The sequence below is a fragment of the Camelus dromedarius genome, chromosome 8 (assembly GCF_036321535.1).
Source record: "Camelus dromedarius isolate mCamDro1 chromosome 8, mCamDro1.pat, whole genome shotgun sequence".
Classification (NCBI taxonomy): Eukaryota; Metazoa; Chordata; class Mammalia; order Artiodactyla; family Camelidae; genus Camelus; species Camelus dromedarius.
Window position 1 is genome coordinate 16934519 of NC_087443.1, and position 144179 is coordinate 17078697.

The window sequence follows — 144179 nt, forward strand, 5'->3', positions numbered from 1 at the left end:
GTGCTGTTGGGAAACTGGACAGCTGCATGTAGAATGAAATTAGAACATTCTCTAACACCATACACAGAAATAAAATGGATGAAAGACCTCAAGGTAAGACTGGATACTATAAAATTCCTGGAGAAAAACATAGGCAGAACACTCTTTGACATAAATCACAGCAATTGGGAGGAGAGGAGTGGAATCTGTCTCCTAAAGCAAAGGACATAAAAGCAAAAATAAATAAATGGGACTTAATTGAACTTAAAAACTTTTGCACAGCAAAGGAAACCATTGACAAAGTGAAAAGACAGCCTACTGAATGAGAGAAAATATTTGCAAATAACATGACTGATAAGGTAGTAATAGCCAACATATATAAACAGCTCATAAAATTCAACATCAAAAAAACAAACAAACCGATTTAAAAAATGGGCTGAAGATCTGAATAGACAATTTTTCAAAGAGGAAATGCAGATGGCCAACAGGCACATGAAAAGATGCTCAATATCACTATTCATCAGGGAAATGCAAATCAAAACCACAATGAGATATCATCTTACACCTATCAGAATGGCCGTCATAATAAAGAATACAAATGACAAATATTGGCGAGGCTGTGGAGAAGAGGGAATCCCTGTACATTGTTGGTAGGAATATAAATTAGTGCAGCCCCTGTGGAAAACAGTATGGAGGTTTCTCAAAAAATTGAAAATAGAACTACCATATGACCCAGCAATTCCACTCCTGAGTTTGTACCTCAAAAAAACAAAGACACTAATTTGAAAAGATGCGTGCACCCCACCCTGTCCTCCCAGTGCCTGCTGCCCTGGGCCCCAGACCTCATTATTCCCTGTCCTTCCCTTGGGTCCCTCTCCCGGGTCTGCTTCTCACCTCCAGTTCCATTTCTCTGGGTTACAGTTGAAAGGATGGAGAGGGTAGCCAGATGAAGGCTGAGGTTTACCACCACCATGGAGACCGGTAGCAGTTGGTCTGTCGAGTGTGGGGGGGCCGGGGGAGAGAGGCAGGCTCTGGGGCTCCACTGGTCCTTCCCCCACCATCCCCAAGGGCTTCTCTCCCCCGACTGCAAGTCCTACAGCCCCAAGGAACTGGATTCTGCCAACAACCTGGCTGGGCTTGGAAGCAGAATCTTGCTCAGAGTCTCAGATAAGACCCCCCTGGCCCACACCTTGACTTGGCCCTGACACTCTGCCGGAGAACCCTGCCCAGCACACCTGGACTTCTGACCCCCAGAACTATGAGGCAATAAACAGGAGCTGTCTGTGGTAATTAATCAAACTGCAACAGAAAATGAATACACCTTTTTACAGTTTATTTCTGAGTAAATGGTAAATGATTTAGAATGCTGGGCCTCAGGTTTTAAAGGCTCTAGTGATTCTGACACACAGACTAGGTTTAGGAAGCCTCGCCTGTGTCAGATGGACCTGAGTTTTGGCAAGCCCGGCCCCATTAACACTTTTCAATTGGCACCACTTATATACGACCTCATTTCACCCTCAGGGCAGTGCTGTGAATGGGTCACTAAGATTCCAAGTCAGAGTAGCTGGTAGTGGAAATAATACCACAATAGGAACCAACACAGGTCTGGAAGTTTGTCAGGTCCCTCGCTTGGTGGCATCTTCATCTAAATCTCACGGTGACCCAGACGTAGATACTGCCATTAACATCAACCAGGGGAAACTGAGGTTCGGAGCCTTGCCCAGTTCCCTCAGTGATGGAGGGCAGACCTGGGAACTGGCTAGGAGGCCTGCTGGTCCACCAAGCTCTGGGCGCCCCTGAAGCTGGCCTTCCTGACCCTTCCTTCTGCCCAGACCTCCCTCCAGCTCACAGACACATTCTGTCTCCTTACTTGCTCTGGGAGACGCCAAGGTGAGAGCAGGGGGAGGGGCTTTGAAACGGGGTGCTGCCCCTCAGGGCCAAGTAGTCATCAGCAGAGGTGTCTCCGGAACCGGGCTGAGCAGAAGGCGGCTCTGTTGGGCCCCGTGGAGGAAGGAACTTCTGGGTTCCTCACCAGAAGTTCCTTGCAGGCTGGGCGTCCACAGCTCTGTGGAGTTACATTTCTTCCTATCAGTGCAGACACGTGAACCTCCCAAGTGCTGTCAGTGACTTACTCACAGTATTCACAGAGGCTGGTTAGGGCTCAGGCAGCCCTGAGCACTGGAGGGCCAGGCCTGGGAAGCGCTGGCTCCCTTCACGCTCTCCTGGCCCTCAGATCTCACATCCCTAGCAGTGAAGTTCCTCCACTGGCAGTGGTGAAATGAGATGTTGTACCAGCCCAGATTTGATGGTTATTTACCTGTTCCCCATTAACTCTCTTCTCAGTTCTGTTAGTCGACCTTAGCTTGAATTATTGTTTATATAGGGACAGGCTGGATGTGGACTGGGGAGGTGTTGGGGTGGGGGTGGGGGGCAAAGTCTCTTCCAGCATCTTCTGGGTCTTGATTGTTTTCAGCTGGAAATAATCCACATGCCAAAGAGACATTTTATTTAGAGTGGCAAATGCTGTTCCCCTACAGCCCGGAGATGATTTGTGGCCTGCCTAACCTGCCCTGGGACCCCCTCCTCCTTCTCAGAGAAAGGGAAAGGACGGTGAAAAGTGAGAAGTACAGGTGAGCTCTGGAAGGAGGGTGTCAGTGGAGCACAGGTGGAATCCTTGGCACAGCAGTGAGCCACATGTGTGACATGCTGGCCTGCAAGCTGCTGCCACCATGAGCCACGTCATCTCAGGCTCTGTCCTGCATAAGAGGAGCAGGAAGGACAGGGACCTTTGGTAAGAAGTGTAGAACCAAGCGGGGACACACACACACACACACACATGTGCTAAATTGAGACGTGCTTCACGATGACAACCAACCCCCACCAGTGTTGGGGGGTCGGGGAGGTCTGAGGGCTGAACCATCCCTGGGGGCCTCTGTGTGTAGACCAGCGTGAGATAAAAAAAGACCACTGAAAGTGCCACCTCCAGGATGGCGACCTGAGCGAAACAAGCAATGTGGGGAAAAACTATTTTTCAAAACTACACCATTTGGGGTAGGGTATATAGCTCAGTGGTAGAGTGCATGCTTAGCATGCACAGGGTCCTGGTTTCAATCCCCAGTACCTCTGTTAAGAAAATAAATAAACCTAAATACTCCCCGCCCCCCAAAAAACTACACCACTTAAAGTCTCTGGAAAAGAGTAAAATAAAGTCTCTGGAAATCATCCTAAGGGCAGTCAACAAATGAAGAAATGTTTATTCAGGAAAATCTACTAACACTCGGTAAGAACAGTGCGAGCCTGTGGGACCTGAAACACATCCTGCTCCTTCCCTTCTCCCTTCTCCCCAGCTCAGCCTGAGGGAGGCCCTACAATGGGCAGATGAGCCAAACAACAAGGGTCCCTCTCCCCTCAGCCCCAGTTAAGGGTGCAAAATAATAAAATATTCATGTTGGTCTCTGCCCCTGGTTCCTGGCACAGGAATCCTAAAACCCTGGTAACCTCCTGCGTGGTCAGAGCACTAGGGGCATCTTTTATTCTAACATTTGGTCTTTGACCCAAATTCCTGACTCAGCGCTCCTAAGCCCCTTGGAATTTCTGGGATGATAGGAGTCTCTTTTGTTCTAAGGATGCAACTCTTGGTGGGCTCCTGGGTAGGTTCAGGATCGGGGCTGGTCACCAGAAAGACTAAGTCATGATTAGAAGTTTGGAACTTTTCCCCCCACCTCCCACCCTCTGGTAAAGGAAAGGAACTGGAGACTCAGTGACTGACCAATCATACCTATGTGATGAAACTTCCATAAAAATTTCCGAAGTACAGAGCTTTTGGTTGGGAGGTGCTGGACGAGTGACTTGGCTGGAAAGTGTGTGGGAGCCCTGTGCCCCTTCCCACATGCCTTTCCCTGTGTATCTCTTCATCTGACTGCTCATCTGTGTCCTTTACTATATCCTTTTTTAAATCAGTAAATATAAATAAGTGTTACCCTCAGTTCTATGAGATATTCCAGCAAATCATCAAACCCCAGAGGGGTCATGGGAACACCAATAGCCTGTCAACTAGAAGTACAAGTGACAACCTGGGACTTGAGATTGGCATCTGGGGCAGTGGGACCGAATTCTTAGCCTGTGGGATCCGATGCTAACTGCAGGTAAAGAGTGTCAGAACTGAATTGGATTGTAGGACACCCATTTGGTGTCACAGGATTGTTTGATATGTGGAAAATCCACACATCTGGTGTCAGAAGTGTTGTGAGCATGATAGTAGCATGAGAATAAAAGAGAAACACAAGAGCGGTTTTCTTATCCAAAAGGTTAGTGTATTTCACCAGGAGAGGAAGGCCACCAGCATCTCCCATCTACAACTCCAAGCTGAAGAGGCTAAGTTCCTGGGAAGTGTAGCCAAGAGGCCAGGGGCTCCCTTCTTGGACCTACAGGGTAGAGGCTCGAGCCCAGGTGCAGCAGGCCAAGAATACTGGGGTCCTGATCACTCTTTCCCCAGCTCTTTGGTAGGACAGAGGTTCCATACCAGGAAAAGCAAGCCGAGAAGACCAGAGGCTACCACACCCACCCAGCCCCCTGCTCAGTGGACAGGGCAGCGAGGAGGAGCAGTCAATTAGAAAGAGAGCTCTGAAGCTCTCCCCAAAGGAACTGACTTTTTTGAAGCAGAGTGTGAAATTCAAGTTTAAGGGTATTCTTAAAAACTATAGCTCCTCTTAATTAAGAGCAACAAACTAAACCATAGGCCAGCTAATTCACCAGAGAGAACCAGGAAAACAGATAGTTCCTAGGAGCTCACCTGCTCAATAACTGGCATCAAAAATTACCCTTGCCTGAATTTAATTGGATCAGACTGATGAACAATTTATGCCCCAAGGCGCTGTAGAAAACAATACAGCGATTAGCCAGTGATCAGCGGAGCCTAGGCTATGGGTGTGATACCAATGAGACCGACAGCTTAACAGAGATCAAAGGAAGCAATAGTCAAAAGAGCCCCCCTGAAAACATGGTCGCCCCAGGGTGAACGTGCATGAGCAGAAGACTGTGCCCTCTGAAAAGTATCACCAGAGGTTCCACCGTCCAGGGGAAATAGACTTCACTAAAATAGACAAATGAAGTCACAAAACAAATAAGCAAACAAACAGCAACAAAAACAAACCAGGAAAGGTGGAGGGGAATCAGCATTCAGAGCTGCTTTTCCCCTAAGATCAGGACGTAAGACAAGAATGTCTGCTCTTGCCACTTCTATTCAAAATTGTACTGGAGAAATAAATACATATATTTTTTACTGGGACATATACACCAGAAATTGACACACTGTAACTGACTATACTTCAATTAAAATTTTTTTTAATTTAAAAGAGTAAAAATTAAAAAAAAACAAAATTGTACTGGAGGTTCTAGCCAGATTAATTAAGCAAGAAAAAGAAAGAAAAGACATACTCAGATTGTAAGGAAGAAGTGAAAGTGTCTCTACTCACAGGTGACATAATCTTGTTTATAGAACTATAAAAACTATTAAAACTAATAAATGAGTTCAGCAAGGTTACAGGATAAAATACCAATACAAGAAAGACAGTTGTATCTGTATACACTTGCAATGAACAAACATGAACTTAAGAAAATAGTATTAAAAAGAATAAAATTCTTAAGAATAAATTTACTGGCGGGGAGGCTATGGCTCAGTGGTAGAGTGCCTGCTTAGCACACATTGATGTTCTGGGTTCAATCCCCAGTACCTCCATTAAGAAATAAATAAATAAACCTAATGACTTCCCCTAAAAAAATTTTTTTAAAAAATTTACCAAACACTTGGAAAACTTGTACTCTGAAAAATATAAAACATTATTGAAGGAGATCTAAATAAATGGGGAAATACCAAATGTTCATGAATCAGAAGATTTAACATTAGGATGGCAATTCTCCCCAAACTGATCTACAAATCCACTACAATTCCTATCAGAATCTCAGCTGATTTCTTTGAAAAAACTGGCATGCTGATAGAAAAATTCATATGGAATTGCAAGGAACATAGAATGGACAAAACAATCCTGAAAAAGCATAAAGTGGGGGGAGAGTGTAGCTCAAGTGGTAGAGTGCATGCTTAGCACTCACGAGGCCCTAGGTTCCATCCCCAGAACCTCCATTAAAAAAATAATTAAATAAAGCTAGCTACAGCCTCCCCTAACAACAACAAAAAAAGAATAAAGGAGGAGGAATCACATTTCCTGGTATTTTATTAGTAATTACTTTAATTTATGAACTTTAGTAATTTAATTACTGAATTAATTAAATTGATTACTAGTAAGTAATTAAAACTTATTACAAGGCAATGATAATCAATACAGTGTGGTACTGGCACAAAGATAGAGAATGGGATGGAACTGAGAGTCCAGAAATAAACCCATGTATCTACGATCAGTTGATTTTCAACAAGAATGCCAAGAGCAGTCAATGGGGAAAAAACAGTCTTTTCAACACATAGTGCTGTGTCAAGTACATACCCACATGCAAAAAAGTTAAGTAGGACACTTACTTCACACCATCTAAAAACGTTAACTCAAAAAGACTTAAATGTAAGAGCTAAAACTATAAAACTCTCAGGATAAAACATGTGGTAAACATTTTGTGACCTTGGATTTGGCAAAGGATTCTTAGCTATGACACCCAAAGCACAAGCAGCAAAAGAAAAAATAGATTAAACTGGACTTCATCAAAATTAAAGGCTTTTGTGCTTCAAAGGACGACATCAAGAAAATGAAAAAGACAACACACAGAATGGGAGGAAATACTTGAAAATCATATATCTACTAAGGGACTTGTATCTAAAATGTCAAAAGAACTCTTATAATTCAATAATAAAAAGACAGATAACCCAATTTTAAAATGAGCAGAGAATCTGAATAGACATTTTGCCAGGGAAGATATATGAATAGCCAATAAGCACATGAAAACATGCTTGACATTAGTCATCAGATCAATGCAAATCAACACCACCATGAAGCCACTTCACCCCCACTAGGATGGTCAGAATCAAAAAGTCAGGTAACAACCAGTATTGGTGAGGATGTGAAGATCCTGGAACCCCATACACTGTAAGAATGTAAAATGGTGTTTGGAAAATGGTTCCCCAAATGAACATGGTTACCGTGTGACCCAGCAATTACACTTACAGGTATACACCCAAAAGAAATGGAAACATATTTCTACACCAAAACTTGTACACAAATGTTACAGCACCTTCGTTCATGATAGCCAAAAGGTGTAAACAACCCAAATGTCCATCAGTGGACGAATGGAAAACAAAATATGATATACCCATACAATAGAATATTATTTGGCCATGCAAAGAAATGAAGTGTTGATTTATGCTCAGGTCATTCGTAACTTGAATGTATATAAAGCAAACTGGTAGAACTCAAAAGAGAAATAAATGGTCAAAGTCACTATGGAAGAGCAAAATTTACACCCCAAATTGTGTCTCTTTGGCATGAGGATTAATTTAGGCTGATTATTTTTAACCTTTTTGATCTTCCCTGTAACTGCCTAACGGGTGCAGATAGGGGACCCATCCCAGGAGGGGAGCTATCTGCAGTAAGAACTAGGTGTGTACGCAGCGAGGAATATAGCCAGGTCTGTTGGTTAAAATTCCCGTGTCTCCTTGTCTCTGCAGGACCCAGCAAATAATTGTTTACGGAACATTTGCTTCTTCACCTACATGTCAGTTGCCTTCCTCCTCTTTGAAGTCCCAGCCACTACCCCCAATATCCTCTTTGTCTTTTGCCAAAGACTACGTTTAAGATGAGGGCTTCAACCATTTTGGAGGGTCACTCAGTTTTCCTGGGTCTCTCCCATGTACACATGTTATTAAACTTTGGTTTGACTCTCTTCTGTTAATCTGGCTCACATCAATTTAATTCTTTAAACAGCCAGAAGACCCTGGAGGGGTAGAAGAAAACATCTTCTTCCCCAGCATCACCATCACAGTAAGAGACTTTAGCAATCCTCTCTCCGTGGCCGCCAGAACCAGCAGGTGAAAAATTAGTAAAAATATAGAAAAAACAAACAACATGATCAACAAACTTGACCTAATTGACACTGTACTCCCTCAACAACAGAACTCCCATTCTTCCCATATTACACTTGAAACATTTGTTAAAATTGACCATATGCTGTGCCTCAAAGAAATACACAAGAAATTTAGAAGGATTAAAAAAGGCAGTAAAATTTATGGGGAGGGTATAGCTCAGTGGTAGAATGCATGCTTAGCATGCATGACGTCCTAGGCTCAGTCCCCAGTACCTCCATTTAAAAAATAATTACCTCCCCTCTAAACAAATAAAAAAATAAATAATTTTTTTTTAAAGTAGGTAAAATTTGATCAGGCAAGAATGATCGATGGTGCTAAGTCCAGAGGGAAATTTTGATTATCAACAGGATATTTGCACAGTCTTAAAGTGTCTCTCTGCAGATTGCTTATTAGGTGAAAGGAAGGGGAAAATTAATGATTACGCAGTGGAGAAATCAGGCAAGACCTAAATTAACATCAGCAATGGGAACAGGTGAACACACATGTCTCCAGTCTGACACCCTGAGGACATGTCACCTACTGCCCCAGTGTTCTGACCAAGAATAAATAACCTTAATTTAATCATGAGAAAACATCAGACAAACACAAAACAAGAAATGTTTTATTAAAAAAGAAAAAAAAAAACAGTCTGAGCAGCTCAAGCAGCTCCTATGATGGCAGCGACAGGGAGGATCCACGCAGAGACTTCCATTCCCTGATTGTGCTTGGCCCACCCCCAAACGCTGAGGACAGAGAAAGCTCCTCTGTAAAGCGGATGAGGATGGACGCATGGGTGACCTAAGGCTTCCAGGCTGGTACCTTGTGTTACTGCAGTGAACTGCCCTACAGATCTAAACTGGTAAATAAGGACATGAGTTAGGTATATTTATATGTGCATACATACATATATATCCTTTTACATATATATGTATGTGGGTGTGAGTGTGTGTATGTGCGGGTATGTGTTACATACACACAATCAGGCACTTACCTGTAAATTCCGTGTAGATTTGCAGATGTGCGCCCCATGGCAAACAGACTAGCCGGTAGGCAGAGTCTAGTCTGGCACTTCCTTGGACTACTTGTTTCATTAGATAACCAGTTTTTGCAGAGAAATGTGTACCCAGATATGTAATCCTCCCACGCTAGCTTGCAGGAACCTAAAGGGCCCCTTACTTGTTTTATTTAACTGTGCAGTGACTGTAGTTACTTAAGAAAAATGCTTTGTAGAACAGAGCAGTGGAAAAGCAGGAACCAAGAAAACAGTACTACTCAACCATAAAAGTAATAAAATAATGCTATTTGCAGCAGCATGGATGGACCTGGAGAATGTCATTCTAAGTGAAGTAAGCCAGAAAGAGACAGAAAAATACCATATGATATCACTCATATGTGGAATCTAAAAAAAAAAAAATGAACTTATATATAAAACAGAAACAGACTTACAGACATAGCATACAGACTTGTGGTTGCCAGAGGAGAGGGGTGGGAAGGGATAAACTGGGAGTTCGAGATTTGCAGATATTGACTGGTATATATAAAATAGATAAACAAGCTTGTACTGTATAGCATGGGGAAATACATTCAATAACTTGTAGTAGCTCAAGGTAAAAAAGAATATGAAAATGAATATATGTATATTCATGTATGGCTGAGGAATTATGCTGCACACCAGAAATTGACACAACATTGTAAACTGACAATACCTCAATAAAATTTTAAAAGAGAAAAAAATTACAAAAATAAAATAAAGGGGAGTTTGAGAGGGAAAAAAAAGGCAATACTGTACATAAAATGTCATTTATATTAATTACCCAACCTGGCATGGGTCTCTGTTGAAAAAAGTGGGAAGCGTTGTCTTTGAAAATGTGAATGTCGGTGGGAAGGGTATAGTTCAAGTGGTAGAGCACATGATTAGCACCCGAGAGGTCAGGGGTTCAATCCCCAGTACCTCCATCTAAAATAAATAAGTAAATAAACCTAATTACCTAACACCCCCCTAAAAAAAATTTTATAAAACAGAGAAGGAATCTGACATGCCATCTATGCAAGAAATGTATTACACATCTATCTCCCTACACATAGAAATGCAGACTGGTTTAATAAAAATTATGTGGTTAAGGGGTGAGGGTATATAGTTCAATGCTAGAGCGTGTGCTTAGCATGCATGAGGTCCTGGATTCAATCCCCATTACCTCCATTAAAAATAAACAAATAAACTTAATTACCTACCCCATAAAAAACTTTTAAAATAATAATAAAATAAATAAAACAAAAAAATTATGTGATTAGACAAATATAGTGGTTACATAAATATTGAAAAAAATGAAGAAAAAGTGCTTAAGTTATTTCTAAGTGGAGAAATGTTATAGATATGCAAATATGCACATTTATCTCTGTAGATTGGCCAAGATAGCCATTTGCATATATAGTAGTTAGATGAATATTATGTTTAAATGGATACTATATATATATAGGGAAAAAATTTTTATATTTTTAATAGATAAAGTGTATGCAGTGATTCAATAAATATATATTAAGACACTTAATGGTTAGTTAAGTATAGTTGTTAAGGCATCTGGATGCTATTAAGACAAGTTTTTCCCACCCAAATCTCCAGCCAGGTCAAGCCAAGGATGGTCCTGTCCAGTCCAGTGCGAAGGGCACCAGTGGGAATACTGACCCAAGGGGGTAGCACCAGCCAGTGGTAAGAATAGATGAGAAATATGAGAATTGATGAGAATAGCATTTCACAGGCACTGAGCACTAAGTATGTGCCAGGCGATCTCCTCAAATTACCTCCCCAAGGTAGATTATTCCATTAACCCCAAGTTAGAGTAGAGGAAACTAGGGCCTAACAAGGAACATCTGGCACAATAGTAACTTAATAAACCTTTTAAATGTCAGGAGAATTAACGAGCTACTTCTAACTTTTAAAGAAAACTTCAGGTTAGAACAAATTTGCTGCACCCCAAATCTACTCCACGCTCACCTGTGCAGTGAGCGCGGCAGAGGAAGGGAACGATGCTGAAACAGTCCTTGACTGCCGCCTAGTGGCCATTGCGGGTAGACTCGGCCCAGTCTCCCACGGATGGGATCCCACATCTCTTATTTGCCTGACTCAGAAGCCAGGCCACAGAAAGGGCCATCCCTGGGTGAGTAAAATGGTGAGCTAACCACTTGCTTTGTGCCTCGTGGGACTGTGGCCTGAGGGAGGAGGTGCAAGGCTTGGCCTGGAGGGAGATACCAACGGGGACATCTGGACCACATTAATGTTACAGAGAGGCAAATGCAGGGAGGTATTGAGACACCTGGACACAGCAAAGATACAGAAATAAAGATGCCTACAACTCAGAGACCAGAGAAATCGGGGCGGGGGGCCGCGGGAAACAAGGTCCCAGACAGACACAGAAAGCAACACCAAGGGTTTGGGAGACAGACACATAAAAAGGCTGAGGGCCAGGTAGGAGGACCCGCCAACCAGAAGAGCCCTTACCTTTGCTGTTCCCATGGGCTTCCAGGCAGTCCTCCAGCCCCACCCGAACTCCCACTTTCAGAAGGTCCTAGGCACCTTAATTCCCTTTCTGGGACTCATTGATAACAAATTAGCTTATTTCGGGGCTTTCCCCAGGACAGGTTGGGGTGCTGCCTCTGCTGTGGTAGGTCCAGGCTCATAGCTTCTGAAACCTGGCTGCCATGGTCTGTTTCCCCTCCTCCTTCCCCTGGTGAATGCGTTTCCCTGTTCTCCTTCATACACATGATGTATATTTTCCTATACATAAAAACTTTTATAGCGTTTGCCTGGAGAAAACAAAACTGACTGTGGGTTTCCTCCCAGCTACCTTTGTCCTGCTGAGACTAATAAAGAACTGTCAATTTGAAGGACCCAGTCACCTTTCTGGGCTTCGATGAAGACCCTTGCCTGGTTGATGAAAGCGGGGCCTGTTCTAATCCACTGAGGACGGCTAATGGCCTCATCCACCCCATGCAGTCTGCTCAGTGCATCAGCAGAACCAAGACCAGCTCCCTGCTGGCACTTAGCAGGCTCCTGGAGAATGTGGGGTGAGTTAACAGTGGAGGGACTTGGGAAGACAGGAAGCAAGCGTCAACTCTCAAACTCAATCCACCGTTTTCCAACATTCTCCTCTTCCCCTCCCCCACTCAGTCTCACCCCCCAGGCCACATTTGGGTTTCTTCTACAAACACTGCCCCTGTCTATGGCCTGGAGGCCTAGATTATGGAACCTGACCTTCCGGATTCTAATTCTGGTCTCACCACTTGCCATCTGGCTTCTCCTTGCCTCTGCTTCCCCAAATATAAAAAAGAGTATTGAGAGGGTCAAACTTCATAGTGCTGTTGTGATGCAATGAGTTAATATTGCAGAGTAAGGGCGGGGCAGGGGGTGGCGTGAAGGGAGGGTTCTAAGCTCAGTGGTAGAGTGCATGCTTAGAATGCACAAGGTCCTGGGTTCAATCCCTAGTACTCCCATTAAAAATAAATAAATCATAGATAAACCTCCCCCAACCAACCCCCAAAAATGGCATAGTATTACAAAGTGTGGTGCTGAACAGATACCGGGGACTCTGGAGTCAGACTGGTCTTGGGGAATTCACTTAATCCCTCCAGGCTTCCGTTTCTCACCTGTCAAATGGGCACGATGACCTAATTTAGAAGCTTGTGAGCATCTAATTAACTGCTGAGAAAGACCCTGAAGGACCTGAGATGGGAGACTTGGCCCTTGTGGCTTTGAATTGTCCTGTCCCTTCAAATGTGCTCCCTCACCCCTCCATTTTGTCATTCTAGATCAAAATAAACTTTCACATAAACTTGTTATGTTCATAGTTTTGTGTTCTTTTCTTAGATAGCACTTCCGGCATTGGGCCCGTTTTTATCCTACTTCCAGGACCTGCCATTGGGGATCTGCTGGGGCAGGTGTGTCTGCCCTGAGGGAGACACCTAGAACATCTATGCTGGGCACCATGTTTGCTCTATTTCAGTTTTCAGACGCAATGCCTCTTGTTTTCCAAGGCAGGTGTGCCGACTTGCAAATGGAACTGAAATGCGGTGCACCCTTCTCTGCCCAAGCCTAGGAACTCAGAAGGTCTGCGTCACCACGGATGAAAAAGTGAAATATAGTCAACTCCATCCACCCCTAGCCGCAAAACTGGTTCTCCAAAGGCTCTGTGGTGGAGGGGGTGGCTTCAGACCCTCACTGTGGAAAATTCCAACGTTGATCATTAGAAGTTAATATATTAATATTTTACTAGTTTATTAAGAACTTGAAGGCAAGTACTAGCTCTCAAGACTTCATACGTCAAACTACACGACGTTCTACATGACAGGAAAAAGGTTAAAACTCTGCTACTCAGTTTTTTTACTATGACTTATTTCCCATTGTTTACTAACCTTCAATAGTTCTTTTTAATCTTGTAAACGTTGCTTGGAAGTACTTGTTATTCTCTCTTGTAGTCTGATGGGAGTAGAATGCAACAATAGCTCCCTTTGTTTTTTGGTAAAACTACATAACAAATGACCGCAAAATGTTGCCCGGGTTTTAGATGAGCTGCTGCAGTGAAGACAACAAACACTTTGTCAAGCTCGGATTGCATTTGAATCCAGATTTCAGGTGGCCACAGATTCAATGCATTCTTTATTTAACAGACAGAGTTCTAGAAACTACTGACACCCTGAGTCACATTCTGTGCTAACAAACACAGAACTAAGACCCTTTCCAATCACAGTACCTATGATCTGTTGAGCCACTATTTTCAGTTTTCAACTTTATTTTAATTTTTTTTTTTATTGAGGTATAGTCAGTTTACAATGTTGTGTCAATTTCTGGTGTACAGCACAATTCTTCAGTCGTACATGAATATACACATATCCGTATTCGTATTCTTTTTCACCATGAGCTACTGCAAGATATTGAACATGTTTCCCTGTGCTATACAGTATAAACTTGTTTATCTATTTCAGTTTTCAACTTTAATATTCAGTGCCAGTAAAAACATTCCTTTACTCTGTTACTGCCAAATAAGTAAGTAATTCTCCTTATCAGACACTTAATCTTATTATAACTAACTTATACAAAGATGTAGATAAACAAGTTAGGAGGAGTGACATTTCTTGGAATAAGAGCAACTGGTTCTAGATAAGAAATCCTTCTCATAAATTACGCTCTAATCTAAAACCTGGGTATATATTTGACTTTGTTGGCTTGGTTTACAAGGGGAAAAAAAAAAAAAGGGAGCAAAGGGAAATTTATGACCATGTCAGACAAATGTTCTAAACCTAAGTTTCTAACACTGACCAGCTCTAACCTCCCAATCTCACAAAGCAGTCTCTCTATTGCATCACTCGCTGCATCTCAGCCACTTTCTGTCTTCACTACATTCATCAATTAATACTTGAAATACTATACCATCCATTTCTTTTTCCTACTAGACCCCATCATGTCAGCCACTCGGTGCAGTTCTGCATTACCTGATGGGAACCCGCAGTTACCGGAAAAATGCAGGAACAGTAGTGAGATTCAAAATATATGTTGAATAAAAAAAGGGGGCGAGGAGTAATAGCTCAAGTGGTAGGGTGCATGCTTAGCATACACAAGGTCTCCTGGGTTCAATCGCCAGTACTTCCTCCAAAAATAAACAAACAAGTAAACCTACCTCCCCCCACCAAAAAAAAATATGTGTATAGAGAGAGAGAGAGACAGAGAGAGTCAGTAAAGAAATATCACATAATCATATTAGAATGAAAATACCTTGAAAGTTGTAAAATCAAGTTATAAATTATTTCAAAAGCATGGTACACATAGTACATGGATAGTAAGACCAACTTTTCAACAATTGGCACCCTAATGAAAAGAAAATGTACATTTATTGACACAAAATATCAAAATAGTCATCAGCCTAAAAATCACATACACATGCAGGACTAAAGAAAAAAATATTTATATATAAAATGTGTACAAACTCCGTAAACATCCTTAAAAACACTGAAATTGTACAGTCTAAAGGGGAGAATTGTTTAGTAGGTGAATCATAACAAAGCTATCTTTAAATCACAGAAATAATTGATCATATGCACAATTTAACATGGAGAGTGGTGGTTAAGAGATGCTTCTGGGGCCAGGCAGCCACTTCCAGCAGTGAGGATGGGTACTTCTCCTAACTTCTCTTCACCTCATTTCCTCATCCATAAATCAGATGAGAGAGTCCTCCCTGGAAAGACTGTTGTGAGGATGACATGAGTTAATGTACAGAAAGTCCTGGAGAACAGACTGCCAGGTAGCAAGCACTCACCAAGACTGCCATTGTGGATGCAGTGGCTGCACAGAGCGACGGGTGCTAGTTCCCTTAAGGGGAACTAGTTCCCTCATAATCTGAGGGGGTGACACGTATCAAACAGATAACCTACAGATGATGTGCTTAGTGGTGGCCTGTGTGACCAGGTGGATAGGGGAGTGACCTGAAATAGACAGGTTAGGACTGGGGGAGGTTTTTTTCATAAGTTGTTGACTGGGAGGTGTGTCCACACGGTACTTCGATCATAATGCCAAGGGCTGAGTAGTCTGGTGGATGAGAGACAGACATGCGCAGTAGTTGGGCAAGGAAGCTAAGCGCCCTGTGGGGTAGGAGGAAAGCATTACTGAGCTAACGGAAGCGAAATGAAGAAGGGTCATGAGAAGTCGCCTGGCAGCTCAGTTTTGTGAACCCTTGCCACTCCTCTCCTCTTGCACACGTCTTCATCCTCACCCTTCGATGGGCCCTCTCAAATGTAAATCTAACAACGTCTCTCCCCTGCTTGAAGCCCTCCCCGGTCCCAGGTCCACCTGCTGGCTTCCCGACCTCACTCCACACGGCCGCCTCCTAGGCTCTCCCGCATCCTCCCTGGCCTGCTCTGAGCTCACCCTATGCGCTGTCCTTTCACGTCAGCTATCCCTCACAGCCTCTAGGCTCCCTGTAAGACCACGACCTCCAAAAGACTGTGGCACTGCGGCGGCATGAATGGATGAATGGGGGGCACAAAGGAGCCAGCAATCACTTAACCAGAGCCGGCGCCTTTACAGGAGGACGCTGAGGATCAAGCAGCGCTGCGCCAGCGCAATAGTGCGGCTGCTTGACGGACACCCGGGTGAATCGCAGCAGCCAATCCGGGCGGGGGGGGTGCGGGGCGGGACCGTCTCGCGACCGGAAAGCCCTGCCCACACTGCCTGGGCCCTCTCCTCACAGGCGGCTTCACCCACGGCCCCGCCTCAACGGCCGTCCCTTGGAACTGATGGGATGGAATCCACCATGGCCCTGCTCCGATTGGCTGTTTCTCGGCCCCTTTGACGGAGAGTGGGCATGAACAGCTTTTTGCAAGGGGCCTGTTAGAAGCAGATGGAGTTCCTTCTGGAGCTCCGAAGCACCTAAATGGCGCCTAACCCTCACTCCAGACTCCGAGGGAGTGGCTGTTGCAGAGACCCCCATAACCCCATTCTTGAGATACTCCCTGCATCGTTTCCGTATCGCTTCACCTGGAAGGTTCTTGGATTCCGCAGCGTTTAAGGGATCCCCTCCCGCCGCCTCCCTAACGCGCAGGAATCAGCAAGCCTAGATCTGGGAAGAGGCCCTTCGTCCCTCCGTCGTTCAGACAGCTGCTACCCTTACACCCTGTCTTAGACCTGCTCGCCTCCTGCACTCATACAGGCAGGCAGGTTAGCAGTATCAGGCTGCCTCCCTCCCCCATGGTCCTCAAAGGAAGTGAGACCCAGATCTGTGGGCTCCAGACCAGTTGGAGGCCAGCACCCTGAGCACTAGGAGGGGGACCTGAGAATTGCAGGGCGGCTCCTGAGGGGGGCCAGCACAGGAAGTGGGTCCAGGTGGAAGTTCAGTATTTCTCAGACAACTGGGAGAAGCCTCAGAGGGCAAGATTCCCTCTGCCCTTCCTCTGGTTCTCTCATGAATAGGATCTTTCCCCTCCTCTACCAGACCCTTCAAAATACACAATCTCAGCTTTCTCCTGATGCCTGTGACATCCAGGCCATCTTGGAAGGTAGGGAAAAACACGTTATGCTCCCACTGTGTGCCAGACATGATACTAGCTACTTCCCTTTTCTCGCTGGTCGGTCTTAGATAATTCCTGTCTTATTACCTTTAATGGCTTTGAGGATGCATCTATGTTCTTCTCAGAGCAATAGGTAGGGCTTGCAGAAGGGGGAAAGCACAGTCTGGGAGTGTGAGGAGCTGTGGCAGCGACTGACATGAGCAAAACAGAGAGTCCTGGGTGTGACCGCTGATTTTCAGGTGGCCACTCTTGCCAACAGACATCCCTCCTTCCACACAAGGTCTTTGGTATCATTTGCAGCACTGAGTCCAGAAGGGGAAGAAAGGGTTCAGGGCTAGATCTTGCAGCTTCCTCTCTCTTGACTTTTGATACCTCTAGGTTCGCATCTGCACCCACCCAGCTGAGGATGCTTCTCCATCACCCATTCCTCCCAGCCTTGCCTCATCTGAGGTTTGATTTCCCTGTAAGTCTCAGTGCTTCGCATCCAGCTCTCCCATCAGGTAAATAAGAAATCAGACCCAAATGGATGGCTCCAGGAAGTCTGATAAGGAGTGCCTGCCCAAGAAGCAGGGCAAATGGCCAGCCCTCCTCGAAAGTGACTTCCTGTGGGGTTGGGGATGTAGCACAGTGGTAAAAACGTGTGATTAACATGTGTGAGGTCCTGGGTCCAATCCCCAGTACCTCCATTAGAAAAACTTTTTAGGTTTTTTTAAATAAATAAAATGACTAAAGTTGGAATTGACCTTTTCTTATTTTTTCTTCTTTTTTTTTTTTTTGGTGGGGGGAAGTAATTAGGTTTATTTATTTCTCCTTGGAGGAGGTACTGGGGGTTGAACCCAGGACCTCATGCCTACCAAGCAGGTGCTCTACCACTTGAGCTATACCCTCCCCCCACAAAATGATCTACATTTTAAAAAAAAAGAAAGAAAGTGACTTCCTGAAAACAGCCTTCAACTGCCAGTCCAGCTCCTCAGGAATCACACCTTGAGAAAGCAATTGTTTATCCTAAACACTCCTAACAAATGAAACACTTCTTAAAGCTTTTAAAGTTTTCTATGACCAGTTTCATGACCATTTGTAAGGACTGGGTTCAATATCTGAGAAGCTAAATTCATGAACCTGGGAACTGACTTGTGCCACTTCCAGTGTGGCAGGCACTGCTGCCTACCCCGAGCATGTGTCTCAGAGGGGACAGACATGATACTCAGCAATAGTGCGCCTACACCTAACTTTGGGGAATGGGGGAGATGAGGTGGTGACTTACCATTGTGCTCACAGAAGTTACCCACTGGTAGCTGGGCTCCCTCTCCCTGGGTTCAGTCCTGTGTTCCACCTGTCCTCTACCTTGGACCACTGTCAATAGCACCTGGGTCCAGTGAAGTTTTCTTTCTATCTGTTAAAGATGAAAACACCCTGTGGTGATAGGGATGGGAGTGGAGGAATCATAGAGAGGGTAGAAGCTTCAGGGTGGGGCAAAAGTGCTAGGACCTTCCAGAGAAGTGGATCTGAGGTCCTTTTCATACTTCCTGGAGAGCTTCCAAAGCACCTGGGACTTAAACGGTCCTCTTCCTACAAGTGTCTGCTTTCTTCTGCTTATTCCCCGTTGTAGCCTGACAGGGCAGAAGAATTCAGCTGCGGAGTCTGGAAACTTGAGCTGAGTCTCCACTCTGTTATCAAGATGCAGGATGTCCTTGAGCAAGACCTTTATCTTCTCTGGAGTGTAGTTTTCCCAAGGGGGTGAACTGAACTGTAATGATGCCCCCCCCCCCTTCTCTTATGCTGCAGAGCTCACCGTGTGTGTTTCAGGGCCATTCCCAGCTATCGTCACAGCTCCTGTGCACTGAGCAGCATAATCAGATGTCATCATCACAAAAAACATTCGAAGTCAGCTCAGTCATCGGTCCCACTTCAGGGATGAGCGAGCAGGCAGGAAGAGGATAAGTCAGTTGCTCAAGTGCACATAGCAAGTGACTAACAGAGCCTGGATTTGACTCCAAAGTATGTGCTATTAATGGTTCTTCTGAATCTTGAGGTTAACAGACTCTCCTCACACAGGGCCTGGGAGGCATTCATTCCACAAATACGTACTGTCAGCCCCATGCTCCGGCAGCACCTCTACCCTAAACCTGGAAGATAAGTCCTGTCATTAATCCATTTTGGGGAGCGGGAGCTGCCTGAGATCACCCAGGGAGCAGGTGGCAAGTTGGACTGCAAATCCAGTTCTTTCTGGTCCCAGAGCCCCTGTCTTTTTTTTTTATTTAATAGACTTCATTTTTTTTAGGGTAGTTTCAGGTTTATAGCAGAACTGAGCAGAAAATACAGAGTTTGCACATAGCCCTCCTCACCCCCACACATATATACTCCCCTTCCCTCAACACCCCTCATCAGTGTGGCATATTTGGTACAATCAATGAACCAACATGGACACATTATTGTCACCCAAAGTCCATAGTTTACATTGAGGTTCACTCTTGATGTTGTACATTCTATGGGCTTTGACAAATGCAAAATGACATGTAGCCACCACTATAGTATCATACAGAATAATTTCATTGCCCTAAAAATCCCTTGTGCTCCTTCTGTTCATTCCTCCCTCCCTCCCTCTCCCCAAACCCCTGGAAACCACGATCTTTTTATTGTTTCTGTAGCTGTGCCTTTTCCAGAATGTCATTTTGGTTGGAATTGTACAGTTTGTAGACTTTTCAGTCTGGCTTCTTTCATTCAGTAACATGTCTTTTAAGTTTCTTCCGTGTCTCATGGCAGAGCCCCCATTTTACACTCTGTGCAACAACTGAATCTTGAAGGAAGTACCATGGAAGGTTTTCATGAGGAGATGCAACATGTTGGCACTAGGGTTGCCCTCCCGCTTCCTACTTACCTGAATCCTCCACACCCTGCCTTTCAGGGCTTTATTCTGCCCTCTGACCCCCCAGCACTGGGAGCCCCTGGTGGCTTCTTTGTCCTCACTGATTCAACAATTCAATCAAAATCTATTTATCGGTGTCCGTGTCTGGGCATTGGCAATAAGGGAGGCAACATTCCTGCCTTCAGTTGGTCACCATCCAGTGGGAGAGAAGGGTGAACACAGAAGAATTAGGCAGGGGAGATGGCAGAATAAAAAGGCCTGTATCGGGGTTGGGGAGGGCAGTTAAGAAGAGAGTTTGGCCAGCAGTTCACAAGGCAGGCATGGGGGTCTGCAGAAAAAGGTGGCCCACTCCTCATCCTGAGGTTGACAGTCCTCTTCCTCCCTCCCAGCCCACCCCTCAGCTTCCCCCTCACACCCCTGCCCCCATGCAGTAGACAGGGAATGAAGGCCTGGGCCTGGGTAGGTTCTGATTCCAGCTTTCAGTCTTCTGGGGCCAAGTAAGTAGTTGTCAGGGCCTGGTGGGTGATCCTGGGGTGCATCCATCAGCCCCAGCTCCTCCTCTTGATAGAAAGCAATGGGATCCCTGAGCAAATGGAGCCTCAAGGCCAGCCCCTGACTCCTTGTTGACAGTATTGTCCCCAAGACACCCTCCCCCCTAGAAGTCCTGGAACATCCACTGCTGGGACAAGGACCCAGAAGCATCCCATCCCCATCCAGCACCCCTCTGGGCCCCTCTTTTAGGGTCTAGGTGAAAGTCCACCTTCTCAAGAGAAGGGTCTGAGGCCCATCCCTCTCCCCACCATCACCCTAGCCTCTGAGCTGGCCTGGGGCCCATGACTCCGCTCTGTGCTGGGTGTGGCAGGGTAAACAGTCTCCTTTAAGAGCACACTGGGGAGAGGGAGCTCCAGGAATCTTAAGGAATCTGACCAGTTCCCTTCTGCCTGATGGTATTGTTGCCCTGGGCGGGGCCACTAGGTTTAAAGAGCCAGAACCCACCTGGGCTGGACGCAGTCCCAGCAGCCTCCACAGACCTGCTCTCTGCACTGGACTCTCAGGTAAGCTCAGGAGCAGATCTCCGCTAGGACTTTGGGGCTACCAGGCAGAGGGGTTGGAGGCGGAGGGGTGGCCCAAAGTACCAAGCTGAGGAAGGGGCAGTAGGGGCTTGAGTTTTCTCAGTAATGGCTTTGTGTTTGGGGGTTTTGAGGATTGGGGGCTGCCTTCTCTGTGACCGCTGTCATATGGATGGGGGGGTTGGTGGCTGGAGGAAATAGGACCCAGTCTTTGACTAAAGAATATGTAAAGTGGAGTTGTGATCCTCATGATCCAGAAGTTTAGGGTGGTAGAACGGGTAGAGAGAGATGGGGAGTCCAAAGGAGGGCCTGGTTTGGAAACTGCTCACAGCCAACAAACCCCAGTGATCCGAAGGAGCACGTTAATAGTCCTTCCCTTCTAGCAAAAGGACCCATACATTTATGTATTTACTTCTTGTGACACATTCACTACTTACTATGTGCTAGGAACTAACCTTAGGCTTAATATACAGTAACCGTATGAAGTTGCTACGATAATCAGCCTCATTTTTACATGGCACTGAGGCACAGAGAGATTAAGTGGCTGAGAAAGGAATTCTCTGGCCAGCTGGGCTCAGCACATAATAACTAGGGTTGCAGTGTGGAACACACTGACAATCCCTATGCCTGCCTGAGGCTAACCACAGGCAGAAAGCTTGGGGCAGTCTTATCTCAAGGACAGAGCCACCCCCTGGACTAGTGAATGAAGACATGGATAGTTCCTACCCTAAGGAGAAAACAGAAAGGAGCAATGTCCAACCCACTAGGCAGTTTCCTGCCACTAGCAGTCTGTTCTCTGAGAGTGGAATTTAGGGCTACCTGGAGCAGCGTCCCTGGCTGGGGCTGGGGGAGGAGGCTCTTGCCTGCCTCTGGCACCTGGCGGCCACTCCCCGCCTTTCCCTGCCCAGCTGTTCACGCCTCTGCACAGCTCAGCCCTGGGTGTGCCTTAGTGGATGCTCTCTTGGAATTCAGTCTGGTAGTGCCCCAGGCCCAGACCTTTGGAAACAGTACACCAAGGTCTGACAACTGTAGTGGTTTGAGTAGGGGTTAGGAAGGCAGCCTGAGTTAGAAGAGCAGCCCTGCTCTCCTGATTGTGTCAGGCATCTGATTACCAGATTTTTAACAAAGCCCTGTAAGGCATTTACTATGTGTAGACACTATTTTAAGCACTTAACCAGTATTAATTCAATCCACGTAACTCCACAAGGCATTACTATTATCATCTCTAGATGAGGAAGCAGGAATTAGTAACTCTCCCACATCCACCCCATCAGCAAGGGCATCCTTGAGGCACAGGCACAGTGAGCCTGGGGCCAGTCTGGGCTGTCTGACCCCAGCCAGCCCCCTTCCCCTGCAGCCCTGTCCTGCAGCTGTGTCATGGAGGGACTGACCCAGGGCCTTCTCCTCCTGCTGGCTGGTGAGTCCTCCCAGAAGTGCCACTCACCCACCCACCAAAGCTGTGAAAACCAGGGCAGCATCTCACGAAGGGGGCCTGATGTGGAGTAAATGTGCTTTCATTTAAACTGTCAATGTAAAGAGAAACCTTCAGGAAATAACAGTACAGGGAGGAAGCAGATATTGCAAAAGTTATCCTGAACAATGGAACTTTGGGAAACTGTAACCATTTGTTGGCAGAAAGAGGACAGCTGTCCCTACTTCTTTAGGAGACAGAGCATTAGCCACAGTCCATGAAGGAAGCTTTTCAGGAGAGGATAAAAAGAAACCAACACACCATCCCATTCTGAGCGTAAGAAAGAATAGCAGGAAGGGTTGTGACTTGTGGGATTGGGGGCAGAAGAGGGGTATTGGGGGGTGGAACTCACAGAAAGGCCAGGAGACAAAAATCTCAAGTCTGTTTGCGGGGAAGATGTGAGGACGGGAACTTGTGACCTCAGGTACCCCCCACCCCCCTCCACAATCCACAGTCGAGGCTGCTAGTCCTCTGGACTGGGTGGGGTCAGGCCTGCTGATTCATTCTGAGACCAGTGTCATGGATTAACCCCCAATACCTCTGCTTCTCTCACCCAGGCCTGCCTGTCTTGGAAGCCAATGATGTGGTTGGTGAGTGAGGCCCCAAACTGCCCTGCTGGCCCTGCCCCCACCTTTTCCAAGACCACATATCCTGCCTCCTGGGTCTGGTCCTTATTCTTTTTTTTTTCTTTCCTGCAGATAAAGACAGTCCCTTCTACTATGGTACGAACTGATAACCCTTGCCCCTACCCCTACCCTTACCTCTCCTGGACTTCTTTGCTGGAGGCTGGTGAGGAGTGATGTGGAGGGAAAGAGGGGCGGATGGGGCCAAGACTAGGGATTAAAGAGTCAAGGTGGGTGGTCGATCAAAAGGAGAGGCCAATATGCAACATGGTCTTTGGGAGAACTTCATTCCAGCAGGGAGGTAAGGTACCCACTGGGTATTTGGGAAGACTTCTGGGGAAGGGCCTGGAGGCATCAGGCTGCTGGGCCCCTGGGGTATCTCACACCTAATCTCCTTCCTTCCACTCCCTCTCTCTTGCCTTCCCCAGGACCCAGCTCCTTGCTGCCCTACAGCCCCCCAGATTTCCTCTTCCTCTGCCTCTTCCTTCCCCAACATGCCCCTCATTTCCCCCAGGTCTCATCTCAAAGGCCACCTTTCAGGAAAGCCTTCCTTGATCATCCTCCAAACCCCCTTCTTTTTCTGTGCTCTTCTGCTTATTTTTAATTCCCAGTGCTTGTTCCCACCAGATAGTATACTATGTGTCTGTTTCCTGGTTTGTCTTTCTTGTTGCCTGGAATGTAAATGCATCTGTACAATCATGTGCTCGTAAATATCTTTTGCATGAGTGAGGTGGAGTCGGGCTGGTGCCAGCTCCCTCTCTGTGCTCCCCCAGACTGGGAAGGCCTGCAGGTGGGCGGGACGATCTGTGCAGTGCTCCTGTGCATCGCTGGAATCTTGTTCGCCCTGAGTGAGCAGTGGGACTGGCAGGGCTGGGGAAGGGGTGGGGAGGCAGGAGGTGGTAGGTGAGGAGGGGGTGGGAAGAGGGGTGGCCCAGGCTCCCCAGGCTCTTTGCATTGGCTCTCTCTTCCTTCACAGGTGGCAAATGCAAATGCAAGTCAAATCAGAAGCGCAGGTGAGCACAGGGCCCTATTGTGTTTACCTTGAGCTGAGCAGAGCTATTTGGGGATAAAGTCCTACAATTTGGAAAAAGAAGACAGCCTCCTTCCTGGCTGTCCCTGGGCTTGCATGGGATTTGTTTTTCATAGATTATCCACCCTGAAGGGCCCCAAATCAGGGAAAGCTCTGATTTGATCCTGTTAAAGTAGCACCCAGGATTCTGGGTGGCGGAGAAGAACAGAAGGTTCGAGGATGCTAATCTGATGTGTTCCTTTCTCAGCCCCTTACCCGAGAAAGCTGTTCCACTCATCACTCCAGGTGAGACAGGCTCCTTCCAGAGGCTTCCAGGCACTCAGGCAGCCACAGAATTTGAGAATTAATAACTGTTATGCTGTGTATAAGGTGGGACTGTCCTGAGCTAGTCAGCCTTGGGGCTGCCCGAGGCTGAGGAGAGTGTCTATGGTGTGACCGGAGCCCCATTCTCTCCACAGGCTCTGTCAGCACCTGCTGAGCCCAGGACCAGCTTCATGGCAGTCTTTTGCTCCCATGCTGTTCCTGCCCCTTGGGGGCCCCACCCTTCATCATGGCCTTTCTCTCCAAGGGTGGGCCCTTAGGCTCCCTTCTGATACGGAGGCTGTCCAAGGCTTATTATTAAACTTCTCTCCCCCTACCATGGTTTTCTGTGGGTCTGGTTGAGGATGGGCAGGCTGGGCAGGGGCTACAAAATCTTGCTCAGGAAAGAGCAGGCCCCTCAGTACCTGGGGGAAGGAGGGGGCCCCATGGATTGCTAACGCATCCTCTGGCCACATGTCTGTCCTGAAGCCGACTTCCAGCATGCCCCGCGCTGACTTTGCGACCCTCCTGATAGTTGGTCTCCTGCTTCATGTGCCAGACACCTCAGTGTTTTATCAAAGGGCCTTGCAATTTCTGCACCTTGCTAGAGACCTCAGAAGTCCCAATGACCCAGGTACCCATGACATCCTATAGCCTAGAATGATCCCCAGTGGTTTGACACCTGCTAAGACCCCACCTCACTTATTGAGTGTTCACACAGCCCAGGAAATGCAATTGCTTCATTGACTCACCCCAGTAAAACCCTGTGTAATCCTCAGACCAACCAACGGACCCTCCCCCTTCTCTAATATCCGGTGAGACCCCACTGTGAGCAACATCTCAAGAAGCCCTGCATAGTGCACTTTAGAACGAAAAACCATCCATGCAAATCTAGGTCTCAGTATTGTCCAAAGTCCATTCCTGGAACACCTCCTGGGAAGGTCCCAGGATGCATAGGGTGGGGCTGGGAACAGCCTGTTCATCCTGCAACCTCACCCCTCTTGCCAGCCTCCATAGCCTAAGATGGAAGTTGCGGAGGCACGCAGCCCGCTCCTGCTCCCAGAAGGGACCCGAGGGTGGGTGGGCTGGGGTAGCAGAGATCTGCCCTGTCTGTGCTAGGCAGTGGCTAATGGTCTGGGTCTGGGCTGCTGAGGCAGCTCCCTGTCTTCGTGTTGCTTCAAACCAGCCCTCTAATGTGCCCGGCTCCAAACCTTCCAACCACTTCCCACGTTGGTGCCAGATCCTCTAGAAAGTATAATGTGTCCAAGATTTTGGGTCCCCTGACTTGTGGGCTGGGGTCAGGAAGCTAGTGCAGGGGATTCTATAGGTTGAGGACCTTACCTCCTGGTCTGCAGCCCATCCTTGGCCCTGAGGTCTAAAAATGAGGATCATAGATCTGTTTGGGGCCCTTGAAGCAGGACACATAAGCAGGGAGAGGGGAGGATTCCAAGTCTGGCTCAGAACTGCAGCAGGAACCCGAATGGGACTCGGGATACCGAGTGCAGCCACTGTCCTAGGTAGGTGAGGGGAGTGTGGCAGGGAGCCTTGGGGCTGTGCCACGCTCATCACCCACCCTGGGATGGATCCTCTCAGACCTTTAAGGCCCCAGCATTGTGGGCCGGATGCATGCTGTGAAAAAAGTAAAAGGAATGTGCTGCAATGGCTGAGGTTCATGGGTACCTCGTGGGTGATGTGGTCAGGGCAAAATGTGACATCTGAGCTGAATTCTTAAAGGGACATGGTGAGAAGGATCGGCCGCACAAACATCTTTCCTGGTAGAGGGGGACACTGGCCTTCTTACTTTTTGAGGACCAGTGTGACTGGTACGAAGACGATGAGATCACGGAGGAAGCAGAGGTGGCCACTGCAGGGAGAACCCCTGCCTGGTCCTGAGTCGGGAATCAATCGAGGGACCCGGAGCTGCGCAGGCAGCGGGAGCCGAGGCAGGAGCGCGCAGCGGCCCCGGCGCAGGCACGGAGCCCAGGGGCGGGCGCAACCCGGACGCGCGGCTGCGTCATCCGCCCGCGAGCGGCTTCCGACCCCGCCTTTTCCTCCTGGGATTGGGGAGAGGGGTGTCTTCTCCTGGAGTGTGGAGTGTACCCCTAGCTGGACACAGGAGGACGCTGGTGTGAATGGATTGCATTGGAGAAAGTAAAAACGAGTTCCGCCTAAGAAAGCAAAAGTCTGTGGCCATACGTGGGGCTAGGGTGACAGACGCGGAAGCGACACCGTCAGAACGCCCCTTCTCGGTGACTGACAGCTGCTGTCCTACTGAGAAACTTGGGTCTCTCCTATCACAAAGTGAGACGCTCTGCTGTTTGAAATCCGACCGGTAAAGAAGGAATCCCCATCGCTGCCAGGGAAAGCTAAGTCCCTTTGACCCCCTCGATTCCAGCCTACTACCCAGCTCCGGAAGAGGGGTTTCTGGACGCAATATTCCACATTCATCTTAACGTTTCGTTCCCTGGCTCCACTTTGCCGTGGAGACCAGTTACACAGAGTCATGATCCACTTTCAGCCTGCCAAGCTTCGCCTGAACAAATCCCACACTTTCCTCTCATCCGTAAACAGCCTAACGGCCCCACGATCTCTAAACGCCAACGTGTGCCGCTCCTTCATTGTCAAGTCAACGAGCGTGACTTTGTCCAAATACAGGCTCCTGCATGGTGGTTTAGGCTGATTCTACCTGTCCAGCGCTGGGGCAAGGGGCTCATGGAGGACATCTAGGGGCCCGGGTTAATCGTGGGTGAGAGAAGTCAGCGACTGTGATGGGAGGGCGGAGGTGGGGAGAGGACCATGCAGGAGAAAGAATTAGCCTATGAAAGTTGGCACCTGGGCCCTGGAGTTGGTCTGCTGATTCCCAAGGGTAATTAAGTTCTCCTCTTTCCCTCCCAGAGTAGGGAGTGGGAAAAGTAGTCACATGACGAGAGGAGCCTCTGCCCAGGTTTCACTGTGTCGAATTACTTGCTGTGCCTCACGGACCCCTTCCTTGGGCCTGTTTCTCCTGGGGAAAGGGGGATGGGGTGGGGAGGCTTTAGTCATAATTCCTAACTCTTGTCATCTCCCAGATGAGGGGCTGCCAAGGTAGGAACCAGAGAAATCTAAGGGTAATTTCCACTTAATTGAACACTTGGTATGTGATGGACACGTTAACTCAGTTTTCCCAGGAACTTAGGTGACAGGAATTGGATCATCCCCTCTGTGCATAAGAGGAAACCTAGGTTCTAGATCTCACAGGCCATCTTGTCCTGAGCCTTTCTGAAGGACTGGGCTACACAGCCTTTCTGGTATTTATCACTGAGAGAGAACCCAGGCACTGTGGCTGCGTGGGAACTATATACCCCCACTCTTTTTGAAAGAATCTTATTTTTTTCTGATTGCAAACATCTTTCATGCTTATTACAGAAATCTGGAACATTACAGGGGTATCTAACTTAGAAGGCAAACCAGTTTCTAACCCAGCACGCAGAACTAATCAAGGATAAAATTTTGATGTATTACGTAATTCTATTATATATCATATATCACACATATATTATTCTATACTTCTCTGGAGCTACAGCCAGGTTATTACATGAATAGTTCATCATTTTGCATTACTGAATAGTAGTCCTACACAATCCTCTTAATATAAGGGAAGGCCTACTAACCTAAATATATAAGGTTTATTCTAGTCTTAGAATAGTCGCTTGAAAACACTGTAATATTTCTGTTTCTTAGAAGATAGCAGCATCTTACCCTCAATTTTTGTGTAAATACTGGAAAACCCAGGGTAACAAGTGAGGGCCAACAGCTATCATGAGGGAGCAGTGGAGGGCCATCTTGGTTGGTCACTGGTGAGGTCCTGTGCCTGGTTCTGTAGAGGGATTTATTACTCAAGTCTCAACCCTGCCATCAGAGGAATATTCTTAAGGTCAGATCTGCTCAAAATGCACAAAAGATAATCTATTTATCTTACAGAAAAATCCCTTTAACATGGCCTATAGGCCCTACCTACATCTGACCCCAGGCCCCACATCTGACCATCAACTCTCCAAGCTCCCCCCTGTGCTCTCCCAAGAACAAACACAGTTTAGGCAGCAGCCTTAGCTTCAGGGCACCTCACTTCCCTCCCTCTGTCCCAATCTTCTAGCATCCCAGCATCACCAATCCCCTTCCTCCTTCAGGCTCTTTCAGGAGGCCTCTGGGGCCACTCGGCAGCGGCACCACCAGCATTTGTCCTCTCATCACTGTTGGCTGCTTCTCTTTGTACTCAGCTCAATTCACGTACTGTTTATATTTTACTGATTTATTTGATATGGTCTCCGACCTCTACAGAATGTAAATCCATATCGGCACCTGCAGACTTTTCTCAGTTTGGGCTCACAGATTAATTTATTTTCAGATTGCTGTCTTGTGATTTCCAGTGAGTACATATTGGTCATTTTGTGCTTCTCATGTTCTCAGGGTAATTTTAGGAAATCTGGTTGTGTTCCTTCCACCAGTCCCCTCACAGATGAGAATAGCACATGGGTCTTGAGGTCATCATAGGCTCACAGTTTATGTATACAACATCTGGCACCCTACCAAAAATATCCATGCATGAAAGACAAACGTAGACCAGGCAGACAACATACAGAGAAAGAAGATGCAGATGTTGGAATGATCAGACCAGGACTTTAAAACAACTGTGATTAATGTGTTCAAGGAAAGAGATGATATATGGAGATTTGCAGAAGAAAATAAACCTGTATGTTGTAGGTTAAATTGTATCCTCCAAAAAGGTATTTTCAATTCCTAATCCCCCATACCTGAGACTGTGACCTTGTTTGGAAGTTGGGTCTTTGCAGATATAATCATTTTAAAAGGAGGTCATATGGGATTAGGATGGACCCTAATCCAATGACTGGTGTCTGTGGAGCCGGCTGGCACTCTCTGGAATAATAAAAACCCCCACCCCTGGGCTGTCTGTGTGCCTGAAGCCTACTGACACCTTAAGCCCACTCCCCACTGCAGGATCCTTTGCATACCTGCATTTCTGCAAGATATAAAAGATCTCTTGATGTGTGTTTACCCTAACAAAACTCATCGCCCCAGGAGATAATAGCCCATCTCACAATACCCTAGGCGGACTCAAAGCACATCCTGCCCTTATCAGGGTTGTAAATCCTATTATTCAGAGTAGACCCTGACAGATCTTACAACCAGTCAGGTACCTGGGCACGAATCATGCAACCCGCCTACTGCTTGTGTGCACAGCCCCCTCCCCCCAATAGAAGACCCAACACGCCCATCCCTGGCACTCACCCGGGCGCCTCTCCAGTCTGTGTGGCCCGCTGTTGCCTATAGCAGCATCCCTATTAAGCTTTCCTAAACTTTTCTCGGTCTCCGGTAATTCTTCTACCAACCCGCGTGTCACTGTCACCATCACCATTGCCCACAACAGTGTCCTCCTAAGAGGAGGAAAATGTGGACACAGGGAGAAAGCCTTGTGGCGAGAGGCAGAGATGGAAAGATGCAACATGAAGCCAAGGAACACCAGGAAGAGGAAAGGAAGGATCCTTCCTCAGAGACTTCAGAGGGGGAGTGGCCTCGGCAACACCTTAATTTTGACTTCTCACCACCAGAACTGTGAGAAAATTATTTTTTTATATTACATTAAAAAATTAAGTGGAAATTTTGGAACTAAAAGTTCTTAACTCAAGTTAAGAACACAACTGATGTTTAACAATCAATTAGACTTAACTGAAGAGTGATTGGAAGATAGATTAAGAAAATAAAGACATATAAGGAAAATGTATTAAATAAAATCCAACATTTACTAATGATTAAAAAACAAATTTATACTAAACCAGAAGTAAATGGAAATTTTCCTAATAAAGGGTATGCAACCAAAAAACAATTGGTATTTTAATGGAGATTATTGAAAGCTTTCTATCTGAAATTGGGAATAAGATGCCCTCTGACCCCAAATTTGTTCAGCATCACATTTTCTAATGGTAAAAAAAAAACTTATCTAAGAGTAGGCAATAAGGCAAAGAAAAGGAAAACGTACCTGAGGATTAGAAAAAAACTAATCAAACTTCATTATTTGCAAATGGCATGATTTTGTATGTAGAAAATCCAAAGAATCTATTCAAATAATCAAAGGTAAGTGAATTTATTAGGAAGACCACAAAGGTCAATATGAAAATCCTAGTTGTTGTTTTTTTTAAATCCTAATATTTCCAGTCCCAGGAACAAACTCTTCGGCAAAAGAAATAAGACACCATTTAAACTATAATAATAATAATTTTTTAAAAACCCTAAAAACAAAGAATTTTTACACAAAAACATTTAAACTGAGATACCTTAAAAGAGCCTTACGACTTGATGCAAATGCCAACATCCAGAACAAGAGGGTGGTTGCTTTTTGAATTGTAAACAGCTCGCAGCTCTCTGATTCTGAGGGCGTGGTGTGATTTGTGTGTGTGTGTGGGTGGTGTTGATTCTGAACACCCAGTGTCTGAGCTAGGACATGCACTGAGACTTGTCAGAGACACCACACAAGACCATTTATGCACAGTTGCCTGGATGACGGCTCCTGCTCTGTTCTTTGTGGCAGATGGCACGGCAGCTTGCAGACCCCCTGCAGCCTTCTGGTCACCTGATAATGGGGTAGGAGCAGTGTTTTCAAGTGTAAAATAAGGTTTCTCCAAAATCCAAAAGGCCCTACTGACAGTTATGCCTCGTTCTCAGTGAGGCAATGTATTGGCCTTTACATTGGAGGAAATGTCCCAGTTCTGCCCAAGGCCAGATGTCAGTGAACATTTCCTCTAAAGACTCAGATGGTAGGATCTGAGTTAGGATATGTTGGGTGTTGTGGGCCGCATGGCCACATGAAACTACTCATCTGTCAGCCAATGTAGCACAAGAGCAGCCTAGACAAAACACATGGATGGGCATGGTTGTGTACCAATATTACTCTATATACAGAAACAGGCAGCCAGCCAGGTTTGGCCCATGGGGCCCAGTTTGTCAATCTCTGGCCAAGACTACTAGACCCTAAAAATGTCCCCAATGTGGCAGAACCCTGAATCCTTCCACCCTCTAGCACACAGGTGTCTTCCTAGGGCATCCCAAGAACTCACTGCTTCCTTCTCACCGAGACTGAGTATGCCATCAATACAGTGGATCATGGCAAGGTGATCAGTGTCTCTTCAGACTCTGCTGTAACAGAGGGCAGGAGTTACCACACACCTGGAGAAAGACAGGCAATGTGTTCTGATGGCCATGTTATAAGACGGTAATTTTTTTTAAATCTCTTGCTTGATACTGATTGAAGAGAACATATTCACTAGATCAGGGGCTCCCCAAGTCCCAGAGTCTTGTTGACCTGCACTGGCAAACACACCACATTAAATACTGAGCTGTGACGGTGAACTCCATGGTTAAGTTTCTGGTCGTTCACTGTCAGTTCACCATCATCTGCTGGAATCCATCTGCTGTTTGCTGGGACCAGACAGGCAAATAAAAAGGGCGAGGCTCGCCCTAACTTCAGATATTGCACACGTGTTACAGAATCTCTCCTTGTTTACTGTCTTGGACGGGGAACATCATTTGACAGGTTCCTCTTGGCCTTTCCTACCATTATGAGTCTTACTTCAGTGTGTGTGTGGTGGGCGGATGGGGTCTGCAAACCTGTTTAACCCACAGTGAGGTGAATTTGGGCCTAGGAATCCACCTGCCACCTGGCTTTCCTATGCTCCCACTCTAACAGAGAGGTGATGGTTTTCCTCCTGGTTATGTCAACTCAGACCCCCCTACCCAACAGCATGTAACAGACTTGGGTCATTTCCTACCCCTGGCCTCAGAGGGGTAGATTTATAGAACCCTTATCACATATAGTTGCTGCAATACAGTCAGGCCCTTCCTCCATTCCAATTGATGGTCTCTGGGGCTGAGACCTGGCTCTGTGCTGGAAATAAATAGAACAAGATCCTGATCTTCAGCTTTCTGCTCATATAACCAAAAAGGGGTACGAGCTGGGAGCACAAAGCTGATAGAGCCCAGAGCTGGGCCTCTTATGACCTCTGGACGCAGAGATCTGAGCTTTCACCACGGACCTTTTGGGCTTTGCTGCCCATTCTGACAGTTACGCTACTTCACATCTTATGATGGCCACCACCTGGTCTCTGCTCTTCTGGAACCCTTTCAATCCCTATGTTCTCCTACTGCCAACTCTGGCTGAGGAGCACTTCCACTAGTCTCAAAATGCTGGTGCACCTCACTAGCACACTATCAGTTTAGCAAAGGAATGTTCTTGGGTCCTTTCCAAGGACATTTTTAGCTCAGTGTTTTTTCTAATCTTCCCTAGCATGCCCACCTGAGGCCTCCAACCCCTTTTCTCAACACTCAGCATCTCTCCCTCCCATAGGCCATTGTCTCCAACCTTTAAGGGTCAACTCTAGATCAGGATGGACCCCTAGAACGCTTAGAATTTAAATCCTGAGTCACAAGAGATGCCTCACATTAATCAATCATTTTATACTCAACCCTCTGCTCTACCAACCTCAAGATCCCCTTGTGTGTTCTAGGTCCTATTCACCTATTCACATACACTAATCAGGCCCTGCAGTTTCCTTCTGTAGGAGGGGCTCTCCCTTCTGCGCCATGCTCAGTCCAGACACTAGTTTTCTGAAACAGAAAAGTCAGTTGTCAGCTGAGTTTCCTCTAAGGGACTAGGCAGTATGTTTTTTTTTTTTTGCAGGCCAAGAGAAATGCGAAATATTCACAAAATTGCAATATTCTGTGCTACAAGCCTAGTAACAAGGGTGGAATTCTTTGGGGGGGGGCATTATATTCCTAACTGGGGTTCCTTGCCATCAAATTCATCTGTAAAAACCACGCAGCTGGTACTTGGCTTACCAGCAGTTTGCCAACCCATTCTGCAAACAATAAGACGTTGAGGGGGCAGGTATGTATTATTGTGTAATTCACCTACCTCAGGTGAGGCCTCTGGACAGTCCTCTAGTTAAGAGGCAGGTGGCTACTGCTGCTGGCCCAGGTTTCAGAGCTACCTTGGGATTTAAGGTCACCTAGCACACCCCCAACTTCCCATCCCAGGTTCCCAGAGCCCACTCCTTCCATATCTGGACCTTAAAATTAGTAACTCTACAGGGGGTTAATATACTCCTTGAAACTTCACTGCTCTATCAAACTGGCCTTTCATGGCATCCTAGCCACTGCTACTACAGGTTTCATAAGCTCCCAGGCATTCCACCTCACAACCCAGAGGGCCTTTGCTGTTCCATGGTTGACCATCGCCTGAAAACGTCAGCACTGTAGGCTCATGGGACGAGCAGAGACCCTGTGAACATGGGAAGATGCAGTCTCTGCCCCACCCATCCACCTTCATGCTACTCAGTCTTCTCTGTTTATCTCCCCAGGTCTGCCTCTAGCATTCCTGGGTGATGCTGCAGCCCCATCTCTAGCCACGTGAGTCTGCAGAACACTGGTGGGAAGAATGGTGGAGTGGGGCGAAGCCCAATAAAGCCAAAGAAAGACTCTAGTCTACCTACAGATAGACACCAGATAAAGATCCTTAAAATGATGAAATTGGGATAACTGGGCTGCACTGCATAGTTATTAAAGACAACACTGTATGGTTATTAAAGACAAGTGGGAAAATAAAGCTGGGTAAACTAACAGCTATCAAGCAAAATTCTTTTTAATAAGCTTCACTCACATTTTAAAGTCTTGACATTTTTATTTAATATTTGTGTAAGTGATAATGTGCTATGCGCAGAGCTGCCTGAAATGTGGAGCTTGCTTTCCACTGCTAGAAATTTCTAGTTAACAATTTGGGAACAGGTCTCAAGCTTGAGAATATGTGTATCCTGCAGTAACTGTTAAGTGCTAACCCAGGGTAAAAGTATGAAAAAAAGCGTTCAAACCAACATATTTTATATAGAAAAACTGAAACAAATTGTGGCTGATGATTCAGGGTATAAAGCACCCAAAAACGAAGATCTCTAGCTATGAATAGATGCAACTCCAGCATAAAGGAAGGGAACAGCAGGGCATTACAAATGGCTGATGAATAGGACATGCTAGCCACAGGAAGCTGGGACTATATGCTCATTCTATTCTCACACTTCCTGGTATGTATTTCTAGTCACCATTTCCACTCACATATTGAACATTTTTAAATATGATTTTTAATTTAGCCTTGTTTTAATACAAGGGAAATTAGTGCTAAATTTTAAAATTCACACTGAAATACAATAGTATTAAAATGAACCACCCAATCATTCTGCTATATTTGGTGAGTAGATAGTCTGTGCCAGTCATTGTGAAAAAGTCTTTTTATTTTAAGAAAAAAATTTAGTTAACAAAAAAATTTAACAAGTTTCACTTAGCAAAATACACCCGAAAGGAAATCACAGTACAAAGAAAGTTTTAAGTCAAGGCCTCACCAATTCCTACAGTATTAGTAATGTGTCTCAATTTTCAAAACTAACTTTTTAAAAGCTTAAACTTAACCTAAAAGATTTTAAATGAAAATAAACTAGAATGAACAAACATGAGAAATGTTCCTCTTTGAATTAGGGATCTAGCACCTTGAGTTTTAAAAAAAAGAGAGAGAGAGAGAGAGAAAAGCACACCTCCCCAATGTGTTCACGATGATGTAAAAGATCCACATTTAACATACTTAAAACTACTTTATAACTCAGCTATAACATCACTCCAGAAGTACACTACCAAAATATTAATTGAGAAAAGCTGAAAATAGTTTTAGTTTACTCAATATCACATGCTAGAAGAAAGTTTGCATGAGAAAACACTGAAGAGGTAATTTTTTTTAATCCAGATTTCACAAACTCATGGTGCAAAACGGGTCCCACAGCTTCCTCTAGAGTAATAACTGCTTTTCACTGCTTGTTGGCTGCCTGTGAAAATTTGATTGAAATAACTCAAATGCTACTACAAAACTAGTCATACCCTCCCATGCTGTTCTGGCCACCGTAGCCAGCCCCGTAACAGCCACTCACGGATTGGCTCTCAAGGCCACTGTAAGTGGACTGGGTTGACACCCCCATGCCTTGCATCATCTGGCTGCTATAAGCCCCGTTGCTGGCCCCCGTTGTGGAATTCAAGAAAAGTTCTATGTATCTGTGCTGCATGTTGGCCCTGTCTTTGGACATGGCCGCCACAGCTTCTTCATGAGTGGCAAACTCAACATCAGCTTCGCCCGTCACTCTTCCATCAGGGCCAATCTCAATATGGACTCTCACAGGGTTGAGCGGAGAGAAGAAGTTGTAAATGTCGTTCTCCGTGGCCTTGTAGGGCAGCCCCCTCATGTGGACGCAGTGCCCGGTGGTGCTCTGGACAGTGAACTCGCCATCTCCATACCTGTGGTCGTACATCCCAGAGAGACAGTAGCTGAGGTCTCTTCCAAACAGGTCGGTGGTGAAGCCGTAGCCATCGCTGAGGCCGCTGTACTCCTCGTAGCCCCCATAGCCTGCACTGTAGGCTCCGGACCTCATCCTCTCCAGGCCTGCTTGTTTGACAATGCCGATGTACCTCCTGGCTGTGCCGGGGCGGTCATAGGGCCCCGGTCGCTGCACCGACATGAACTTCAGAGGGGGATCCGAGTATGACCTGACTTCTTCCTGACTGCTCTTGAACACCTCGATATATCTGTGCCCTATTCTCTCCTTGTGCTTCCCTAGAGCCTTCTCAGCTAACTCCTGGGAGGCAAACTGCACAAAGGCTTCCCCTGTAATCTTGCCCTCAGGGTCCACAGGCAATGTGATCCCGTTTGGCACGATTTCCAACCCTGAGAAGAACTGAACGATTTCTTCCTTGGTGCATCCAAATGGGAGTCCTCGAAGCCGCACAAAACCATCATTGGCGGTGTCGGCACTGTTTGGACCACTGTGCTTCAACACCCAATCCATCTCGGTTCTGTGGGACTTGAACACCTCAATGTACCGGTGTCCCATGCTTTCCCTGTCTTTTTTAAGGGCCATTTTTACATCTTCTTCTGATTCAAGTTCAACAAAAGCCTCACCACTCTGCCTGCCCTCTCTAGTGTAGATAAAATGAACGCCTGCGGCCCCATCATGAATTGTGCAGGTGGAGAGGAAATTCTGCACATCCTCAACAGAGCAGGACCAGGGCAGGCCACGGAGCTTGACCACAAAACCTTCACCTCCCTCGGGGCCCAACATCATGGACACTTGACAGGGCAGACGTCAAACAAGCTTGGGTGCAACTTTTTGTGGCTGCAAAGAAAGCAAAAACTACTTTACATAATTTTTCATTTAATATGTGCAACAAGAATATACAATAAATAGCTTCCCCCCTTTTACAGATGAATGAAATTAAATAAAGATGTTAAGAAATACAAATACGTTTGAGCTCAGATTTAACCCTAGGTCTCCCCAAAAATGTTCGTATTACTCACAGATAGCTCAAAAATAACAAATTAAGGGTTGTTTTTCTTTAATAGTGATCTGGAAGTCAGGCAATAAACTAAAATTTACAAATCATAATTATCAATTACTATGAGTTCTAGGAGGGTAGACAGAAGAATGAGTTGAGGTAACATTCAGAAATACTAAAAGAACTCAGAACTGGAGGAAAATAGATGAGCTGTTTTCTTGCATCGCTAAAGTAAAGGATAGATGTGACTCGGTACTTTGAACACAGAAGAACCTAAGTATAAGGCAGAGCATTTTCTTGTTTTATTTTTTCCAGATGTCTGTCATGAAATGTGTTAATTCATTTATGACAGTTCCTGAGTGATTTTTAAACTACAATCCTTATATTTAACCTATATGCTTGTTTGTGACAAGATACTATACAAGCAAAAGGAAGTGATGAATACAACTATTTTAAATCACAATACAGAATAAGATTTTCTTTGATACTGGGATGAACCAGAATCAGTCTTTACATCAGCAACAATGCTGCAAGGACACAAGGAAGCAGTGACTTCCAGAGTCTAAGGAAGCATCATTTTGTTCCTAAATTGTTAACTCAAACATGAGTTAAGTGTGAGGTCAAACTGAAGACATATACAAACAAGCAGATAAGCCCATCAGATTAGTTATGTGTGCTGCAAATACAGAAATCAGATTATATGCTTCTCAGTCTCAAAAACATAACACACAGATTGCTGTTTTGTTGAGACTAGAAGGGAATGACCACCTCCAAGTACAAGAGGCATGCGCGAGCAGTGCCCTTCCTGACAGGGTGTCACTAAGTGCACGTAGCACCTGGTACCACTCACTGCAAGAGTAAAAAGTCAAATTCATGTCAAAGGGCTATACTGGGAAGAGGAGGAGTTGAGCCAGCAGACAGCAATATATGCATAACTGAGACAATAAAAATATTGATGGGGCCAAAAATATATTCTTGGTCATCAATACTCAAAATGGGCACATGTTAAGTATACGGAAATTACATGTTTCATCAAACTGTCACTGCCCATCAAGCCAACAGATGTAGTCATTAAAATCAGTGATAAGAGAGTTGCCTTTTCAAGAAATCCGGGCACAATGGTTATCACACAGATAAAAGCAGAATCTTACTTCAGATGAATCCGAAAAACATCCCAGATGGAATGGGGTATTGAGCCCAGGAAGATTAGGTATCTGACTGTTTCATACTGGGTACTTAGCACTTCCCCAAGCCCTCAAATGTCTGTGGTAAACCACACTAGTTCTAACCTTCCCCCACCCTCAGCTGATCATCATATCTTCTTAGAGGACTAGAAACCGGCTGAAGGAAATTAGAACAAGGTCTAGGAATTCATCAACAAGGAGTTGCTTCGCCTCATAGCTGAGATCAGTATCCATGACTCTTGCTCTGGTCTCAACTCCACCCATCCCCATGAAATTCTTCTCTAGAGAAACACCATTTTTCCTTATCAATTAAGGAGACTATCACTTCTAACCAATCCCCTTACACTTTCCCTAATACCAACTTTCCCTCCAGCGGATTGCTGATTGGCTTTCCCTTTCAGTAAAATCGAAAAAGGCCTGTCATCTCTACCCCGCACCATTAAAAAGGGCATGATCTCACTCTGCCAAGGATCTCCCAGGCAAGAAACATTTTCTTATCACCATCTAATTTGTTCCTACGGCAGAACTTGACCATCCTCTGAAAATCTCCTCTTGGTTCCTGGCTTTTCTCTTACTTCCTTAGACACTGTCTCTTTGAGCCTTTCCTCATCATTCAACTATAGGCAATCACTGGCCTTTTTGGAGGCAGCCTCACCTGATCCCTAGATCTTCAGGGCCAGCTCTGAGCTCAGGATACGCAAGTTCTCAGTCATAGGCTGAGTTCCATCTATGCACCAGAAATGAATGTAGCCATTTTCTCTCTGAAACTCTTCTATAGCACCCTGGTTGCAGCATAAATAGCCTTACCTGTCATCCAGAGGCTCCAGAATGAAACTGAAGAAAGCCCTGACTACTTCTTTCAGGCCCTTAAATCCAATGAGTTCATCATCTCTTTGCAGTGAACCCATTCTCCACCCTAATCCTTTTCCTAATTTCATGCCCAAATTCTGTTCAGTAACTCTTCTGACTCCAACATGTAAATAAAGGTTTCTCACAGCTCCTCCCTGTCCCTAGCACGCTGCTTGGCTGCTCGGTAGAGTATGAACTCCACCATTCCTTCATGACCTGAAATCATGTTTTCCCCTGCATTGTCCTCAGATCCCTTTCTATGTCTTACTTTCAGTACCAACAGCCCATTCCAGCATATTCACATCTGATCCTCAAACTTTTCCAAGCATAAAGTTGGCACTTCCTGAAGCCCTATCTGCAGCTCGCACCAGTTTTTTTTTGGTGGTGGTGGTGGTGGTGGTGGTGGTGGTGGTGGGGTTTGGTTTAGTTGTTTAAAAAATTTTTTCGAACCCAGTTCAATCCCCAAGACCTTATATATGCTAGGTACACATTCTCCCACTGAGCTATGCCCCTCACCCCTCTCACGTTCTTTTTTCCTTACTATTTTACGTTTTATTTTGGCAGAGGGAGGCAATTTGGTTTATTTATTTGTATTTATTTTTTAGAGGAGGTATTGGGGATTGAACCCAGGACCTCATGCATGCTAAGCACACATGTTCTTTTAAAGTGACTTTTTCACTCTCCTGTTCTAAGACCTCAGTCGCTTCCCACCGGTTGGAATACAAACCACAAGCCTAAGAGGGTGCTCAAGCCTTGCAACTGTGGCCTGCAACACACTAAGCTCGTATCACTTCTATTAAAAAGAAATCTCTATTCCTGTATTTCTCTGTGCCTGGAATGTGCCAGGCTGTCTGCTCCCTAGAATTTAACACACGTGGTTATTCTCTCTCCAGACTCCACTCAATCTTCTGTCTAGTTAAATCCTACTAATCCTTAGGATCTCAGCTCAAACACACCACCTTTCCCACAAGACCTTCCCCTTCCATAAATTAAGTCTTATGCTTCTATACTCCCTGAGCATTCTTGCTGTGATTTGTTTAGAAATCTTCAAAAATGCCTTGAGAGCATAGCAGGAAAAGACTTATCTCTTCTGTAGGTCATCGTGGTCCCACCCCCAGCACAGCAGCCCTAAGATTAGCAAGAGATTAACTGATGGCCATGTGGGGCCAACATCACCCTCTAGAATATGGCAGCACAGCTAGATTAAAAAAGACAAGCAATAAGTGTGTAAAAGAACAGATATTTCGTGTAAGAATTACTTAAAATGCCCAATACAGAACAGAAAGTATAAATGTTTCTTTGTTCCAGAAAATGTTTCAAAAATAAAGTGGTTTCTTCTCTGAATGCAAGATGAAGAGCACTTTTCCAAAACAAGTATCTGTACATTAATTGCACATAAGGCAATAAATACCCTCACTTCTGCCCCCAGAATTCTCTACATTTGGATTCTTCGCAGACTTACATTACTTAGGACATGAACTAAAACTCAGAAATTAAGAGCACTGGGGCTCAAGTTGGATTTAAAGCTAGTGAAAAAACGTTTTTACTTCACACTCAAGAAAACTTTCTGCATCAATAAAATCAATTATAAAGAAATTACTTAAAAAAAAAAAAACAGCTCACCTTAGAGAACAGTGAGAGATGCCCACAGTCAGAGACACTCCAGGTAGGCAACGAATTATCCTAAAAAAGAGAGAGAACGTTAATTTTGCCTCAGTGCCCCAGCATTCCCAGAGTGACTACAGAGGCAGCAGTCCCCCGGCTGGGATGGGCTTCTCGGAACCACGCAGCTGCCTCAAATTAAAGTACACACCTGCCACACCCTCGTTTCTAAAAGGTTTACCCTTTTCATAGGGTAATGCAGAGAGTAACAGCCACTCCCACTTGCCTTGAGAGATTTTCTCAGTACCGGAGTTCTATACAAGGTAAGGAAATTTAGATACTTCGATATCCAGGGCGGGAGGGGCACCGTCAGGGTGGGGCCTGGGCAAGGTCGGAGGGGTCCCAAGAAGCCAAGGGCGGGGAAAGCCGCGCAGACCAGCACGGGACACGGGGGAGACGGGGCCAGATTTTCACTGGAATGGGCTCCAGGGAAAGGTTATTTGCTAGAAACTGATCTAACAGAATTTACAATTCACAAGTATCCCTATAGGATTGGGTGGAGATACTCAAAAGACCTTTCTTTCCTAGTTTTATTTGACAACTTCATTTCTTGTGACTTGTATTTCTAACACTGATCTTTTAATTAACTGAGGAGGAATGGGAAGGAGAGAAAGAAATAATGCTTTAACAGGAAAATCACTACCATAACATACAGCCACAGGACAAAGACGTCCCAAAAGACTAGGATATGTGCTTAAGCCCAGGAGATACTCTGATAAATAAGGTACATTCTTAGTTTTAGAAACACAGAATTGAGAAACTCAAGTTAATTTCTCTAAGCCCGCTGTCTTAGTTATCTGCCATGCTTACTAGCGATCTAATTATTAGGACATGCACACCCAGGGCGGCCTGAAGCACCGAAGCCGATTTCCACAAGACTGAACCGTGGCGCGCACACATTTGAAACGCTGTAGAACACTGGTCCCCCACCCTCTCCACGCCTGCACCCTGTAATCGCCGGAGGAGTGTTACAAAATACTGCTCTTGGATCCTGCACCTGGAGATTGATTCAACTGTACGTACAGAAAGGGAAGCAACCAAAGATTTTAATTTTGCACAACTCACCCCAACGACTGGACTATAATGGAAGTGCACAAACGGACCACCCAAGAATCTTATTAAAATGCAGATTTTAAAACAATAGATCTGGGCTGGGGCCCAGATTCTGCATTTTCAACAAGTTTCCTGGACTCCTGGGAAGCTCTCCAGAACGCGCTGTTCCTCACTCTACTATACTGGTTAGACAAGATTTAGTTCGGATCGAGGTAGACCAATCAAGATAAACAGGGTGCGCCTCCAGCGCGCGACTGACTAGGTTTATCAACGGAGTACACAGGGCGGTCTAAACTGCACCCCCACCTTCTTGTTCAGGGACGGGAACTCGGCGGGACCTGGCTTCACCCTCCTTTATTTGTGTTCCAGGAAGGCCTGAAAAGCATTTCCGTCCTCACTTGTAAACGAACTGTAACCTACAACCGGCAGCACGCACAAGCCAGATTGTCCTGGGTGTCTTGCTCAGAAAGTTCTACTCTTAAATCATAGACCGCGCGGGAGACGCCGCCTCAGGATTACGCGGTTGACTCTTGCCCTGAGACTTACCGCTGAAAGCAGGACCGTTTTCTACTTTCATCAAGCAAGCGTGGTTTACAGCGAAAGGACCCCCAATTCCACTCGACGCTTAAAAACGCAGACGATTCCGGGCAAAAGCCAGGTGCATCTCCTTTTGTTATTAACCTGAAATTGAAACTCAACTGGCTGTGGGCAAACGCCTCGTTCGAGAGCTGAAAGTGCGGTTTGAAGCTCGCGGCCGCGGGCCGCCAGGGGCGAGTCTGAGCGATTCGGCGGGAAGCGGTATCGCGCCCGGACGCCAAGCTTCTGGCTGGGCCGCCTGGCAAGATGAAGCGGCTCGCTCGGCCTCCACCCGGGGATACGAAAGCCTCGAACCCGCCCAGCTAGCCCTACAGGAAGGCCCGACGCCAGGGAGCCCCATCCCCGGGCCTGGGCGGGGTCAGCGGGAGCTTCCGGGGCGGGGCGAGCTACGGGTGGGGGAGGGGGAAGAGGCTTCCCGGGCCTCGCGAGGTGGGGGGAGGGGAAGGTCACGAGGCGAAGGCTCACCGGGCCCGGTGGGGGGGGGGGGGGTCGCGGGGCGGGCGGAGGGGGGCTTACTAGGGCTGCGGGAACAAGAGTTTTCACGCCGGGGAGTGTGGCGGCAAGTGTTGGGGGTTAGGTGGGCAAGAGTTCTCGGGCCAGGTTTCCCGGCGCCGCGGGGGGAGGGGGCGGGGCTCCGGAGTCAGGGGCTTCGTGGGGCGGCCAGGAAAGAGTTCCCGGGACCCGGGGTGGTGGGGCGGGGGGCTCCCCGGGCTGGGGGCGGAGCTCCCGGGTCGGGTCGGGGGACTTCCTGGGGCAGCAGGGAGCGGGGGGAGCTCGTGGGGCAGGAAGGGGGAAGAAAGAGTTCCTGAGGTAGGAGCGGCTGTTGGGGGAGGAGGCGGGGAAAAGTTCCCGGGAACCGCGGGGGTCTGGGGGCGCAGACGGGGGTCGTCCGCTCGCGGCGGCTCACCACGACGGGTCCGAGGCCTGGAGTCCGGAAGGCCGGCGCGCGGGGCTGCGTCCCGGAGGCAGAGGCCGCGTGACTAGGAGGGCGGCGAGCCGGACGTGGGTCACGGGGTGTAAAGGAGGAAGTGCCACCGACGGGCCCGCCAAGATGTCACCAATGGAAACGCGTCCTGCAGGTGCGGCCCGCGGCCCGCGCGGTCGGCCAAGGGAGGAAGTGGGAGGAGGAGGAAAGAAAAGCAACGAGGAAGACGGGTCTGCGTGAGCTCTCAGGAGAGGTGCCAGGGTGGAGAAAAGTCCAGAGTACGGGCAGAGGGGAGGGGTGGACGGGCACCACTTACGTGGAAGGAGCCACCGTAAAATTAAAAAAAAAAGAAAAAAAAATCTCTGAAAACAAGAAGAATTCAGAATGGAAACTAATGGACGAAAGGTGGAAAACAACCTCTTTGTATACCTTGTTTTGTACATTTGGGCAGAGCCATGTAAGTATTTTGCACAATTCTAAAAAGACTAATTTTAAAACATGCAATTCTTAAACTTTATACCTAACAAGCAATTACACATTATGAACCTTTGAATTCTAATTCAAATGAACTGGAAAACAATTACAAGGCAACTGGAGTAATGTTAGCAGTGACTGAATTTACATTAAGAAGTTATAAAATTTTACTTGCAACTATGCCGCTATGATTCTTTTAAGTCATTAAAGAAACATCTGATGTCTAGAATCTTTCTAAATCTGAGTTGAGGGAGTCGGATAGCAGATGAAACATGGACCAGGATTTAGTAATTACTGAAGCTGGGGGATGGGTACATGGAGTTTCATCATACTTTTGTCTCTACTTCTGTGTATGTTTAACCCTTTTAAGAATAAAAATATTTTTAAAAGAAAAAAGTCTTAATCTATTTACTAAAAATAAAACTACAGAATTTACAGAAAAAAGGAATGGTACTAGGTGAGAATATGATGATGCGGTCTGCAAAGTCAGACTGTGGGAAACTCTTAAAAGGACAACAGCCACTCCGACAAAATAGCTCCAAGGGAGCACTTACTGAATAAAATTAAGAGAATTATCAAGGATTCACAATGCATGGGACATATTCAGATCTTGATTCAAAGTGGTACACATTTATAAGACAAGGAGATAAATGAACACTGATTAGAATTTTGATAGTAAAGTATTATATTTACTTAACATTAGATATGATAAAATTTAGTTATGTTTAAAAATAAAGGAATTAATTTTTAGAGATACATTTTGAAATATCTGTGGGTGAAATGGTGTGATGGCTGGAATGTGCTTCAAAATTATCTGTGAGTAAGAAGTAGGTGGGAGATGTAGAGAAAAACTGTCCATGACTGGTGATTGCTGAACCTGGATGACAGGAATCAAAATCCAGCCATCCCATGGAAAGTGAAAAACAGACACTAAAAACTCATACATTCAAGAAAAATGAAACAATAACGTGAAGGAAAATTAAGCCACAAAATTGGCTTATTTCTGGAAAGACTATCTCTACAGAAATGAGTACCTTGACTGCTTCATAAGCATTTTACTTTTTAAAATCCTCTTCGAAATATATTCTGGGTAATTTATATAACTGGCATACATTTTCTCACTTATTTTATTTAAATATATTCACTGCAGTTAAGTATTTTTACATATGCCTCTTTGACTTAACTGGCTGGTGACAATGGCTAGGTAAGTGTTAATAATCGATCAGTCATGATAGGGTTCCCACCTGGTGAGGAACAACATGTACAGAAGACACCGGGGAACGTTATGCTGAGACAGAAAAGCACCTGAAAACACAGAAAGCAGCCAGGGCTGAGATCAACAAGGGAGGGAAGCAGAATAAGAACCTCCAAAGCCCTGAAGGACTGGTTCAGTATTTTGGACTTTATTCCAAGGCCAATGGGAAGTCACTTAACTGTTTCAAAATGGGATGTGGTGTAATTTGAGTTTTGCTTTTCACCAGAACAGTCTAGCTGCTCTTTGGAAAATGAATGGTGGAAACAGATGCATGGAGATGAGATGGGAAGAAATGAGAAGTTTAGGAAGAACTGATGGTACTCTGCAACAGAAATACTGTGGTAGAAATTGAAGCACATGAAAGGATTTGAATGATGTGCTGTAGATAAAATTTACCCAACTTGGAGAGTCATTCATTAACCCAGAAATACTGTGCACTGACAAGATCCAGGTCCTTTGCTAAGTCCACAGAACAGTGGACTAGGAAATCAATAAAGAGAGGAACAAATAAACATGATGACAAATCCTGAAATAACCCAAAATTAGAAAATGGGATTCTGAGGAAGAGACATTTAAACAGACCAGAAGCATGAGCGGGGCTAGAATGTTAAAACCTTTTTTCCGCCTGGTAAAAAGCTATGGTTTAAAAGTAGTATTTAGAAGACCATATTATTCTTTTTTTCTCCTTTGTACATTACCTATTTATTTCCCCCTGGATACTTGTTCAAATTATTTTTAAATGTAGCCCTTTGTCAGGTTATGTTGGTGTTGGCTGCTTTAAAAATACTTTTATTTTGTGGTGAATCTTTTTCTATTAAATTCAAAAGGGAAGTTTAGATACCATATCTGCTGCTTATATCAGTTTTCCACTTGCCGAGCACCAACAGGTCTGGAGAAGAAGCAATTCCCTGTCATAGGACAGTATATGAGCAGAGACCAGACCCCTATTTGTTTACAGGTGTTTTACTGTTATACTGGAAATTCCATTAGAAAACTCCAGTCTCTTTGAAACCAGTAGTTTTATAAAGTCCCAACTGAGTGGTTCTTAAAACACTTTTTTGCTCTCAGGGACTCAACTCAGAATAGGATGCAAGTCTTGATCAGCTTTTTCAAAAGTGTACCCCACCTCCCCCAGAGCTGTACCGAAATTTTCAAGGGGTCATGCAGCTGAAGTGTGAGAACTGACCCAATTTGCACAACATGCCAAGTTCAATACATAAAGCTTCCTAAGGTCTATTAAAGAGAGAAACTACAGATGGATGGTTAAATACATCAACATTTTAAGTGATGGATAAAAATGTAGTAATAGTAACAAAGAAGATATGTCATAATCTGTAAGCAACAGGAAAGCTATCTTCCATTATCTTTTAACTCTTAGGCTCTTTATTTTTCTGTAGCTGTCTCATGGTAAGACTACACTGTTTTCCTCAGTGTTCATTTCTCAAAAGCTGTCTTAACTAAAAAGCAAAAATAGTGTAATGTAAATTATAGGTAGTGTAGGTAAATTCTAACTATAATGCCTGTGTTGAAATTGACACAAAGGACAAATTTTTAGCCAACATAGCACAGGCAACCATTGATCTATGATATTATTGATTGCATTTTGCAGGTGACTGAAGAATCAAGATCTAAAGACATAACAGGAAAAAAAAAATCAGGTGGGGTGTTCATAAAAAGAAACACTGCTATTAGACTTCCACTGCTAAAGATAAAATCTGTTCTCAACAGAGGGAACTACTTCGTCATCATATTAACTGGTAGGGCTCACCTCATAGTAGGAAATATGATTCTAGCTTAGCTAAGAAATGGAGGTTGGGAGTAGGGGGAGGGAAAGGAGGGATTTTGATAAAGAAAATACAATCGCTAAAATAGCTCCCAACCACCAGCTCTACCAACTGTCCTGTGAATGAGCAGAAGGCCTCAAGAGGCCCGTGGGTTACACTCATGGTCTCTAGGGAGACCTTTGCAGCACATGCCCGCAGCCCCCTCTTGAGGCCTAGAGCTTCCTCCTGGGACTCAGTGGAGAGCTGACACCTAGTGTCACCATGCAGCTGCCGCAAGAGTGGAGACTGCTGTAACTAACTCCCTGCTCAGGGGACCACAGCACACTGCCCTGGGGAGTGGAGAACAGAGAGCCAAGAGGGGGAAAGGAACATGACCATGTGCTCCAGCACTAGGATACCACAAATCACACAGCAGGTTAGAAGAGCAGTTTTCAGGGAACAAGATGTGCACACACACACCTGAAACTAACCACACTGTGAATCAAAGACTTCAATAAGTAACTAAATAAGAGGAAAAAGTACTACACAAAACTATTTTAACAGGAAAAATAACAAGCACTTTCAGATACTCAGTTACAGAATAAAGAACTTTCCAGTGCTAAAAACTGAGTTTTTATAAAGTTAGTAATGAATTGAAAGAAAGGATAGTGGCTTGGAAAACCAAGTGTTCTAAACAGCCCAAACAGAAGAAAATTTAAAAAACAGTAAGGGGAAAATGATATGAACTTCAGAGAACTAAGATAATTACATAAGACAGGAGAAATGGCATGTGAATGATAGGATTTCCAAGAGAAAAACACAAAATGGAGGCAAAAGAGAACACATCAAGAATGGAAGAAAACTTTCCTGGCTTAAGATAAACTCGGTTGTGTAATTCCCAACAGATACTTCAAAAACACACAACCCAGGCAAGCATATGTTAGTAAAACTCCTAAATTTAAAGTACAGAGAAAAATTGCTTTGGAAAAAGAACAAGTTAGGTACAAAGGATAAAAATATGGTAGCCACTAGCCACATGGGGCTGCTAAGCATGTGAAATGTGGCAAGCACAAATCGAGATGTGCCAAGTATAAAATTTAGTACCTATAAAATGAATTTCAAAGATTATAAAAGAACATAAAATCTCTCAATTTTAACGTATTGATTATATGTTGAAATGATATTTTGGATGTACTGAACTCATTAAAATATACTAAATTAAAATATTAAAGCATTTCCCAACTTACTTTACAAAGCCAGTACAGTGTCCCCAAAATTCATATACTGAAGTCTCAACCCCCCAGGTACCTCAGAATGTGACCAGATTTGGATATAGTCTTTACAGATGTAATTAAGTTTAAAATGATATAATTACGATGGGCCATATTCCAATATCACTAGTGTACTTATGAGGGGAAATTTGGACACAGATAAGCAGAGAGAACCATAGACACCTTAATACAGGACTTATAGCCTCCAGAACTGTGAAACAACACACTTCTGTGGTTTAAGCTACCCAGACTTCAGGACTTTGTTATGGCAGCTGTACAAGCTAATACACCTGTAGATATCAAAACCAGACAGATATCACAAAACAACCCCTATGAGCATAGATGCAAAATTCCTCAACAAAATACTAACAAACTGAAACCAGCAACCTATAAAAAGGATTATGCACCATGACCAAGTGGGATTTATCCCAAGAATGCTTAAGGGTGTTTCAACGTAAGAATATGTTCTGGAATTAGATAGTGGTGATGGGTTTTTACAACTTCGTGAATATACTAACCTCCCCAACTGCCCCCCCTCAAAATCCCTCTGAACTGTACCCTTTAAAGGGGCGAACTGTATGGTATGTGAATCTTATTATTTAAAAATTAAAAAAAAATTCATATCATAATTCTACTGGACAGCACTAATCTAACCAAATAATCATGTAAAGCAGAACAGAGACCTCAATTAAGGGAAGATGAAGAATGGAGATGACAATGATGGACCATTTTTGCAACATAAATAGACTTATAAGGAAAGACTGTGATAGGAATTTGTAATATTTATTATGAAAGTCATACTATCAGGGAAACCTATAGTTTAGATTTTTTTTTCATTCTTGTCATTTCCCCCCCTTAAATGATTACCGCTTTTTGTGTCCTGTTTAAGAGATCTTTTTCCTAGTCCAAGGCCATATGGATATTTTTTTAACCTTCTGAAGTTGTTGTTTTCATCTACATTTTTAACATACTGATCTACAATAAACTTGGAATTGATTTTCCAAGAGTTTCATGATTAGTTTATCAAGTTTCACAGGCTAATTTCACTCATGAACTCATATGAAAAAACCCTAAATAAACATTCGCCAACCAAATCCGAAATACACAAAGCTATTTAACACATCATGACCAAGTTGGGTTTATTCCAGGAATGCAGTTATAGTTCATCATTTCAAAGTCAATCACTGAACTGTCACACTGACATATTAATGAAGGTAAAATATGAGTTAGCTAAGCATTTTTCATGTTCTTTAAGAAATGCTAATATCCTAAATAACAAAAGATTAAAAAAAAAAAGATGAATTACACTATATATTGGAAGTAGGGAAAAACTTTCCTGACCATGACTCAAAACCCATTATATTAAAAATAACAAACAACAAAACCCAATCATTATATAGGAAAATACACACATACACAAAACAACCCAAACCTCATGCATGGCTAAAAACACTGTAAGCTAAGCAAAAATACCAATGATAAAAAAAAAAGATACTTGCAATTTATTTTCCCAAGGTGTTAATATCCTTAATATATTAAAGAGCTTCTAAAAAGAAAAAAAGGAAGTCAAACAATCCAAGAAGGAAAATTGGGCTAGAGTTACAGACAGATGATGGAAAAAGAAATGCCCTTAAACACGAAAAGATGCTCAACTTCACCCATGTAAGATAAATTAAAATTTTAAATGAAATAACATTTAAAATACCCATCACATTGGCAAAAATACCGAAGTTGGATAACAAACTCACTTGCTGAGGTTGTTGATAAGCAGACTCTCAGATACTATTTGTGTAAACACTAAGTTCAACCCCCATGGCCAAAAAGGGAAAAGACACTTGTGAAGGCTATTCATTGCAGCACTAGTTCTAATAGGGAAAGACTAGAACAGCCCAATTGTCCATCACTAGAGGTCCAGTTGAATAAGCTTTGGTGGAGTGTTATACCTTAAACCAAGAAAACCAAAGACCACTGAGGTTGTATCAAGAAAGTCAGGAACCAATTTGAAGGGCTCCCACTGGCCAAAAATTGGATAATTTGAGCATCAAAGAGAATAAAAGCTGCAATAGATTTAAGCACATCCTATATGTAAAAACCCACAACTTATGATACCAGAAAAATTACTATCTCTGGCACATGCTAGGGATTCAATTCATTACACTAGATATTTATAAATACGAGGAAGGAATCAAAAACTTAAACTGTCTTTTATAAAGTACACCAGAGAGTAATCAAATGATTAAGAAGATTTCCTCTCTATAAAGTACTCCTGCTAATAAATGAGAAGGAATATTTAATTAAAATATAACTGATTTGGAAACTTAATTAACAAAACAATGGATCTAGAGAACAACCATCAATGGCTGCTAACATCACAAAGGCAGAACACCAACCAGTATGTGCCTCTGGCAGGAGCATACAGCACCTCCACGGCAGTGTTTCCCCAAAGAATCTCAACGGAATCAGAACAGCCTTAAGAGGTAACTACCATTTTACAGGAAATGCATAGGACAGAGATTCAAACACCACCACAGGAATGCGCTCAGAAAAATCCTGTGGGGAAGGAATTCTATATGACAGAACCTGATTTGCACAAACGAAGATCTTAAGCATAGAGAAACGTTAGATCATCACAATAAAGCCTATTGTTACACCTGAAAGGTAGGTGGTACAAATTGAGATGTGCTATAAAATAAGTACACACTGGATTTTAAAAGCTTAGTTTGAAAAAAAAAAAAAGCACGAAAAATATAATTTAAAAAATTGTATTACATAATGAAATATGTTGGATCTATTTTAGATATATACGATGTTAAGCTAAATTCTTAAAGTGAATCACATCTGTTTCTTTTTATTAGAAAATGCAAAATTACTATGTGGCTTGCATTATTTCTATTGGACAGTGTTGGTTGCTCTGTCTTACAACTTAAGAGCAATGTATCTACCAAATATATAATGACCTTGCTTGGATCCCAAATCAAACCAACCAGCTATATAAAAACATTCATTACACAATCAGGTTCATTTGAACACTGGAAATTTGGTATCAAGGAATTACAAATTCTTTTAGGTCTGATAATGGTATTGTGGTTATTTTTTTAAATCCTTAGAAATACAAATAATTGTGGATAAAAATCTTACTAAGTCTGGGATTTGCTGTAAAATAAGCCAGGCTGGTCTTAGATGAGCCTGGTTCTCCCTCTGCCCAGCCTTTCATCTTCTACAAGAACCCTTGTTCAGGGCAACTAAGTAGGGGTAGGGGCCCTGGCAGAACACTGTCCCTGTCAGACAGACCCGAGTCCCAGTCCCAGCTTTATCCCTAAGGACACATCTATATTATGCTAACAGTAATGCCTCCTTATAGGCTGGTCATGAGCATGTGATTAGAAAATGTAGTAAACACCTAGCTCTGTGTCTGGATCCAGTAAGGGCCAATTAATGGGATTCTACAGAGTCTGAGAGACAGAGCGCAGATGCGACAGGGGAGGTTGGTGGGTAAGTCACCACAGTGGAAAGAGGCCCCTCCCATTTCTGTAGGCCCTCCAGGCACCTACTCCAACCGACATTCCTATGTCTCCACTCTCCCTCAGTTTTGGCTTTATCCAAGAATGAACTCTCTTCCTATTTAATCACTCCTTTCCCTTAAATCAATTCACGTTTTTATTTGAGTTATTTTTTAAAGGGAGCTTTAGTAACAATACTCTTAAGTGAAAACCAGTCACATGCCAGTTTAAAAAAGGTAACAAAAAGCAAATAGTACAAAAAGAATGTTTCTAAAATTTAAAAAACCTAAAAATAAAAAAAGACCGTAACATAAAAATATACCTAATCAATGAACAGAAATGCATACAGGATCCCCAACGCAAAGGATGGCCTTGCTTAACACCAGTAATAAAGCAATCTCTCCCAATGTTCATTAAAAGCAAAACTACTTATTTTAAAATGAAGATGTCTAGAAGTTAGCACTGAAAACACCACTTTTCACTGACAGATCCCAATACATTTTTTGTCTAACCAGAGAACCCAAGGTATTTTCATTCCTAACAGAAATTCAGAAACATAGTTAACTTTTAAAGACGTGACTAAAAGTAACAATGAGGTCGGTAGTTTCGATGATGTTTTTAACTAAGAGATTATTTGCTGCCTTCAACTGTCCCTGCTCTACCAGGGTCCGAACATCCGAGAACGGCCGCCAACCTCTGGGGTCGGGGGGGGGGGCTACTCCCCTCCGCCACCCTACCCCAACCCTGGCGGTTCCGGGAAGCGGCCGCGACCACAAGCCCCCCCCACCCCCCAGCACAGCCGCTCGCGGGCCCCTCACCCGCAGCGACAGGCAGGAGCCGCCGGAGTCTCAAAAACAGTTGTAAAGCACGTTGGTGCGTCTCCGACCCCCAAAGGGAAGGAAACTGCCGCGAAGGGCGTCTTGGGGGACGCAGATGCCCGGGGAAGGGGAGGCTCCCCGGGGCCTGGGGGTTGTCTGGCGGGAACCTGTGGGGGTCCTCTGAGAGCCCCTTTAAGTACAGATTAACCGGGAGGAGCCTGCGGCCCCCAACCGTTTCCGTAAGACCAGGGTCTCGGGACCGGGGCCGGTCGGGTCCCCGCGGCTCGCGCAGCGTCACCCAGGCCGCCCGGCGCCACCGTCAGTGAACCACGAGGGAACCCGGGAGGCAGAGGGCGCCGCGCGAGCGCCGGCAGCGTCCAGAAGTTTCTCGGGCTCAGTCGGTAGTCAGCAAAGATACATTCAAAGATCAAAGAAGTACAGGGCAAGGAAAAAGAAATGGCCGGTTAAGTTCGCTCAGAAGCCTGCTCACAGCAGGTAAAGACGAGAACCCGAGTTTTAACCAAAATGCCGACACGATACCTCTGAGAGCGGGAGTCAAACGCAGACAGGTTCAGGGCACACACGCAGCACGGAGAGGGGAAAAAAGGCCGCAAAGACGGAAAGCGGAGGTTCGGCGGGAACGTGGGAGGGGGGAGGAGTCAGTTCAAACCAGTCTTGCGCAACTGTCGGACGCCTCCAGCCACGTGAAAGTACTGCTTTCATTTTTAAATGAGCCCCTTCTCCGACCGTCGCTCGTTGCCCTCACTCTACGCCTGGCAGGGGCGCTCGGGCTCTGCTCCCCCTGAAGTCCGCGTGAGGCTCTCCTTCCCTTCCTCGCTTCGGGCCCTGCCTCCCCAAACCCCAAATCTCAGCTCCCGGTCCAGTCTCGGATTGTAAGGCCCTTCACCTCAGGCCCACCTCCCCGAAGTCCAAATCTCAATTCCCCGGTCTCCGGGTGTGCGGCCCGTGACCTTAGACCCCACCTCCCCCGACCCTAAATCTCAAGTCCCGCAAACCCTTCCCCTCAGTGAGCCCAGTCCCGTGTTGGACCCCAGGTGTGTGGCACTTCACCCCAGACCGCACTTCCCTGACCTCCCCACCCCCTACTCAAATCTCAGCCCCTCCGTCCCCGGTCGGTCTCCGTGTGTGCGGCCCTTGACTGCAGACCTCTCCTCTCCCTATCCCAAATCTCAGCTCCTCAGTCCTCACCCCCACGGACCGCAGTCCCCAGTTGGTTAGCGGGTGCGGGACTCGGGACACGCTGCCCGTCCCACCCCTCACCTCGGGCTTCGAGTCTGCACACTCCCGCCCTTATTCACATTTGGCACCTCTGTCGTCCCTCTGAGCACCTAAAGGAGGGTGGAACGCGGGGGACTTGGCAGTTGTAGCTGAGGCAGTTGAGGCTTGTTTACCGTCACCATGGAAACCCCTGGCAGCGCGCCCTGGGCGGGGCTCCCGGGGGGCGGGGTCAGGCGCGCAGCGGGCCTGAGTCCACAACTCCCGCGCGTCTTGCGCACGCGGAGCTTCCGGAAGCCCTTCTACCCTCGACGTGCCCTGCCCCCCCCCCGCCCTCCGGCCTTGCGCCAAACCACCCAGGAACACCAGCCTGAGAAGCCCACGCTCCCGCCCCGCTTCCGGCTGCCGCCGTGAATGCGGGCCGGTTCCCCTGCAGAACCCCACCTTTCTCTCCAGTAAGACGCGGAGCAGTCCCACTTCCAAGACCGAGCCGGAAGGACGCAAAGACCACGACGGGGTGGAGTCCCCGTGGCGAACTTCCGGGGGTGGAGCCGCGAGGGCGCCATTGTGACGCACCCGGAGCAGAGCCAGCGATTGGTCGGCCAGACTTGGGGCGGGGCCGAGGCCTGCAGAGCTTGGGTGGTGCGGGGAGAGGAGCGGCTGGACCTTGCTCAGGAGAGGGACGTAGGTCGCTGAGCGCTCCTGAGCTTCTAAAGATACTGACTCCGAGAGTTTCCCAGTGAGCCCAAAGGGTGCCTGGATTGAGGACCAGCGTGACAGAAGAAAATGAGAGTCTTTTCCTGCCGAGGAGAAAGAGGGAACCGAGAATACCGGAGACAAAGGCGGCTTCTGCGGCAGGGTTTAGGGAAGAATTAGTAGGTTGACTGAGGTTGCTCACGTGATTATCCCTTAGGCTGAGAAGCCCCGGTGCCTCCGAAGGTGACCCAGATGACTCAGGGGGAATGTAGAGTTTTCAGTCAGTGAGCACCTAAGTCGACAGGCTGGATGGAAATGGTTACCCTGCCTGAGGCAGTGGAGCTGGGGTTTTTTATGTGTTCTGGGATTAGTAATTATTACCATTTTATTTTTAGAGACTCGGTTCATAAAGAGGACGATATCAAGGCACTCATCACAGTTTATGCAGAAGATCTTCTAAAATCATCAGTTAAGGGAGTACTTGGAATAGGGATAGATTAGGAATGGCCGACTCTAGTAAAGGAAAGAACACGGTTTCTCAAAAGAAGCTGATTCCAGGAAAGACGAAAATGGGAAGAGTAAAAAGCTGAAGCTGTCAGGGGAGGTGAAAATGTACCATAAAATTAATCTGAGGTATAATTACAGAAAACAGGTCCTACAAAAATCAGATAGGTATTCCTAAGAAGCCTAATGACAACACAGCTGGTACTGTAGAAAAGTCTGTTTCTTGAGGGAAAATGCAAGTACCTGAGGCAAATATTAAAATTATGCCAATAGTAATGATGCTTCAGAATTTAGAGACTGTGAAAGCAGGTCCAAGAAGATACGTTCATGCAATCTAGTAAGAGAGCCTCTGAGCCAGGTGGGCTTTTTGAACTCCTCATCAAGTCTGACAGTTCTCCAGCATTCATCAGTGATGCAATAATCTTTGAGGTCTTCTCTGAACAAAAGACTAGGGCCTTGTCCTGATTATGAGCACCACCTTGTTCCTAGGGAGTTACCCCAGGTGTCCTCCAAGACATCTTTTGGCAAGTGAGTCATTTGTAGGCCCTCTTCCACAGTAAGGGCTGGAATCACTTCGATTGGTGCCACAGATCCCAGGTCTGTTCGACAGATGTCTGTCTCATGTCACTAATTGGAGGAGGCTTGCCCCCACTCCTGGTCTACTTGGACTGCCTCCTCAACTGTGGGGCTTTAGAGGCCTCCACCTTTTCTTTTCACCTCTATGTCTCACCCAAGCTCTGAAATCTAAAAAGAGACATTTTTTTTTCATTCTTGAGAGTACCTGCACAGAGATAGACCTCAACAGTCTGGTTTAAAAACAATGAATTCACCGCAAATGAAAATCATCCCAAGATGTATCCATTTACAAATGGACTTGCCTGTTTATTTCCTATTGTTTGTGTAAACAGATTATTATCACAGATTTAATACCTTTTAATAAATATTTTAAGTTTTAAAAGCTCGTCTCTGGAAACTTTTCCAGAGGTTTGTATTGTCTAGAATTTTCTAGCTGATACCCCTTGAAAGATTTTACCCATTAAGCTTTAATTTCTCTTCCTTTCCCAGGAGAGTGCTGCTGGATAGGCAGGATGACCAAGGCTCAGAGAAGGCTTTTACTCAAAATCACATTATCTGTCAAATAGCAATGACAGTAATAATAGCTAACGTTTATTGCACCATCACTGTGCTTTGCACTATTATGAATACTTAATCTCATTTCAGCATCATAGCAACCCACCAGTAGACGTTGCTACTATCACCACCACTTAATAGAAGGAAACTGAGATACAGAGTCATTAAGGTAACTTCCCTAAGGTCACGCAGCTTGTAGACGGCAGGTCTGGGCACTGGGCTTAGGTATGCTAGTTCCAGGGTCTGCACTCTTAACTACTATACTCTCAAGCCCCGTGAGAGACGGGACTTTCAGGCTGGCTCACAAGACCCTCCTCTGCCTTCCTTTCCCATCTGAAAGAAGGAAAGAATGAAATGAGAAAGCAGTTTAACTATCCAGTCACAGAATAGGTCCAGTCCAAAAGGAGTGTTTCTCATGGAGGCCAAGTACTCTAGTAGACAGAGATGAGGGATAAGATAACCCAGGTGGGATACAGGCAGGTCCAGCGGTCACAGCCTTGTGTGGCTAATTTTCTTGATTAATATAGAAAAATGCACCTTTGAAGCAGCACCAGTGCTTTTTCAAGAAGTCACCTGCAGAAGGCTGGACCCCTGAGTTATTTACAGTTCCTTCAGGATACTTCATAGTTCTTTCAAACTGTGGTTTGTGTTAAATAGTACAAGAGGAGTAATGGTACCCCATGAGCTTGATGGTTACTTGCTTGAATTGGTTTCTGTGCCTAGCCAGAGTGCAGGTGGACTGGGTGGGCCTGGGCAGTGTTGTGTGGCTGCCCTTACTTTGACCATTTCTTCAGCAGGTCTGGCCAGCAGCAAGCCCTAACTTGAGCTAAGGTCTAGTTGTGTCTCCATTCTGAGTTGTCAGCCTTTAACCTGATCGTGAATGTTCCCACCCAAATATATGTCCAGTTAGATTCCTTCACTTCTGTGGGGCCTCAGGAGAGTCAGAAAACTTCATTCGCCACAAGATGTGCTATTGTATGTCAATTATAGCTCAATAAATCTAGGGGGGAAAAAAAGAGCTGGGTGCAGGGCAGCTGGCAGCCTTTCTCTTTCTCTCTCAGTAACTTCCATTTAAAAAAAATTACGGAATATTTAAAACATACAGAAAATTATAGGCTTGCACACATTTAAGAGATATTAATATTTTGACTATTTCCTTTCATTGTTTTTGGCCAAAAAATTATAGATAAACCAGTGCCTGAGATGCTTTTCAACTTTCCAAAAGGCAATTATTATAATTTTTTTCTAATTCCTTTTTTGCTTGTTTGTTTTTTGGGGGGAGGAGGTAATTAGCTATTTATTTGTTTGTTTATTATTTATTTTTAATGGAAGTACCAGCAACTGAACCCAGGACCTCATGCATGCTAAGCATGCAACTACCACTGAGCTATATACCCTTTCCCCGTGATACAATTTTTGAAAGATGAAATATTTCAGAATTTGAGAAAAATCTTAAAGATAATACAGTCAGTGGGGAGTATTGAAGTTTTGAGATCAGAAAAATAACAAAATATGTAGTCCATTTACATACATTTTTTAAAGAGTATTGCTTCCTATGGTCTAGTTTATGTGGGTAGGTGTGGGCCATCTTCATCCAGTTTCGAGGCCCCCAGCTAGAGTCTGGTCAGTACCTCTTCCTGAACAGACGATTAGGTCCACACCACCGAACACCTCCCTTATGGGGTTCTCACACCCTGGGCCACCATACACTTACCCTAATTGCCCAGGGGCCAGATATAAGACAGCCAGGGACAGCCCCTGTGCCCCAAAATCTACTGAAATTATTCAGATTAGTCAACCATAAACCTGCTTGCCCTGTCTCTTTCCTTCCAGCAAAACCACAATAAAGGTGGTTTCCCTGCAGCTTGCCCTCCCTTTGCCTGGTGACTGACTTGGTTCTTCCCCTGAGTGGCCCTGAGTGGCATGCTGTGTTCTCCCCCAAGAGCTATGGGTAAAAACCACTGTAAAAACTTTCCAGTTTTTCCCTCTTGATATACCTCTGACCTCACCACACCTTACCCCAGGTAATACGGTTAAAACAATTCCTTCTCACTGCAGCTTCCATTTCAAAACCGTGGGAGGAAGCCTGGCAGGAGGTCCCTGCATCAGTTCCATTTTGTCTTTGAGTACTAGCCCCTCCTGGGGAGCAGCATGTCCTGCCTCTGCTTCTTCATAGCAGAGTTTGTGCTCCCTAAGGCCAGTGAGCAAGGAGGCCAGGATTGGCCAGTGATTCTTCAGCCTCACTCCACGTGGGAAAGAAGCCTCACTCACTGCATGTGGGATACAAGTGTGGGCCCAGGTTAAGTGGGTGGCAGTTCTCCTGAGAGCTGACTAACTGCATTTCATTACCCATGCTTTTGTCAGAAGTTCTCTTTTTCATCACTTGGGACTTATTAAGCAGCAATGTGTCCTAACATTTTCATTTTGACCACTTTATGAAAAAATAAGCCCCAAGTTTTATCCTGGAAAAAGGGAATAAATTTGAGGACTTATCTTCATAAAGGTTCTTAATAATGTTGATTTTGAAAGTTTCTGACCTACAACAGAGAAAAAAGAGGGGGTGGTGAGAGTTTGTAAGTTAACAATCAGTTGATTAAAGTGATTTGGCTGTGACTGACAAGGGATCAATTTTCAAAATATATAAACAGCTCATACAACTCAGTATCAAAAACAAACAAACAAAAAAATCAAACGACCCAATCAAAAAATGGGCAGAAGAACTACATAGATATTTCTCCAAAGAAGACATACAGATGGCCAACAGGCACACAAAAAGATGCTCAATATTGTTAATTATTAGAGAAATGCAAATCAAAACTACAATGAGGTATCACCTCACATGGGTTAGAGTGGAGAATACAGTCTACAAATAGGGGAGAGGGTATAGCTCAATGGTAGAGTGCCTGCCTAGCAGGCATGAGGTCCCAGGTTCAATCCTCAGTGCCTCCATTAAAAAAATAAACCTAATTACCTCCCCCAACAACCAAAAAAAGTAGTTTACAAATAATAAATGCTGGAGAGGGTGTGGAGAAAAGGGAACACTCCTACACTGTTGGTGGGAATGTAAATTGATGCAACCACTATAAGAAACCATGTGGAAGTTTCTTTAAAAAAACTAAAAATACTAAAAATATAGCTACAATATGATCCAGCAATCCCATGCCTGGGCATATATCCAGAAAAGATGAAAACTCTAATTCGAAAAGATTACACACCAGTGTTCATAGCACCACTATTTACAATAGCCAAGACATGGAAGCAACCTAAGTGTCCATCAACAGATAAATGGATAATGGAAGATATGCAATGGAATGTTACTCAGCCATTAAAAAATAATGAAATATTGCTATTTGCAGCAACGTGGATGGACCTAGAGAATATCATACTAAGTGAAGAAAGTCAAAGACAAATATTATGATATCACTTATATGTGCAATCTAAAAAAGAATAAAATTTACAAAATAGAATTTTATTTTGAATTTATTTAGAAAATAGAAACAGATTCACAAAGAAAACACTTATGGTTACCAAAGGGTCCTGGGGTGAGGGTGTGGATAAATTAAGAGTATGGGTTTAACAGATACACACTACTATATATAAAATAGATAAACAACAGGATTTACTGTATAGCACAGGGAACTATATTCAGTATCTTGTAATAACCTATAATGGAAAATAATCTGAAAATATATACATATATGTGAATCACTTTGCTGTACACCTGAAACACAGTATTGTGAATCAACTATACTTCAATAAAAATAAAAAGTAAGTTAAGTGGTTTAGTGTGTGGGTGGCAATGAGAGATGGGGAGGGCAGCAGGGGGAGGAAAGAAAAGATAGGGCTTATTCTTCTATATAAGGAAGGAGAAATCAAAACTTCCCTGCATCACAGACAGCCTCATGTCAGGAATCATGGAAACTACCTAAACTCTTGCTTTTGTCAGGGCATCCCAAGAGGCAGGCCACATGGAGTGCTATAAAGAAACTAGGAGGGGAGGGAAGGGTAGAGCTCAGTGGTAGAGTGCATGCTTAGCATGCACGAGGTCCTGGATTCAATCTCCAACACTTCCACTAAAAAAAGAAACCTGATTACCTCCCTGACAAAAAAAAAAAGAAAGAAAGAGAGAGAGAGAGAAAGAAAGAAAAGAAAGAAAAGAAAGGAAGGAAGGAAGGAAGGAAGGAAGGAAGGAAGGAAGGAAGGAAGGAAGGAAGGAAGGAAGGAGGAAAACCAGAGGTGGTGGCTTCATGCTGTGGCAGCCTGGCTAAGCAGAAGGACATTGCCCGGAATCCCTTTCATGTGTGTTTCCGAATGGGAAAGGAAATATAAGATTCTTCTGTGAGATTTGGCGATGGAACCTGCCATCCCTAATCCTCTTCAGTGAGTGTCAGTGACCAGCCTTGCAGCTCTCCACTTTCCTCTGGATCCTCTGTTAACTTCTCCAACTCCTGGGTCAGGTGTGAGTTTAGCAAGGCAAGAAAGGGTCTTCGACTGGATGCCCCTACTACCAAGGTTAGAGGCAAGGAGGACAAAGAGAATGGAGCAGAATTTCAGTTTCAGGTCTGATCTGTGAGTTCCAACTGTCCCCACTTCATATCCATCTTTCCTTCCCCACAGAGAATGCTTAACTAGCTCCCACTGTGGCATAGCTGTCAAATCCCTGTAACAAGTTAGATATACACATCTCCTGGTGGTTCTGTTCCTCTCTTTGAACCTTGACAGATAAAGAAGGCTGCTCAAAATTTTTAGTTGTACATATAAAATAAATGGGTACTTAGTGACATGGCTGTGTTCTTAGTGCCTTCCTACTTAACACATGTAGAAAATATAAATCACATGATCTGACAAGCAGTTAAGTATGCTGTCTTCTTGGCATGCTGATAGCAGAGATTTTTTTTTTTAATGGTCTGGTGTACATTTTCCTAAAATGATATATTCTGGTATTGTGATTAAATACAAAATATAGATCTATATCTATATCTATCTAGAGGGATGTACCTAAAAATGTTAACAGTGGTTTCCTCCACACTTCCCCTCTTCTGAATATTGGGACCACTGCCTATTTCTACTATTCTAGCCCTTTATCCTTTCTCCAGGGCTTCTCCAAGCTTATGGGACCTCACTGTAGCAAACTCACTTGCAGGCCATCAGGTCACCTCTCTTTGCTCTTACAGATCTCAACTGCTCATTATCAATGTTAACTTCATTGACTAAAACCAGCATCTGAGGTGCAATCTCCTCATCAGATAAAAAGTTCTTACATTTTTCTGAATGTCTATTTTATAGGCGCTCACGAAAAAGTGCTAATAAAGACAAGTCATCTACCTTGTAATCTTTAACACCTATGACTCACAAATATCTCTACACTACCATATATAAAAATGTGTTCAGGAAACCTAACTGGAGTTGGGAAGCCATGGAGAAAAGGAGCTCTCACGCATACATCACTCATCGCAGCATGCATAGGAAGCAGGAAGAAGGAAGATTTTCCCTTGGCTTTGCAACAGCCAAGCTACAGGTGCCCAGCACAGAAAACTGCCTTCACCTGTAGCCAATGGTACCATGTTATTGCCTGTAGCCAATGAGAAGCCACCACCACTTTCAACTCTCATTTTCTTCCAGTGAACTTTTGTTTAAAATAACCCCAGCCTCTCCTAACTTCCTCCTTTCCTCTATAAAAATACACTCTCCTCTTGGGTTCTCTGGACTTGCCTATGGTTCACCATAGTGTGCTTGTCCCGAGTTGCAATTTCTCTGCTACTTCTGAATAAACTTGATTTTGCTGGCTAAATCGCTTTACCTTTTTCTTTTTAAAAAATTGACATTTCTAGTGTCAGAAGTGGGATCCGAAGATGACGAATCCCTGAGGAGTTAACAAGCCTGGAACTGTGTGTGGTGCCCCTTTGAGCCCCTTGTGCCCCTCACTTCCATGAGTCATCGTCGTCCTTTTGGTTTGGTAAGTCTCTTCTGAGATTCGAGCTCCCCCCATTTTGGTTGAGCTCTCCAACTTTATTTGGGATCCGTTTTCTTGCAGGCATCATCCTTTTGGTGAGTACTCATTTGTTTTCTGAACTTCTGGTTTTGAAGTATGGGATCCCAGTCCTCTAAATTCTCTCAGCAGAGGACTCCTGGGACACCCTGGCCGGTTTAATGTTAAAAAAAAAAAACAACTATGGTCCCTCCTTGTGTACCTTCTTAAAACTAAGTGGATCGACTTCATCAAAGATCATTTACAACTCCAATGGCCATGAGAGAAACTTCCAACCTCCCCAAGCTTGTTTTTCTCAGAACCAAATTAGAAGACTGTAGCTCTAAAGTCAATCAGACTGAATGGGATCCCTCTTTTAATTGGTACCTGGAGGCTTCCAACAGTATTCAAGATTCCAAAACCGCCTCTTTACAAAATACCATTTCTAAATTAACCAACAATTGAAAGAGGACCCCCAAAAGAGCTTCTGAGGTCTCTTTTCCCCTTCCCCCATCCTTTGTCTCTGGAGCCAGCTTCCTTTCCCTTCTGCACTGTCCCCATCTCCTCCTTAGTCTCCACTTCCTCATTCTAATCTCCTCACTGAACTTCCCTTTTTCTCTGAACCTCTCCTTGCCTCCTCCTTTTCTGAACCTGTTAAAACTTGCGCCTCTAAAAATCACACTCTCTGAGGATCCAAATGCCTAACCTCTAATTTTTGCATGTTTCCTGGACTAAAAGCTGAACTATGAGCCATAGTCAAAGGTGTTTCCAAGGTAACTGAGGATTCCCACAGATTTGCTGAGGAATTTAATATAGTGATTCACATTTACCAACTGGGCTTCTCTGACTTATATCAGCTAGTTCATATTCTTGTCAGTGAAGGCCAGGCTCACACTGAATGAAAACTGCCAATTGAGAGGATCCTGAGAAATCTTTAGAATTACAACCCTAGGACAAAGAAACTCCTGAGGTCTTATTATATGATCAAGCTCATGGAGTCACCAAGCGACTCCACTTGGCAATTCCTAGGACTTTCCCAAAGCCGGTTGACTGGAATAAGAGTCAGGCTTGCCTCCAGAAGCCTGATGAGCTCATGGCATGATTATTACAGCCAGTTCCAAATTGTCTTTAAAGAAAACTCTGGTCTTCGTTTGGATGTTGAATCCACTCGACTTGCCTTTAATTCTATGTTCATTAACAGGCTAAACTGGGATCTTTCTCTTCTAGCTAAAAGGACCAGGATGTAATGGGAAACTGTGTCCACTCTAGATTTAGTTAGTTTAGAAAACCAACTCATGCACACCCTAGATGATTCAACTAAAAGGAAGACCACTAAAATCCTTAATCTTCAACTCCAAAAATGGAGGCCTCTAAACAAAACCAAAACCCTCCTGACCTCCACCATTATTTTAAAAAGCTAGGACACTGGAAGTAAGAAAGGCTGCTACACTTAAGTATTGCAAGGACTTTTAGTCTTCTAATCAGCCTTACCAATGTCCTCCTAATCTTCAAGGACTTTGAGGAAATACAGAGGATTTCCCCAACCTTTTCTCTTAATTGTCTTGAAGAAATGACCCTTTAGATTGGGAATGCATCTTTCTGTCCTTTTTGCACCAGAGCTATATTCTTGGTGCTCAGTCCCACTACCATTAAACAGCCCCTGCCTCAGAGTACTAAATGGTTCAAATAGTGGGGGGTCTCTAATAAAGCTCAATAAGTTTTTATCTCTAAACCTACCTCCTTCATACTCAACACCTTTCAGTAAGCCATCTCACTTGCTATGAAATTCTCCTGTTAACTGCCCCTTGTATCACTCTTGTCCACTGTAATAATCTTAATCCTGCTACTCTTCTCCCCTCTTTACTGATGAAACCCTTCATGACTGCTTATAGGAAATTCCCTTAGATAATGTTGGCTTCTCATGATTCACTAATGGTTCTTATTTGAAAGACAAAAATGGTAAATATTATGTTGGATATGCAATGTCAACTCTTCTTTAAGTAACTGAGTGGCACCTTTGCCTTTGGCTACTTTGGCCCAGTGAGCCAAACCATACAGACTCACATGGGCTTGTATCCCAATCAAGGGCAAAATTGCCAACATTTACACTGATGGCAGCTATTCCTTTGGCATTGCTCACAATTTTGGATGTTATGGAAACAACATGGCTTCCTTACTTCCAGTGGAGATAAAATTAAAAACAGCCTTTATGTTCAGGAATTATTAGATGCCATACTCTTATTACCTGCTGCTTTGACTATTATTAAGTTTCTGGGCATGCTAAACTTGACTCTTTAGAAGTTAAAGGAAATTACCTCATTCACATTTTTTTTCCCCCAAAAATGCTGCCCTCAAAGGGTCCAAAAGTCAAGCTTCTGTCATGGTCCAAAGGAACTTGGACCCTTCTGATTGTTGGATCTGTCATCAGAAAACCCAATCTGTCCATGACAGCCATGACTCTATTCTTCACTGTAGCAAACATTTTCCCTTCATCTCCTCTGTGACCGCTAACTACAGCTTACTCTTTTGGATATATCTCACTGAGTCAAACATCTACAACCAGGTTTTCCTGCACCTTGCTTTGACCTCTCTCATGTCATACCTCTCAATGCAACTAATCATACCTATTTCACCTATACAGTTCCCAGTTCTCACCACTAGGTTAGGTGTGCTTGCCATGGGAAAACAACTCCGTTTTGTATGGCCTTTGAGAACAAAGTCCACAGAAAGCATGGTTTCCCTTTAATTGTTCACCAAACACCACTGACCCTTGGTTTGAAAGGGCCAATAGAACAATCTCAATTAACGGCACTATTAATAACCAAACCCTAGCAGGAGTCTTACATGAACCATCTGGTTTTATCTTTGTAGCCAATGGGGCTCTCCATGGGCTTATGAATGTTTCGACAGCTGGTGGGTTAGAGGCCAGTGCTTACTAGGATTTCTAACTGTCCACATGGACATCCACATGGAAATCTGAAGCTTCCCATTGGTCTTCCCCATTAAACCTTCACAGCCACCTTAAATGGGAACTCCTGGGAGGTATACATGACTCTGGATTTGCTTCCATTGGAAGGGCACTTTTTCATTTAATGCAATCATTATTTCTCACGGTAACCCCAAGAGGTAGTTTTATCTCAATTTCATAGGTGAGGGTCTTGTCCAAGTCATCCAGATAGAAAGTGGCAGATCCTAGATTTAAACTAGCTTGTCAAATCCTGGAGTCTATGTGCCTCTTAAACTCTCTACAAGATTGCACCTTGACACAGCTAGGCCTCGCTTTGTAGGGTTCCTATATGCACAAATTTCACTTAACAAAGTTTAATTAAGTAACACCAGCCCCCAACAACTTGGTTCAAATTCCAGTTACTACAGTGTATTAATTGTACTTGTATAAAATATAAACGTGGCTGCTAGCTCTTCAGGCTACAAATCATAATAGAAACAACAGATGTCCATCATGATCAGTGACCAATAATGTAAGTTCTCTGAAAGTCTGTCAGTGAGCACTGTGAGGCTGTTACTTAGTTCACACATGGACAGAAAAGCATGTGGTTGTGTTGCTTGATTCCCAAATTAAACCTAAGTGACAATTTTTAAAAAGGGATGATCAAAGAGGGTACTCAGGCTAAGGTAGTGTCTTACTCACAGATAGCTGGGTGACAGCTTCCCATGGGCTGCGTCCACAGACATGTGAAGACTTGCACCATGAGCCATGGAAGGGTTGGTGCCACTACTGCAGTATATAGTGCTGCAATTCTGGGGTGCCTCACTGCTGAGGTGCTGGAGTGGCAAGTAATGCTTCCAAGGATTTCAGAGTAGAGCAGATCACTCCATGTCACCTGCAGCTTGCAATCCGTGGTGAAGAGCTGGATTCTCTTTTCAAGGCTACCATAGCTGGTGTGGTGTGATCCCTTATATTCCCAAGTCTCTGGAAAGAAGGGACAGCAGAAAACTGCTTAGACAGTTGTTTTAACCAATACTCTTTCCTCCCCCATCATTGTACTGTAACTGGGATGGAAGAAATAATGGGAATATGTGGAATTTTTAAAATAGTTATATTGAAAAGCATAGATAATTACTGTAGACATGACAAAAGAAACATTTGGACATTCTTAGATTTGAAGTTGGTAAGAGTACCCTTTTGTGTAGCAACAATTGTGTGTTGATTGGCTAGGTTCCTCCCACATGTTTTACACAAAAATGGAATTGATAGACCATTTTTTACAAAAATAATTTGTCTCAAGACTCTTCTATTTGTGATGTGTCAGAAATATTTTGCTCATATTTTCAAATTTTTAAAATTTCAAGTTGGTTATATATTCTGAATAACCTTAAAACAGAAGCTGGGAATATAGTGTTATGATGATTGATTACCATATTAGGTTGAAACTGAGATGCTATCCATTTGTAGTATGCACCATTATTTTACATACTCCTAAAGAAAGAAAAATTCTGTGAATTAAACTATGATATCCCATCAATTATGAGTTGTATCCCAATTTCAGAGATGTTAGAATACAAAAAAATGTTCATTTAGAAGTGACAAAATAGGGTAGTGGAGTTATTTATTTGCTCAGCACTTAGTATATGGCAGGCCCTGTGCTAAGTGCTCTCTCTATTGATGAATTTTTTCACCTCCACTTTAAAGATGTAAACCTGAGGCTCACAGAAGTTAAATGATTTGCCAGAATCACTCTAGTTATCTAGGAGATAGACTAGTAGATAGAAAAGGGCAGAACTAGGATACAAACCTAGATTTGGCTGACCCCAGACACCACACTCATACCTAGAATTGAAGTTAAATTTATCAAAGTTTTCTGCTTTTGGCTTAAAATTCCAACTTTCAGTGGTCCTTTATTGATATGTTAATATTCAGTAATTCATATAATATTTTAAAAATTATATTTGTCAGTTTCTAACTAACTGTTATACGATTTAACTTAATGTACTAGTTAATGGTCCATCAGAAAGTTATATTTTTCTGCCTGGAAGTCTTCATTTAAAAAAAAAGAATTTTTTGATGTTTTATAATAGTATCAAAAAAAACTTCTTATTTTAAAAAACTTATTTTATTACGGAAATTTTCAAAAATACAGAAAAATAAAGAGACTAAACAGTATAATGAAAAAAAAAAAGGGGGGGGAACTGACCAACAAAGAGGAAAGTGCAGCAAGTAAATGAAAAGTGAGTGCTGGGTGTGAAACTGGAATGAGCTTAAATGGATTTATGGAAGAAACAGCTGAATGGAGGAATGTTGACACTGCTGCTGTTCAGGAGACTAGATCTGCAACCAGAGGAACCCGTTGAAGGAAAACTTATCAACAGAAATGAGAAAAGTGTGATGAAAAAGATGAAGGTGTCCTAGAGGATGTGATGCTGGCAAAAAACTTCACATTCACGGCTTCTTGGAGATATTTCATGACATTAAAAGTGGAAAGGATAAAATGTTGGAAGCTGGCAACATTTTATAAAGGGGTATGACAATTCACCAAGGCACTGAAAAGATGCTTGCTGTATCGTAAATTATACAATGAAAGAAGCAGCAAGTGTTGTTTAGACTACTCTTGGTAAGTTTTTATAAATAAAACACTTTAATGCTCAATGTTTCTAGTAAGTTATATAATACAAAATAAATATTAGTTTTAGTATTATGTTCATTTCCCAATACACATATATAACTGTCAAGAGAGTTTTAAATGTTTTGGTAAAAAATTTTAAAGGTCACAGAACGATAATAATATTCCCCCACTGAGTATTAAGATTGCTTTGCATGGTTTCAGTTTGCATGGCCACTCTGACAAGCCCATGCTGCCGTGCAAAGCAAGGAACACACACACACACACACACAGCAAAGAATTAGTCTGACTTAAGAGGACGACCATTTGAATGGGATCAAAGTACTCTAGGTTTCTATGCAACCATTTACTATTTGGGCAACTTTGGAAAAATCACTTAACTTGCCAGAGTTGAGTCTCTTCAGCAGTGAAATAAGGCATTTGAACCATAACTTTCTCTTCTTTCCTGGCCAGTCTGACGTCTGCTAAGTGACAACCTACAAGTTACTAATGGCAAAGGCCTTTCTTTTGTCCTCTAAGTGAGAGGGCCACCTGACTCAATCTACAATGTGATCGTGAATATTAAATCTATAAATAAATCTAAGATAATAATCTATAATAAATGAAATCTGTAAATGCAATAAAAAGCAATTTGTAAGCCACTGTCCCTTCTGAGACAGACCGCATTCTTCTATGAATATCTCTCTAAGTAAACTTGCTTTCACTTTACTATGGAAAAAAAAAGCAAGTGGCCATTTCCTGAAAATGTTAACTATAAACTTTTTGTTTCCTATGGGGGGGTTCTGGCTGATTTAAGAGTCACAAAGTTGGTTTTCATTCATCCAGACCACGACTGACACAGGCCCCTTTACATGGCTGAGCTCTGTGAGCATGGTTCTTTCTGACACTGAACTCACTTGGGCAAGTGTGCCCTTGAAATGTGCCTTTACGTTTATAAAATCTGAGCGATGTTGAAAACCTCACTTTTGCTCTACTTTTAAACACTTAGTATATTTACATGAGAATTCTTCCTAAGGATTAATAAGTGCAATTAGATACTCATTTCAAAGCAGTTTACTTTGGTTCTTCCTTCAGGCAGGGGACCATGCCAGCTGCTCTGGACACAGTAGTAACTACATTTGGTCCCCACCCTTGATTACTGGTGAGCAACAAAGACATTTAAACCTTTTAAAATAAAACCAGATTAATTTCATTTAGATTACACATGAACACCTACTGAAGAAGCACTTCTAGCAATCAGCAAATACTTTTTGAGAACTTATTGGAGCTCCATGCTTAATGGTATGGAAGATAAAGAGAATTAAATTGTTCTGTCTTTGTGTTCAGACAGCTTACCACAAAGCTGAGGTTTTGGTTTTTTTGTTGTTGTTGTTGTTTTTTCTGAAAGAGCACAACATGTATGCAATCATGCCTTTTCAGAAAAGAAAAAGTATTCTCAGGGTCACATTTCATTAAAAACTCCGAGAACAGAAAATTCGATTAAATCGCATAGGACTAAAATATGAAGATTGCAATAAAAATAATGACTCCAGTCAATCCTTGACTAAAATTTATGTTAAGCACCTGTAAGGGACCCTAAACTGTACTGAAAGCTGTAAATAAAAGCCAATCACACTTAGGCCCTAGAGGGAAAGTCAATGGCAAACCTTGGTGATGCTTCATACCTCTCCTTCATCTTTCTGTCCCTGAGATTTCAAATCTCTTGCTATTCACAAATGAGATTTTACAAAAAGCTGCTTTTAAATCTTGGACATCGGATCACAGTGAAATAATCCATTGTGGGATAAAAGTTCGCAGGGTGGCAAACGAGTTAGAGGAAGCATCTGGAGCCTTTCTTCTGAGAAATACTACACCCACAGAGTTAACGGGGAGGGCTAGCGTTCTAGAAGGCCGCACTTCCTTCTGTATACAAGTGAAACTCCCTCAAGGAAAAACTTTTTTCTGAAGTAATTAGTAGGAGTACCACACCTAAGACTGAAAAAACAGGTTCTAATCCTCCAGGCAGAGTGAAGAAAGGCAGTGGCTTCCAGCAGAGACAGAGCCATAGGGCAGTTCTTTCAGGGTGTTAGTTGAAGATCGGATTTTTTTTAATTGAAGTATAGTCAGTTACAATGTGTCAATTTCTGGTGTACAGATAGGACTTCAGTTCCTCCTTTCCTTCAGTGTAAAGCTGTCTTGTGTGATAAAGTTGGTGGGGGGACAGGCATTTTGCCACACAGGTTTGTTGAGCACTTGAAATGTGGCTAGTATGACTGAGGACCTGACTTTTTATTTTGTCAAATACACAACATAAAATTTATGGGGGCGGGGAGGGTATAGCTCAAGTGGTAAAGCACATGCTTAGCATGCACAAGGTCCTGGGTTCAATCAATCCCCAGTACCTTCTCAAAATAAAAATAAACCTAATTACCTACCCCACCCCCCAAAAAAAACCCAAATAAAGAAATGACTCTTAAAAAGTATTTTTAAAAAATAAATAAAATGTATCATCTTAACCATTTCTAAGTTCACTAAGTTAAGTATATTCAGTATTGTGCAAGCAACCTCCATAACTCATTTTTATCTTGAAAACATGAAACTCTTTACCTGTGAACAATTCCCAATTTCCCACCTTTCCCCGTCTCTGGCAACATCATCATTCTACTTTCTGGCCCTATAAATCTACTTTTGATACCTCAAGTAAGTGGAATCATATAGTACTTGTCTTTTTGTGACTGGCTCTTTTCACATAGCCGAATGTCCTCAAGGTTCATCCATCTTGTAGTGTAATAGAGAAGAACAAATCTGACTCCATATTAGATCTGTTTCTTTGGCTCTAACCCTGTGCTCTGTTTCTTGGGCTTAGTCATGCAAGTTCTGTACCTTTTGTAAAAAATGTTTCCTATAGCCTGAAATATACAAAGACAGCCAGTTCTCAAGGCTCTGATCTTTAAGGATTTAACACTTTCCCATTCATATAAAGATAAAAAGTTGCAGAATAGAAAATAACATTTGTCTTGGAGGTTTACAGGGGCCCCATGACCTGACCTACCTGGACAGCTATAAAAACAAAGAATTCTGACACTAAGAAGTTTGGAACAACCAACCACACCCCTTCCCCTTTTTAGTATAAAAGGAGCCTAAATTCTGACTTGGGTAAGATGGTTCTCCATGACATTAGTCTGCCATCTTCTCAGTCTTCAGGCTTTCTGAATAAAGTCATTATTCCTTGCCCCAACACCTCATCTCCTGATTTACTGGCCTGTTGTGTGGTGAGCAGAACAAGTCTGGACTCAGTAATAGTGGCATGTCTCAGAGTTTCCTTCCTTTTTAAAAAGGCTGAATAATGTTCCCTCTTACGTATGCACCACATTTTGTTTATTCATTTAATGGTCAGTGAACACTTGGGTTGCTTCCACCTTTCAACTATTATAAATAATGCTGCTGTGAACATTGGTGTACAAATATCTCTTTTAGACCTTGCCTTCAATTCTTTTGGGTACATATCCAGAAAATAGAATTGCTCGATCATATGACAATTCTTTTTAATTTTTTTAGTTGTCATACTGTTTTCCATAGCAGCTGCACCATTTTACATTTCTATCAGCAACACACAGGAGTTCCAATTTCTCCACATCCTTGCTTTAATTTAAAATAAAAACTCATACTCAATCCAGTTATGGGAAAACTTTTAAGTATGTTTGGAACAACATGGATATATGAGTCTGCTTTTCAACTGTAAATTTTATGAAATCTAAATATACATTAAGTATTCCCAATAAAAATTAAAATTCCTGATTAAAAAAATATATGGAGATGTAATATAAATGGAAAACACACACCAGGCTTCAAAGGAGAAAAGAACATCAAACATCTCATTGATAATGTTATATACTGACTACATATGAAATATTTTGAATATGTTGATACAAATAAAAATATTAAAATTAATTTTACCTGTGTTTTTACTTTTGTAAATGTGGCTACTAGAAGAATTTTAAATTACATTTGTGGCTCACATTATATTTCTATTGGACAGCACTGCTGTAAGGGTAGACACTATTCCCACCACATAATGAAAGCCATCAGATTCTGGAAGACTTCTTCTGGAGTCCCAATTACTGTAAGTCAAACAAATACTTTTCATTCTGTCTTCTGTCCCTAATATTTATATCCATCTTTCTTTTACTACGGGAGGATTACCTGAATGAAAATCTCTATCCACTGTTACTGAGAAAACCTGGACTGCTATATCCAGTCCCTCAGTGACTATCTGGTGTCCAGGCTTGGGTATCCTATTTTCTGTTTTGTTGGTGTATCATAGCCTGATGCCTTCCATTAGAGTGTCAACTCCCATGCCTGGGATGAAGGATGGGGACTGTGTGACACCACACCAGGGAAAGCTCAGTGGTGGTAATGTGTTTGCGGAGTCCAATTTCATTCCTTCTCCTTAAACTTGACAATGCTTCCTTAACACAACTTCTCCTGCTGTACCTTTGTGATTCTTACCCATTTACAGCTTATTCCCACTCTGAAAGCAGGCAGAAATCCTGGGGTTCCTTCTGTCTATGTGATGACAAATACTGGGGCAGGACCTAGGCCAGGCGTGGTCACTTTCAGTGACTATGGCTACATGCCCAGAGGAGTGTAGCCCCTCAATCTCACATTGCATTTAGAAGATTTTTATATACCAAGAGCTTGCCCCATTTTACCATTCACATTAATGTTTTGAGTTCTCATTATAGACTCTAAGGTTTTATTTTTGTACGGCTATGTGCAATCATAAATACGTTTTCATACTGGTGATGCCCACCAAAGACTACCAAAACACAGTTATGGTCCAACAATGAAGGGTTGTATGCTGTAGTGAGGGAGACCTCACACTCTGGGGAACCCTGGGGTATCTCACGAAGGGGGTGTAAATCAGAGGGTTTATTATAGTATTCGGTCTTGTGTTAGTTTGGGGAGGGCCCAAAGAGACAGTGATCTGTTCTGGTGCCGTCAGGAAGTAAGGGCAATTCAGTGATACACTTATCTGGAAAGCAGGAGGAATGGAGTAGGGCTAGAGTTGTCATTGGAGAAGCAACACTCATGTTAGCTAGGGAAAGGATGTTTGGTCATCTTTTTTGTGGTTGCATTGCGTTTTTTACCTGTTCAGGCATGATTAGTCTAATTATCCCCACCTTCCATCTCCTCAGAGAGAGACCTCACCTGACATCAAAATTCCATGACTCTGCTTATGTTGATCAGGACATTCAGGCCACCAAAGGTGGCTCTCAGGATTCCTTTTCTTCTTAGCGCTGAATCTGATCATAAGACGGAAAGCAAAAGATTTGCTTAGCAGCTTTTGCTACAGAATATGACAACTCTTGGTCCCCGATACTGCTAATTCCGACTGTGTATGTGTGCTTAACAAACAACTTCTCCCAAAGAATGGAAAGTTCAGTCTGTCTTGTTTACAGCAAAAACAGCTGGCCCGGATGTAGCAAGAACTCAAATGACACTGAAATGGCGCGTTTCTTACAGAAGTGAAGGTCTTAAGAGTTGACACCCCAGCACTTTGTCTCTGAGGATCGGGCCTGAGGCGAAAGCCCTGCCCGCCAAAGGAACCCCTTGAAGTAGCCAGGTGAGGTCACCTGACGGTGCGGAGTAGCGACCCAAGAGCTGAGAGCGCAGCCTGCGCCCGCTCCTAAAGTTCTGCCCTCGGAGCCGCCTTTATTGGTCTCGGGGGTTCTCGGCTCCCTCTTTCTCCTCGTCAGGAAATGACTCTCATTTTCTTCTGTCACGCTGGTCTTCAGTCAAGCGCCCTTTGGGCTCATTGTTTGGGAGACTCCGAGTCGGTAGCTTTAGTGGCTAAGGAGCGCTCTGCGAACCCGCTGCCTCGCCTGATAAGACCTCCCCCACCTCCCGCCGCTTGCTACACGAACCGCCTCCGGAATTTCGCCCACACAACCACACTCACCCACGCCCCCGCCGCACCCCGCCCTCCGAAGCCCCGGCCCCGCCCCGAGCCTGGCCGACCAATCCCCTGCTCCGCTCCAGGCGCGACACTTGGGGCCCTTGCTGCCCCGCCCCCAGGCACCCGCCACTGGGGCCCCGCTCCGCCCCGCCGTAATCTTTGCGTCCTTCCCGCTCGATTTTGCAAGTAGGATTGCGCCCATCTTCCTGGAGAAGAAGGTGGGGTTTGGAGAGAACCCGGAAGCGGGGCGGGGGCGCAGGCTCCTAGGGCTTTTGTTGCCGGGTGCATGGGCGTAGTGCCGAGGGTAGCAGGGCACGCCACTTCCGTGCGCTGCGTGCGCCGTGCGCTACGTGCGCACGACGGGCGGGAATTGAAGATTACGGCTAGCCTCGCCCCTGGCTCTGCCCCCTTGAAGCCCCGCCTAGGGGTTTCCATGGTGATGATAAACTAGCCTCAAATGCCTCAGCTAGGCCTCCGCATTCCGTCCTCTAGGTGCTCAGAGGTACGACCGAGGTGCTGAATGTGTATAAGAGCGGGAGTGTGGAGACTCGAAACCCGAGCAGAGGGGTGGGACGGGAAGCGTGTTCGAGACCAGCACCCCTTGACCAACTGGGGACTCTTGGGGTCGGGACAGCGGGTCTGCGATTTGGGATGGGGGCGGAGTCGCTCTTTGCAGAGGCAGCAAGGAGTATCCTTGGCTTCAGTGGAGGAGTCTTCAGCCCACCCGGGAGACGGAGACCGGAGGAGCCGGAAGGGGACGAATTTGAGGAAAATCCCTTTTTTAGGGCAGGGATGTCGGGGGAGCCCTAGACGGATCCGTATCCTAGGACCTGGAGGTTTGAGAGGTCTGCGCCTGCCTGCGAGGACACCTTAAACGGTGCAGACGTGGTAGGAAAAAATTGTTTTATTTCTTAAGGCAGTAAGTCACATATTTAAAGACTCCCAAGCTTGCACGAGGCTTTATTACTCAAAAGCTTTTCTCCTACCCATTTCCTGCTTCCTAAGGAAATAGTTCAAACCTTTGAATTTTTCTAATCCAAGGAGTTTTATTTCTTCATTTTGTATCTGCATCTCTTCTCTGTGTTCTTCCTTCATCAGCTTCACTAAATTTAAATCCATCAGTCTGAAATATTTCCTAATTGAGTTCCTTTGCCTCTTGCTGCAGCATTTGTGTAGTCAGCCATTTGCTTGTCTTTCTCTTTTTCTTGTCATACTCATGACTACATTTTACACTGGTTCCTTTTTGGCAAATCATCTTGGAATGAGCCTGCATTCAGCAGGTTGTGGGAGTAGATCCAGGGTTTTGTCCCACACTCATATTTTTTTCTTTATTATCAAGATTTTTTAGTTTAGTTCTTTTTCTCCCACTTTAAAATTAAGAAAGATGACACAGATATATTGTAAAACATATCTCGAAGGTGTAAAGAATACAGCTCAACCTAGAATCTGTGTACCCATCACTAACCTTTTTTGGGGGGTTATTAGGTTTATTTATTTATGGAGGAGATACTGAGGATTGAATCTGGGACCTCGTGCATGCCAAGCATGCGCTCTACCACTTGAGCTATACCTTCCCTCCTTCATTAATCTTAAGAAATAAAATTCTACTCTCAGGTTCCCCTTCCCATTGGTTCTGAATACTGGTCTTGGTAGTTGGAAAAAGAATAGTAGTAATGAAGCTCTCCATACAGTGCCTGTGTTAGAGCAGGCAGGTAACTATAGATACGAGCAGAGAAAGGGGGATGCAGGCCAAATGGCAGGAGTTGGGCAGAAAGGAGAGACACAGGCCCAATGCAGGAAACCATACATCATGTAAGCACCAGCAGTCCCTGGGCAGAGAAGGAAAAGCAGGAACCTCTGGGCTAAGTGGTCACCCTTTGGGGATGATGAGCAGCCTGGAGGCTAACAAAGAAAGGTGGGAAAAGGCCGGAATTTCTAGTGTCTGAATGTAACATTTTGCTTATTATCCCCTCATTTCAATAAAATTAGCCTTGCAGATTAGAAGTACCCATCATGCACCAACACCATGACACTTCTGATCCAACCTAAATAAGGAAAGAATCCCTCCTCCCTTTGGGAAGGTGGAGTTGGGATGAAAATCAGGGAGTATGACCCCAGACCCTTCCCTCCCCAATAAATACTCTGCCCGTTCATTTTTACACTCTACGTAACCAACTTGCCAAAGAATCTTGCAGCAGCTGCTCACCTGAGCCCGCCTGCTCTCCCCTTGAAAGTGTACTATTCATTACTTAATAAATCCTCACTTTACTTTATTTAAACCTCCACCTCTTGTCTCTGAATTCTTTCTGGGACAAGAACCTGGAACACCAGTTACATCCATTGGCAACACATGTAGTCTACTCTATAGCACGTGGGCTAGTTTCAAACAAGGTTGAATTCTCTTAGAACTTGTCTCCTCCTCCCCTACAACATGGCATAATCTTAGGCTTGAAGGGACGCTGTATGTGAAGCTCTGGGCAGTTGGTACAGTGATTGCTGACTGATACTTCTGTATTTGGAGGGATTTATCAATGGCTCTCTTGCCTCTTGATTGAGTGTCCCTTTTTTGTAAGATCTGTTACCAGTAAAGCTGCCTTCATCTGTGATTGTGGATCTGTAGAGTAGTGAGAGAAACTATGGGAAGAGGCAAGCTAAAAAATAACAGGCTGTTTTAGGTTGACCTTTTTTTTTTTTCTAATGTTGGTACCTGGCATGTGTGTCTACTGAAATAAAATGCACAATGTAGAAGTTGAGAGTTATATTTTATTCAGTGGACATTTCTGAGGAATCGAACCCTTTGAACGAACCCTTGATCGCAGTGAGGGACTGATCCAAAGAGGTAGGGGAGGAGCCAGGATATATAAGAATAAAAACAAAGACCAGGTAGCCGGAACATCAAAAGATTACTGTTAATGAAAGAAAACCAGATAGCTCAAGTTAAGGAATTTAGTGCTTTTCTAAGTATGGGAAGGTGCAAATGTCTGGACTTCTTGAAATCATTCCTTTGACATGCACCTAGCTATCTAGGGCCAGTATCCTGTTCTTTCACGTCCCTCAGGGTGTCCCTCAGAGGCCTGGCTGCCTGCTGGTCTACATCCTGAGTTCACTGGCAGGGAGTGGCAGGGCTGGTGGTAGCGGCTGATGACTTGATGGCCACAACATTCTTTGTTTATTGATATGGCTTGCTGTATTTTTTGTTCACATAAATGACCAATAAAAGACTACTGGATGAAAAAAAAAAAAAAAGAAGGAAAAGTAGAACACTGCCTTTTATTTTATGATCCTTTGTGTAGTCCTAATCATCACAGCTCCTCCCATCTCTATCTTGAATTTTATGTTGGTTAGTTGCTTGCTTTTCTTTATAATTTGACTAAAATTGTGTCCCACAGAAAAATGTACTGAACAGTTCTGCATGTCTTTGGATTCTTTATGTATTGTTTTCCTACTCCGTGTTTTCTTCAGTGCCTTTCTTTGGTTAGTTAACCTCATCTGTTGTTTTCACAGAATTATTCCAAAACCAAGCATAAAGCTGTAGTACTTTTTGCTGCTAAGTATTCCATTTGATAAGCAGGCAACAATTTATTTCTCCACTGTTCTGTTAAAGGACTTATAGGCTGTTTCTAGTTTGGGGTATTGTAAACAGTGATGCTTTGAATCAGGACATGTCTTCTGGGACACACGTGCCTGACTTAGTTTTGGCTTCTGTACCTATGATGGAATTTCTGGGTCATAGAGTTTGCCCACATTCAACTTCATCACATAAGGACACTTTCTAAGACAGTTGTACCAGTTTATTTCCCTAGCCCCAAGGGGATTGCTAGATTATATAATGAGTAAATATTTAACTTTATAAGAAATTACCAAACTTTTCCAGAAGTGTCTGTACCATCTTGCATTCTCACTAGCAATATATGAGAGTCCTGAGTGCTTTACATCTTCTTAACATCTTTTAAAACATTTAAAAGTATTTTAGCCATTCTGTAGGGGTATATGGCCATATTTTGTCATGGTTTTAGTTTTCATTTCACTAATGGCTCATAATGTTGATTATTTTTTCATGAGCTTACTTATCATCCCCATAACCCTTTTAAGGTATTTATCTGATCAAGTGTTTTGCCCATTTAAAAAAATTGGGTTCTTTCCTTCCTATTGAGTTTTAACAGTTCTTTATGCTTTGAAAATACAGATCCTTGGTGTTATATCTAAGAACTCTTCGCATAACACTAAGTCTTAAAGATTTTTCACCTGTATTTTCTTTTAAAAGTTTTACACTTTTATATTTTATGTATAGATTTATTCCGAGTTTTTTATTTTTTTTGCTTTTGAATGAGGTGTGAGGTTTAAATCAATATTCTCTCTCTTTCTTTTTTTTTTCTGCATGTGGATATACAATTGTTCCATCACCATTTGTTGAAAAGACTACTTTCTCTGCTGAATTGCCTTTGCTGTATTGTAAAAAATTTTTTAAAAATCAGAAAAAAAATTTGTGTGGGTCTGGACGTGGACTAGTTACTCTGTCCCCTTAGTTTATATGTGTATCTTTTCATCATTACTACATTGTCTTCATTGTAACTTTATGCTAATTTCCAAAATAGTGCAGTGTGAGTTCAACATTATTCACCTTTTTCGAAATTGTTTGGCTATCCTAATTCCTTTGCCTTTCCATGTAAATTTTAGAATCAGTTTGTCTATATTTATTAAAAAATACTGCTTGGGGGTAGGTATAGGTCAGTGGTAGACAGCATGCTTAGCTGGGTTCGATCCCCAGTACCTCTTCTAAAAGTAAAGCAAGCAAGAAAGAAACCTAATCCCCCCACCCCCCAAAAAAGGCAAAATCAAAATATTGCTGAGATTTTGATAGGAACTGTATTAATCCTAATATCATTTTGGGAGAGAATTGACATTTGCCTTTACTATGTTGAATCTTCCAATATGTGAACACAGTATGTCTATTCATTTACTTAGAGCTTCTTGGACTTCTTTCATAAGCATTTTGTAGTTTTTAGCATCCAAGTCCTACATACTTTTTATTAGATATGTGAGATATGTAAGTAATTTTAATTTTTTGAGCTATCATAAATGGTATTTCAAATTTATATTTCCACATATTTTATTGCTAGTACATAAAAATACAATTGATTTCTGTATGTTGATCATGTAGTCTATGACTGTGCTTAACTTATTAGCAGGACCTGTGGCGTCCCCTCCCCCACCCCCCCACAACTCCTGCCTCTTGTTTATGGAAAAGCTGAAGTCTCCCAGGCCTCCCTGAGTCACAGAAGAGCAGGCTCAAGTAGTTGATTAGGACAAGCCTGCAAGCTTTGGGAGATGGCAAGAACTCTGACCACCTATCTCAGTGATTAACTGAGATTATTCCTTCGTTTCCCTTTAAAACTTTCGTGGCTGAACAGAATCTTTGGAGGTGGTTTTTTGGGAGGGATGCTGGGTCCACAAGGTTGCAGGCATTCTGATTAAAAGCAACTTCCTTTTTGTTACCAAGGCTCTTGCCCCCAGGATCATACCCCTGCCCCTTCCTCATATAGAAACTCTTGTCTAAGTCTCAGGAGGCAGCTGCAGAGAAGAAACAAGAACTGGTTAGAACTCATAGAGACCAAGATGGTGGAGGATCTAACTTCCAGTCGACCTTGAGCCTCATTATACATTCATCGTAATCTGTGTTAACATGCTCAGTGACATACCCATGAGTGCCATGACAGTTAACAATTGCTATGACAACCACCAGGAAAGCCCATAGAGGACTGAAAAACTCAGAGCAGGGACTTATTGGCTCCACCACACATTGAAGGCGGACATGATGGCAGAAGCTTCCCATAAAAGTCTATGTGGCCCAACCCGGGCCAGAGATGTCTCTACCACCCATCTTTGCTGATGGCTCCCCACTTGAGTGCCTCTTCCTCACTTAAGCACTTTCCTCCCATTTCCCCTTCTGCGAATTCTTTCTGCTGTGCAAATTCTTTCACAGCAGGTGCCAAGAACCCACGATTTGGTGGGCCTCCTAATTTAAGGGTCCTCCCTCCGCAAACAGTTCTAGGAGTTTTTTCCTTTTGTTTTTTGTTTTTTGTTTTTGGTACATCTCTTGGGATTTTCTGTGTAGCACATCATGTGATCTGCAAAGAGGAGGTAGTATTTCTGTTTCAATACATACTTTTATTTCCTTTTCTTGCCTTATTCTGCTGAGTTGAATTTATAATATGATGTTGAATTAGAGTGGTGAAGTGGACATCCTTGTCTTGCTCCAATCTTGGAAAGAAGCATGCAGTTTTTCACCACTAAGTGTGTTAGCTGTAGTTTTTTGTAGATGCTCTTTATCAAGTTGAGGTGATTCCCCTCCATTTCTAACTTGCTGAGCATTTTTAGCATGAATGGAATGTTGCATTTTGTCAAGTGCTTTTCCTATGTCAATTTATGTGATCATATAGTATTCCTTTAGCCTGTTGATATGATGTATTACATTGATTTTCAAACTTGAACAATCCTTGCATATCCATACTCTACTTGGTCATGGTGTATAATTCTTTTTCTATATTACTGAAATCTATTTGCTAATATTTTATGAAGGGCTTAGCATCTGTATTTATGAAGGATATTGGTCTAGTTTTCTTTCTTGATGTCTTTGGGTTTGGTATCAGGGTGTACCTGACCTCATTAAATGAGTTGGGGCAGTGTTCCCTCCTCTTCCATTTTCTGAGATTGTTTAAAGTTGGTTTTAATTCTTTTTTGTTTGTTTGTTTGTTTTTAATCTTTTATTTATTTATTTATTTATTTATTTATTTATTTATTTATTTATTTAGATGGAGGTGCTGGGGATTGAACCCAGGCCCTTGTGTGTGGTAAGCACACACTCTACCACTGAGCTATACCCTCCCCTCAATTTTAATTGTTTTCTAAATATTTGGTATTACTTTTCCTGTGAAACCATCTGGGTCTGGAGATTTTAGGAGAAGTTTTCAAAGTAGAAATTCAATTTTAAAATAATTACAGGGCTGTTCATGTAGGTAGAACTGTAGTAGTAGCTTTTTGAGGAATTGGAAAATTTCCTCTCACTTGCCAAATTTATGTGAGTAGCATTCTTTATAGTCTTCCCATATGACCCTTTGGGGTTGTTTTGCCAAAATTGGAATATTTTTAATTGTTATTTGTTCAGATACGTTCTAGGCCCACACTCTTTCTCCTTCCCTTCTTGGACTCCCTATGATGCGAATGTTAGATCTTTTGTTATAGTCCCACAGTTTCCAAAGGCCCTGGTCATTTTCTGCTGCTCTGTTTTCTGTCATTCAGATTGGGTAATTTCTGTTTTTCTGTATTCAATTGCTCTACCTTTCTCCTCTTTTGGCTCCTTTCTGCTTTTGAGTTTTTTATTTTGGTAATTATATTTTTCAGTTCTAGAATTTCTACTTGATTCTTTAAATCTTCTGTTTCTCTGCTGAGTTGCACTTTTTCATGTGTTTCAGACATATTCATAATCGCTCTTTGAAGCGTTTTTGTGATGGCTGCTTTAAATTCCTTGTCAGATAGTCCAAATATTGGTGTTGATGTCTTTTGGTTTTCTTTTCTCATTCAAGTGGCTCTTCTCCTGGGTTTTGGTAGGGCGATTTTTTTTTTTTTTTTTTTTTTTTTTGATCCTGGACATTTTGAGCATTTTCATGAGACTCTGGCTGTTACCCAAATCTCCTATTTTTAGCAGGTTTTCTCTGACACCACACTGGCAAGGGAAAGGGAGGTGCTACCTTATTGTTGCCAGGTTGGATAGAAGTCCAGTTTCTCCACTCAGCCTCTGTTGACTGGGGGTGGGGAAATCAGAGAGATGCCTCATTCCAGTGCACTGGGATGTCTGTTAGGTTCCCCACTGGACCTTCAGTGACAGCAGCTTGGCTGGGAGGGTAAGATGTATGTTTTGCAGGCTGGCAAGGGGAAGTCTAGGCTTCCTATTAGGCCTTTGCTGATATGAATAGGGGTGGTATCACCCTTTTTTTCTGTGGAGCTTGGCTGGAGTATGGTGGTTATTGTCTAAAAGTTTTGTCTTACAAGGCTGTCCTGTCCCTTTTCTCGTCCTTTGTCTCGAAGACCAGGATTTTCTTAGGTTTTTAAAAATTTGCACCTATTGACATTTTCAGGTTGCTGGCTTCTCTAACACCCAGTGTGAAATACAAGAAGCAAAAAGAAAACCCAGGAAGCCCAACATCATTTCATTTCTTGGGGCCAGGATCCCTTCTTGATCTGCCATTTCTCTCCACCTTTCAGTCTTGTTATGTTTCTTAATGTACCATTATGTTTAGCTGTATTTAGGGAGAGGAATAGGAAGTGTATCTTCTCCATCTTGTCCTGAACTGGAAGCTTTGCCTTCATTTTTGAAAGATATTTTTGCTATCTCTGGGATTAGAGTATGACAGTTTTTTTTCTTTTAGTACTTTAAAGATTTCATTCCCCAGCCTTCTCTATTGCATTGTTTCCAGTTAGAAATCTGATGTCATCTTTATATATGTTCTTTTCATAAATTTTTTTTACAGTTTTTATTCAATTTTTAAAGGTTACATTCCTTTTCCAGTTATTACAAAGTGTTGGCTATATTCCATGTGTTGTACAAAACCTCCTTGAGCCTACCTTACACCCAATAAGTGTAAGGTAGTGCTTCTTTCATATTTACTAGTTTTTTGGATTTTTTAGATTCCACGTTTAAGTGATATCATACTGTTTTTTTCTTTCTCTGACTTGTTTCACTTAGCATAATGCCATCCAAGTCCATCTGTATTGCTGCAGATGGCAAAATTTCATTCTCTTTTTATGGTTGAGCAGTATCCCATTGTATGTTTATAAATATACCACAACTTTTTTATTCATTCCTCCGTCGATGGACACTAAGGTTGTTTCCATGTCATATATATATTCTTTAACATGTCTGTTTTTTCTGGCTGACTTAAGATTTTTTAAAAATCACTTATTTTGAGCTATTTGATTCTGATATTCTTTGGTGTAGTTTTCTTTATGTTTCTTAAAAAAAATTTTTTGGGGGGGACGAAGTAGGTTTTATTTATTTATTTAATGGTGATACTGGGGGTTAAACCCAATACCTGGTGTATGCTAAGCACGTGCTCTACCACTGAGCTATACCCACCCCCCTCTTTATGTTTCTTTAGTTTAGGGTTCATTGAGCTTCTTGGAACTGTAAGTTTATAGTGTTTTTTTTTTAAATTATGGAAAGTTTTAGGCCATTATTTCTTCAAATATGTTTTCTGGTTTTTTCATCCCACCCCACCCTTCAGTTATCTATGTATTAGTCTTCTTGAAATCATCACATAGTTTCTGATTTTTTTTTTTCTTTTCAATTTGGGTTGGTTTTTTTTTTTTTTTTTTTTTGGCATAATGAGCTTGATTGACTTCAAGTTCAGTAATCTTTTCTTCTGTGATATGTAATCTGCTGTTCATCCCATCCAGTGTTGTTTTTTTTTTTTTCCTCCATCCAGTTTATTTTTTATCTCAGACATTATAGCTTTTGTTTCTGAAAGTTTGGCTCGAGTCTTTTTATATCTTTCATGCCTGTTTTTAACTTTCTGAACACATGGAATACAGTTATAGTAATTGTGTATATGTCCTTTTCTGCTAATTCTGGCATCTTTGTCAGTTCTTGAGTCAGTTTCAATTCACTGATAATTCTCCAAAGATCATGTTTTCTTGCCGTTTATGTGCTTGGTAATCTTTTGTTGGATGCTAGGTACTGTGAATTTTACTTTGTTGAATGCTGAATACTTTGTATTCCTATAAATCTTCTTGAGCTTTATTTTGGGAATATAGTTAAATTACTTGAAAACAGTTGGATCTTTTTTGGTCTTTGTCTTTTTAGGATTTGTTAGGCAGGTCCAGAAAAGTGCTCTGTCTCGGGTTAATTATTCCCCACTACTGAGGGAAGATCTTCCAGAGTACCCTACCCAGTGGGCCAAGAATTATGAAATTTTACATTCTGCTAGCTTGGAACAGGCACTATTCCCCTTAATGAGCACAGGGTACTGTTCCCTCTGATGCTTTTGAATGATTCTTTCCTTGGATCTCTGGTGTTTTCCCTACCTATACTTGCTGACTCCTACTCCCCCGAATGCCAAAGGGGCCCCCTGCAGATCTCTGGGGTTTTCTCTCCCTGTTCTGTTCCATGAACTCTAGCTAGCTGCCTTGGTCTTCCCGGATTCTCAAATCTCTCTCTTCAGATCAGGGAGTCTGCTGGGTTCTGCCTCAGTTTTTTCTCCCTAAAAGTCTAAAAACTTCTCAGGTGGTGAGCTGGGGCAATTGTGGGGCTTATCTCCTTGCTTCCTGTCTCCTTTGTTGCCTGGTATCCATTGTTTTGGAAACCATTTTTTCCTTATATTTTGTCAATTTTTTTGATTGTTTCAGGTGGAAAGGTTAATCTGGCCCCTGATACTCCATCTTGCCTAAGAGTTGAAGTCCTCCATATTTTGTTTTTAATTTTTACACAAATCTTTTTTTTTTTTAATTTATCTGTTTTTTAATTTGGACTGGAGGGCAGAGTAAATTTTTTGTTTTAGTTTACAACACTCTATTGTTCCCTTTGTTATATTGATATATTTATTCCCTTTAATCCCCATTTCCTATTTCCATTCTCAGTTCATGGTAACAGTTTTTTTTTTTGGTCATGGTACGAATTCTAATTCGTATTAAGTGTATCCTTTTATTTATATGTGAACTTGTACTATGTATAATTTGTTTTCTGAGTATGTATCTGCAATGCACATAACTCATATTCTTCTGGTGAATTTGTTCATTTGTCCCCAGCATGGTGTTTTCACATCTCACCTTGTTGCTGTGTGATGGTGATTCCATTTAAACTGCTTCTTACTGATATTTGCTCATCTACACTATCGTGTGCCGCACCGCATTGCACTTGTAAGCAGGATTGCTAGGTCCTAGTTAATGCATATGCATCTTCCACTTCCTCCTGTTCAGTATCTCCAAGTGGAGATTATTTACTCTTAATTTTAGAATTTTATTTTATTTTTTATAAAGTATATTAATTTAGACTTAGCAATATATTGTATACTTTTCTGCCATCAACCATTATATTTATTTGTATCATATTTTCCTTTTAGAATCATTTTTTTATTTTGATAGATTCCATTCTCTAATTCTTAAAAATAGTGTTCATGGATCAAAATAAATCTGCATTTAGGCCTTACTTGATTGATTTTTTTCTTTTTTTTTTTTAACATTTTTTTAATTGAGTTATAGTCATTTTACAATGTTGTGTCAAATTCCAGTGTAGAGCACAATTTTTCAGTTATACATGAACATATATATATTCATTATCACATTTTTTTTCATTGTGAGCTACCAGAGATCTTGTATCTATTTGCCTGTGCTATACAGTATAATCTTATTTATCTATTCTGCATATGCCTGTCAGTATCTACAAATTTTGAAATCCCAGTCTATCCCTTCCCACCTCCTGCCCCCTTGGCAACCACAAGTTTGTATTCTATGTCTATGAATCTGTTTCTGTTTTGTATTTATGTTTTATTTTATTTTTTTTAGATTCCACATATAAGTGATCTCATATGGTATTTTTCTTTCTCTTTCTGGCTTACTTCGCTTAGAATGACATTCTCCAGGAACATCCATGTTGCTGCAAATGGCATTATGTTGTCAGTTTGACTTTTTTTTCTAATTGAGAATTTTAGGATCAAAAGTATATTCCCCTAGGATGTAAAAGCCATTGCTCTCTTATATTCTTGTAAACATCATTGCTGATGTGATTCTGATTCCCTTGTAGAATGGCCAGGATTTTGGTTTTCTACCTGTGGTTTAAGGAATTCTGATATATTCTTTATTCGTCTTTATTTTAACCAAAATTTGTTATAAAGATAAAGCCAGTGGTTGCTTATGACCACAAAGGTATTAAGAAAAACTATTTTGTTGGTTCTGTTAATCATAACAATTACTAAAGCCATCGACAGTGGGTTAAAAATTAGAAGGTTTTGTCAGGTGAAATAGCTCAGTGGTAGAGCTCATGCTTAGCACGTGTGAGATCCTGGCTTCAATCCCCAGTACTTCCATTAAAAAGGGGGGGGGGCACTTCTGAGCCTATAAATATGGCCAAGAGAATAGGGCCATATTAAAAAAAAAAGCAGAAGTTTGATCAAGATGAAATTCAGCTTCCATAATTAATCATACTCTGTGTAAATATACCTCCTACCACAAATAAGTAAACCCATGTTATTGGTTAAGGATAAGAGTTTTTGCTTTAATTATAACTAAGAATATTATAGGGTTTTTTTTTTTTTTTGTCGGATCACCAGGTTTTATCATGACATTATAAGGCACCCTCTCCTTAACTTGACAAATATTTATATTCCCAGTATTTTGAAACATCTGAATTATATATATCCTCCTTCTTTAGACATATGGTGATACATATAATATGTGGACTCATATTTTTCTCCAGTTTGGAGTATTACTTACTGTTCTTAGAGCATTACCCCAAGTTTATTCTCTTTCTTTCTAGGACATTCAGTAGTTGCTTTTAGAAATTATAGCTTGGTCCCTTTAAACTAAAAATCATACTTACTCTTTACATTTGCACTGCATTTGAGATCACTGAGTGGATCTTCCAGCTTGCCATTCCACTCTACGAATTTCTTCTATTCTGCTACTTCCTTAATTTTGTGAGCTTTTTTTTTTTTTTTTTGGATTTTGACACTATTTTTAATATCCAAGATGGCTAATTGTTATTTATCATAAAAGATATATATATATGATAAAGATATATATTTATAAATATATGTATAAATTTATATATATAAATATATATATTTATATTTATAAATTTATACATATACTTATAAATATATATATAAAAATGTAAATATATATATATAATTTACAGGTGTCTTAATCTGTCATATTGCTGTGCACATACTAGGCATACATCTTTGAAAATCTCCATCTTTCAAAATCTCCTGCTTTCTGTATTGACTTAGTTTTCTTCAGTGTTACCTTCCATCCTTTCAATGAGGTGATGCTCTTTGGGGTGTTGGTTTTCTTCAGATGTTATATGAAAATCCCTGCGGGCCTGATTCTGTTTACCTCTGCCCTTTATAGGTAACGGGACAGGACGTGGTGTGTGTGCCCCAGTAATGATATGGGGTTCCTAAGGCATCTTGGTTGCTGCCAGACACCAAGGGCACCTTAACTACCTCTCTTCCAGCCTAGGAGTGGACCCACAACTGCTTTCCCAGCCCTCTGTGTACAAGAAGGAGGGAGCCCCAAAACTCAAGCTGTCGCTGGAGCTTCTTGCATCTTTTCAAGCTGTCATCTCCTGCAGGTTTTGGACTATGGATACAACTCGGTGGGCACTCCATCTTCTTTGAATTCCTCAAAATTCCCTGTCCACTGAGGGTGACTCTTCTCAGTTTCCAGCAATCATACCCTTTCATATTTTTAAAACATCTTTTGTCGTTGCTGTGGTCTTTCACCAGAGGACCTACCGCAGTATGTCCTCTGAGTGCCATTTTGATTCAGTTAAATTGTGCACACTCTGTCCTTTAGTAAATTAGGTAGTCTTTGTGGGTGGGATGGGGGAGTTTGTATAAGTTTTGGAAACAGAGACTTGGGCTTAAATCTCAGCTCTAAAATGTTTTTGGTATTTTAAAGTCTCTTTATGTAATTTGACTCATCTTTACGTTCCTCATCTATATAATGGAGAAAATTATGTTCATTACATATTCTTGTTATATATATATTAAATGAAAAATTTACAGATTTTGCTTTATTTTCAGCCACAAAAAGTCGTACCCAAGCGAGTTTGATGCCTGTCCTATCAGGTGTCTCTGCTGCTTGGTCCTGAAGGCCGTGGAGGACTGGTGGCCCAGCTCGTCCTGGTGCTTGTCTGCTGAGATGTGCAGAATTTCCAGAACTGAATATGGGGCATCTGGTGTTGATCTCATTTTTTTGTTGGATGCTAATCAGAAGATTATATCAAATGGCCCTGAAAAAAGACAGAGAAACCATGGGACACAGGTATACTGAAGTATTCTAGTCCCACAGAAATGAAGCAGGTGGGTGTTGAAGCACAGTGAAACATACTGTATTAGTCAAGACAGCTGGTTTATAGGAAACCTCTACTGATTCCAGCCTAACCTTACATGGGGAACCCAGGAACAACGAATAGCTGTTTTTATAGAAGTGGAAGCTGTGTAACCCAATTTGCACCATGAACTTGTGAAATCAGTTGTTTATTTTTTTAGAATCCCTTTTCAGTATTTCGTAATGCCTCAAAATGCTTCTTGCATGTTGAGCTTATTTCAATTTATATTGTAGTGGCATACCTCAGCAGTTGTATATTTATATTGAAGTAATTTCAGTTCTGTGAAATAACTTTTATACCATACTGATCTAACACATTCAGGAGACATGCTTTTAAAAAATTCTATTAAAGGTCTTAGATCCATAATATTTCAAAAATTTGATGCTTTTTTTCCTTCTAATCTTTTTTTCCCCCATTTAAAATCCTTTAAGGTAACTTCAGATTTTACAACATTAAATTTGAAAATTGAAATATAATACCAATACTGTTGGGTTTTGGTCTTTGTGACTATGTGAAATTGTGAAGCCTTAATTTAAGCTTCTCTTTTTATCATTATTTCCTTTTAGGTGTGCTTTGCTAAGTGAAACATTTAATAATTTTGTTAGCAAATTAAATTATTTTTCAAAGAAAGACTCTCAGGATTCAGGATATAGTTGTGCTTGTGGCCATGACTTATTACCACATAAGGAGGCAGAGTAGAATCAGCAAAAAGGAAAAAAAGTGCCTGGGATGAAGTCCAGAGGTAACTGGACATGAGCTTCCCAGAATCCTCTGTTAGTGGACTCCCACAGGATGCACTGAATTCCCCCGACAACTAGCTGCAGCACTCGTGGGAAGTGTTGTCTACCAGGGAAGTTTATCAAAGGCTAGGAGTCCAGGGTGTTTCTTGGGGGTCAGTCATGGAGGCAACATGGTACCCATATGATTGATGAGGGAAGCAGGTGTTCAGCAGTGACCACATCATTTGTTAGTTTAGGTGTGTATTGAGCCACTCTTATCATTTAGGGGAAGTTTTATGTGAATGTAGGCAACTGTTTCCCAGGTAAGTTCTCAGATACCAGACAAGGGCCAGTCTTGCAAGCAGGCCTTTCTAAGCAGAGGAGGCTCAGGCCTGCTATGTTAACTCTTTTTGGCATGAAATATAAATGGCACAAACACACCAGTGAAATGACAGATTGTCAGAGTGGATTAAAAAAAGACTCAATGTGTATAAGAGTCATTATGTATATGACTACCTATAAATAATAGGTAGTTTTAAAGAGATGAGAAAAGGTATAACATGCAAACAGTAAAAAAAAAAAAAAAGGATATCTGATGTGAATGTATTGCTATCAGACAAAGCAGGCTTTTGAACAATGAAAATTACCAGAAATAAAGAGTATGTAATGAAAAAAGACTGAGTAGCCAGAACTATTTTGAAAAAGGATAAAATTGGAGGAATCACACCACTACCCAATTTTAAGACTTACTATAAAGCTATTGGAATCAAGAGAGTATGGTATTGGTGGAAGGATAGACTGGTTAGTGGGACAGAATAGAGAGTCCAGAAATTGACACAGACATGGCCAATTTTTGACAACAAATTCAATGGAAACAATTTGCAACAATTCAATGGAAAAAGAATAGTCCTATAAATAAGTGCTGGAACGACCAGATGTCCATCTGCAAATAAAATGAACCCTAACTGAAACCTCACACTTTACATATTAACTCAGAATGGATCACAGATCCAACTATAAAACTATAAAGTGATTTGTTAGTTAAACCCGTTAGGACTATGTTGAAGTAACAGCAATGAAATATATCCTAAGAATACCTCCCTTACGGTGTGTGTAACATGATGTGTACCACCACTGTTATAAATGAGGGAACAGGCAAATAGAAAATTGGCAACCTAAGGGCGCAGAGTTTGTAAATGTGTCTCTCAGTGATGGTTTATGAGGGATTTGTGTTGACAGAAGAGATGGTGAAGAAAGGGATGGGGTAGGAAGCAACTGTTTTAGAAGACAATTTTTCTCAGGAGGGTCTGGATATCGGAAACTTGTTGCTTCTGCTGATTCTGTTAATAAATCACAATTCCCCATCTGTATGTATTGCCTATTCAATTTCTTGGAATCCCTACATCAAAGGAAACACTGTAATCCATGGACTGGGAAGGTGAGAGGTTCACCCTCCCTGGTGGCGTGTGTCAGTTGTCCTGGGATTGGACCCAGCTGGACTGCCCAATGCTGAGATGCTCCACCTGTCCTTACCTTACCCCACGTAAGAAGTTCTGTTTTGTATCTGCACACAATTTCTAGTTTGTCCTTATAAATGTCATGCTTTTCTCAGTAAAGTTATACCTTGATACTTTTATGTTTACAGCAATACGAATAGAATTTCATTGTATTTATCAAATTACTATTGGTGAACAGGGAAGTTTTCAGGTGATTTGCTTAAATTAAGTTCAAATGTCCTGCTAGTATTTCAGTAGTTCTTTTTCCTTTAGTTTTGTCTTCAATTCATTTTTAAATTTATTTATTTAAAAAAAAATTGGGGGGGGCTAGGTAATTAGGCTTACTTTTTTGTTTTATTTTTAGAGGAGGTGCTGGGGATTGAACCTAGGACCATGTGTATGCTAAGCGTGCGCTCTAACACTTGAGCTATATCCTCCCGCCTCAATTCATTTTTAAAACTTGATCTCTTTTTAATAGGTATTCTACTTCTGTTTCTTGAATTATTGTATTGATAAGAATTTGGGGACAATATTAATAATGGTGATGCTAAGTCTCCTTGTTTGGTTATCAGATTTAATTTGGTGGAATTATTTTCGTGTTTTATCATTAGGTAAAAGGTTATATAGGGGCTATCTAAAACCCTTAATTCTGTTAGAAGATTATATTATCTCTGTTTTCTAAAGCCATGTTCAGAACCTCATGGCATACCATCTGTATTCCAGGCACAAAACCCGTCTTTTCATTTTTATCGTAATAAAATCTGGGGTGGTGATTTACTATTTCAATCACTCGTCTAAGACTTTCTACTTCCTGCCATGATCCCTGCTCTGTGGTTGTGACACAGACTACTTGTATTAATAGGGCTGCTGTGCAAATTGCCACAGATCTGGTGGCTTAAAAAGGGAATTTATTATCTTACAGGGCTAGAGGCCAGAAGTTGGACATCAAAGCATCTGCAGAGTTGGCTCCTCCTGGTGGTTCCAAGAGGGAGTCCATTCCAGTCCTCTCCTAGCTTCTGGTGGCTGCTGGCAATCTTTGTTGTTCCTTGGCTTGGGACTGCCCTCTGAACTCTGCTGCCATCTTCACATGGCCTTTTCCTCTGTGTATCTCTGTATGTCTTCTTTCCTGTCTCTCAGAAAGACACCCTGCATTGGATTTACGGCCCACCCTAATCCAGGATAATCTCACCTCCAGATCCTTACTTGAACTACATCTGCAAAGACCCTTATTCCAAACAAGGTCACCTTCACAGCTTCCTGAGTTTAGAACTTGGACATACTTTGCAGAGGCCACTATTCAACCCATGACATTACTAAATGTAACAACTTGCTCGAGTCCCTCTTGGTAGGAATGATGCCAGATATTCCTGGATAGGAAGGTGAATGAGAGTAATGCCTTTAATATCACATATTCTAATTCCAAGAAAAGATATAGAATCCCTCACACTTTTAGAATGACATGTGTTAAGTATAATGAAGAGATAGGTACAAACCCTGTGGAAACACAAATCAGGATGCTCACAGAGATAGTCCTTGTAAAGGTAGTATCTGTCTAAAGCTGCCTTGTCACAGGTGGTTGCTGAGCACTTGAAATGTGGCTAGTGTGACCAAGGAACTGAATTTTTCCTTTTAATTTTAATGTAAGTTTAAATACAGATATTCGATTCAGTTACTGGGAAACTAAAGTGTACCTGGAATAACTTGGTAGGTGAATATTTTTTTAACTAAATTTAATGAAACCTAAATATAAGTCGGATATTTCTGAGGAAAATTTAGCATTTGATTTGAGATGCTCTTAAGTGTGAAATAGACAGTACGTAAAAAAAAGCTTCAGCATTTCCATTTCCTTGTCTACAAAATGTGCTTGACAACACCTTCACTGTGATGATCCTATAAGCAATCTATTTGGAGGAGCCTTTCAATTTCAAATTTTACATAATTAAAAAAAATTTTTTAATTGAAGTATAGTCAGTTACACTGTGTCAGTTTCTGGTGTACAGCATAATGTTTCAGTCATACATATACATACATATAATCGTTTTCATATTTTTCATTGTAGGTTACTACAAGATACTGAATATAGTTCCCTGTACTATACAGAAGAAATTTGTCTTTTATCTATTTTATATATAGTAGTTAATATTTGTAAATCTTGAACTCCCAATTTATCCCTTCCCACCCTCTTTCCCCCAGTAACCGTAAGTTTCTTGACTGTCTGTGAGTCTGTTTCTTTTTGTAGATGAGTTCGTTAGTGCAGGAGCACAATTCTTAATGCATACTGAAGTTTGAAGTGTGAAGCAAAGTAAAAGCAATCTTAATATCTCTGAACATTTCTGAAACCAGGGGTAGAAAATTGTGGAGTCTGCAGATAATAAGTAATTGAAAAAGCAACCAGCTTATTAAATGGACTTATCAGTACTCTGTTCTGTAGTATAACTAAAAACTTAGAGTTTGAAAAACATTCTTTTTCTAGTAATCCCTTTATTTTGTGTGTCTCAGTCTCTTGCATATGCACAACCCAATTTTAAACACTTCTCAGTTCATACACATCTTGAGGACTCTTCGGCTTTATATTTTCCTTTAAAATTTTATAGTCTGAGTTATTTTATTTTTTTTGATTTTGAAGCTATTTCATGGTGTTAAGATATGTGTAATATTTACCATTTTCCCATGTTTAAGTGTACAGTTCAGTGGCATTTACATATACATCACCACTATCCATCTCTATAACTTATTTTTAATCATAAAATACACATAACATAAAATTTACCATCTGCCATTTTTAAGTGTACAGTTCAGAAATGTTAAGTAATTCACATTGTTGTGCAACCAATCTCCAGAATTCTTTTCATCTTGCAAAACTGAAACTCCACACCCATTTAAAAACTCCCCATTTTCTCTTCCTTCCAGAACCTGGCAACCACCATTCTACTTAGTTTCCATAAATTTGCTTATTGTAGGTAACTCACGAGAGTGGAATCATAAATTATTTGTCTTTGTGTGTCTGGCTAATTTCACTTCGCATAATATCCTCAAGATTCGTCCCTGTTGTAGCATGTCTCAGAATTTCCTCCCCTGTTGAGGTCTGTCTAGATGGGGCTTTTTCCGTAGACCTACATAGTTGGAAATGTCTCAGTAACTGTGTGCTTTCCTTTACTCACAGAACTACATGTTAGATCTGTGCGAAAGAACTACAAGACAGAGCTGCTAAATAAACTATGAAAAACTTAACAGTCAAACTCTTTATCTTAGATATTGGCATATCCCAACGATCGGTTCTGTTTTAGGGTGTGATAAGCTTAGGAGTAAATATGATTTGAACTTAATGCATGTTTAGAGGGTGTTTAAATTCAGAACCAGGCAGATCCATCTTCCCTGACCCCAAATACGTAATAATCCTAAAGTAAATTGCTTGATGAAATTGGATCCCAAAGATTACAGGTGAGGAGTTTTTAAGTGTGTCCATGTTCCACTGGAAATAAAGAAACTCAAAGAACTATGGACTGACTGACATGACAACTGTTGATTGAGCAAAAATTCTTGTTGAAAGGGCTATCTTGAAGATTATGACTCAAACATTAAGGAACTAAGGTGATGGGCAGTGGAAAGAATCAGAACACGTGGAAATTTTTTTTAAATTTTAATTTATTTTTTTTGGTGGGAGGAGGTAATCAGTTGATTGATTGATTTTTAATGGTGGTACTGGGGATTGAACCCTGGACCTCATGCATGTTAGGCACACACTCTACCACTGAGCTATACCCTGCCCCCAGAACATGTGAAATTCTTAAACAATTTATTGACTTAAATAATTTTGCCTCTGTTACACAATTAAAAAAAAAAAAACCCTTTACACTTTTTGTAGGAAAAAAAAGAATTTCCTCCCTTCTTAAGATTGAATATTCCATTGTATGTATGGTCCACGTTTTGTTTATCCACTGATGGATACGTGGGTTGCTTCCACCTTTCGGCTATTGTAAATAATGCCACTATAAACAGTAGTGGGCAAATTGAGTCCCTGCTTTCAGTTCTTTTGAGTATATATCCAGAAGTGGATTGCAGGATCGTATGGTAATTCTACTTTTAATTTTCTGAGGAACCACTGTACTGTTTTCCACATTGGCTGCACTATATTACATTCCCACCATCGACACACAAGGGTTCTTATTCTCCATATCCTCACCAACACTTACTTTCTATTTTTTTGATGATAACCATCCTAATGGGTGTGAATTAGTGCCTCATTGTGGTTTTGATTGGCTTTTCTCCAATGATTAATGATTAAATTATTTTAAATTTACAGGAAAGTTGAAAAGATAGTGTGGGTTTAAGTATATTCTTCCAGCCTCCCCTAATGTCAACAGCTTACAGAGCCACAGAAACCAGGAAATTAACATTGATATGATACATTAAACAGCTAACTTTATTCACATCCCACCAGTTCCCCTAATTTCTTTTTTCCTATTTGGATTCAGTTCAGGATCCCACATTGTATTTGGTTGTGTCACGTCCCAGTCTGTGACACTTCTCCAGTCTTGTTTTTCATGACCTTAACATTTTGATAAGTACTGGTCAGTTATATTTAAGAATGTTTCTCACTGAATTTGTCTAATATTTTTATAATTCGATTAGAATTATGCATTTTTTGCCAGGAATACCATGGAAGTAACGTTTCTTTCTCAGTGCATCTTTGATGTCTCTGTCTTTTACTGGTGGTATTAATTTTGGTCACTTGGTTAACATGGTTTCTTTTGGGTTTCTCCACCATAAGTTTACTGTTTTCCCCTTGTAAGTGATACTTTTCTTGTTCGGAAATACTTTGAGATTATGTATATAGTGTCTACGTTTGCCCACTGATTTTACTTAGTATCCATCGGTGGATCTGTCTATAACAATTATTTCCATGGTGTTTGACCAGTGGTGATTTTGTATTCCACTCATTCTTTCTACAATTATTAATTGGAATTATTTCGTAAGAAAGAATTATCCCTTCTCTTATATTTATTCTTAGATATGTTCTTGCTCCCTTCACTGAATGATGAGTAAGGGGTATTATTCAAGTGTGATAGTCAGTTACGACCTTGATCTACATGGGACTGTCCAGAACCTAGAGATCTGGAGAGTTTCACAAGGGTGGATGATACTCGTGATGGGTCTTTAGTCTCACACCTATGAAGAGCATCTCACATTGAAAATCTGTCCAACAAATCTCTTGAAATCCAGTGGTCCACTACATCTCCACTTGAGATATGGAAAAATCATAATCACAAGGTGCACAAAGGACAAACTGCCTACTTTCAACAGACGTTCAAGGCCAACAGGAAAGTTACAAAAGTAGGGAAACCCTGAATTGGGAAAAAGCCTAGATACAATTGATTTTTAAAAGTCAGTTTGTCAGGGAGGAGGGTATAGTTCAGTGGTAGAGTGTATACTTAGCAAGCATGAGGTTCTGGGTTCAAACCCCAGTACCACCCCTAAAAAGTAAAATTAATTAATTAGCTAACCTAATTACCTCCCCCACCCCATGAAAGGTTGTGAAGTTGCAAAGGGGTCTTTGCCAAGTGCAGATCTGATCTTTGATCATTTCTTGTTCTTTGAAAATTTTAGTCTCACTGGCTCACTCTCTCCAACCTGCCCATGTCAAAACTGGTCATTTCAGTATCCGCATAGATGACAAGTCTAACAAACTGGCTGCTCATCCCTTGACTCCTCCCCTCCAGTGATCTTATTTGCCACCTTGTTATGATCCTGTCTGAGGCCTTGTCGTTTCCAGCTGCCCCTCACCCAGTGATGTCCCCGTTCCCTATTTGCCCAGCTTAACGTTGATGCTCAGTCATTATTAATCCCTCCATTCTTGCTTTATCAATCCCCAAACTCGGCAAATGTTGCCTGTTATGCTCCGACACCCATGCAGCTGGACTTGGGTGAAAACACTGTCATTCTGATCACTTTTAAATTTGTGTCCACCAACCAACATGGTTTCTTCACATGTTCAGCAGTGACACCAGATGTCTGTAGTCTAGTTGCTCTTCCCTTCTTCCAGAAGATGATTTCATGCTTATTTCACACATCATTTATTTGAGCATTCAGTATGTTCTCCCTCCCGTCAGCAAGGAGACCATCCCTACGATGTGAAAGGGATGGTCTTAGTCTACTCCTGTTTTCTAGGCCTAAGGATTAGTAGTGCTCATTTTCATTCTCAAAAGTGTTCATGTTTGGGTGCTTAGATGATAATCACTCTACTCATACCAGATAACCAGATGTTTAGGGCAGGACTTAACGCTTGGGCCTTTTTCTCTTTTCTATCTCACTGTTCACTTAATGTGATTTTTTAAAATCATAAGGCATTAAATAACACCTATATCCCTAAAAATTTCAAACTCAAATCTCTAATCCAGACCTCTGCCCTGATATCCAGAACCCACGTATTCCAACCATTTGCACAGCCTTGCGTGTTGGTTAAATAGGCATCTTAAAATCACTGTGGCCAACGCAAGGCTCCTAATCTTCCCCCATCAACCTGTTTCTCTTGGCCTTTCCCCATGACAGTCACAATTCCACCTGCCCAATTACTTAGGCCCAAAACGTCAAAGTCTATTTTGGGGTGGGGGAGGTAATTAGGTTTATTTATTTATTTATGTTTAGAGGAGATGCTGGGGATTGAACCCAGGGCCTTATGCGTGCTAAGCGTTCACTCTACCACTTGAGTTATACCCTCCCAATAAAGCCATTTTTTGACTCTTCTCTTTCAATTACACCTCTCATGCACTGCTAAAAAAACCCTATCAGCTGCACCCTAAAATATATTGGGATTTTGACCACTTCACCCCATCTCCAGTGATATTACCCCAGCCACCACCGTTATTTTGTACATGAATTATTGCAATGGCCTCCTAACTGACCCTCCTGCTTCTGAACTTGATCTTCTTCAGTCATATTAAGGGCTAGGCATCTGGATAGTATCTCAAATAAATAGATCATCAATAGAGGCAGGTTATAATTGATTAGGGAACAAAGCCTCCCATTTTATATAATCTGCTTAAATATATATTGGCGTCTCAAATAGAAAACATGGGCTTCTGTACTGTGTCCAGCAGTAATATTCATGTTTACCAATCAGCTGTTCAGCCCAAACATGTGGTCCCCTAGCAGGCCTCTAAGATCAGAGAGGAATACAGGGAGCAGGTCGTCTACCATATGACTTTTGCTCCTGGTGACAGGTTGATACACATCCCTCCCCTTCAGGATTAAAAGCAGAATTCCCTAATTCGATCTAACACAAAGTCTGCAACCCTCACACTGAGACAGAAACAAAAATGAGCAAAATGCACCAAATTGGAAATTGAACTTATGTAAATTACACTCAACTATGAAAATGTGTCTGAACTATTTTTAAAAACTTGAAGTCTAGTCAGTTTACAATGTTATGTCAATTTCTAGTGTACAGTATAATGTTTCAATCATACATATACACACATATATTCCTTTCCATATTCTTTTTCATTATAGTTTGCTACAAGATATTCAATATTTTCAATTAAATATCTAGTTCCCTGTGCTATATAGTGGGAACTTGTTGTTTATCTATTTTATATATAGTAGTTAATATCTGCAAATCTCGAACTCCCAATTTACCCCTTCCCACCCCTCTCCCCACTGGTAATCATAAGTTTGTTTTCTATGTCTCTGAGTCTGTTTTGTAATAAGTTCATTTGTGTCTTTTTTTAGATTCCATATATGAATGATATCATATGGTATTTTTCTTTCTCTTTCCCTGTCTGACATCACTTAGTATGACAAACACCAGGTCCATCCATGTTGCTGCAAATGGCATTGGTTCATTCTTCTTTATGGCTGAGTAGTATTCCATTGTATAGTTATACCACAACTTCTTTATCCAGTCATCTGAACCATTTTTTAAACTTAGAACAAAATTAGAATACAAGAGAAGAGAGTCAGCAAATGAAAGGAAATGCAGAAAAACATCTGGAACAGAAAAACATGGCTGGGTGCAAAGACCCTCACATACACAGGGCCGTAATTGCATTCTACAGAGGACACTGCCACCATCATCTCCCTTCTAGGTGATTTGTCACCCTCAGTGATCCCAGTCCCTGGTATTCACATTCTGGTATAATCCCCTCCCACAATGCAGTGGGGTCACCTCCGTGATCAACAGGATGTGGCAGAAGTGGTGGCATGTCACTTCTGAGGCAAAGTTATAAAGGACCCTGGTTTCTACCTCTCTCTCTTGAATTGATTGCCCTGAGGGAAGCCAGTTGCTGTGTTGAGAGGCCTACATGGCCAGGAACTGGGACCTCTGCTAAGAGCCTTGTGAGCTGCCATCCTGGAAGTGGAGTCTGCCCTGGCCAAGCTTTCAGATGGTTGCAGCCTGGCTGAGAGTGTAACCTCAAGAGAGAATCTGAGCTGAAACCATCCAGATAAGCTGCTCTTGACTTTCTGAAATGGTGTGAGATAATAGTTATTTGTTGTTTTAAGCCACTAAATCATGGGCAATTTGTAATGCATCCATAGACTACTAATAAACTACCTGAATAATTTGTGACTCTGTAACAATTTCCTAAAAGAACTGAGCTGGAAAGAGACAACTGGTTTCACTATATGTGCAGAAGCAGTTTGCTGGACACTCTCTGAAGTTCTGGACATCAGTATAGCAAGACTAACATCTCATAGAAGACTAACACAATGGCTTAGAAAAATCCCCAGAAAACAGTATCACTTCCTTTGGGACCTCTTTGTTCTTTTTGTCACTTCCCTCATTTATAGCAACGAGTTCCCCTTCAGCAAGTTCCTCCGGTTGCAAATCTAGAGCCTCTTGAATGGTGGCAGTGTTGGTTGGCATCCTCCACTCCCCACCCCCAGCTATTTCCATTTATGTTCAATTCGAATTTCACTTCCAGCATTATCACTTTTTTTTTGCTGCAATTTCATCTTTGCTGGTCAATTTCCCATTAATTTTCTTCTTCCTTTTTTTTTATGTAAAATGTAATGTGGCTTTGTGTGATAGTCCAACTGCACGTTTGATGTTTGACTGAGAACAGCTTTCAAGATCCACCAGTCTTCCTTCCCCTTCTGGTTAGCATCTGGGCAAACGGCTATGAAAACCCAGGTGCTCCCTCCTCTGGCTCTGGAGGGAACTTCAAACCACACAAGCATCTGCATGTGCATTGGAGCCCATATTCAGTCCCATCCCTTAACTGCAATAAAACCTCTATGCCAGTCTCTCCCCTGTTCTTTCAAGCCATTTGTGGACCTGCTTGGGAGCGTCCTTGTTCACTCCAGACAGCCTCACTCTGTGAGTAATAAACCTCTATACCCTCTTTGTGCATGTGGCAGGTCATCAGTTTTGACATCCAAACCAAATTTTACATGTGGAATCCATTTCATATCTTCGGGTTTATGTCAAAGATAAACACTGCTGGACAAAGGTTAAAGCAATGAAAACAGATTTTATTCAGTAACTACTGACAGTAAGGGTAAGAGCTGTCCTCCACCCGGATTCCTGCAGAGGTGACTAGACTCTTTAAAAGGAGAGTGGGGGTGAGGCAAGCAGGGGCTTGAGTCAGAGAAGTGATAAATTAGAGAGTTGGTCAGTGTAAATGCAGTTAGGCCGGCTGTGTGTGCTATCGGTCAGCAATTATTGAAGTTAGCTTTCTATCCCACAGAAATTGGAAGACAGAGGCCCTGTTCCTTCTGATGACTAATTTTAAAGGCTTTAATGTCCTTGAGAGAGACACTTTTGAGTTGTAGGAGATTCGTGTACTTCTTGAAGGAACAGAGGAAGGATTCATAATTGTAAGTCCATTTTAGTAAATGCTCTATGAAAGGGAGGTCAGGGGCCTATTATTAGGTGTAAGCTGGAAGTAACAGTAAATTCTGACATCATTTTAACGGAGTGTGTGTGTGTCTGCGCGCGGGCGGGCATGGTAGAAGGATGGGTGTCAGGGGATTCATCCCAGGGATGTGGCCTTATGCTAGAGTTAGGTCGTCTCTCTGCAGAGGTCTGGATGTAGTCACTGCATCCCAGGAGTTTTGCAGTTCTTAGTAACCACAACAGTTCATCACTGGGAGGCAAAGAGCCCAGACAACTATGACTGTTGCTGTTTCTGCCCGAATTGAATAACAGATTCGCTGTGACCAATCGTCAACAGACTTTGAAAGAAATTATATGATTGGCCACTGATTATGATATCATGTATTATTCCTGCTGTGATTTGTAGACTGGAGAGCTAGCAGCCAAGTTTGTAGTACTTTAGGGGATTCCTCACAGTTAATATAAAGTGGGAATTGAAATTTGATTTGTGTTGTTGGGGGAGTAGTGTTATGTAACTAAACCATGTTGGAAGAAATTCATGCACATCTGAGCCCTGCGAAAGATTGCTTGTACAGTGCTGCCACATTTTATGAGAATGTAAATTGTGCAAATTTAAAATGATATGAATAATATGAATAAATATTTGAAAGTTGTATATTCTGCACAGTTTAAAATAATGCAATTCTCTTAATATTTAAAATAATTGTGGGGAGTCACAGCATTTCAAAACTCTCTTGAACAGCAAATTGAGGCAGTGTTTGTTATTACTTACAGGTTCACCTTTAATACACAAGATTTAATTCTATCACGTGTCAGTCTCCTATAAATGTTGTGTATATGCTTTGAAAGTTTTCTAAATGATCTGCTGACTTGTGCTATTTTAAAGTGATGTTAAAATTCAAAAAAAGTTTTTTTTAACCAACTAACTGTAATATTCATTTAGGACTGGTGTTAAAGCTTGTGCTGTGAAACATGCCTGAACATTGACAACTCTGGATGGGAATTTTGTTTTCTGATAAAATTGGATTTTGACACACTGTGCAGTTGGATTGGTAGAGAACAGTCTGGAATGCTCAGAAAGTATGAAATAGAATTAAAACAAAATTTCTCTATCCTCTTTGGAGGTTTATGCTCTTTTTTAGAATGCACTTCCTACACTTATTCCAGTGGGAAAATTAGTACTTGATTCTTTAGTGAATCAAGTGAATCTTGCCATGTCTACACTTACACTTTCCTCATATCACTACTGTATATTATAATATGTGGGTTTTGTTGAATCCTGTCCTGGTTTGAAAAAACAGCTTCAAAGACTTAACAAAACCTCTATAACAGACACTCCTGGGATGATCGGAGAAATGTGAATATGGACTTGATATTAGATGCTTTGTATGGAATTACTGTTAATTTTATAGGTGTGATAAGTGTATTGTGATTATGTAAAAGTATGTCCTTCCTCTTAGAAGATACATGCTGACACACTTAGTAGTGAAGTTTCAACACGAAGACACGCCTAGATAAAGCAAATACGGCAAAATATTAACAGCTATTGACTCTAGATAAGGTATGTTTGCTGACCGAATTCTTTCCAATTTTCTGTTTGTTTGAAATGTTCGATGAGGAAGAGCTGTAAATATATTGACCAAGAAAATGTTTATATTGTTTACCAAGTACTTAAGGCTTGAAAATCCCATTTTTGTAAAACGTCAGAAGGTTGTGCACTGTTACCTAAGGGGGAGGAGGCTGTGTGTGACAGTCTTTACTTTGTGTGTATTTTTATTCATCTACAATTTTTGGTATTACAAATAATCATCGCATTTTCTCCTCATGACTACTGTTGCCAACTTCGCCAGCACATGACTACTGTTGCCAACATCGCCAGCACTAAGCTGCTGTGCCTTCTTGGGAGAAGCCCTGATATCACGTGGTTTGTTTTATTTTAAATGTTTGCACCGCGGTCTCCGGGCTTTCGCGGCGTCAGGTGCTGGGCTAGCTTCACACGAGTGGGTTCGGATCCCGCCGCCAAATCCGGGGCGGGGCGGAAGCGCAGGGGCGGGGCGGGGCTCCCGCCGCGGAGCCCGACGGGAAGCGCCTTAAGAGTCGGCGGCGCGCGCCGGCGGGCGGGGGCACCGGACCGGCGCTTTGGCGCATGCGTCACCCCGCGCGCAGCCTCAGTCTGGGCGCGCAGAGACTGGAGCGCGGTTGGGGCGTGGCCCGAGCGAAGAGCTGGCTGAGCCTGCGGGAGGGCGGTGTACGGACCTCGGATCCTCGCCCGCTAGAGTAGTCGCTGTGGGTCTTTGGGGCATGGCCCTAGCTCGGGCACCGGCGCCTGCGGATCCTAAGAAAGGCCGCAGTAGTGTTGTCGACCCCTGTTTTAAGGCCGCCGCGCGCTCCGTGAGGACTGCAGGGAGTTCTCGCCCTTCCGCTCTAATAGATCAGGAAACAGAGACCCAGAGAGGCCAGCGAGTGCCTCAAGACCACACAGCCCGCGGGAGGCGGCGCTAGGGGGCACATCCACCTCTCCCTCCTCCCTAAGAAACTATTCTGCCCGAATCTGGCATTGCATCCTTTCCAGGACTGGACGTCGCTGTGAAGTATAACGTGGACTCTTTATCACGGGGCACCTGGATTTGTGGGATTCTTGGTGTCTCTTCAGGGCTCTGGGATCACAGTTCATAATGGTTCTTTCTGGGCCTAATCTGAACTGTCCAGTCAGTGTGTTTTCAGTGGTCCCAACTTGAGTTTATTAAAGAACCCACCGGAGATTTTTGGGGCACAGGAAGTTCCAGGTTTGGGGGCCCTCATGTAGGTTCCAACTAAAATGATTTTGTCCCCTAGGTTCAGGTTTACCTCACAAAGCCCATCTTGTGAGGTAAAGAGGAGTCCCACGTGGAAGACGGCTCTTCTGAATGGAGACCTCCCGCCAGGGCTGCAGAGCAAAGGAGGATCAAGGCCAAGAAAGAGGAAACCCTAGATTTGCACGGCTGGTAGCACTATGGGATCCTTGCGCTCCGCAGGCCACCCTGCAGACTGAGACAGCCTGAGGTTTGAGCCAAGTTTCAGGAGAGGTGAGCTAAGCTAAGGCAAGGAGCAAGTCTGCCCAAGAAATTACACTTGAGGGTTTGAGGGAGCATAGTCTGGGGGAGGGGGCGGGGGATGCCAACTACCACTAAGAACATTTAATTTCAGACATTCCTAACAGCCTATTTCAGATTCTCCACTCTTCAGTTCCTGAGAGGCTCTCACTTTTGCCCTTTATTACACGTGGCACTGAGAGATGGGGGTGCTTCCTTCATCCTGGCTTCTCAGGCACAGAAAGTAGTGAAGGAAAGAGCTTCATGGATCACCTGTTTTTGCCTAGCATGAAAGATGAAAACCACTGAGCCCAAGAGGTTGACTGGCTCATTCTCAGCAGCCTAGCCAACAGTCAGATTTTCAGACATAGTTAAGTCAAACCCAGTTACTATCAAAAGACTGAGAAATTATTGCCAATGTAATTAAGGACCAAAAGATGCTCTCCTACTGGGGTACATTTTATCTAGCTAGTGTGTGGAGCTTGTAGGCAGGAGAGTTCAGGAGATGCAGGGCAGATCAGATCTCTTGTGATCCATTCTTTCTTCTCCAGCCCCACCTTTGTGATTCTCTACATGTTTCCTAGATCCACAGAAAATGAATGTATCTCAGGTGAGTTATTTTTTTCCCCCTACTTTGTTTACAATTTCCTATATGAGACTTTCAAGGTCAGTGGGTTAGAAGGGAAATACAGAAATAGATGAAAATCAACTTCAGAGATAATATGCAGGAGCATATGTCAGTATGCAGAAATATGCAGGTCCTATTCTATTTCTATGCTATTCTGTGCTATTGTTGGCCAAATTTGTTTGATTTTTCTGATGGTTACAGCAAAAATGCAGCTGTTGTCTGTTACATGATTTGCATTGACCCTAAAAAAATTATCATGCTAATTCTTATGCGGCATTAAGAATTCTAAAAAAAATGTTCCTTTCCTAGTCTTCCTGTAGGTATCACAGTAAATAATCTTTTAGGTGACCACTGGATCTCAGTGCAGCCTGCTGCCTGTAATTGCTTCTCCGGGGAATCTGGACACTTTGTGCCAAAGGAGAACTCAGTCAATGCAGGTCTCTAGGTCCTCCAACAGCGGGGCCTCGTAGCCCTCTTTCTGATGGTCCTGCTTGATCCAGGCGTGGAACCAGGGATATCTGCAAGAAAGAATGGATTATATCACCTTCAAATAATCTCCTGTAATATTATGTGTAGACTGTGCAGCGGATAGGTTAAAGTTGTATTTTCTGGCAAAGGCTTCCCCATTGTCCTTTCACATTCAAACCGCTTCACTTGTTGGATCTGTCTGGGAAGGGATAGCAGTGGCCTTATTAAGACAAATGTTGTGATTCTATAGTATTTGCCTCAATTGAGCCTTCTGTCCAGTTGGCACTCATGTTCAGTCCCTCCTGGAAAGTCTTGATTGGTTTCTGGTCTGTTCCTTCCTCTGTGATTATTTCTTTTCTGTTTTCTCCATGGAGCCTTCTTCCTCTTCTTGCCTGTTATTACTGTTTCTCCCAAGGTGTCCATTTCTGGTCCCCTGTTGTCCTCACTTTCCTCAGGTCTTGCTGATTGATCTCCTCTCCTCTCTGGGGCTGTACCATTAGCTGGGAAGCTTTTCCGGCTCTCCAGCCCAGACCTCTCCCCCACCTTAGACCTAAGTGGCCAACTCTCTGCTAGACATCTCTGTATAGCTCTTCTAAAGGCCCTTCAAACCCTACAAATCCAAAAGGAAAGCTGTTACTAATAACCCCACCCTTCTCATTTATTTCCCAACATATGTTATTACCAGCCAGCCCATCATCCGGGTGACAAACAGCATTTATTTCTAAGTGCTGTCCTTTACCTGCACATCTAGTCAGTGATCAAATCTTGTTTCTTTCAAGTTGTTAACATTTCTTTCTTTTTTTTGAAGTTGAAGTGAAGTGCACACAAATCCTCAGGGAACAACTTGATGAATTTTTCATATGCTCTGCAGCTGGATAACTAGCACCCAGATCAAGATAAGGGGCATTTGCTGTACCACAGAAGGCTTCCTTGTTTTCTTTCAAAGACTGTACTTGCCCACTCACTCAAGGGTAATCATTATTTTGACTTCTATTATTATATATTAGTTTTGTCTCATTTTAAACTTCATACAAATAGAATCATGCAGTATATTCTGCTCTGACTTCTTTTACTCAACATTCTGTGTTTGAAGTCATCCATGTGTAGCAGTGGTTTGGTTTTCTCCCCCCATGGTATGAATATCTGTTCTGCTCTGGGTGAATATTTGGGTTGTTTCTTATTCTGGCTCTTGTCACTGTGCACTTGATTCTGAGGGATATAAACCTGGAAGTGGAATTGATGGGTCATAGCACACGTACACAGGTTTGGCTTTGATAGATTCAGGCCAACGGTTTGACAAAGCAGTTGCATTGCTTGACCTTCAGCCAGCTGCGTGTGAGCGGGCCTGCTGTGCCAGAGCCGGGTTGGCATTTGCTGTTGCTTGTGAGGCTTTCTTTTCTTTTTTCTTTTTCAGTACTTGGTGGATGAGTGTAGAGGTGTAGTGGTAGCTCACTGTGGTTTTAACCTGAATTTCTCTAAACACTGATCATGTTGAGCATCTTTTCATGTTTTCTATTTTGATCATCTTTTTTTTTTTTTTCAGTGTGTGTTCCAGTTTTGTTTGTTAAAAAAAATGGATGAATTCTTTATATGTGCTAGATAATGAGTCCTTTTTCAGACACATGTACTGCAGATGTCTTTTTTGAATCTGAGGCTTGTTCTGAATTTTAATTAAGTCCAGCTTATCAATCTCTTCTGTAATGGTGAGTGCTCTTTGTGTCCTATTTAAAAAAAGCCTTGGGCGGGGAGGGTATATATAGCTCAAGTGGTAGAGCACATGCTTAGCATGCATGAGGTTCTGGGTTCAATCCCCAGTAGCTCCTCTAAGAATAAATAAATAAACTTAATTACCTCCCCCCACCAAAAAAAAAAAAAAAAAAAAGAAAAAGTCTTGCCCATCCCAGAGTGACAAAGGAATTTTCTTGTTATCTTCTGAAAGCTTAAATTGTTTTAGCTTTCACATTTAAGTCTATGATCCATTTCAAACTATTCTACACATATACATAAACATGAATATATCTTTTTTTGGGCTGTGGCTATCCAGTTCCTGCAGTATTTTTTTATCAAAAAGACCTTCCTTTCCCTGCAGAATTGCAGTGGTATCTGTTGGAAATCAGGCAACCGAATGTGTGGTCTCTTTTTGGGTTCTTATTTCTATTGTCATTGCTTCTTTGTCTCGCCTCAGGCCAGCACCACCCTGCCCTTACCACTGTAGCTTTGTGAAAAGTACTCATATCTATGGATATATGTTTTCCACTTTTGTTCTTCAAGATTTACTTCGGCTGCTTTAAGTCCTGTGTATTTCTGTATGAACTTTATAATCATCTTTTCAACATGCCCCACCTCTACCTGGGAATCTACTGGAATTTGGTATTGCACTGAATCTATAGATCGATTTGGGAGTTGGTTATATTAATATTGTCTTGAATTTTCAACTCATGAACATGGCCTTTCTCTTCATTTACTTAGGTCTCCTTTAATTTTTCTCATCAATGTTTGATAATTTTGATGTGTAAATGTTGTGCTTCTGTTAGATTTATTCTTAGGTGGTTGAAAAATTTTCTCCTTACTTGGGCATTGCTAGCATAAAGAAATAGTGTCAATTTTTGTATATTGAACTTTTTTTAGTGACCTTACCATTTATTATGTCTAGCATTTTATCTGTAAATTATTTTGGATTTTCTAGCCACACAATTATGTTATATAGCCATTTCTTACTTTTTAACCCATTTAAGAACCTTTCTTTTTATTTATTGCTGTGGCTAGGAGCTCACATGTATCATGAAATAGAATAGTATATACTTGTTTTCATCCCAGCCTTCAAGGGAAACCTTTCAATATTTTATCATTTAGGATGGTATTTGTTGTAACTTTTTTGGTAGATAGTCTTTGGGAAGTTTCATTCTATTTTTCGTTTGCTGAAAGTTTTTATTATTCAATGGGTGTTGAATTTGTTGAGATGATTGTATGGTTTTCTTCTTTATTCTTTTAATGGATTGATATTAGCATATTAATTGAGGTAATTCTGTTAATGTTTTGATTTTCAAATGTGAAACCACCCTATTTTCCAGGAAAAAAAATCCCACCTGTTGTTGATCTTTAAATATATTTCATGATAAGTCACTTAGGATTTTTGTCTTTATTCATGAAGGGGACTTTTATTTTCCTTTTTTATAATGTTTTTGTCAGGTTTTATATCAATTTTATACAGCCTTAAAGAAACATGTTAAGTGTTTCCTCATTGTCTATTTCCTGGAAATATTTGTTGAAGATTAGTTGTTTGTAAAAATTCACCAGTGAATGCATCTAGGGTCTGGATTTTCTTTATGGAAAGTTTTACAATTATAGGGTTTTTTTATATTAGGGAAATTATTCTCTAGAACATAACATAAGTTGCAGTTATTTCTTCCCCCCTTGTCATTGGTCATCCCCAGGTGGGAGCAGGTGCCTTTTGTCCCAGGGCAAAGCACAGCTCACACACCTGTTCAGATAACCCACCTGGGCTTTCTCACAGTTTGCTTTGCTTTCTGCCTCTGTTTCCTCCTGGGATGATCATCTGGGTGGGATCCAGCAATGGTGCTAATTTAGCATACTGATAGGAACTAAAAGCCTTAAAACCCTCTTCCACCCCTTAACGTTTTAGTCAAGGTCAGCACTGAGCTCCATTGTGAAATCCAGTGGTGAAGTCTCAGTCTTCCATCTTACTTGACTTTTTAACCGCATTTGACACCATCGGCTACTTCCCTCCCATCCACTTTATTCACTTGGCTCCCACACTTTGTAAATTTTCCTTCTCTCTCATTGTTTGCTAGTTCCTCCTCCTTCCTACCGCTGGAGGTTAGTGTGCCCCAGAGCTCAGTCCTTGGTCCTCCTCCTTTCTCAGTCTGAGGCCTCTCCCTTGGTGATCCCGTGTCTTCTCATCAGGACTGTTTGTGGCCTGGTCACTTCTGATAATCTCTGGTGTGCAGACCTCTTCCTGCACCCGAGATGCTTTTACCTAACGGTTCACTCTGTGTCTGATTGAAAGTTTAATAGACTTGAGCTCACCATGACTAACACTGAGGTCCTGGACTCCCCCTCCCAAACCTGCTCCCTCTGGAGCCTTCCTTTTCTTGTTTCATAGCAGATTCCTTGAAAACATCTTTGACCTATATTTTTTCTCAGGTTCCACATCTTTTTGGTCAGCAAAACCCCTGGGCCCTGTATCTAAAATGTATCTAGAATCTGACATCTTTTGATCCTCCCCGCCGTGGTTACCCTGACCAGCCCAGGGTACTTGGCTGCGTTCTGGGAACAGGCTCAGAGCAGGGTTTGCTGCTCCTCCTCCCTGGCACCTGAGCATAGAATCCCGTGTGCGCCTCACAGAATTGTGCATGGGGTTATTCTGTGTCACTCCTCTGCTCCGCATCTACATTTTTCTCTGGGTGAAAGCTAGAGTTCTTAGAGTGGGTTAGGTGGCCCCGTTATTTCTCCAGTCTCACCTCTTCCACCCCTTGATCACTCTGCTTGGGCCCCACTTGCCTTCTCGCTGATGTAGAAGCATACCGGGCACGAGGCCATCTTTGTCCTGGTACCACGTGTACCTGCCTGCCTTACGCGTTCCCCAGGGAGCCTGCTGGCTCGCCCCTCCCCCCCACCTCGGGACCTTGCTCAAATGTCACTGCTCAGTAAGCTCTACGCAGACTTCCGGCTTAGAATTGCTGCACTAACCCCCAGCGTTCCCATCCCCCTTACCTTAATCCACTGTCTATTTTTAACATAGCATTTCTCATCTATCACACCCGGGTTTCCTTGTGACTGTGCTGTTCACCGTCCGTTTTCCTCTTCTTGAGTGAAGGCTGCAGGGGAAGGTCTTTGCTTTTCACTGTTGTATCCTCGGGGTGTAGTAAGTGTTGAAAAGTTATTAAATGAATGAATGAACTTTTATGAGATGTTTTAAGTGTCTCCTTTGTAAGCACCATGTAGCCCAATCTTTTCAATCTAATCTAAGAATTTCTACCTTTTTATAACAGACTTAATATGTTATTGCTTGAGTGTTTCCTTGTTTTTGGTTTTGTGTTTTATACTTTTAATTCAAATATATATTTTTATACAGTATAAGGTGTAAAATTTTTTTTTGGCAAATAGACACTGTTCACGTATTTGACTGTATTTCTGGACTTTTTCTTGTCACTAGTGTATTTTTCTTTTGACTAAGGGAGCTTTGTAATAAAAAGTAATATCTAGCAAGAAAAGCCCCTTTTACAGTCTTTATTTTTGACATACCTTTTCCCCCTTTGAATTAAAAGAGTTACATCAGGTGGATCTCGTCTCCCTTTTGTAAAAAATTTCAAGCACAACCCAAAAAAGTGTTTGCTAAGTTAAATTGTCTGAAAGTTTTATGTTAGTTTTGATGGCTCAATATTTTGATAAGTCTTGGATCTCAGGAACATTGCTTTATGTCTTACAGAAACACTTTTTTAAAGAACACTTTTACTGAGATACAACTCATATACCATATAACTCCCATTTTGAAGTGTACACTTCGGTGTCTTTTAGTATCTTCACAGAGTTATGCAACCAGCAACACTAACTTCAGATCATTTTTATCAGCCCCCAAAGAAGCCCTGTACTCATTAGCGGTCATTCCTCATTCTCCCCTCCCCTAGTCCCTAGCAGCCATTAACGTACTTTCTGTCTTTGTGGATTTGCCTATAATGGACATTTCATATAAATATATACATAGTTCATATATAATATGTGCCTTTATGTCTGGCTTCTGTCACCTAGCATAAATGTTTTCAAGGTTCATTCATGTTGTGGCTTTTATCATCTGTCATTCCTTTTTATGGTCAAATAATACTCCACTGTAGGGTATGCCACATTTTGTTTTTGCAGTCATCAGTTGATAGACATTTGGGTTATTTCTCTCTCTCTCTTTTTTTTTTTGGCTATTATGAATGCTGCTATGAATATTATGTACACGTTTTTTCACTTTTACATTCCCACCAGCAATGTATTAGGGTTCCAATTTCTCTACATCCTTGCCAATATTTGCTGTTTTCTATCCTTTTAATCATAGCCGTCCTGGTGGTGAAGTGGTATTTCATTGTGGGTTTGTTTTTGTCTACATATTTTTATTGAAGTAATAAACAGTTTATGATGTGTCAGTTTCTGGTGTACAGCATAATGTTTCAGTCATACATCAACATACGTAAATTTGTTTTCATATGCTTTTTCATTATCAGTTACTATGAGATATTGAGTATAGTCCCCTGTGTCACACAGTATGAGCTTGTTCATCTATTTTATATATAGTAGTTAGTATCTGCAAATCTCAAACTCCCAATTTATCTCTTCCCACCCCCTTTCTTCCCAGTAACTATAAGGTTGTTTTCTGTCTATGAGTTGTTTCTATTTTGTAAATAAGTTTGTCATTTTTTTTTTTCACATTTCACATATAAGTGATATCATATGATATTTTTCTTTCTGTTTCTGGCTTACTTCACTTCGAATGACAGTCTCTGGATCCATCTATGTTGCCGCACATGGCACTATGTTATCTTTTTTGGGGCTGAGTAGTATTCCATTGTATAAATATACCACAACTTCTTTATCCAGTCATTCATTGTGGTTTTGATTTGCATTCTCTAATAACTAATGATGTTGAGCATCTTTTCATGTGCTTATTAGCCATTGTGTATATTCTTTGCAGAATTGTCTATTAAAGTTCTTTGCCCATTTTTAAAATGGTTTTTTTTTTTTGTCTTTTTATTGAGTTGTCAGAGTTCTTTATATATTCTGGATATAAATCCCATTCCAGGTATGATTTCTTTTCTAACATCTTAAATGATTTTTGACCTGAATTATGTAACTTTCTAGCTAGTTATCATTTTCAACATTACATTACTGTTATTTTTTTCTTCCATTTCCATTACTAAATGGTTGTTGCCAAAATATAACTGAAAATTTGCATCTAATTAACTAGTGGTTTTCATCCTGTGTCCCAGATTAATGTATTGATATAATGATTATATTTCCTATTGTTGAACTGGCTTTATATTTTTGGAATAGACCTGACCTGGACTTTCATTTATTTAAAAAAATTTATTGGAGGAGGGTCTGGCTCAAGTGGTAAAGTGCATGCTTGGCATGCACGAGGTCTTGGGTTCAATCCCCTGTATGTCCTCTAAGAACAAATAATAAACCTAATTACCTCCCCCCAAAAAACTCAAAAAATTTATTGAGCATTTCCTATGTTTTAGGTGGAAAGTCCACTGTGAATAGCAGAAAGCCACTAGACAGCACATTTCAGTGGGTCATGATATATTATTTTTATAATATACTCTTGAGCTAATATATTAGTAGGTACACTTCAATCAAAACTGTAAGAGAAGTTTTCCTATGGTTTTTCGTTAATAATTTGTGGAGCTCTCCATATTTTGTGGAAAGTGTGTGACATCATGACTAATCTGCTCTTGAAAGGCTGGCTAGAATTCAGGGCAGAGATTCACAGTCCTGTTGGCTTTTATGTCATCAATGGATTTGCAAATCTCATCTTCAGTTATTGGTCTAATGACCTTTTTTTTAGGATCAGTTTGTTAAAATTTTACTAGTAAGCAATGTTTCCTTCTCTATATTTGGAAAATTTTTTGCTGTGAAATGCCACATATGATTCTCTTAAAATTTTACTATCTTGCATCTTTGTGGATATATGTGGTTCCTCAGGTCTGTTGTATATTTTTGTTTTCTCACTTTCCCCCCCAAATTTTGCCCATTTTATGTGACATATTTAAAAAATGCTTTTGGTTTAATTTAGTCTTCCTTGTTTATTTTGGCTTCATTTTAATTTTATTTATTTTAGATTTTATCCTTTTGTTTTCATGCTTTCTTTGGTTTGTTATTTTTTATATTTATTTTAGCTAAATATAAAGTTCATAATTATTTTTAGTCTTTAAAAATAAGTTAAAGACAAGTTTTCTCTGTAACAGCTTTAGTTGTAGGTCTTAAGTTTTCATGTAATGAACTTCCCCATTGTTTCTTCCCAGGAAAGTAGTAATTTGGATGTTGGTTACTCTTCTTTGATCTAAAGTTTTTAGTTAGAGAATGTCTCATTTTATGAGTTAGTGACTTTTCACTGAGTTTTTTAAAATTTTGGTTTTATATGTCATTATCAGACAAAGTAGCTTGTAAAACCTTTGATTTGTAGAATTTAGTAACATTTTCTCTGAAAGCACAGCATAACATAATAATTATAAGTAGCACTTTATTTTCAGATGACCTGGTTCCAGTTTAGGGGAACCTGTTAAATGAGGAAAATAGTATCTATCTATAGGTTTATCCCCAGTATGAGATAATATATATTTAAAATATTCCACGAAAGACATTCTTCTGAGTAACTGCCCAGTGAATTTAGCTGTCATTAATTACCTGAACATGAGAATTCGGTGAACTCTGCTTGGTAGTCCTTTCTTGTTGACAGAGATATATTGTCTCTTAGTGTAATTATGATTTGTTCTCTTTAATCAAACTATCTTGTCATTGTAACAGTTTTTCTGTTATCTATTTGGATACATACAGATGTGACCTGAGCCTTGGTTGATGTTATCATTGATCATTACATGGTACCTGCCTTTGTTTGCCCTGTTGAAAGTTTAAGGCAGCAGCGTCTGGCGGCCGGTGCTGCGCGGCCAAGGTGGCGGCCTCCGGCTGGACAGGTGCCGCCATGGACCTTCTCTGTGTGTCTGATCTGCTGCTGCTCCTGCTGCTGCCAGCTCGGGTCTTGGCCGCCGTCGGCCCCCCGAGACGCCCAGCGAGGCCATCCCGCCTCCCTGGAAGAAGAAGGACATTCGCGACTACAGTGATGCGGACACGGCTCGTCTTCTGGAACAGCGGGAGAGAGATGACGGCATAGAAGGAGACCTCCGGGAGCAGGAGACCCTCCGCTACTGTTGCCTTCTCACAGAGAGACCCCGGCAAGCCTGAGAGCATGCTGAAAGTGACGAAAAAGGGCAAGATTCTCATGATGTTTGTCACTGTGTCGGGAAGCCCCAAGGAGAAGGAGACGGAGGAAATCACGAGCCTCTGGCACGGCAGTCTTTTCAATGCCACCTACGACGTCCAGAGGCTCCTCGTGGGGTCAGAACGCGCTATCGTCATGCTTCGTGATGGAAGCTGCGCCTGGGAGAGCAAGGGCTTTTTGGTCAGTCAAGACAGGTGCGCTGATGTAACTCTGGAGGGACAGGTGTATCCTGGCAAAGGAGGAGGAAGCAAAGAGAAAAATAAAACCAAGCAAGAGAAGGCAAAAAGAAGGAGGGAGAGCCAAAGGCCCGGGCTTCAGAGGAAGACAACAGAGCTGTGAGTAAAAGAGAAGAGCTGTGAGGGGGTTGCGCCGCTCTGCGGGGGAGCGTGCGCGCGGGGATGGGGGCGGGCGTGGGGAACCACACACGAATGGAATTCCAGTTTCTTCTAGGAAAGGTCTGCCTCGTGACCAGTTTGTGGTCAGCATAAGAATTACGGTGTAAAAGTCTTCCAGTAAGAAGACAGAGGCTTTGTAATTAACATGGGACACTGACACATTGACGTCTACTATCAAATAACTTTAGACGGAAAGCTGACGGTGTTGCTTTTTTCCATTTAAATGTGCGTGGGGAGGCCGCCAGTCGGACTGTGGCACGGCTCCCCTCAGTGCACCTCAGACGTGGCAGCTTGTTGCGTCCGGGCGTTCCATTTTCCCTTAACTGAAAGGATACCAGGTTCTAATCAAACTTTAAAACTCTTGATTTAATTGAATCAAGCTCTTCATGCCGCAGACATCACTACCATTACTGTGGGAGCGCCGGCATCTCAGTACACAATCAGGGTGTGTAAATCACAGATCTATGCAGAAGACGCAGAGAGCGGAAGATTACGTAACTTGGAAATCCTGAGTATTCACTTTGAGTTTCTTGGACTTGAATTCCTCTCCTCGGTTACAGAGAGCTCTTGGTGTCTATCAGGTTTTATGGGGTCTGTCTGTTCAGGGGGGACTGTCAGAAGAGGACTTTATTTAGGAAAGAGTCATGCTGGTGTTGAGAGCTGTGTATTCCATTTAATGTGATCATTTTAAAGGGTGTAAATCAGGCATCAGCAGAGACCCTTGCGGGGGGGGGGTAGCAGAGGACTGGTAACCTCATTCATTTCTAAACTTCTTTTTTTTTTTGAATATAGTGCCTAAATTTGTAGTGTTTTTCGTATGGTACTATCATGATATACTGCCTGTCTAATTTTGCTGTTCTATGTCAGAGCCCACTCTGAATAAGAGCTGCAGAATTTATACACAGGTGTCATTTTTAAGAACTAAAATTACTTGTAAAAAAAACTTCCGTTGTGATTTTAACAAATTAAAAATAGCACATGGTTAGGAAACATCAACACTGAAGAATGGTACAAAGTCAAACGTCTTCACCTCCCCACTGCCACTGCCTTGCCCCAGTGGAAGCTACTATTCATTTGTTTAAAAAAAAATACACTTACTGGTTTATAGTGATGTGTATTTGTTTTTGCCTCATAGCACCTATTTCCCCCCCCCCCCTTTTTTTAAGAGAAAGTACAGTATGAGTACTTTATTTAAAAAAAAAGTTAAAGGCTACAAATTCTTCTTAATCTGATATAAATAAGACCATGCGTGCTTCCCTTTTATTTGCATTTTTTGTAATATTTTGTGCATTCCATTCCTTCTTTTATAAACATTCTTTATCGCTTTGTTTTAGATTTATTTTTGGTAAACAACAAATGGCAACATCTTGTTTTTTTAGACAAAAATGACATTCTGTATTGGATAAGAAATATATCCTTTCACAGTGTCTGTGATAATTCATGTATTTGGTTTTATATATCTGTCTTAGTTTCCTAAATACTGCTTTTGAGTACACATAATACAATATGTATCATAATTAATTTTCTTATTTTTTATTATTTTTTTTTGGTGCCAAAACCCGGGAATGAACCTATATCATAACTTATACTACTAATTATACTTTTTCAGAATCTTTACCTTTTCTGGCATATTCATATTTTTCATTATTTCATCTTTCTTCTCTGTTAATTTGGTAGTTTTGTGATATTCAATTCTCAGAGCTGCCAACCCACACCTAAGTATTACAACTGAACTTACATGTCCTAACATATCAGGATGACTTCACTGCTCATCTGCTGCTCCTCTTCCCTGGCCCCTCTTGGATGACCTTAGTAAGTTTGAAGTTGCCAGTCTAACCCACTCCACACCCAGACTCCATTGTGCTAACTTGTCAGTATATTACTGGCTCTTCTCTTACGGAAAGTCTTTTCTCTTTCAGGAGGTCTTCTCGAACATTATGTTATACATTTCAAATCATGTTAATATCATCCATCTAGTTGTAACCATACGTCAATAACAAGATCTGTTGTTTCTCACTCTTTCCTGTCCTTTTCGCCTTCCCCTTGCTTGAGACTTGTTTGGCAGCTTGTTAGCACTTCCTTAGTGTTTTCTCTGCAGAGATTACATGGTGATTTATTGCCTGAGGCCCTGCTCATTTGAATACGTCTGATTTGGGGGCCTTTCATATGAAAGACAGTTTTTTTTAAATGTATAATATTCCTCCATTGAAATTCTTCTCTTGTAATCCCACGGTCTTTTTGCTTTTGCCACTGCAGAGGGGAAATCCAAAGCTAGGGTACTTCTTTTTACTTTGTGAGTCAGCTGTTCTTTCATCAGGAAGCTTGTAAGAGTTTACCCTTGTCATTCAGAATTATATAAACGTATGACTCAGTGTGTCTTTTTCATTAATTTTGGGTTGGTGGTTTTCTTCTTTTATCACTTTGGATATTTCACTCCACTCTCTTCTTGCTTGAATGGATTCTGAGACTTCTGTTGTAATTCTTATCCTTGTTCCTTTGAAGGTAAGGTTCACACCGCATCAGCTACCCTCCTCCCGCCCCGCCTTCTTAGCTTCTTTCAAGATCTTTTGTTTTGGAGGTTTCTTCAGCTTGATATGATATGACTAGATGTGGTTTTTGTGGGTATTTATCCAGCTTGATAGTCTCTGACTTCTGGATTTGTCATTAGTTTTTGACTGTTTTTGGTTATGTACTTCAGGTATTTCTTTGGCTCTGTTCCTTCTTTTGGTATTCGAGTTATATATATATTATACTTTCTTGAGGTTGTCCCACAGTTTTTGGATGTTCTGTTTTTTTCTTTCTTTTTCTCTTCACATTTCAGTTTGTGACGTTCTTGTTGCCCTGTTTTCAAGTTCACTGGTTCTTTCCTTGGCTCGTGTGTGACTCGTGCATTTTGACTTCTAGCACTTGATTTTGATTCTTCCCTAGAATTTCTATTTCTCTACTTATATTACTCATTTGTATTTGAATGTTGTCTAATGTTTTCATTCAACACATTAGAGTTAGTTTAAACTCCTTGTCTGATAATTCCAACATTTGTGTTGTATCTGAGTCTGTTCTGATGATTTCTTCATCTTTTCTGAGTCTGTTTTTTTTTGCTTTTTGGTTTGTCTTGCAGTCATTTGTTATGAGCTGGACATGTATCTGGTAATAGAACTGAGGTAAGTAAGTTTTTAGTGTGAGGATTTATGTTATTCTGGCTAGGAGTTGGGCTATATTTAGTGTTGGTTGTAGCTGTAGGTGCCAGAGTCCTCACATTCCTTTAGTGTTCTTATTTTTGACTCCCCTAGATCACTGGGTTTTAAACTTCAGTGTCTCATACCTGGAAGGCTTCTTAAAACACAGTTCGATAAGTCCCACTCCCAGAATATCTGTATTAGTTATCTAATGCTGCACTAGAATGTACCCCAAGCTGCTTAAGACAGCAAGAAACACTTACTATCTCATGCAGGGGCCTCATGAGGCTGTAGCTTAACTGGGGCTGGAGGATTTGCTTCTGTGATGGCTCACTCACATGGCTGGCAAATTAGTATTGATGTTTGGAGGCCTCATTTCCTCCCCAGGTGGACTTCTCCGTGGGGCTGCTGGAGTGTCCTTGTGACACGGCAGGTGGTTTTTCCTGGAGAAAGTGATCCATGAAGGGGCAGAGTGGAAGGAACAGTATTCTTCTGTGACCTGGCCTCATTAGTCATACTCTGCTATTTCTGCAACATCCTGTTGGTCACAGAGGTCAGCCCTGTTTAGTGTGGGAGAGGACTGCATGCAGTCATGAATCCTGAGAGGTGAGAATCGTCGGTGACCATCTTGGAAACTGGCTGTGATGTTAGGTGTGGAATGGGGCCTGAGGATTCTGCATTTCTGGCAGGTTCCCAGCCGACGCTGATGTTGACCTATGGACCACACTTTGACATTGTCCCAGGGGTGCCCAAGAGAAGCTATTGGAATATCGGAAGGAATTATCAACGTACCTATATACAGATATTTGAGTTTGAAAAATAATGAGATTTCATGTATATATAAATACATAAATAGCTGTGCTAGGTGAGTGCTCCAATTTTAATTAGCTCCAATTTTAATTAATCATTTAATAATGATCAAATATTTCAGAACCCTTAGGCTGTAGGATCATGTCCTCAATTATAATCTTGCTCTTGATTATCTTTGAGGCTTTATCTTAATGCATCTCAAACCCTTTTCTCCTATCATGTAGTTCCAATAATTATCAAGTATTTTTTTAATGCTTCCATGCCTTTTTTATGTAGTTTGCCCAGATTTATAAAGAACACATGATTTTGTGTCAAGACTTAGTGCTTTACCCCTCAGTAAAGCTCAACCTGATAATGCAAAATAGAACTTAAACTTTTCTCCCCCCTTTGCAACTACCCATTTATGTTTCAGAGACTTTTAGCATTGCTTCTATACAATTTTTTTTGCAGATATTTATGTTTAAATATGTTTTCTGATCTGATTATAAACTCCTTGAGAGCAAGATTAAGGATTATTCTTTTATTGATCTTCATAGTCCCAGAAATCGGAAGAGTTCCTGGCACACTGGCAGCACCTCATACACTTTTTGTGTGGATTAAGAAATTAATACACGGGCAGGTCCTTATGCCAGGATTCCTCATTTTCCCACAACATACAATAGTGACACGAGGGTTCCTATGTTGCATTTTCCATTCAACTGTTAACTGTGAACGTGGCAGGATGTTAGATCCTCAGCACACTGCGTGTTATCCAGTTCTGGTCACTCTGGATTGAACACAGATGTGCTGTTTCAGGGGCTAGTGTCATTCGAGTATGTGACTGTGGGCTTCACCCAGGAGAAGTGGCAGCACCTGGACCCTGCTTAGAGGGCCCTGTACAAGGACATGATGCTGGAGAACTATAGCCACCTCCTCTCGTGGGTAAGGGATTGCATAATTTGTAACTTCAAGTAACATTTGTTTCCTTTTTAGCTGCTAATATAGGTGGTTTCTTTGTAGAGATTAATGATTTATAGATTTGAAATTCAGGGGTCAGAGGTGATGGATCCCTTTCAGGGACTACAGAGAACATTTGTTTCCTCTTCCCCAGTGAAATGTTCAAGTGGACCTACCTTCGTGCAGGCATAGCTTTGTTCTCCTTCAAGGGTCCTGAACTTCGGGCCACCTGTTCCAAGTCCTATGCAATTTCCCCTTTACAGGGTATTGTGTTACCAAACCGGAGGTGATTTTCAAATTGGAGCAAAGAGAAGAGCCATGGGTATTAGAGGAAGAGTCCCAAAGCCAGAGCCGCCCAGGGGAGTTAGTGAGCGCAGAGGTTACTGTAACCTGGGGAGGAACTGGATCCCAGAGAGTTAGTTCAGATGTTGGCATCTTTGAGATTTTTCGGGAATTTTTTTGTAGAGTTAATAGAACTTTGTAAGTGATCGAGTGAATAATTGGCCTTTATGCTTCAGATGCATAATCACACTGGCAGATAACAGCTAAATGGTTTCTTCTTGGGTTTTCTTCCAAAAAATCCAATTCTTGCCTCTCTGTTTAAATATTTGATTATTCTTTCCACATCAATTTCAGTTGTCTTCTTTTAATCATATATTATGCATTCATTCAGTATTAATTTGACATCTATTGTATGCCAGGTTTGTCTTGTGTGCTGAGGATACAACTGCTAACAATATGATGACTGCATTTTAGTGGCAAAGGAGAATGAAATGTGCTCTTTATGAAAGTGAGTTCAGGAAAGAGCCTCTTTGAGGTCAATATTATAATTAACACAGATGTGAATGGAGTGAGGCCGTAGATTTTGAATATTCCAGCCAGAATTCCAGCCGTGAACCTGAGGCCAGGAGTGTGTGTGCCAGGCTGGATAGAGGTCAGTGAGTAACGGAGAGTGTATAAGAGATGGTGTCAGAGAGGTAGTTGGGGCCAGGTTGTGTGGCCTTACTGGCTGTTGAAAGCTCCTTAGTTCTAGTAAGGGTTTGTTTTTTTTTTTTAATTTTTAATGGAGGTACTGGGGATTGAAGACAGGATCTTGTGCATGCTAAGCACGCACTCTGACACTGAGCTATTTTCCTCCCCCAAAACTCCTTAATTCTAATTGAGATGGAATCATTGGAAGGTTTTGAGCAAAGGGGCACTTTTTTTTCTTTTTAATGGAGGTACTGGAGATTGAATCCAGGACCTCGTGCATGCTAAATGTGCCCTCTACTGCTGACCTGTTCCCACCCCTCAAGGAGCACATGTTCTAATTGGATTCAGGTATATCTCTGGTTGCTGTACAGTAGAAATGCTGACAGAAGGTGGGGTGGAGGGAAGAATAAAGTCAGGAGGACAGTTAGAAGTTCTCCATGTGAGAGATTGTGGTGCGTTGTACTGGCTTGGAAATAGTAAAATTAAAGTGGCAAGGTTGGATTCTTGATACATTTTGAAGTTGTAGCCAAGAGAGGATTTGCTGTTAGATTGGATTATGGGTACAGGAGAAAGAGAATAATCAAGGGAAAAACTCAAAAATTTTTTCCCAGAGGCACTGGATACCTGGTAATACCTGTAACTCAGTTGGGGGAACTTGAGGAGAAGCAATTTTGGAAGGAAATACGTGAGGATGTGGGTACTTAAAACAAATATTGTTTTTTTTAAACAATATTTACAGATGATCCCCAACTTATAATGATTCATCTCATGATTTTTCAACTTTATTGGTGTGAAGGTGATATACATTCACTAGAAACCATACTTTGAATTTTGCTCTTTTCCCTGGCCAGAGATCTGGTGTGGGATCCTCTCTGGTGCTGCTGGGCAGGGGCACCTGCAGCCCCCAGTCAGCCGCACGTCCACTGGGGTGGGCAGCCATTCTGGGCCCAGACAGCCATTCTGCTTTTCCCTTCAATACAGTATTCAATAAATGATATGAGATATTGAACACTTTATTATAAAATAGGCTTTGCAGTAGACGATTTTGCCCAACTGTCGGCTAATGTAAGTGTTCTGAATACGTTTAAGGTAGGTGAGGCTATGCTATGATGTTCAGTAGGTTAGGTGTATTATATGCATTTTCAACTTGTGATATTTTCAACTTACAATGAGTTTTGGGGGACATAACCTACTGTAAGTTGAGAAAGATCTGTAGTAGTAATGTTTATTCTGTTGGGTATAAAAACAACAAAAATAAAATATTGAAAAATGATAGCATATAAATTATTTAACCAATTGATTAGACTCATGTTCTAATATCCTTGTATTGTTTAGAATGAGCGTTTTTCAGTTAAATGTGAAGGTCAGATTTAATGAGTAAATGTCAGAAGTAATGTGTAACTTCTAAACTTTTGAAAAGAATAAAATGGAAAAGAAAAAAATATCTTGGATCAGATCAAAAAAAGACAATGAAAGAGAGGGGAAAAGCAAATGAAACTTAGAAAAAGTGGAAACTGTAAGTGCAGTGGAGGAAACCAACCTAGATATTTTAGTAATTACAATACATTCAACAGGACTAAACCTTATTAAACAAATATTGTCAATATGGATTTTTCCAAATATAGGTATACAGTGTTTGAAAAGTACACATGAAATATAAAAAGAATGCACTATATTCCATTATTGGAATATGAAAAGAAATAATGATATACTTCAAATATTAGACTAAATAAAATACTAAGTGTCAGTTATACCATCAGGGTTGTAGTGTACCCAACTTTAGTTTTTGAATTTCTTTTTGAAGCAGTTCTAATTATTTGCAAGAGTTGATGTTTTGTGACTTTCATAATTTCTTTTTTTTTATGTATATTTTTATTGCAGTAGAGTCAGTTTACAATGTTGTGTCAATTTGTGGTGTACAGCACAATGCTTCAGTCATACATGAACATACATATATTCGTTTTCATATTCATTTTCACCACAGATTACTGCAAGGTATTGAATATAGTTCCCTGTGCTGTACAGTATGAACTTATTATTTATCTATTTTATATATATTAGTTAATATCTGCAAATCTCGAACCCCCAATTTATCCCTTCCCACCTCCTTCCCCCACCTGGTAACCATAAGTTTATTTTCTATGTCTGAGTCTGTTTCTGTTTTGTAAGTAAATTCATTTGTCTTTTTTTATTTTTTTTTTCAGACTCCACATATAACTGATATCATATGGTATTTTTCTGGTTTGATAATTTTCTTTTGTATTAGCTTGGTTTCTTTTTGGTTTTTGTGACTCTGTTGTTTGCTTTTGATTTGTGGTTACCTTGTCATAATTTCTTGTAATTAAAAATTAAAATAAAAACTTCCCTTGGATGAACAAAGAGAATATTTATTTACATTTTTAAATTGAGTAAAACTCATTTTATCTTGCAGTGGGTGATTTGGTCTTGTTTATAAATCTAAGAAACATGAGACTGTTGTGATCTTATTTTAATATATTTTGAAATGTTTTGCTACTTTATCACCCTGGCAATTATTCCAACACTACTCATCACTTATGTCCAACAGTGCTAAAATACACTAACATATAAGAAAATAGAAGGATGATAGAATTTCTTAGAAGGACAATGCAAGTGAAGTAAATCTTCACCATTTATATCATCCTTCAGTTTTATTATTGACTTCCTTGGAATACTGCATCAGTTGAGCACCTCTTTCATACCTTCATGACAAGGACAAGGAGTGTGGAGACACCTCATGTGTTCTCTTTCTTTCTCTCTCTTTCTTACTTTTCTTTCTTTCTTTTTTTCTTTTCCTTATTTTAGCTTTTATTGACTATGATTGAGATTTAGAATTTTTATTTTCTGCCATTAATTGCAAAGAGCAGAAAATCGACAGAAGAAGAATTGCACAATTATTAGACAAATCAGTTGAGTGTAAAGAGATGGGTAGAAGCACTCTGGACTCTAATGATGATGGATAATTGATTGTATAAGTGAAGTTCTGTAAGTTTTAGATGATTATATGCTAGAGGAATAAAGATGTGCATCTGATCCTGTTATTAGAATAGCCTGAATATGTACTTCATTTTGACTCTACTATTCATTGTGAATCCCATTAAGAATGCAAATATAGCCTAGGTTTTCCTTTTATCTGTGATGGAAGTGAATGCTTTCTGGAATTTAATTTGGTGGTGTTATGTGGAATAGAAGAGAGGGGGATGAGGTTGTAGGCTTGTATGTTAGTGAGGCTCTTGCTTCAGGTGACTTTTCCAGGTCTAATTGCTCCTTCATATCTCCTCTCACCATCATTGTCTATTAATTTTCCTTGTGGTTCTACTTACTATTTGTTGAGTTGTTGGGCTGATTCTGTTCCCTGTGAGGTTCCCCATCCCAGGATTAAACAGTCACTCAAACATTTTAAAAATTTATTTGTTGTGCTTATTTCAAGTTCTCTCCTCTGTCTACTTTTGAGTGTCACATTTTTAAAAACTGAGATGTTAATTGACATATAACATTTGAGTGTCAGGTATACAACATAAGGTTTTATATTGGTATATATTGCAAAATGGTGACCACAATAAACATTTTTGAAGTGCCAAGTTATCATGTTTTGTTGCCAGATTCCCCGTTTTCCAGCACTGCAAGTTATTTATTTATTTTTCAAACCTAGAGGAGCAAGGCAGTATGCCCTCAGGATTATTTTCACAGCAAAAGACTGGGCTAGAATTAAGACATGAGAATGTCTTCTTTTCATAAGAAATATGTTAACATTTATAAACTATGGTAAATTATTTTTATTTCTAGACTTCTGCGTAGTTGACCTGTTGGAGAAGAGCCAGGAAAAGGAAGAGCAGCATTTGTGGAAAGTTGATTTTGTCAACAACAAAATGCTGGCTAAAGAGGGGAATAGTGTAATAGGAAAAACATTTTCTCTGGATACAAACCCTATTTTATCAAGAAAATTACCTAATAAATATGACCATATGGAATGAGTTTGAATTCTGATTCAGAATTCTTAGTAATAGAAACGCCTTTGTAAGGAGGCTTGACAAGTTTAATGCACATGGGAAAGTATTCCTCTGTACAAAACACAAGAATTCTCATTCCAGAAAGATTTTTTTTTAAATTTTTTAGTGGAGAGAGGTAATTAGGTTTGCTTATTTATTTTTAGAGGAGGTACTTGGGATTGAACCCGGGACCTTGTGGATGCTAAGCATGTGCTCTACCAGTTGAGCTGTACCCTCCCCACCAGAGAGAAAGTTTTTGAGTATTATAGAAGTAGAAAAACCATCAGCCAAAATGAGGACTTATTTCAGCATCAAGATACTCAAACTCTGAAGCATTGTTTTGAATATAATGAATACGGGGAAGCCTTCAGTGATGGGGCAGTTTTCATTACTCTGAAGAGAGCAAGCTCATGGGAGAAGCACTATGAATATAATGAACGTGTGAAAGTCTTTTCTGATAGACTAACATTCACTATTCATCAGAGGACTCATACAAGGGAAAATCACTGTGAATTTAATGAGCGTGGGAGGTGGGCTGTTGGTGAGAAGTCAGCTTTAAGTAAGCACCATAGAATTATCGGGGGGGTGGGAGACATACTATGAGTGTGCTGACAGTGAGAACAGTCTCAGCAAGAAGTCACTCAGCGAATTTATAAAGGAGAGTCTACTGTACGTATTTACATGCAATGTAACGTGTGTGTGCAGTCGAACTGTAATAATTCTAATAAAAAGGAAAAAAGAAGTACTTCACCCTCTTGTTGGATTCATTGTGTAGCAGAACAGCCTGCTATGAGATTGGGGGGCCAATAAATATGAGAAATCTTTTGCCCACAAGTGACATTTCACTGAATAGCAAAGAATCAATAACTTGGTAACTTTATTAGTATTTTGAAGATGTTACAAGGTCCAAAAGAGTTTAAAAAGTAAAAAAAAAAAGAAGAGGCCTTTTCTTCTGCAGAATATGTGTAAGTATGCTATATAAGAGAAACTCTGCATGATTTGTTTATTGGAAACCAACATTATAGTAGGAAGTATATATTTGCTTAATAACTCATAAAATTTTTATTTCATAATTTTAATATGAAATACATAAGGTGTCCCATGCTTAGTACCTATGTGATTTTTTTTTTGGTTTTAGTTGAAATTTTTATTGAGATAATTGTAGGTTGTAAGATGCAGTTGTAAGAAGTGATACAGAGAGACCCTGTGTACCCAGTTTCCTCCAGTGGTGACATCTTACAGAACTGTAGTACACATATCGGCCGGGATAATGACATTATTGATAGAATCCATTGATCAGTTCAGTTTCTCAATTTTATTTGTACTCTTTTATGTGTATATATACTTAGCTCTGTGCGATTTTATCTCATGGGCAGATTCATGTATCCACCACTGACTGTGGGATCCACCGCCACAGTCAGGATGCAGAACAGTTCCATCTCCACAAGGATTCTGTGTGTGCTCTGTTATAACTGCATCCACTGCCCTACAGTATCTCCCTTATTCTTATTTCTGCCAACTGATAATATGTTCTCCATTTCTAAGATTTTGTCATTAAAATGTTATATGAATGTAATTATACAATAGGTAACCTCTTGTAATTGACTTTTTTCACAGTATAATTCCCTGAAGAGTCATTCATCCACATTTTGTGTATATCAATAGTTTATTCTTTTTTCTTTATTTTTTATTGCTATTCCAAGGTGTGGATGTACCAAAGTTAGTCTACCCATTCACCTGGGCTGTTTCCAGTTTTGAACTATAATGAATAAAACTACTATGAATGTTTGTGTAGAGAATTTTTTTTTTTTAATGAATGGAACTTTTTACTTCTTTGAGATAAATGCCAAAGAGGACAGATGCTACGTGGTATGGTAGTTGCACGTTTAGTTTTTAATGAATCTGACAAACTTTCTTTCTAGAGTGCCTGTGTTATTTTATGCTCCCACCTGCAGTGTATGAGCGATCCACTTTCTCTACATCCTCACCAGCATTTGGTTTGTCACTATTTTAAAAAATTTTTACTTTGGCCATTCTGATTGGTGTGCAGTGGTAGGTCACTGTGGTTTTAACCTGCACCCCCCTGAGGCTAGTGTTGAACATCTTTCCATGTGCTTATTTGCCATCTATGTATCATCTTCAAAGAAATGTCTATTCCTGTCTTTTGCCCATTTTTAAGTTGGATTATTTTCTTACTATTGAATTTTGGGAGTTCTTTATATTTTCTAGATTCTAGTCCTTTGTCAGACATGTGTCTGCAAATGCTGTTTCTTAGTCTGTAGCTTGTCTTTTCATTCTCTTTACATGGCCTTTCACAGAGTGAACATTCTTAATTTTTATGGAGTCTGATTTATTAATTTGTCCTTTTATGGATTATGCTTTTGGTGTCAGGTCTGAGAGTTTTTTTGCCAAGCCTTTGACTGTGAAGATTTTTTCCTACTTCTTAACAGTTTTATAGTTTTACTTTTTACTTGTAAGTCCACAATATTTTTTGAGTTAATTTTTGTATAGGAGAGTGAGGTTTTGGTTCATCTTTTTGGCCTATAGATATAAAATTGTCCTAGTACCTTTTGTTGAAAGGCTATTCCTTCTCCATTGAGTTAATTTTGCACCTTTGCCAAAAATCAGTTAACATATATGTGTGGGTGTTTGGATTCTCTGTTCTGTTCTGTTGATCTGGGTCTATTTCATCACCAAACCATATTGCCTGGACTACTGGTGCATGTGTATACACACATATAGACAAAATTACTGATTTTTTCCCCCTTCAGTCTTTATCAAGATTGTTTTAGCTATTCTAGGTATCTGTTTTTTCCATGTTAATTTTACAATAAGCCTGTCTATGTGTACAAAAAATTTTACTGCGATTTTGATAGGAATTGTATTTAATCTGAAGATCAGTCTGGGAAGAATTGATCTATTTTTTAATTATATTGGGTATTCTAATCTATTAACATGGTGCATCTCTTTATTTATTTAGGTCTTTGTTTTCTTTCATCAGTGTTTTATAATTTTTGGCATGCATATCCTGTATATGTTTTATTAAGTGTATACCTAGGTATTTAATTTTCTTGGGAGTTATTATAATTTATTTATTTATTAAAAAAATCTTAGGGGGGTAATTGGGTTTATTTATTTATTTATTTTTAATGGAGTTATTGGGGATTGAACCCAGGACCTTACGCATGCTATGCAGGCACTCTACCACTGAGCTATACCCTCCTTAGAGCTATTCTAAATGGTATGTGTTTTTAAGTTTTGATTTCTGAATGTTTATTGTTGATTTATAGAAATGTGGTTGATTTTTCTTTGTTTTTCTTGTACTCTAATCTTGCTGAACTCATTATTTATAGGAATTATCTCTCTCTCTCTTTTTTTTTTTTTTTGTAGATTCCTTTGGATTTTATTTGTAGACTATCCTGTTATTTGCAAATAGAGATAATTTTATTCTTTCCTTTCTACTCTGTAGGCTCCCCCCCCCCCCCCATTTGCTCATTGTAGTCGCTAGAACTTCCAATACTATGCTGACTGAGAGTGGTGAGAGTAGACATCTTTGCTTGTTCGTGATCTTAGGGGAAAAGCATTCAGTCCTTCCACATTAAGTATGCTGTTAGCTGTATATCTAAAAAATGGATTCTCTTTATCAGGTTGAGGTAATTTCACTCTCTTTTGTGCGTCCCCAAGACCTCCCCTAGGTTTGGTGACTTGCTTGGAGGACTAATAGGACTCAGCAAATCCAGGTGCTGCCCGCCACAGGCCAGCCTTGCGAGCAGGCCTTCCTAAAGATATTAGTCTCAGGCTGGCTGTGTTAACACTTTTCTGTACACTTTCTATTCCTGACTTGCTCGGTATTTGCCCAGGTGTTGGATTTTGTTAAATGGTTTTCTGCATTTGATATGATCATATGATTTTTCTTCATTACCCTATTTATATGATGGATTACATTATTAGTTTTGTAATGTTTAACCAACCTTACAATTTGGAATAAGTCCCTCTTGGTCACAGTGTATACTTTTTATACATCGTTGGATTTGGCTCACTGCTATCATGTTACAGATTTTTGTGTGTAAGTTCATGAGAGGTGCTGGTCTGTAGTTTTCTTTTTCTGCGCTATATCAGGCTAATATTAATCTCACAGAATGCATTGTAAAGTGTCCCTCTTCTGTTTTTTAGCAGAGAGTGTCCAACTGGTGTTAATTACCCTGTCCTGTTCAATCTGGGGGAATGAATGAACCTACGTGCACTTGCTTCTGTTGCTAGGTTGGGGCTGGCAACACTGGGCCTGGATTACTATCTAATGTTGCACGTGGGGATATAAGACGCCCTGCCCTGTTGTTCCATCAGTCCTATGGCCAAAACCAGTTTGCCGCCTTACTACCTTTGAGAGTTTTCCTTTGGTTGCCTCCTGGAGTTTATAATTGTACTTAGAAATGAGTGTATGCCATCTTGTCTGGACTGTAAGTAGTATTTTTCTAGTTTAAAAACACAATGTATACTTAAAATATTTCTGAGATTTAAATTACTGTATAAAAATCTTTGTATTTGTACTCTCAGCATATATAAATAGGTATGACTGGTTTTTTTTTTTTTTTGCTAAACTCTTCAATTAAAAATTCAGTCTGTGTTTTTGTAAATATTCCAACTAACTTAGCATTAGTCTCATAGAATAATAAAGTATACAAATGTTAGGTACAAAATATTAATAGGAATTTGTCCTATTAATTTATCCTTTTGAAGGAATAAATCCTATGGACTTGTACTTCTGCCAGAAACTAGAAAACTGTAAGTATATGGAAGAAGCAGAAAACTAGTTGGCTGTGCATGTGATGGTGAAGATCCACGGAGCTGGGCGAGCAACACATGCTGAGGGAAAAACAATTCCTGAGACGCTCTAAGCTGAAACATTTCCATAGTGTGCAAAGAGCTGGAAAGTCATTGCAGTTCTCACCAGCCAAAGCTGAGAGATCTCTGAATACACGAATATTCAGTAGATACCACAAATAGAGCATGCCTTTTTGATGATTTCTAGATCTGTGGAGGAAGGGCTGTCTAGATTACCTCTACAAAAGCTTAAACGCTGAAAGGATTAAACTGATCTATAAATGATTGTTTAGAGGCCAAGTTAAAAAAAAAGTATTAATAATAAACCCCAGCATTCAACAATATAATCACAATGGCTGGCATGCAGTATGATATTACTGGGTTTACAAGAAAGCTGTAAAATGTGACCTAAACCACAAGAATAATTAACCAATAGAAGCAGACTCATAACTGACAGTAAAGGACTTTAAAACAGTTATCAGTCATTTAAAATATATTCAAGTTTGTAATGGGGGAGATTGAAGATATTAAAAAGATCCAGTAGAATTCCAGAGATGAAAAATACATTGGATGAGATTACACTGCAGAAAAGAGGTTCAGTGAGCTTGAAGACAGCAATAGAAACTACCTAAAATAAAGCACTAAAAAGAAAAGAGTCAAGGGCTAAAACAGAGCTTTAATGATCTGTGGGACAATAGAATGCAGTCTAACACACAGGTAAATGGAGTCCCAGGACAGGGATAGAGTGAGGGAGAAAAAATATTTTAAGACTGAATGGCCTCTCAACATCATGAATTACTAGAGAAATGCAAATCAAAACTACAATGAAGCATTGCGTCACATCAGTCAGAATGGCCATCATTAAAAAGTCTGCAAATAGTAAATGCTGGAGAGGGTGTGGAAAAAAAGGAACCCTCCAACACTGTTGGTGGGAATGTTAATTGGTGCAGCCACTGTGGAGGACAGTATGGAGGTTCCTTAAAAACCTAAAAATAGACTTATAATCCAGCAGTCCCACTCCTGGGCATATATCTGGAGAAAACTATAATTCAAAAAGACACATGCACCCCAGTGTTCACAGCAGCACTATTTACAACAGCCAAGACATGGAAATAACCTAAATGTCCATTGAGAGATGAATGGATAAAGATGTGGTATATATATAATGGAATATTACTCAGCCATGAAAAGAATAAAATGTCATTTGCAGCAACATGGATGGATCTGTTGTCATTAAGTGAAGTAAGCCAGAAAGAGAAAGAAAAATACCATCTGGTATCACTTATTGGTGGAATCAAAAAAAAAAAAAAAAGAGAGAGAGAGAGACACGAACTTACTTACAAAACAGAAACAGACTCACAGACATAGAGAACAAACTTATGGTTAGCAGGAGGGGAAGGGGGTGGGAAGGGACAAATTGGGGGCTTGAAATTTGCAGATACTAACTACTGTATATAAAATAGATAAACAGCAAGTTTATATTGTATAGCACAGGGAAACACATTCAACATCTGGTAGTAACCTATAATGGAAAAGTACATGAAAAGGAATATATGTATGTATATGTATGACTCAGGCATTATGCTGCACACCAGAAATTGACACAATATTGTAAATTGATTATACTTCAATTTTTAAAAAGTACAAAAAACAAAAAGCAATGGCCAAAAGCTTTCCAATTTTGATGAAAACTATACACCTGTAGATCTAAGTAGGTCAGTGATATCCTAAGCAGGATAAACCAAAAGAAAACCTCAACAAGAGACAGCATGATCAAATTGCTGAAAACCAGTCATAAGGAATAAAAACTTAAAAGCAGTTTGAGAAAACAGACACAGAACAACAAAGATAATAGACGTTATTCTTCAGCAAGCAGAAGACAATAATGCTGAAAGAATAAAGGTCAACCTAGAATTCTCTACTCAGCAAAAACATCCTTGAAAAAATGAAGCTGACATGCTTTTTCACATAAACAAAATTTGAGGAAGATTGGAAACAGACCTGTATCATATGACATGTAAAACGAAATTTTCCAGGAATATTATAAATGATACCAGATGGAAACTTGAATCTACACAAACAACTATCAAATGCTGGAAGAGGTAAATATGTTGATAAATGTAAGTTTTTAAAAAAGTCTTTAAAAAGTAATCTGCTCTCTAGTTTTATAATTTCATCATTTCAAGAATGTTATATAAGTGGAATCATACAATATGTAACATTTTGGGACTGACTTTTTTTTTCATTCAGCATGATTCTCTGGTGAGTCATCAGGTTGCTGTGTGTCATTAGGTCAGTCTCTCCTGTCGTTGCTGAGTAGTATCTGTAGTATGGATGTACTACAGTTTAACCCCTCAACTGTTGAACAACATCTGTTTTTCTTCAGTCTTCGGCGACTGTCAATAAGATTGCTATAAGCATTTGTATATAGATTTTTGTGTGAACATAACTTTTAATTTCTCTGGGATAAATGCCCAGGTGTGCAAAGACTGGGTTGTTTTGTAGTTGTATATTTAATTTTTAAAGAAACTACCAAACTGTTTTCCAGAATAACTATCATTTTACATTACCATCAGCAATGTAGGAGTGACCTACTTTCTCTATATCCACACCAGCATTAAGCGTTGTCTCTGCTTTCTTTTTCTGGTTAAATTATTTTTAAACTTACTGGTGATACTGCATTCCTATTAGAAACTTTATTTGCTTTTTTTAAATAATAAATTTATTGAGATATAATTAATATATCATAAAGCTTACCACTTTAAAGTGTGCAGTTCAGCGGTTTTTAGTATATTCGTGGGGTTAATGCAATCATTACCACTATCTAGTTTTAGAACGTTTTCATTGCTCTAAAAAGAAACCACTAAGTAGCACTCATTTCAGATTCCCTCCTTTGCCCTCACCTCTGGCAACTACACCCACCTTCTGCCTCTGTAGATTTTCCTGTTGTGGACATTTCATACAAATGGAAATATACAACATGTGGCCTTTTGTGTCTGCCTTCTTTCACTAAGCATGTTTTCAAGGTGCATTTTGTAGCATGTGTCAGTATTTAATTACTTTTTGTGGCTGAGTAATATTTCATCGTAAGGATGTACTACAGTTTATTTATCCATTCATTGGTTTGTGGACATCTGGCTTGTTTCCACTTTTTGGCTATTACCAGTAATGTTGTCGTGAATAACAGTGTACACGTTTTTGTGTGGACTTACGTTTTTTATTTTAGCCATTCTGGTAGTTGTGATAGCACATCATTGTTTAGGTTTTCATTTCCCTAATGACTAATAATGTTGAATATCTTTCCTTCTGCTTATTAGCTGTGTGTGTCTCTTCTTTAGGGAAATCTCTTTTCATGTCTTCTGACAATTTTCTAATTGGGTGTTTACTTTTTACTGTTGACTTTTGAGAGCTCTTTATATAATAGTCTTTTATCAGATATGTGGTTTGCAAATATTTTCTCCCAGTAGCTTTCTTTTTTTTTTCTTTCCAGCTTTATTGTGGCATAATTAACATACCGTACCATAAATACCATAAAATCCACTCTTTTAAAGTGAACTTTTGTCTGTATCGGAATAAAAGTTTTTAATTTTGATGAAGTTCAATTTATCAGTTTTTTTCATTTATGAATAGAGTTTTCAGAAGGGATGGTCACAGTTCAGGTATATAAAAATGGAGTCAGATGGCCATTGAGGATCTGGTCTCAGAAACATCTCTGTACCACTGAGAACTTGAACTTTCTTTGAACTGTACCAGACCCAAGAACATCTGTATTCAGAACACCTGCTGGCTGCAAACTTACGGTCTTTAGGTCTCTGCTTGTAACTAGGCAACCATATCTGACCCACCAATTCTTACTTGACAAGCATCCTTACCTCTTGCCAGCTCCAATGAATAATTCTTGATAAATAATTCATATAAATAACTGTAACCTTCTGGTTTTTGTCTTTGTAAACCACCTCCATTTTGCAGTCTGGAGGAACATATCAAGTGCTTCCTGAATCTGTGTCTCCTGGGCTGCAGTCCTAACAAACCCCAAATAAACACCTTTTTATTTCAATCAGATCCTGGTTTCTGAAATTTTGGTTAGCAGGTGAATTCTTCTTTCTTTAGCTCTTCTGTCTTTCCATATACATTTTAGAATAATCTTGTCTATATAAACAAAAAATTGTGCTGGGATTTTTAAATAGTAATTACATTTTTGGGGAGAATTATCTTTACTATAATAAATCTTCCAATCCATGAACATATTGTCTCTCTCCATTTGTTTAGATCTTCTTTGATTTCTTTCATTAGCCTTTTGTAATTTTCTGCATACAAGTCCTGTATATGTTTTGTTAGATTTACACCTAAGCATTTAAGTTTTTTGAGCGTTGGTGTTGTAGTTTCAATTTTGATGTCTGTGTGTTTGTTGTTAGTATACAGAAATGCCATTGATACATTTGTATGTTTATCTTGTATCCTGCAAACTTTAAAAAATACATATTCCATGAGATGTTCTATATAGACAATCACGTGATCTGAAAATAGGGAGTTTAGTGTCTTTCTGATTCGTATGCCTTTGTTTTATTTACTTGTCTATTGCACTGGCTAAAACTTCCAGCAGTATGTTGAATAAGAGTGATGAGAGTGACATTCTTGCTTTTTTCCTGATTTTAGAGGCAACCATTCAGTCTGTCACTAGTATAATGGTAATGTATAATGGTAGTTGGAGGGTTTTGTGTATGTTATTTATCATGTTGTTCCCCTCTACTCCTGTATTTCTGGGATTTTTTAATCTTGTGTAGTTGTTGAATTTTGTGATTTTTTTTCTTTTTGCATCAACTGATATCATCATGTGATGTTTCTTCTTTAGCCTGTTAATACGGTGGATTCTATTGAATATTGAAACATTTCTTCCTGGAATAAATCCCATGATGTATTTAACCCTCTTTACATATTACTGAATTATATTTGCTTATATTTTGTCAAGGAGTTTTGTACCTATATTCATGAGAAATATTGGTCTGTAGTTTTCTTTTTTAGCAATGTCTTTGTGTGGTTTTGATATCAGAGGAATACTATCCTCATCAAATAAATTGGGAAACGTTCCTTCCTCTTCTATTTTCTAAAAGATATTCTGTAGAATTGGTGTTAATTCTCCATTAAGTGTTTGGTAGATTTCTCCAGTAAGAACATCTGGAAATTTCCCTTTTGGGGAGTTTTTAAAATTATGAATCCAACTTCCTTAATTGTTATAGAGCTATTCACATTATCTATTTCACACTTGGTGAGTTATGATTTTTTTTTTTTTGAGGAATTAGTCCATTGGTTGTCACATTTACTGCCAACCTGCCTATATAATTTCTTTTAGACAGTATATAGCTGGGTCATTTAAAAAAGCCACGCTGCCAATCTTTGTCTTTTAATTGGCATATTTAGACCATAAAGATTTAGTGTTATTATTGATATATTAAGGCTTAAGTCTGCCTTTTAGTTTATATTTTATATTTGTTCATTTTGTTTCTTGTTTTTTTTTGTTTTTTTTGTTTTTATCACCTGCCTTTCTTGAAGTTCACTATCCTTTCCTTTGTCCCCTTCATTCTTTCTTTCTCTTTTTTAAAGCCCATCCACTTAGTTTTTAATTTTGGTTATTTCATTTCTAAAAATTCCACTTGCTAGTTCTGTGTATCTCCTATTTTTTTGCTGAGATTTTCAGCTTTTTATTTGGTCAAATGTGTTTGAAATTGCTTGTTGAAACATTTTCATCATGGTTGCTGTGATGCCTTTGTCAGATAACTTTAATATTCTTTTTTCTAGTCTTCCGCTGATTATCTTTTTTTTTTTCCATTCAGCTTGAGAGCTTCCTTTTTCTTGTTATGAGTGATTTTTTAGTCAGAACTTGGGTATTTCCATATTACCTTAAGAGACTCTGCATCTTATGTAAATCTTCTGTTTTGGCTGGCTTTCGCTCATACTGCTCCAGCCGGGGAGTTGGAGGGTATTGCTTTTTTATTAAAAGTTGGAGGTAGAATTCCATTATGTTTCCCACTGGCTCTTCTTTGAAACCTGAGTTGGGCTCCTGAGGGAGGGTGGGAGTTCTGGTTCCCCAAATGCTCTCCACTGAATCATGGTAGGGATACCTTCATTACTACTGGATGAAGACAAATGTCCCAGTTCCCTTCTCAGCCTTTCTGACACCACCTCATTGTGTGTGTGTGTGTGTATGTGGTGGGGAGTTAAGGGGGGTGTAGGGGATTGAGGCACATCATTACAGACTGGTGAGTGTGGAAATTGAGGCTTCCTGCTCACTCTTCACTGGTGTGGGTGGGATTGAGCCACAGTTCTTTCTGTGATATTTGTCTGGGGTATAGTGATTGTTGACTAAAAGCTTTCCATCTTCCTAGGCTGCCCCTTTCCTGGTTCTTTGGCTAGAGACAGCAGGCTTGTTTTGGGGCATTTGTTGTCTGTACCCCTTGGCATTTCCAGGTTGTCATTTCCTTTAGCTCCAAATTTGGAACATTTGAAGCAAGAAGAACTGATCACTATTTTTCTCCTTGGTTCCAGGGGTCCCTAGCTGTTTACCTTCTCTGCATCTGTCAGAGGCTTCTTTTATTTGTTTTATATATAATTCCAGGGTTTCCAACTGTATTTAGGAGGTGGAATAGAAGTACATCTACTCTATCTTCTCAGACGTGGCAGTGTCCCTCCTCATTTAAAAAAATTATTATTCTAGGTGCTTTAATTGATCTCATAATTTTGCTAGTCGGTACCACCTCAAGCTTGCTCCTACATGTATTTTACCCCATTGATCTGTGAGGGCTTCTTTATTCTCTAGCACCGTAAGTTTTCCTAATTTTATCTTGTACTTTTCTTGGCCTGACTTACAATGAATCACTTTTCCAAAGATCACTGTCTACTTTCCATGGATGATTTCTGAGTATTAACTGTGCTCATTGCTACTGGGAGATTGTCTAGGCTGTTTGAGTGGCCAGAGCTAGGGAAAACATTGTTTAAAAAATTGTAAGAAAAATATAATAACTTGCATGTAAAATGTTAATCTTTATTTCATATTTTTGAAATGCTGTTGCAAATGGTGAACTGGTTTACAAAGCAAGTTTAATCTCAAGTGTCTATTAGTCCAGTGTGATTAACTGAATACTCAATTATTTCCTTGCTAAATTGTGTAGTAAGTTCTTAAATATTCTTTTCCTTTGGTGTCAATTCCAAACTGAAAAAAATTATAACAGCAGATGACTTTTAATATGTTAAGCATTACTGTTCCCTCCCAATCCATTCTAACTTTTTGGAAATAGAAGTAAGGTTACAATGTCCTGTTCAGTAAGACAATAAAAAAGAAAAAAGAAAAAAGTCACAGAAAGTTGTTGAGATTCTGTTTGGCATATTGTTATAGATTGAGTTTGCTTTCTGGGAAAGTAAAAGAAACCAGTACCTATTAAAAAATTTTAAACGTCATACTCTACAAAATGTCACTGTCTTTACAGGTTTTCATTTATTACTGGAATAATAAGTATTTTGTACAACTTTTGATACTATTAAAATAACTTTATTATTATTATTGTTGTTGGGAAAAAATAATTGGGGTTATATTTTACATGAAAATGTTTTCTGCAAGGTTAGTGATAAAACCTATCATATACGATCGCATTTCTGCAAACTATCAGAAGGTTGTACCTTTCATGGTTAAGCCCACATATCTCAGGGAGCGGGATGTGAAGCTCTATTTATTGTTTCTTTCTTTTGATTTGTGTGTATTTTCAGGTTTTCCTGAAATCTTTCTATATTACTAATTCTTGAAAGCTTGTCTCTTAAAAAGTAGGATAATAAAAAACATTCATCATTATTTTCTGGTCCTGGGAGAAACCTTGCTGTTCGGGTGTTTTTCATTCCCAGCGGGTCGCAGGTCTCACTTCCAGCGTTGAAGTCACCCCGCGCATCTTCCCGAGCATCCACCGGGTCTCCTGGCGCGGGTACCACTATGTGCTCAGCCCTGCGCGCGGCCCCACCCTTCGCGGAGGAGCGTACACACCCCGCTGGGGCTGATGGGAAGTTGCGAGCGGCCACGCCTCCCACCCCTATGCGCATGTGCGTTCGGCGGCGGGCGCCTGGCTTTTGGCGGCGTCCGTCGGTTGGTTGCAGTTCTTCTGGGGCTCTCCCTGGAGCCGCGCGCCTGCCGGGGTGCATGGAGGTTGGAGCGCGGCCGACGCCAGCCCGTGTGGGATGGGCTCCGGGGAAGCTCGAGGGCCCCGCGCGGGGAAAGGTGGGCGGCTCGCGGCGAGAGCGCGGCGCCAGCGCGCAGACTCTGTGGCTGAGCCGCCGGCCGTCCGGAGGACTGCGGCCCTGGTCAGGTGTCCTGGGCCTCCCAAAGCGGCCCAGCTCCGCTCTCAGCCGCGCTCCCGAGGGAGACCGGGCTCTTCAGCCCGCTTCTCTGCGCTCCAAGCGACGACACGTGTGAAGCGTTGAACCCAGGGGCTCGTGATGAATGATTAAACAGCTGTTGCTGTCATTTGGCATCTCTTTAATTTTTCACCACCACCTGTTTTAGCAAATAGGAAAACCAGCCGGGAGAGATGAATGATTTACCCAAGTTCATAGCTAGCAGCAAGGGAGTTGGATCTGTCGTCTAAATCAGTTGCTGCGAATAGGAAGCCAGTGCTAGGTCCTTCACAGCTCCAAAGCGGCACAGGTCCCTTCCTGCTACTCTCAGGAGCCCTAGGCTCAAAGTCCACGGTCCAGAGTATGGGCTTCTCCTAACCTTCCCAGCCTGTGTGCTCAGCTTACAGAACGTGTAGCCTGGGGAGCAACCTCCTGGAGTCAGATTGGGGGCCCTGTATGAAGATTCCAACTAAATTATTTTGTCCTGTATACCCGAGTCCCATTTCTCTGGGAACAAAGCAATTCTGGAGTGATAGGAAAGAAGTTCATGAACCAGAAACCCACCTGAGAAGAAAGCACCCCGAGAACCCCTCAGACCTCTCACCAGAGCTTCAGAGCGGAAATGGAAGAGACCCCTTCCCCTCAAACAGATTCTAGATTGCCAAGGCCAGACCCCTTCCCCTCAAACAGATTCTAGATTGCCAAGGCCAGGAGCAATTGTTGATCTCCCTTCCCTAAGTGAGCATGTCTTCAGAGGTCACAGCTTTGTCAAGTGGAAGGTCAGGACCAGGTTTCAGCAGACAGGTGTGCTGCACTGAGTGGTGAGTGAGGGACGGGCTGCACCGGAAACGTCCCTTCTCCGTGGGTGCTTATCCTGGGGGAGGCGTCTCCAGAGCTGAGGAAGTTTTATTGAACTCCCCAAACAGCCCACATTTCTTTTGTTCTTCACTTACTTTTTCCAGATCTTGAACTGATGTATGATGTGTAGCCATGTATTTAGTATCTAGATCTTTTTATTCTCCTATTATTCTGAACTTAGATCACACAGTGGTAGTGCAGGGAGGGTATACAAGTTAATCTCTCTCTCTGCCTCATTTATAAAACGTGTGGAGCCTGAGAGGGTGATTGAATTGTTACAGGTCACCTCTTTGTTTCTGATTAAGACACAAGAGTTTCTTAGTTTCTTGGTTCCCAAGATGTCTCCTATGTACAGTTAAAACAAGTTGCTTATCAAAAGGTTATGAAATTGCAATCAGGTTAGGACAGATTGAAAAAAAAAACTTGTACATTAAAACATTCGTTCTCTTTTTCAGAGTTTCTGTGAATTTGTTCAACTTCAAAATTTCCAGTATTTCATTAGTAGAAAACAGATAAGCATTGCAGCCTCAGTAATTCCAACCACAGCAGTTTAAAGAAAACAGATCCTGTTTTAGTGTCCTGTAATGTATAATAGGTTCTATTTTAAGATTTTTGTGTGCTTTATAGACATATATTATTAATAAAATCAATGGGTGTGTATGTTTACTTTCACTCAGTGAAAAATTGCCTGATTAATTTCCATATGATCTGGTCATTGGTACGGGCTCCACATGTGGTCACCGTCAGTCACAGATTGTTTTGGATTCTGGAACAAATCATTGCTTTTGGTGTAGGAGAAGTCGAGGCTACTTTTAGGAGAAAACAGTACAAAGTTGGAGGAGATATGCAGTAGCCAGGAGAGGGCCTGAAGGGGAAACGTGCGGTCCTCGTGGGCACCTGGGCAGGAGCTGGAAGAAGGGGGAAGACAGCGTGCATTTGGGGCACAGGGAGGGAGAAGGCAGGGAAGAGGACCCACCCCTGCTCAGGGTACAGGGTCCTGACACTGGGGGCAAGTGAGAAAGGTGAGGACCAAGAGCAGACAAGAAAGTGGACCTGGGGGGTCGGGGGTGGGGGTCGGCCCTGTGAGCAGGAACAAACCCAGGCAGGTGGCTTCCTCCCTCTCCGGAAGGGCTGCTGTGGCTTCTCTGTGCCCCACACTGACTGTCAGGGGAGACGTGGGGCTGGCCCTCCAGCTGCTATTGACACTCCTAGGAGGGAGCAGTGGGTAGGACCATGGACAGAGGCAGGACAGGGGCGGGGGAGGGCGTGGGGGGCCCTTGGTGTGTGTGCAGGAGGGCAGTGTGGGGGTTTGGGGGGGCAAAGCTGGGCAGAGATGGTGGGTTTTTCCTTCCTCACATGAGCCACCGAGAGCCTTCTGCATCCCTGCCATCTCTTGCCCCCACCGGGCTGGGATCACAGTCACCAGGATGGGCTCAGCACTCCCCAGGGAAGAAAGTGTCCTCAGGCCCCCTCCTCCTTGAGGATCTCGTCAGCCATCTCAGGGGCCACAAGGACAATGCAGTGAACGCTCTCCCTCCCTCACTGAGCAGACGACTTCCGCTAGGACAGCAGGAACCGGGGGCACTTCCGGGTAGCTTAATGGTGGTGAGATCATGGCTCAGAAATATTTGTTCCTGACCTACGTGAGGTTGTTTGTAACTTAGTTTGTTTTCACTCATCTGGTCATTGGCCAGTGAAACCCAAGCTACTGCGGCCAGCATCCAGAATCCTGGGCCCGGTCCAAGGGGGAGACCGTGGTGCTGGGACCCAAGTGACCAAGGTCCAGGCCCATAAAGCTCATCTCCACCCGGCCAGGACTTTGGTCCAGGCCTCTGCTGCAGAAAGTGGCTCCCCTCTCCTCCCAGCCCCCAGCCTGGTGGGGTGGTCCCTCCCTCCCTAAGGGCCCTTCTCACCTCCATCGTTGTCCTGTCTTCCTGACTCTCACTATGGGAAACGATCACCTCGGTATGTGGTTGTATGGCACATCATTTCTAGAAAGGAAAAATAATTGTCTGCTTCCTTGTCTGGCAGCTGCTGGCTGCAGACACATGACATCTGTTGCCCCAGCACCTGTCAAGTTCTGGTCACTCAGGGAATGTTTGCTGGAGAATCAAGGACAGATGAGCAGTGGCGGGCACAGTAAGAGAGAGTCCTCTGTGTGAAAAACACGCCAACCCCTTCTGGTTCACAAAGATGGCTCTTCTCCAAAGGCCAACAAACTCTATCCTGTCTCCTTGGTTCCTGGAGCCACACTTGTTGGAGAAGCTGGGCCTGGGGCTGTGTCACATGATGGAGGCTGTGGGAGGCGGGTCATGAGCAGGGACGGGGGGTACTCACCTGACTCTGGCAGATCCAGCATCCCCAGGCCACACTGCATCCAGTGCAGATGCCAGCCCAGGCAGTGACCCTGTTTCCCACCAGACCTCAGGCCCAGGTCCCCTTTCTTGGGACACCGTGCTCCTGCTCCAACTGCCTCTTATGGGCCCTGTTTGGGCACCCGCCCTGGTGAGCCACAGCCTGCTCCCCTGTCCCTTGGTCCCTGGGCTCACCTGGGCTGCACCCCCTTTACAGCTCAATGCCCTCCTCCCTCCCCTCTCCTCAGTCCCCTGTCCCTCAAGGCCACCCCCAGCCAAGACCCTCATGCTGACAACAGACGGAGATGGAGACCAAGGGAATGGAGCCCAATGGACTCAGAGCCTGGAGAAGGGGGACCAGATCCCTGAAACCTGAGGGTCCTTTTCCAAAAAGGATGCTCTGGAATCCTGGAGAAGGCTCAGCCTACAAACAGTCCCTTGGGAATTGACAAAAAGCTCATTTATTTCAGGAGGTCTCATAACAGTTCCTAAAACAGGCTTCACCATGTTGCTGATTCAGTTTCAAGGGTCTGGTTTAGGCCATGTTGGGAACATGGGAAGTGTGTTGTCTAGGTGATATCGGTGAGTCCCATGTCTTCCCTGGTGTCCCTCTGTGCCTTTCTGTCACCATCTTCTTTCTGCCAGCTCTCCCTGCCCAGGTAGGTGGGAGCTGGGGGAGTAGGGAGGACGTATCCCCATCGGCGGCAGGAGGCCTCTCTGTGCGGGTCAGTGTGTGCATCAGGCAGGCTGACAACATCAGGACCAAACACATCGCTTACCTTTCCAAATTTCTGGGTTGGTGATGGAACCTTGACGATCTACAATGTTAAAGAGATATTCATACAGGCTGGAAGGGGCCTGTGGGGCTCTGGCTCAGCCAGGAGGACAGGGGGGGACCCTGCTCAGCCGAACATGGGCTTTGGGGTTGTCAAGCTGGGTGTCCCTGGCCTGAGGGTTTGTAACCAACAGGCTCCACCTCCCTGAGCCTCAGGCTCCTCAGTTATCACAGGGGAGTCGGTCCCCCCCTGCAGGGTCGAGGGGGAGGCAGGCAGACTAAGGCTGCTGGTCCCTGGTAGAGGCCCCCCCGGGAGTCTCACCAGCAGCCCTGACGTCATACGAAGACAAGAGAGCACCCCACCCCTTCCTCTTCCCCCCTTCCCCTCCCGTCCCCACAGCCCCGGCCTCCCAGCCCTCAGGGGTGCCACTCTGCCCCCCTCCCCTGGCCTCTCTCTCCTAACGTACCCTCTTTGCAGAAACCTGACCTGCTGCTTCTCTGCTGGTTGGTGTGTCCTTTCTCAGCTCTGCTTTGTCCTCTTCCTCACCCAGCTCTCTGGCTCCCTCCCCGGGCCAGTCTCTGTCCTTGGTTACTGTCCTGCTTTATCAGGACACCTGCCACACCCCCTGAAGGGGACATTTACCCTCAGTGCCCCACAGGCTTCCACACCAGACCAGCCACCAGGCCATGAGCTCCTGTGGGCAGGGGTGGGGCTGCTTCATTTCTGTCCCTCTGGGCCCAGGATGGAGCCCTGCACATGCTGCTGACATAGTCGTGACCGAGGAAGGAGTGACAGAAGGCACTAGAGACGTGGAAGGACCATGCTGTCTTCAAAGGCACAGCTGTCCCCAAGGTTAGCATCCACCCGACCAGTGTGCTCCTTCCTTCGGGCCATCGGTGCCCCTGCAGACCCCTCTTCTTCCCCCAAGAGCAGAGGCCCCTCCAGCCTTGGTCCACCTGAGTCCCCCAGAAGCCTGACTGCTGTGAAGCAGCCCTGGTCTCAGGGACCTGGGGTCCCTTCCTCCCTGTGAAAGCAGGAGGCAGGTGGTGACCTGGAAGCCCAGGCTGTGTCTGTCCCGGGAAAGGCAGAGGCTGTGCCTTGTTTGCTGGGTGAGGACCTGGAGCTGATGAGAACCTGCCCACAGGCAGTGTCATGGGGCAGACACGTGTCTGGTCCCTGGGGGGTTGATGAGGGCTGGACACAGGCTGTGCAGGCAGGGGTCACTCACCTTCTGGTGGCACAGATGACAGATGAACCAGAGCAGCAGGAGGAGCAGAAGCAGGGCCAGGATGGGCAAAAACAAGCAGAGAAAGTTGACACTGAGGATGAACGGGGAGGTTGGGTGAGGTGGTGCCTAGGGACACACTTCAGATAGGGGAGGTGTTGCTGAGGGAAGAGCCTCCTGGTGAGAGGCCAACCAGAGAGGTGCCATCAGGGAGGCTGCTGGGGGACTGTTGGGAAGCTTGCTTCTGACCCTTGTTCCTACAGAAGAACACATGACAGAATCTTGGTTTGTACCTGGCTGACATCTTCCCCTGCCACTCAGATCCCATCCCAGTCTCCCCATCTGCCCAGTTCCCATTCGACTTGGGTTGCCCTACCTGAGGAGAAAGATCCTAAGAGGTTAGGGCTGATACCCAGAGAGCCCCTCTGGGATGAGCTCAGGCCCTGTGGTCTCCTCCTCTGTGACATCCATTGTCACTGTGGTCGTGGTTGTGACAACATTGGTCACTGTGGTCATCGTTTTGACAGCCTTCAGCACTGTGGTCCTCACTGTGACAACTGTAGGCACTGTGACCATCATCATGACACCTGTGGGCACTGTGGGCATCGTTGGTCCAGGGCTGGTCTCTGGGGCTCTCTGTGGAAGGCACAGGGGTCAGAGTCCTGGGGCTGCTCTTGGTGACTTCCTCCCAGGTGCCCACCTACTGTGTCCCATGGCTGATTCCCCCATCAGCTCACTCTCCCTTCCTCTCAAGTTACCTCATGTAGAGGGACCACAGTAGGGCTGGGAGGTCAGGGCTGGTACCCAGAGAGCCCCTCTGGAGCCCTGGGCCACGGATCCCATGGCTGCCCCCGCTCAGCGGCTCCCCCATGGCCCTGTCAAGGAGGTCCAGTCCTCCAAGCAGTGACATCCCAGCCCTCACTGCCTGCCTAGTATGACACACAGGGGCTCTGTGAGGACCACAAAGAGCTACGCTACATGGATGGGTGAGGGAGGGGCAGCTGGGGCCCCCTGAGAGGTGGGCGTCCAAGAACACAGCCAGGAGACCCTGATCACATCCCTGGAGCCTCTCTCCCCTACTTATCTGCAACCTTGGGCAAAATGACTCCATCTCTCTGAGCCTCTGTCCCCTCCGCTGCAGTGTGGAAATGGCAGGCAGCTGAGAGCTGCAGAGAGACCACAGACAGTCCCAGCACAGGCCAGGGCCACGTGGGGGCTTAAGGACAGGATCTGTTCTCATGTTGTTCATAAGCACGGCACGTGTGCTGCATCCAAGGACCCATGTACTGCACAGCCCTCTCCTAAGTCAAGTGTTCTGCTTGAGAGAAGCAGGGCAGGGAAGGGGGCAGAGACAGCCTGTGCCAAGGAAACAGGAAGAGGCCTAGGCTGAAAGGAGAGGCCCAGTCAGTCTGAGGGGACCTGTGCTGGGCCTGGAGTCCCAGGCTGCTCCTGAGGTCTCTCCTAAATGTGCCTGCGGACAGGCGGCTGCAGGGGGTGGGACCCTGGTGGAAAATGTGTAGGTTCAGTCTCTGATCTGCAGGGGGATGTGCAGGGACAAGGGAGACAGACACAGAGAGACCGTCACATGGTTGGAACCCTCACCAGCTGGTATTGGACACAAGGGTGGTGGCCGTTTAGCACAGGCGTTCCTCCTCCCAGGGGAACCTCACTCCCAGCTAATGCTCTCTGTGGTCCATGTCGGGCAGCCTTAGGTTAAGGTGCACAGCTGATGTAGAGCTTGGAAATGCAGGTCTTAGGGGAGCAGCCCTGTGTTCCCAGCTTCCTCTCCCTGAGATGAACCCCTGCCCTCCCCCATGGCCCTGACAGAGGAGAGAGTCTCCCTGCAGAGACCAGAGCAAGTCAGCAGAGGACAGCTGAGGAGCATGAGAAAGGAGAGGCACAGGGAGGCTGATGACATCTGCAAAGTGACAGCCAGTGTCACCAGACAGGCTCAGGAGGCGGGAGCTGTGATGGTCAGGAGTGGGCTCAGAGCCCTGTCAGCTGCTTCAGCCACACGGTGGGAACAGTCCCTGAGTGTGCTCGGCCACAGCTGGTCCAGGCCTCCTGACCCCTGTGCCCAGGAACCTGATTTGGAGGGCCGAGTGTCCCAGAGGTACTGCACTCTGTCTCCTAGGACACAGTGTCCCAGCCTCTCCCGCTCACCCCGCTGGAATCCGAGATGGAGCCCGGAGCTCCCCGGCACAGGGCCTGGGCCAGTGGGGGTGGCCAGGCAGGTCCAGGGAGGGCAGAGCCTCAACACCGTTTCTGGGGCTGCTTAGAGCTCTAATTGGTCCCTTCCACGTGCTTTCAATGATACTTGGTTCACAGAGACAGCAGAATTTCTCCAGGACCTGGATAGCTGGAAGTACCCCATGAGTCTTATAGAGGCATTCCAAGGAATTTCCCAAACCTGAATGAGTGGGGGGACAACTTCCCAGTAAAGGGCTAAGGGCACTGAGTAGGCTGCAAAATGCTGCCCAAGGTGCCTGTCTGCAGAGGCTACGTGCTGGTCCTTCCCTAGGGAGTTTATTCCCCTCTCTTGCATCCTCTGGGTATCTGTCCCTCAAGAGCAGATTCTCTCTGGACAGCCCTGGAGGGAGGCTGAAGCCCGAACACGCTACTCACACAGTCCTTGCTGGTGACTTTCAACCCTCGCTCACTGAAGGAGTTGCCCTGGTCCAGAGCGTAATCAACCTCAACCACCCTAAAGCACAGAAAGGGCAGGTGTGACCAGGAGCTGGGACTGACGCAGCTCTCGCACTTGGCTCCTTCTGTAGCCCCAGCTCTCCTCGCTGTGATGACTTTGAAGATCAGGCATTCCGGGCTACCGCAGAGCAGACAGCGAGGATAAGGAGCGCTCGTCCCCAAGCACTACGAAGTCAACCACT

General features: G+C 42.3%; 2 protein-coding genes, 3 long non-coding RNA genes, 3 other non-coding genes and 1 pseudogene across 15 annotated transcripts; 5 read left to right on the top strand and 4 right to left on the bottom strand.

Moving 5' to 3' along the window:
• Window positions 1–17907: 17907 nt before the first annotated feature.
• Window positions 17908–17981, bottom strand: TRNAT-GGU (transfer RNA threonine (anticodon GGU)). The gene has a single exon. It is a non-coding gene; the product is annotated as a tRNA-Thr (tRNA).
• A 2866-nt stretch (window positions 17982–20847) lies between these two features.
• On the top strand, window positions 20848–24789 carry FXYD4 (FXYD domain containing ion transport regulator 4). 2 transcript variants are annotated; one of them, XM_031460914.2, is made up of 8 exons: window positions 20848–21013; window positions 22370–22445; window positions 23057–23089; window positions 23198–23221; window positions 23896–23970; window positions 24099–24135; window positions 24400–24437; window positions 24611–24789. In XM_031460914.2, the coding sequence occupies exons 1-8, from the start codon at window positions 20903–20905 to the stop codon at window positions 24628–24630; spliced, it is 414 nt and encodes a 137-aa protein (XP_031316774.1). In that variant the 5' UTR covers window positions 20848–20902; the 3' UTR covers window positions 24631–24789. The 2 variants fall into 2 exon arrangements, with proteins under 2 accessions (XP_031316774.1, XP_010982522.1); XM_010984220.3 differs by having other exon boundaries at window positions 20953–21013; window positions 22386–22445.
• A 9973-nt stretch (window positions 24790–34762) lies between these two features.
• HNRNPF (heterogeneous nuclear ribonucleoprotein F) lies at window positions 34763–53984 on the bottom strand. Of its 4 annotated transcripts, XM_031460910.2 has the most exons (4): window positions 43113–43261; window positions 42155–42289; window positions 40517–40576; window positions 34763–36700 (listed from the first exon to the last, which is right to left on the bottom strand). In XM_031460910.2, the coding sequence occupies exon 4, from the start codon at window positions 36647–36649 to the stop codon at window positions 35405–35407; it is 1245 nt and encodes a 414-aa protein (XP_031316770.1). In that variant the 5' UTR covers window positions 36650–36700; window positions 40517–40576; window positions 42155–42289; window positions 43113–43261; the 3' UTR covers window positions 34763–35404. The 4 variants fall into 4 exon arrangements, with proteins under 4 accessions (XP_031316770.1, XP_031316772.1, XP_031316773.1 ...); XM_031460912.2 differs by lacking the exons at window positions 42155–42289; window positions 43113–43261 and adding an exon at window positions 53892–53984; XM_031460913.2 differs by lacking the exons at window positions 42155–42289; window positions 43113–43261 and adding an exon at window positions 52752–52872.
• Window positions 53985–59284: 5300 nt separating this feature from the next.
• LOC116155735 (uncharacterized) lies at window positions 59285–73264 on the bottom strand. Its single transcript, XR_004139570.2, has 3 exons — window positions 72516–73264; window positions 65396–65677; window positions 59285–60282 (listed from the first exon to the last, which is right to left on the bottom strand). It is a non-coding gene; the product is annotated as an uncharacterized LOC116155735 (long non-coding RNA).
• Window positions 73265–73392: 128 nt separating this feature from the next.
• Window positions 73393–91068, top strand: LOC116155736 (uncharacterized). 2 transcript variants are annotated; one of them, XR_004139571.2, is made up of 3 exons: window positions 73393–74151; window positions 86386–86632; window positions 87063–91068. It is a non-coding gene; the product is annotated as an uncharacterized LOC116155736 (long non-coding RNA). The 2 variants fall into 2 exon arrangements; XR_004139573.2 differs by having other exon boundaries at window positions 86492–86632.
• Window positions 80077–80149, bottom strand: TRNAG-ACC (transfer RNA glycine (anticodon ACC)). Its single transcript has one exon. It is a non-coding gene; the product is annotated as a tRNA-Gly (tRNA).
• Window positions 91069–92662: 1594 nt separating the features above from the next.
• On the top strand, window positions 92663–92789 carry LOC116156134 (small nucleolar RNA SNORA18). The gene has a single exon (XR_004139992.1). It is a non-coding gene; the product is annotated as a small nucleolar RNA SNORA18 (small nucleolar RNA).
• Window positions 92790–101606: 8817 nt separating this feature from the next.
• On the top strand, window positions 101607–105475 carry LOC105092559 (uncharacterized). Of its 3 annotated transcripts, XR_010381897.1 has the most exons (5): window positions 101607–102011; window positions 102256–102485; window positions 103043–103101; window positions 104396–104558; window positions 105131–105475. It is a non-coding gene; the product is annotated as an uncharacterized LOC105092559 (long non-coding RNA). The 3 variants fall into 3 exon arrangements; XR_010381896.1 differs by having other exon boundaries at window positions 101607–102485; window positions 103429–104558; XR_010381898.1 differs by having other exon boundaries at window positions 101607–102485; window positions 104459–104558.
• A 6741-nt stretch (window positions 105476–112216) lies between these two features.
• Window positions 112217–121307, top strand: LOC105106618 (LRP chaperone MESD-like; annotated as a pseudogene).
• The last annotated feature ends 22872 nt before the right edge of the window (window positions 121308–144179 follow it).

Coding starts and splice junctions, on each gene's coding strand:
- FXYD4 (XM_031460914.2), top strand. CDS start 20,903: ATGGTATTGTTGCCCTGGGCGGGGCCACTAGGTTTAAAGAGCCAGAAC. Junction 22,446..23,056: donor CCTTCTCCTCCTGCTGGCTG/GTGAGTCCTCCC, acceptor TCTCTCACCCAG/GCCTGCCTGTCTTGGAAGCC. Junction 23,971..24,098: donor TGGAATCTTGTTCGCCCTGA/GTGAGCAGTGGG, acceptor CTTCCTTCACAG/GTGGCAAATGCAAATGCAAG.
- HNRNPF (XM_031460912.2), bottom strand. CDS start 36,649: ATGATGTTGGGCCCCGAGGGAGGTGAAGGTTTTGTGGTCAAGCTCCGT.